At 43.4% G+C, this 126187-nt stretch overlaps 2 protein-coding genes, 2 long non-coding RNA genes and 34 other non-coding genes across 40 annotated transcripts; 1 reads left to right on the plus strand and 37 right to left on the minus strand.

Moving 5' to 3' along the window:
• Window positions 1–6958: 6958 nt before the first annotated feature.
• LOC134616867 (uncharacterized) lies at window positions 6959–8825 on the minus strand. The gene is made up of 3 exons (XR_010091483.1): window positions 8581–8825; window positions 7591–7763; window positions 6959–7265 (listed from the first exon to the last, which is right to left on the minus strand). It is a non-coding gene; the product is annotated as an uncharacterized LOC134616867 (long non-coding RNA).
• Window positions 8826–12370: 3545 nt separating this feature from the next.
• On the minus strand, window positions 12371–12452 carry trnas-gcu (transfer RNA serine (anticodon GCU)). Its single transcript has one exon. It is a non-coding gene; the product is annotated as a tRNA-Ser (tRNA).
• A 9148-nt stretch (window positions 12453–21600) lies between these two features.
• trnaa-agc (transfer RNA alanine (anticodon AGC)) lies at window positions 21601–21673 on the minus strand. The gene has a single exon. It is a non-coding gene; the product is annotated as a tRNA-Ala (tRNA).
• A 631-nt stretch (window positions 21674–22304) lies between these two features.
• Window positions 22305–22386, minus strand: trnas-gcu (transfer RNA serine (anticodon GCU)). The gene has a single exon. It is a non-coding gene; the product is annotated as a tRNA-Ser (tRNA).
• A 1748-nt stretch (window positions 22387–24134) lies between these two features.
• trnas-gcu (transfer RNA serine (anticodon GCU)) lies at window positions 24135–24216 on the minus strand. The gene has a single exon. It is a non-coding gene; the product is annotated as a tRNA-Ser (tRNA).
• Window positions 24217–25980: 1764 nt separating this feature from the next.
• Window positions 25981–26062, minus strand: trnas-gcu (transfer RNA serine (anticodon GCU)). The gene has a single exon. It is a non-coding gene; the product is annotated as a tRNA-Ser (tRNA).
• Window positions 26063–36952: 10890 nt separating this feature from the next.
• Window positions 36953–37034, minus strand: trnas-gcu (transfer RNA serine (anticodon GCU)). The gene has a single exon. It is a non-coding gene; the product is annotated as a tRNA-Ser (tRNA).
• Window positions 37035–38798: 1764 nt separating this feature from the next.
• trnas-gcu (transfer RNA serine (anticodon GCU)) lies at window positions 38799–38880 on the minus strand. The gene has a single exon. It is a non-coding gene; the product is annotated as a tRNA-Ser (tRNA).
• A 1753-nt stretch (window positions 38881–40633) lies between these two features.
• trnas-gcu (transfer RNA serine (anticodon GCU)) lies at window positions 40634–40715 on the minus strand. The gene has a single exon. It is a non-coding gene; the product is annotated as a tRNA-Ser (tRNA).
• A 2082-nt stretch (window positions 40716–42797) lies between these two features.
• On the plus strand, window positions 42798–43462 carry LOC135932547 (uncharacterized). The gene is made up of 3 exons (XR_010573549.1): window positions 42798–42851; window positions 42965–42997; window positions 43302–43462. It is a non-coding gene; the product is annotated as an uncharacterized LOC135932547 (long non-coding RNA).
• Window positions 43463–46157: 2695 nt separating this feature from the next.
• Window positions 46158–46239, minus strand: trnas-gcu (transfer RNA serine (anticodon GCU)). The gene has a single exon. It is a non-coding gene; the product is annotated as a tRNA-Ser (tRNA).
• Window positions 46240–47997: 1758 nt separating this feature from the next.
• Window positions 47998–48079, minus strand: trnas-gcu (transfer RNA serine (anticodon GCU)). Its single transcript has one exon. It is a non-coding gene; the product is annotated as a tRNA-Ser (tRNA).
• A 1748-nt stretch (window positions 48080–49827) lies between these two features.
• Window positions 49828–49909, minus strand: trnas-gcu (transfer RNA serine (anticodon GCU)). The gene has a single exon. It is a non-coding gene; the product is annotated as a tRNA-Ser (tRNA).
• A 1764-nt stretch (window positions 49910–51673) lies between these two features.
• On the minus strand, window positions 51674–51755 carry trnas-gcu (transfer RNA serine (anticodon GCU)). The gene has a single exon. It is a non-coding gene; the product is annotated as a tRNA-Ser (tRNA).
• A 3822-nt stretch (window positions 51756–55577) lies between these two features.
• On the minus strand, window positions 55578–55659 carry trnas-gcu (transfer RNA serine (anticodon GCU)). Its single transcript has one exon. It is a non-coding gene; the product is annotated as a tRNA-Ser (tRNA).
• A 1764-nt stretch (window positions 55660–57423) lies between these two features.
• Window positions 57424–57505, minus strand: trnas-gcu (transfer RNA serine (anticodon GCU)). The gene has a single exon. It is a non-coding gene; the product is annotated as a tRNA-Ser (tRNA).
• A 1758-nt stretch (window positions 57506–59263) lies between these two features.
• On the minus strand, window positions 59264–59345 carry trnas-gcu (transfer RNA serine (anticodon GCU)). Its single transcript has one exon. It is a non-coding gene; the product is annotated as a tRNA-Ser (tRNA).
• A 3828-nt stretch (window positions 59346–63173) lies between these two features.
• Window positions 63174–63255, minus strand: trnas-gcu (transfer RNA serine (anticodon GCU)). Its single transcript has one exon. It is a non-coding gene; the product is annotated as a tRNA-Ser (tRNA).
• Window positions 63256–65019: 1764 nt separating this feature from the next.
• Window positions 65020–65101, minus strand: trnas-gcu (transfer RNA serine (anticodon GCU)). The gene has a single exon. It is a non-coding gene; the product is annotated as a tRNA-Ser (tRNA).
• A 1758-nt stretch (window positions 65102–66859) lies between these two features.
• Window positions 66860–66941, minus strand: trnas-gcu (transfer RNA serine (anticodon GCU)). Its single transcript has one exon. It is a non-coding gene; the product is annotated as a tRNA-Ser (tRNA).
• Window positions 66942–68689: 1748 nt separating this feature from the next.
• trnas-gcu (transfer RNA serine (anticodon GCU)) lies at window positions 68690–68771 on the minus strand. The gene has a single exon. It is a non-coding gene; the product is annotated as a tRNA-Ser (tRNA).
• A 3822-nt stretch (window positions 68772–72593) lies between these two features.
• trnas-gcu (transfer RNA serine (anticodon GCU)) lies at window positions 72594–72675 on the minus strand. The gene has a single exon. It is a non-coding gene; the product is annotated as a tRNA-Ser (tRNA).
• Window positions 72676–74439: 1764 nt separating this feature from the next.
• Window positions 74440–74521, minus strand: trnas-gcu (transfer RNA serine (anticodon GCU)). Its single transcript has one exon. It is a non-coding gene; the product is annotated as a tRNA-Ser (tRNA).
• A 1758-nt stretch (window positions 74522–76279) lies between these two features.
• trnas-gcu (transfer RNA serine (anticodon GCU)) lies at window positions 76280–76361 on the minus strand. The gene has a single exon. It is a non-coding gene; the product is annotated as a tRNA-Ser (tRNA).
• Window positions 76362–78109: 1748 nt separating this feature from the next.
• Window positions 78110–78191, minus strand: trnas-gcu (transfer RNA serine (anticodon GCU)). The gene has a single exon. It is a non-coding gene; the product is annotated as a tRNA-Ser (tRNA).
• Window positions 78192–79955: 1764 nt separating this feature from the next.
• trnas-gcu (transfer RNA serine (anticodon GCU)) lies at window positions 79956–80037 on the minus strand. Its single transcript has one exon. It is a non-coding gene; the product is annotated as a tRNA-Ser (tRNA).
• Window positions 80038–81801: 1764 nt separating this feature from the next.
• On the minus strand, window positions 81802–81883 carry trnas-gcu (transfer RNA serine (anticodon GCU)). Its single transcript has one exon. It is a non-coding gene; the product is annotated as a tRNA-Ser (tRNA).
• Window positions 81884–83647: 1764 nt separating this feature from the next.
• trnas-gcu (transfer RNA serine (anticodon GCU)) lies at window positions 83648–83729 on the minus strand. The gene has a single exon. It is a non-coding gene; the product is annotated as a tRNA-Ser (tRNA).
• Window positions 83730–85493: 1764 nt separating this feature from the next.
• Window positions 85494–85575, minus strand: trnas-gcu (transfer RNA serine (anticodon GCU)). Its single transcript has one exon. It is a non-coding gene; the product is annotated as a tRNA-Ser (tRNA).
• Window positions 85576–87339: 1764 nt separating this feature from the next.
• Window positions 87340–87421, minus strand: trnas-gcu (transfer RNA serine (anticodon GCU)). Its single transcript has one exon. It is a non-coding gene; the product is annotated as a tRNA-Ser (tRNA).
• Window positions 87422–89185: 1764 nt separating this feature from the next.
• trnas-gcu (transfer RNA serine (anticodon GCU)) lies at window positions 89186–89267 on the minus strand. Its single transcript has one exon. It is a non-coding gene; the product is annotated as a tRNA-Ser (tRNA).
• A 1060-nt stretch (window positions 89268–90327) lies between these two features.
• trnaa-agc (transfer RNA alanine (anticodon AGC)) lies at window positions 90328–90400 on the minus strand. Its single transcript has one exon. It is a non-coding gene; the product is annotated as a tRNA-Ala (tRNA).
• Window positions 90401–91031: 631 nt separating this feature from the next.
• trnas-gcu (transfer RNA serine (anticodon GCU)) lies at window positions 91032–91113 on the minus strand. Its single transcript has one exon. It is a non-coding gene; the product is annotated as a tRNA-Ser (tRNA).
• A 1764-nt stretch (window positions 91114–92877) lies between these two features.
• On the minus strand, window positions 92878–92959 carry trnas-gcu (transfer RNA serine (anticodon GCU)). Its single transcript has one exon. It is a non-coding gene; the product is annotated as a tRNA-Ser (tRNA).
• A 1060-nt stretch (window positions 92960–94019) lies between these two features.
• Window positions 94020–94092, minus strand: trnaa-ugc (transfer RNA alanine (anticodon UGC)). The gene has a single exon. It is a non-coding gene; the product is annotated as a tRNA-Ala (tRNA).
• A 631-nt stretch (window positions 94093–94723) lies between these two features.
• trnas-gcu (transfer RNA serine (anticodon GCU)) lies at window positions 94724–94805 on the minus strand. The gene has a single exon. It is a non-coding gene; the product is annotated as a tRNA-Ser (tRNA).
• Window positions 94806–100571: 5766 nt separating this feature from the next.
• Window positions 100572–107927, minus strand: LOC134616871 (transmembrane protein 184C-like). Of its 3 annotated transcripts, none has more exons than XM_063461947.1 (12): window positions 107665–107927; window positions 106426–106583; window positions 105995–106125; window positions 104919–104955; window positions 104543–104748; window positions 104387–104461; window positions 103751–103844; window positions 103237–103349; window positions 103039–103138; window positions 102004–102081; window positions 101747–101840; window positions 100572–101532 (listed from the first exon to the last, which is right to left on the minus strand). In XM_063461947.1, the coding sequence occupies exons 2-12, from the start codon at window positions 106540–106542 to the stop codon at window positions 101258–101260; spliced, it is 1320 nt and encodes a 439-aa protein (XP_063318017.1). In that variant the 5' UTR covers window positions 106543–106583; window positions 107665–107927; the 3' UTR covers window positions 100572–101257. The 3 variants fall into 3 exon arrangements, with proteins under 3 accessions (XP_063318017.1, XP_063318009.1, XP_063317999.1); XM_063461939.1 differs by having other exon boundaries at window positions 107659–107927; XM_063461929.1 differs by having other exon boundaries at window positions 107636–107927.
• Window positions 107928–109691: 1764 nt separating this feature from the next.
• LOC134616891 (endothelin receptor type B-like) lies at window positions 109692–119885 on the minus strand. The gene is made up of 8 exons (XM_063461958.1): window positions 119701–119885; window positions 117599–118374; window positions 116888–117015; window positions 115070–115271; window positions 112067–112219; window positions 111853–111989; window positions 111657–111765; window positions 109692–110318 (listed from the first exon to the last, which is right to left on the minus strand). Exons 2-8 carry the CDS (start codon window positions 118091–118093, stop codon window positions 110220–110222), a joined length of 1323 nt encoding a protein of 440 aa, XP_063318028.1. The 5' UTR covers window positions 118094–118374; window positions 119701–119885; the 3' UTR covers window positions 109692–110219.
• Window positions 119886–126187: the final 6302 nt, after the last annotated feature.

The raw sequence follows: 126187 nt of genomic DNA on the forward strand, positions 1-126187 counted from the left end.
TCTGCTTTGTGTAAGTTATGCACCAGGACCCTAATAAACTAAAAGACACCAGCCCAACATAACCAATGTCATAAAATGCAAAGAGAAAGAGAGACATTTGGAATTTAAGGTAAGTCCCGGGTGTACCCAGTAGTGATGTGTCGTTCGCGAACGAAACGGCTCTTAGAGCCGGGTCTTTGACGTGAACGACGCGAGCCGGCTCCTTATCGCGAGCCGTGGTTTTTTTTTTTCTTTCTCTCACCCTCTCTCTCGCACTTTTTTCCGCTTCACTCCGCACGCGAGCCTTGTGCTTTGCGCTGGGCAGAGGGGGGAGGGGCAGTAGTTACACTCAGTAGCACACGAACAGCCAGGGACAACAACGTCACATTAGAAAGGTATAGTAATCATCCACAACTATTTTCAGTTGCAGATGATAAAGGATTCAGAAAGTTTATTCATGCAGGCCCATATGACAGAGAATGTGCATCTTCTTTTTGTTTTCATATTTTAATTTATATTTAATTGTGTTGTGGTTTGCAGTGTTTTGTGTTGTTTCACTTTAAATTTGTAAAAGAAAAAAGCTGAAAATTTAAATAGTTAAAAGTTGAAATGTGAATAGTTGGTTTTTGTATTATATGATTTATTTATTACATTTTATGTGGAGAGAATAAATAAAAGTATATTTACGGTGGCCCCTACAGACAAAGCATGTACAAACTCCAAAACACGTGCAAACTTCAAAACACGTACAAACTTTGAAGCACGTACAAACCTTGAAGCACGTACAAACTCCAAAACACGTAAAAACTCCGAAGCACGTACAAACTCCAAAACACGTAAAAACTCCAAAACACGTAAAAACTCCGAAGCACGTACAAACTCCAAAACACGTAAAAACTATGGGCTCAAAATGTGGTCATAAATATTTTGTACTTGTAAATCAGGATTTGTATGTGTAAAAAGAATTTGTGTGTGCGTAAAAAAGATTTGTATGTGTAAAAAGAATTTGTGTGTGCGTAAAAAAGATTTGTATGTGTAAAAAAGATTTGTATGTGTAAAAAAGATTTGTATGTGTAAAAAGAATTTGTGTGTGCGTAAAAAAGATTTGTATGTGTAAAAAAGATTTGTGTGTGCGTAAAAAAGATTTGTGTGTGCGTAAAAAATATTTGTGTGTGGACTTAGCCAAAAAACCCCTGCAAGTTACAAGTACGCATTTTGACCCTATTTTTCTTCCTTTCATCTGATTGGTCAATGTCATGTCAATCACAAATGTAACAATCCAATCAGAGAACAGATGGGTTTGCCTGTCGGAGGGGCGCTTTTTTGAACTGCAGGTCCTTGAAGGGTAATACAGTTTGAAGCTGGAGGATCTCTATATAAATATCCGATAGCAGCTAGGTCCGCTAACTTTCAGCAGCTGTTGAAAGGATAAAGTTGTGGTATGTCAGTGGTTAGAAATACCATCATTACTTTAGGATTAGTTTAACACAAAGTCAGGGCTGACCCGGGACCATTGCTGTGAGTCACAGTGCGCAGCATAAAAGTCCTTTCACATCGGAAGCAGGATGTGCTACTAATGCTAACTAAAAGCAAAGGATCCAGAATTTGTTGCGCTGGCTGCTGAGCTCTGTGGGTTTTTGCAGCAGCTCTACCTGTACTAGATGCACCTGCTCCTTGTCATTTCTATCTCTGACTTTATGTCCTCTACAAGAGTTTAGTTTTTTTTGCTAGTTCTTCAAATGTTCAATAAAAACCTGTATGCTAATTCATAACGAAGAAAGCTTTGTAATGAAGACTGTCATTTCCAAAACACTGCCCACCCCGCGGTCCGCAGCGCTGTTGAAAAGGCTGTGGAAGTCCCTGTATTAAGCACGTAGACCTGTGACACAAAAATCACCAAACTCAGACGACCACAGACTGTTTTCCTTTGTGGTGATGAAGGGAAACGCTGGGTTGGCATGTAAAAGGGCATTTATTCCCTTCAAAGACCTGCAGTTCAAAAAAAGCGCCCCTCCGACAGCCAAACCCATCTGTTCTCTGATTGGATTGTTACATTTGTGATTGACATGACATTGACCAATCAGATGAAAGGAAGAAAAATAGGGTCAAAATGCGTACTTGTAACTTGCAGGGTTTTTTTTGGCTAAGTCCACACACAAATCTTTTTTACACATACAAATCTTTTTTACACACACACAAATTCTTTTTACACATACTAATCTTTTTTACGCACACACAAATTCTTTTTACACATACAAATCTTTTTTACACACACACAAATCTTTTTTACACATACAAATCTTTTTTACGCACACACAAATCTTTTTTACACATACAAATCTTTTTTACACACACACAAATTCTTTTTACACATACAAATCCTGATTTACAAGTACAAAATATTTATGACCACATTTTGAGCCCATAAAAAACTCCAAAACACGTAAAAACTCCAAAGCGCGTACAAACTCCAAAACACGTAAAAACTCCAAAACACGTAAAATCTCCGAAGCACGTGAAAACTCCAAAACACGTACAAAACACAACAGAAGTGCTCCAGGATGCTAGGCGCAGTGTTGAGCTTTTGTTACCTAGTGGCTGCACAAGCCAGGAAGTACCAGTGACCGGATTTGATGTGTGGTAGTAACAGGTAAATGAAATTTTTTTAAATTATTTGAATATATATGAGTGCTTGTGTATAAATACACAAACAATACACATATGCTTTCAATTGTGTAATTTAAGTGATCTAGGTAGCTCTGTTTTGGAAGTTAAGTTCATGGTAGAAATGTGCTTTGGAGTTTGTACGTGTTTTGTCTCTAGGGGCCACCGCATATATTTATATATACACATATATAAATAAAACCACTTTTTTACATTAGTAATTCCTTTTGTGCATAATTTTATATTATTGTTAATAATAAATTAATTAAAGCAACAAAAAAAACCTGAGGAGCCGGTTCGGAACCGAAAGAGCCGGCTCTTTTCAGTGAGCCGAACTGAAAGAGACGGTTCTCTAAAAAGAGCCGGAAATCCCATCACTAGTACCCCGAGCTATATCTAAACATTTGATAAGAGTTTTTTGTTGATAAGGTTGCTGGTGTCAGGTCTCAAATCACTCTCCCTGCTCTGTTGTTATTGACCACTTTAAGCCTGTTTGTCTGTTTACTTTGGTTGACGTAGCTGCTTATTGTTTGTTTTTAGGTCACTAAATGGATTAGCACCTCTCACCTTTCTGATCTTTTAAGTATGCACACTCCGATCATAACTTTGCTGTAGCTGTGGACCAATCTGACCCTTCAAATTAGAACCACACCAACAATCACCATCATTAAAACTCATTTGAAAACTAATTTTTACTCTTTGACATTTAAACCTGACTGACACTTTTTAAAAATAATTTGTTTTCTCTGTTATGTTGTTTTATTGCTTTATTCGTTTAGTTGTGCAGCACTTTGGTCAGTGATTGTGGTTTAGACTTCTTTATGCACCCATGGTTCCTGGTATTAGAAAAAACATCTGTCCGACACATGAAAGAACGGACATGTTCTCAAGTACAAACTTTACACTTACCATTTTGATTTCTCATCTTTAAAGTGGAGAGAATACATCTTGGATCGATCACTCTTAATGGAGACACAGCTGGGATGTGCAACACCTTTCTGTGAACTAAAGCCCCTTTTCCATTAGTACCTACTTAAAATATACAGAGATCGGCCAGGCAAACAAGTACAAACTTTACACTCACAATTTTGATTTCTGATGTCTAAAGATGGGCGGTTCCATTCTGGATCGATCACATTTCATGGAGTCAGAGCTGGGACCCATGGACTCTTCTATAAGCTAAGAGGAAAGGTTGAGTTATTTAACATGACCTTTAGAGAGAAGCTGCTTACAAACTTAATTTACACATTTAATACAAACGCTACAGGGGAAAAACAGAGAATCATTCACCTGTACAGCAAACATAAGCTGTGCCCCAGATTTCACACTTGAAATATGCTGTAAGCAAAACACACAGCGTACAAATCACACATACAATACTCATTATTTACTATACCCTAATAAGTAAAACTTTAGAACTGACAGATAAAACATGCAGAAGGTATCCTCCATTGAAAAAAAAGGTTCAAAACCAATGTCAAGAATATAAGCTGACGAAAGAGTCAAGTCCTGTCATGAGAGAGCTTCTAAGTGAGACACTGAACCGGAAACTGAAAGGAGAGATCATCTTACGCCCATATAACCTTTGCATCCACTCACTAGGACACTTAGGATAGTAGGATACTTTAAAAAAAAAACCTCTAGGTGATGTTTTTTATGGAGGACCACAAGAGCCACGCGCATCGAAATAAAAATTTCTGTGCTTTAATAATGAATTGTAGAATAAATTCTGCAATTGTAAATTCATTTTTGAATTCCAATTTAATAAACTGCATTTCAAAATCCTTTTTCCAATTGCAATTTAATAGACTGCAGTTAAAAATCCTTTTTCCATTTGCACTTTAATAAACTGCATTTCAAAATCCTTTTTCCACTTGCAATTTAATAAACTGCAGTTCAAAATCCTTTTTCCATTTGCACTTTAATAAACTGCAGTTCAAAATCCTTTTTCCACTTGCAATTTAATAAACTGCATTTCAAAATCCTTTTTCCACTTGCACTTTAATAAACTGCAGTTCAAAATCCTTTTTCCATTTGCACTTTAATAAACTGCAGTTCAAAATCCTTTTTCCACTTGCAATTTAATAAACTGCATTTCAAAATCCTTTTTCCACTTGCACTTTAATAAACTGCAGTTCAAAATCCTTTTTTCACTTGCAATTTAATAAACTGCATTTCAAAATCCTTTTTCCACTTGCACTTTAATAAACTGCAGTTCAAAATCCATTTCCCTTTCCTGTTCGCTCCGGGATTAGGGTGCTGGATTAGGGTGCTGGATTAGCTGCTGGATTAGCTCTTCGATTAACAACTTGCTGGAGGCTATTCAAATTAGCCACACCGTGGGATGTAAGGAGCTCTCTGATTGGTTGGTCAGACACAGGCTGTCTGCCAGCCTGGATTTTTCTAGCTCATAGCTTCGCCCTGCTAAGAAGCGTGTGTGCTTGTACAAAGGCCGTTCAGCCTCGGGATTTACTCTCGGCTACACGGATATGTGAAGAATGAAGGGACCCTGCAGCAAAACGGAGAGCGCAACCTCTGACTGAGTGCCTGTTTTCGCAGTCTGACCACCTGTTGAAGGTAACGTGCTAACATGGCTAATGCTAGCATCACCGCACGTAGCTCCGTTATTTTAAGGACATCTTAGTTTATGAAAGTTTTACGTCGCAGCTGTACGAGCTAGCTACGTGTTTTGTAAGCTGCTGTGCTCTTCACAAATAAAGCTGGAAGCAGCTCAGACTGTTAGAACCAGCACTGAGGCCTGTTACATTTATACAGTGTTAGAGCAATGGCTGCAACCTACAGCCTTTAAACTAGCGATTAAAATGCTGACAGTAAACTCGTCAGTCCAGATGTTACCACATTACTTTGTGATACTTAGAGTTAAAACAACTGAGACAGGCTGATTAAAATAACAGCTGTCAGTTCTCTCATTCCTTATATCAAGACTGGAGATCACACTACTGATTTCAGTTCATTTAATATGTGAGTGCACAGATTCATTCTCAACTGGACATAAATGATGATCAAAGGTTGTATATATGATGAATTCATCAAATCCCAGCCTCTAACAAAGTGCGCTGAATCTTAGCTTTGAATGTCCAGTATATTCTAATCAGTGCAATGTAAGCATTCACTGAACCTACAGTATCCACACCTGTGTGGCAAATGTGTGGTAAAGACACAGATAATGAAATTTAATTATTAATACAATATACATCATGAAAAATGAAAGCTGAAATTGATTTAAATTGAGTTTAGTACTTTTCTCTGTATGCTCTGTGATTATAAAGGCCTTAAATTCTGTGATATATACTGTAAATGATTTTCACAGAGGTCTTAAAGTAGTTAAATCACTGCTGATAGTCTGGTTGTTTATATTTTCACGTTTTTGTGTCTATAGGGCTATTTAATGACGATATGAACTCCTCTGGGAGACGAGGACAAACCCACATCTGTTCCATACTGCAGCCATTGATGGTGTTACAGCTCTGAGTCAGCTTTGGGCCATCAGACGCGCACACTGGAAAACCAGCACCTGGACTTCATGCAGGAGAGACGGCCTCAGTGATGATGGACTCTGGATCCTCTACTTTACCTCTAATCTCTTTCTTCTTTAACACACCATTAAAATCACTCCAAAAGAGTGTAAACTTACTGAGGAAGTCTCTAACTTGTACACATTTGTACTTTTACTTGTTTTATGAGTTATTTTTAAGAAGAGTAAAGTTATTCACATAAAGTTGTTATTCTTCTGTATTTATTCTTTTGTATCATGTACCACAGTCATACTGAACTTTACAGACCTGGTGAATTGGAGAAAACAAAGATCTCTCTCTCTCTCTCTCACTCACACACACACACATATATATATATATCATTCAGCTTCAGCAGTATTTCTATTCATCTTATGAATTCCAGTCTAATGTCATTTCACTGAGTTCAGTTTTGGTCTTAAACCCCAGAGAATACCACCTGGTTCAACAATCTTTTTATCTGATTATTGGCAAAATGTTTTCTTCTGAGAGATGCTCCTAGAGCTGAAATTGAGCCCAGAGAAACAACAAAGTTTAGTTCCTCTGGATTTTCCATGGGAAATTGTTTTATCACTCATCCAGGTGACTTCTCCAGCGTCACGGATGAGTGATGAATGTATCTCCCACTGGAAACCATTGTGTCCAGTTAAAGTCATTCAGTTTTTTTAAGTAGAGTTGTTAGATGCTGTGCTCGTGAGGACAATAGGTTTTAACTTCCAGTATAGCAGCTTTGTATTGTGCTGCTATACTGGATCAACGATCAAAACACTTAATTGAGCAGAATTAAGTCAAAATGTAATATCCTCATATGATGACACATCACACATGACCCAGCATTGTTCTAAGAATGCAAACTTTCTTATTTGAAGTTTTTTTACAGCTGCCAGAAAGGGACAGATTTCTGGCTGGTCTTAATGAGTGGTCGTTACTCTCTCGTTTTCTCTGGAATCGCGGCACAGAGGATGTAACACCCATGATAAGCGCTGAGGTGTGTGTCCCTGTCAGAAATCAGCCATCCTCAGCTTCCAGGTTAGGAAAAGTGGAACCAGAAGATATTCAAATGCATCTCTCCACAGCTGCTGATTAATTCTACAAAAAACAAAGTTTGTTAAAAACATTTGCAGGTGAATCACCACTGATTTATCAGTGACATCCATTTACTCAAAAATTACTGACAAGTGGACAACTAGAATATATAGTTTATAATTTCAAAAATGTCCTGTACAAAATGAACTATATATGACAAATGTGGTGTGGTGCTTGTGGAATTTTTAACAATGGCCCTACAAAACTTTACTCATGCTGCCAAACTTCTGACAGCTAGGTGTGCAGTTCCTGCTTTAAATGCATTCACTTTTGAGATTAAAAAACCTAAGTGATAAGAGGCCAGAAATGTTTGAACTTGCTTATGAACCTAAATCACTGAGGCCGTCTCTCCTGCATGAAGTCCAGGTGCTGGTTTTCCAGTGTGTGCGTCTGATGGCCCAAAGCTGCCTCAGAGCTGTAACACCATCAATGGCTGCAGTATGGAACAGATGTGGGTGTGTCCTCATCTCCCAGAGGAGTCCAAATCGTCATCAAACAGCCCTACAGACACAAAAACGTGAAAATATAAACAACCAGACTATCAGCAGTGATTTAACTACTTTAAGACCTCTGTGAAAATCATTTACAGTATATATCACAGAATTTAAGGCCTTTATAATCACAGAGCATACAGAGAAAAGTACTAAACTGAATCAATTTCAGCTTTCATTTTTCATGATGTATATTGTATTAATAATTAAATTTCATTATCTGTGTCTTTACCATACATTTGCCACACAGGTGTAGATACTATAGGTTCAGTGAATGCTTACATTGCACTGATTAGAATATACTGGACATTCAAAGCTAAGATTCAGCGCACTGTGTTAGAGGCTGGGATTTGATGAATTCATCATATATACAACCTTTGATCATCATTTATGTCCAGCTGAGAATGAATCTGTGCACTCACATATTAAATGAACTGAAATCAGTAGTGTGATCTCCAGTCTTGATATAAGGAATGAGAGAACTGACAGCTGTTATTTTAATCAGCCTGTCTCAGTTGTTTTAACTCCAAGTATTACAAAGTAATGTGGTAACATCTGGACTGACGAGTTTACTGTCAGCATTGTAATCGCTAGTTTAAAGGCTGTAGGTTGCAGCCATTGCTCTAACACTGTATAAATGTAACAGGCCTCAGTGCTGGTTCTAACAGTCTGAGCTGCTTCCAGCTTTATTTGTGAAGAGCACAGCAGCTTACAAAACACGTAGCTAGCTCGTACAGCTGCGACGTAAAACTTTCATAAACTAAGATGTCCTTAAAATAACGGAGCTACGTGTGGTGATGCTAGCGTTAGCCACGTTAGCACATTACCTTCAACAGGTGGTCAGACTGCGTAAACAAGTACTCAGTCAGAGGTTGGCTCTCCGTTTCGCTGCAGGGTCCCTTCATTCTTCACATATCCGTGTCGAGCCGAGTGTAAATCCCGAGGCTGAACGGCCTTTGTACAAGCACACACGCTTCTTAGCAGGGAGAAGCTATGAGCTAGAAAAATCCAGGCTGGCAGACAGCCTGTGTCTGACCAACCAATCAGAGAGCTCCTTACATCCCACGGTGTGGCTAATTTGAATAGCCTCCAGCAAGTTGTTAATCAAAGAGCTAATCCAGCACCTAATCCCGGAGCGAACAGGAAAGGGAAATGGATTTTGAACTGCAGTTTATTAAATTGCAGGTGGAAAAAGGATTTTGAACTGCAGTTTATTAAATTGCAGGTGGAAAAAGGATTTTGAACTGCAGTTTATTAAATTGCAAGTGGAAAAAGGATTTTGAACTGCAGTTTATTAAAGTGCAACTGAAAAAAGGATTTTAAAATGGAGTTTATTAAAGTGCAAATGGAAAAAGGATTTTGAAATGCAGTTTATTAAATTGGAATTCAAAAATGAATTTACAATTGCAGAATTTATTCTACAATTCATTATTAAAGCACAGAAATTTTTATTTCGATGCGCGTGGCTCTTGTGGTCCTCCATAGTTTTTAGGGTTCAGAAGTGCATGTTAACACACCCACTTTCATATTAGGTTCTTTTTTGCTCGTACTTAACCATTTTTATCCCTTAACTAAACATGAACATCACCTTTCTGTCTCCACGGAGTTGACTCAACTGTCCACAGACAAATCGCTCCTCATGGAGACAATACTGGCAGCGCTGCACTCAGCTCTGCCGAATAAAGAGATCTTTTTACTCATGTACAACACTGACAACTAGTCAGCTAATCATTCACAATCAAACAAATCTGATTGGTTTCCAAGCTGAGTAAAAGAAGATGACCTTTCCATCACTCCATCTCACCTGACCACCTGGCTCTTTTTCTGCAATAGTTTTAGCATATTTAATTAACTTGTGGTAAAATAATCTGTTTTACTGTGTAGACTTGCTGGCCTTCAGGTAGGACTCAGTTGAAATTTGGTGTTTTTTTTAAGTTAACAGCATTTTTGAGCCCTCTGAACTTCACAATTACAGAAACATGACATTTTTTAAAGGGCACAAAACTAGGGCATGGAATTTAATGTGTTAATTGTGATTACTTAATTTGAAAAAACTAATGCGTTAAATTTTTTACGCATTTAATCACACTTTGCATTCCAAGCAGGGGGAAACTTCTGTCAATGCATGATTTCCTGGTATACCAATTACACTGATGCACACAGCTACAAAAATGGAAGAATCAGAAGAAAGTGCATTGCTAGGACTGATCAGAGCGAAATTTCATTTCAAAAGACTGCCTGACGGATGCCTTGATAAAAGCGTGTTTTTTGCACAGTGTGCAAAAAGGAGTTTGTATACCAACAAAGCACTTCAAACTCACGGTACCGTCTAAATGCAAACCATATTGCAGCCAGCACAGAAACTGTAGGAGCTGTTAGCACTAGCAGTTCGAGTACCAACAAAAGGTTTAGGCAGGCCAAACTTAATGAAATGACTGGTTACTGGACCAAAATTAGTAAGTCATTGGAATACCTTACAAATTCACCCGCAAAATGGATTGCTCTGGACTGTGAACCAATATGAGTGAAAGAAGATAGGGGGTTAGAAAATGTGCAACAGTTAGTGTGAGATGATCAAGCTTTCCAATTGCCATACCAAAAAACTATTTCAAGTAAAATTCAACAGCATTATGACACTGAAAGACAAGCAATGTAATGCAAATAACAAGCATCAGATGCATTACAGAGAGTGGACTTTGTGGCACTTACTGGGGATCACTGGACTTTGGTTAGAAATTCTAATTACATGGGAGTCACTGCACATAATGTTGATGTCAAAGACGAGACAGGGAATCTACAGTCCTGTCCTCCAGTCATTTGTCCTGACTGTGGAGAAGTCAGAAGCCGGAAGGTGCGTGAGTGGTTTCTCTCTGTGGAAGGGAAATGGGGAATTCTACAAGGGCCACGAATATTGCAACAAACAGTGCACAAACAATCGGGGCTGCAGAAAGACACCTCCCAATCCAACACATTGATGAGGTTTAAAGCCAGCATTAACCTGTTGCTCACATCTTTAAAAGAACAACCTTGCTGACGTGCAAATAAATGTTTGCCAAAGGAAGCAACATGCATTCGTTTTGAGCACTGACGATTCTGGAAACAGAGTATCTTTCTGCTATTGTATTAGCAGACCAATCTCTTTAACATAACCTGAGCAACAAGACCACATGGTAAACTATAGGGAGTACTGAGGAAAATAAGAGCAGTTTCTCACAAGATGCCGAAGATTTTCTTGTATAACAAAGGGGGGCCTACCAAAAAAAAGTTTGGGAACAACTGCTAAAGGGATTTCCCTTTGCCATTGGTCTAGCAGCACGATCTGATATCATCGTGTTGGTGTTGTTCGCAGATCATCGTACTAAATGTTGTTCCAGGATCAACATTGCAAGTGGCCAATCAGGATGTTATGACATCATACTTTTGCGACTTTGGGAAAAACCGCCGTAAAACAAAAAACTGTACTTAAGCTGCGAGAAACCGCCTCTGTCCGCCGATCAACAGACCCTGAACCTAACCCTAACTCTTTAACAAACGGTAAGCAGAATTGATATTGTCCTTGCAACACTGGAATTTCATAAATGCACGAATGGCTTGGCGCGCAAAAGAATAACGTCACGACAATGTGATTGGTCACGTGCAATGTTGAACCTGGAAAAACATTTTCATGATGATCTGGGAACAACACCAACACGACGATATCAGATCATCCGGGCTAGCACCCCTAGCATTCTTATTTACACGACAACACTACTTTTTCTTTTCTTGCCATTTCCTTTGAATGCTTCCCTGGAGTGATGACACAAAGCCTTGAAAAGTGAGTATAATGAGTAAAGTCATAGACATAATGGGACAAAAACAATGGATTGGCTACAGAGTATACTGGAGGGCTGCTCGTCGATGTGCAAAGGGTCCCTGGAGAATGCGGGCATCGATCCAGCTACCTCTCGCATGCGAAGCGAGCGCTCTCCCATTTGAGCTAATTCCCCTTTGTCGGTTGGGGATTGTAGCTTCATCGTGACATATGGACCTTTAACTCTGGAGGCTCTAAAAAGGACACCTCGCCTTCATGGTTTTCTGGGCATGCCAACTACAACAAGACCCTGTGGTAGAATCACTGTGCATACGAGACATTAATGACCAACTCTAGTCTGGGCCCTACACATTATGCTGGGAGCGTGTCACTGTTTGTGGAAGCACCTTTCAGCTGCTTCTGGAGAAAAAAGATGTCAGACTGGACTGGGGGCATTGCTGCGTGACTCTTTGCTGCCATTGGCCAGTATTGTGAAGGTAAGAGGGGAGACAATCACCTCAGATGGACAAACACTGATGAGGTTTAAAGCCAGCGTTAACCTGACAGTACCTGAAAGGTACTCAGAGGAGACGTGCAAATAAACATTTGCCAAAGGAAGCCACATGCGTTCATTTGGAGCACTGACTATTCTGGAAACAAAGTATCTTTTGGCCATTGTATTAGCAGACCATTCTCTTTAACGTGACCTGTGTAACAAGACCACATGGTGTACTATAGGAAGTACTGAGCCAAAGAAGAGCTGAGGCATTGCATCATGCCTACTTTGGCAGCCAATCTCACAACATGCATTAAGTAGAAAGAGGGCTCGACGAGGATGGGATTCGAACCCACGCGTGCAGAGCACAATGGATTAGCAGTCCATCGCCTTAACCTCTCGGCCACCTCATCTCCCTGACGCTGTGTTTTGCCAGCAGAATTGGGAATTTATTCTGTGAACACGTAGTCTAGATGGACAAAATGCGAGCTGAGCGCTAGTGTATCGACGCAGGGAAATCTACTCCAGATCCCCGACGAGGGGCTGCGTAACACTTTGGTAGAAGCCTGGAGTGATGCTGGCTTCTTCTTTGAGCCTGTTCTTCTTGGGGGTTGCCAGAGTGGATCATCTGCCTCCATCTCACCCTGCCCCTAGCATTCTCCTCTGTCACAGCAACCCTCTTCATGTCCTCCTCCACTAGATCCATGAACTTTCTTATCCATAGTTTTCTTTTCCTCCTGCCTAGCAGCTCCATATCCTTCGCTTGACCCCAGTTGCTCTCATCCGCTCCCCCGTAACACTGCTCTTTTATTGTGGTTCCAAGAATATGCATAGGCTCATTAACATATGACATCTTACATAGGTATGCATGTGAACAAAGAATACCGTGTGTGTGTGTGTGTGTGTGTGTGTGTGTGTGTGTGTGTGTGTGTGAAATGTGACTCCCCAAAGATGGTGCCAGGAGTCTAGTGGTCCATCTAAACAAAAGGTACTTAGCCTAAAACAGACATAGATAAGTTTATCCTACCATAAAACAATAAGACAAGGTACGACCTCTCCCATGCTCCCAAAATGTGGGGGTGAATGCCAGAGTGCTCTGAAATGCACACAAAGCCTTTTACAGCCTACTGAAGATCACACATCCTATCACTACCCAATCGATTATACACCTCTAAGCATATATGGTTAAATATTTCTAAGCATAAATGACAATCAACAATACAAAAACCTAACATTTCCCCCCTTTTGACAATTATGCTAGGAAATTACCCAGTTATGAATACCTCATGTCTGACAGTGTCAATGCAACCATTTTTACACTTAGCATATGTCAATCACTCTAAATTACTGTAAACATACACAGTTTGACAAATGTATTAGCAGTTATCCAATTTCTCATTGAGCTCATTCAGTGGTAAACTGCATCCTACAAGGAAACAAATGAATTTTTAATGGTTAAAATGAAAAATTAACATTTTCAAAAAACACTCCAGCTTGGTGGTGCTCCTCTGCAAGACATGTAAATCACACGTCTCTCTGCAGAGTGGTTTAAGTTCTGCAGGGCGTCATAAATGTCTCTTCCAGTTGTTTCCATCACTGTCCATAGGACCAGAGTCCAAATGTATGTAGAATAGACATTCAAACATACCAGTTGGTTTTGTCGTTTGTCAACATGGGTCTCAGCTATCTTGAAAGCTGCAGACCTCGTCAGCACTCGAGTTTTATGGCCTCTGCCAACCCCCATCACCTCACTTCAGGCCTCTGTCCTGTGGAGAATATTTATGACTCCTCCATTGTCCATTCTCTGCAGGAAAACCCTCTGTGGAAAGGATGCTGGATCCAGTTATCTTACTGCTGTTATGATCCCAGCAGTCTTCAGTGTGCCATCGTATGCACAGTATAGTGACACAACATTAGGTGATGTTCATAGGAAACTGCTGTCATCACCACCATAGCTTCTGGTTCCTGTGCTTTTCACAGAATCATGATGCCATCCTTGGACTCCGCCTGCGTTGTCACGTTTGGACCTTGGCACGCTCCCCTCATCCTTCAGGTGCCCGTATGTCGTCCACAATCTCCTCTGTTGGCCTCTGGAAAAACCCCTTGGCACAGCTCTCATTCCAACGCAGCTTCGTGGTCCTTGCTGTGGCTCCAAAGTCTGATCTCATGATGAGCCCCAAACAGCTCGACCTTTGACCTCAACCACTGCCTGGGCTGTCAGCCATGCCTGGAATGGTTCTTGCTTCTCACTGGGCCTCAGAAGATTTCTCAGGAGATTCCTTTCAGCAATTCTCTGACTGCTGCTCCTGTATTTCCTTGCTAGAAGGAAAAACCTCTATTTGGAAAGCATGTCAATCATCATCAAACCACATTCTTTAGTTCAGTGAGCTCCATCTATGGACCATCAAAGCCTCATCTAAACATAGATGCACCACTTGCATAGGTTTAATACCTGTAAATGAACCGTTAATCACACAAAAATCATAAAAACATAGTTTAGAAAACATAGAAAACATAGTTTCATGTAACTCTGTAATTCTGGACCCCTCCTCTTTACGCATGGACACTCCCATGAGTCAACTCATCAAACCTAGATTCCTGTCTGAAAGAAAAAAGTTAGCTAGATCATGTCCCAGGCAACATCAGGGTGTCTCCCCCTCTGGAGCAGCACCACCCCGGACCTATAACCCTGCAATAAAAGATGTTAGTGTGTTTTGCATATTAGGTTTGCTTAAAACCCGGCTCCGCCAGGAGCCTGCATACACACCATCATGGCCTGGAAAACAAGATCTAGAAGTAAAATCAACCTTCACACTTATAAAAAATTGTATAATAAGAGTAATAAAGCATTCAGCATCAACAGGACAAGTATCATGTGCAGGTTTTCTCAAATCAGTAAACTGCAATTATTGCCATAATTTGCCTCAGACATGGATCAGCCCATGTACTCAGTTAACATTAATGTAATCGGTGACTTCCCTTAAGCAAAGTCACTCCACTTAGCTATCACTAGGAGCTCAATAGTGGCCAGCTAATGAGCCCCATACTAAACTATTCCACAAACACTGCATCTCTTATTTGCTTTCTCATGTTACTTGTCCGTCTCCGCTGAATCCTCTGCATGTACTCTTAGAAAAACAAACATTAGCAACACACATGGATAATCCTGGTGGTCAGGCACAAGTTGACAGGGTCCAGTGGTGATGTAAAAAGACCATAAAGTTAGCCTGCCATAGCTGTGGAAAGAAGTGACACTAGTTTCAACACAGGAAATTTCTCACATGTTATTCACATCGTCAAAGTAACCTTCACATTTCCCCAACAATCACAGTGTAACAGCATCACCAACTCATAACCTGTAAACACAGTTTTCTTCACACATAAACCCAGAAATCCTGTAGTAGAAAAGCATCAACCAGCTATCCTGGTATAAATCACATGATCAAATCACATGAAGAACTGTAATGCTGTAGAAATGTTAGCGCTGCGGAGGTGTACACACACTTTCTCACAGTTACCTCTGTGAGCAACACAAGGTAGTGAATAACACCCCTGGTAGATGCAAAGACACAGAAAGTGGCATTTAAAAGGCTAAATCGTCATGCAACCTAGGATGGTGTTATCATCTTCCTGCTCCTTGTAAAAAGAAACACACATAAATTCATCTGCACCTTTGTCAGATGGGGGTTAACTTCGCACAGTCGTGTTACATCAGTAAAATCTTGTCAGCTTTCGTCAGCTGTTGTCAATCAGTCAGTTTTATTTCTCTTACTCATTTGTTATTCACTCATTCATGCACTCATTCTTTCTTTGCTGGTAGTGGAAACTTATCGTCGCATTTAGTTTCCACTCTTAGCAAAATGACGTCATTTCAAAAAGAAAAAGAAGAATTTTTTTTTGATCGGATTACCTCGCTTAATCCTTTTTGGGCAGGGACCTATTTTCTAATTGTCCCAGATAAGTGACTTTCTCCTGAGCCCATTTTAATGGAGAAACTCACTTGCAACAATTTTCTCGACGACGTGTCGTATAGCTCTTTTGTTCTAATCGTGCAGATCTGCTTCAAACAGAGATCATCAAACAAAACTTTCAGTGCACTGTGAAAGTATCAAAAATAAAAAGGCCTTGTTAAGTCATGACACATGCTCCTCATCTCAGGAGGGTAAATCATACCATTAGCATGATTTATCATACCATCATACTAATTGGCAGGCTCAACTTCACAACAAAAGAAAAATCATCAGCTAGATAAACTTCAAACCAACCATCAGCCGCACAACATACAACATAAGCCTAATGTCTTATTAGCTATGAATTTAATCTGTACTTTTTACTCATTTAGGCCACAGATTTCATTTAGTTTTCCTTTTTCCCCGTCATCAATAAAACATGTGACATGTTGTCATGCATTTCACAAAAGAAGTTTGTTCTTATGTGTTCAGAGTTGTGTATCTGGGTGCAGGATTCACCCGCACATCACAACAGGAAACTCAGTGTTTTAGAGTCTCCACTCTAACAAACTCCAACACATCCCATTCACTCGTGCTAGAATTCAATCACCTTTCATTAATCTAAGAACGATAAACTAATTTGCATATCAGCTATTAACCCACTAAGTTGACAGGACAACAGAAATGCATGTTCAAAATATTATCACAAAAATAGAATTTCCCTCATACAGTAAATTACTTGTGCTGCATCAATCAGGCAGAAAGCATCTCCCAATTTACTATATTAACAACTAAATTTATTGTCCGATCACTGGTTGGTCAAACCAGAATCCTGTTTTTTTTGTCACAAAAGTTAAACTGCTGTCCTGCAACCTAGAGAGTTAACTGTCAGCATTGGATAAATTCAGCATTTGATAACAAGTGTCTGTTAAATTGACACTATTTTAACACTGATGAGAGATAAGAAGCTGATTTTCATTGCATGTATGTTTGTGTTATTAGGCAGGTTTAATGGATATGTCTGTGGAGCTGCATCTCCAGCAGGACATGTTCTTAAAGCTGCCTTTCCTACACACTTCTCTGCTATTATTTGATCATTTTTAACTAATGTGCCATGAGTCCACTGGTCTTTGCATCACACTAAGTGACTTGGACAAGATGATAAACAGACTCACATGCTCAAGATGCTGTCTAATCTTCATGAGCTGTCTTTTGTTTGTGTTAGTAGGGTTAATGCATGTTCTGCTTGTGTGTGTGATTTTGTATATGTTTCTTTTTGCAGTGTTTCAGACTCTTTCACAATTTTCCAACTTAAGCAGTCAGTTTTCTTTTTCCCAGGTTTGCTAACCCAAATTTTGATTTCCCACATTAAACAACAGCATTCCTCTGTGTTCTCACCTACTCCTCTCACTCTGTTGTCCTCTCCCACTTCAACAGTCCAATAGCCGGCAGTTCTTCTTCAGCTTTGTCCTGTGTTCCACTGTCTCTTCTTGCCATTTTCTCCAAAGGTGGCAAATGTCAACCTCCAACAGTCTCCTCATTCTCCTCAAAAGTCCTTTTCACAAGCACAGTGAAGTTGCAGCTTGTTGGAAACACAGCGCCATTCATCAATCAGTCAGGATGATGGGTTTGTTTTTCTTCTCCACTGCTGTTTGTCCACACTGCTGCTGCTTGCTGAGACTCTTTGCTCAGGACTTTGCTACAATCTCTTTATCTGCCATGTTATTGCTCTTGGGGCTGCATTCCTTGTCTTCAGGGAGGAGTGAGAGATCGCTTGTGAGGTTGAGGGACACATGGAGCTGTAAATAAGTTAGCCAGAAACTTGGCCTGAACGTTTCCAATGATGTTAAACTATAACTTTATTCCGACTGCTGCATGTGGAAAATCGATCCAGGTCTACTTTTCATCTGAAAGTGACAAAACTAAGACATTTTCATTATTATCATCACTGCTTAACCGACACACAGAACTCTCTCTCTGTCTTTTGTGAACTCTCCTTTCTTAAAAGCAGAAAATTAGATTGTAGTTGTTCTTGGCTGATAAACACAAAACCTTTTTCCTATGATTATTTTTTTTTTCATCTACAATGTAAATTTTGTCTCTTCTTTACTCTACACTTTTTTTTTCCTATAGTGACCTGCAGAATCACCGTTCTCACAATTGGAGACTTAAAAGTTACTTTTACACAGCGCACACACACACTGCGACGTCAGGCACATTCACACTCACTTTTTCATCTGCATAAATAAAACATATGGCTGATGATGGTGATCCATAAGTATGATCACAAGTTTATCTAGTTAGTTTTCAACCCAACAAAACAAATAAACAGAAACATGATGCTGATGCTATAAACACTCTACACACATGAGTCAAGAGACAGGAAAACTGCTGTGCATCTGAAAGAACTCACGGAAACGCTGCACACTGCAGTTATCATAATTATCATAGTTTTGTTTCCCTCTCTTGGATGAGTTCTCAGCCAGCTCCCAATATGATAATGTGTAGCTTGCTCATCAGCTCAGAAGAGACAGCAACGCAACCTCACACAGTGGTTGCGTGCTTTGCCCACAGTGGCAAAGACTTGCACTTTCATATTCAATTCAGCTTCTCCATCATGTAGTTTTCAACTGCTTCATACAGGGTTCAGCATATTACTTGTATTCATAGGTGTGCTCTATATCTCAACAATGGCTCATAATAAGACGACAGTCTTTCAAACAGGTCAAGTGCCTCTATGCACGTCATTAGTTTAAATATTTATCTATTTTACTTCATCTCATATGTCATTGTACTGAATTTGAGCAACCTTAAGCTTAATGCAGATTACTGTTAACAACTGGTTAAATTAATGGTCAGGAGCACAGGCTGTTGTTGATCAGGGCAATCTAAAGAATCATCTAAACATTTTGTGTCAGCACGGGGTGGGGAAAGCCATTCACCAGAGCATAGCTTAAATGCTACTGATGTGGGCTGGCCTTCTCCACACGCTCTTCGAGGCTGCTGTTTTCCTGAAACCGTCAAACATTTGAATCTCTTCCATTTATAAGCCTGCGATTAACCGCACGGCTCAGGTCCGCGTGAAACCCGCGCGACTGTACTCGCGTGAACCCGCGCAGCTAAGGAGCCATCACTCTTTTTTTTTTAAAATACTGTGCGCTCCCAGGAGCGAAGTCCAGCATAAACGTCTGTCATGCTCAGACGCACTCTTGGTTGCTTAATGTTGCTGAACTGCAGAGCTGCTTCAGTGACAGACTGCTGCATCCTAGATGCATGAAGGAGCGTTTCCGCAGGTCCTTCCTCCCTGCAGCTGTCAGACTGTACAATCAGAACTGCTCCCAACAAACACAGATGTCTACATCAGCGCTGTAACAACTTCTACTGTTATAACTTGCACATTACTTTTCTCAGCTTATATATACACTAACTTATTGGAAGTTACATGTCTACTTTTTAATGCACAGGTACAATAAACAATCTGCACTTTTCTAATTATTCTAAATATTCTTAACTATTTAAACATCTTTCAGTATCCTGCTCCGTTTTCACACTATGTGTACGCTAATTTAAATAACTGTACAGTACTCTGCTCTGGTAGCTATTGTCCATGATGTAAATATGTAAAAATTGTGCTTCTGTTCTGTGTCCTGTTCTGTTTGTATATGTGTGTTTTTGCTGCTGATACAACCAAATTTCCCCTTGTGGGACAATTAAAGGATTATTCTATTCTATTCTATTCTAGGAACCCATGATAACAACAACAACCGTGTCCCAGACCACGCCTGCTCCGCAGTCATTAACACAAACACAACAAATATCCTCGCTCACAAACAACAAAAATTAGGCCTATTTTCTCAACACAGTCTCACACAGTGGCTGCGCGCTTTGCCGCACTCATTGGCAAAGACTTACATAACACTGATCACGCGCTTTAACGCACACAGTGATGAAGACTTTCAACGCAACCTCACACAGAGGATGCGTGCTTTGCCGCACACAGTGGCAAAGACTTTCAACACAACCGCACACAGTGGATGCGTGCTTTGCCGCACACAGTGGCAAAGACTTGAAACTTACTCGGTGTTGCTTAGCGTGTAATATCAGCCTCAGATCCCGCCGATCGTCATTCATGAGGAGAGAAAACAGACAGCTGGCCTGATGACGAATTCTCATGTCTCGGGACTGTACTAGAGAAACTTCCTGGCTGACGTCAATCTTTCAGCGTGTCCGTTCTCCCCTCTGTGAACGTCGACTCCAGGGATCCGGCATCGAAGGACCAATTAATGATAGGTTTATAGCTTAACCCTATTCGCTGGAACGTTGAAGGCAATGTAATTACACAGCATGCAAGACACGAGTAGGCAACATTCTTTATGTTTCTCATGCACGGGAGAGAACTGGACCGGCGCCGTTCCTTTGCTTGACCCCAGTTACTCTCATCCGCTCCCCCGTAACACTGCTCTTTTATTGTGGTTCCATGAATATGCATAGGTTCATTAACATATGACATCTTACATAGGTATGCATGTGAACAAAGAATACCGTGTGTGTGTGTGTGTGTGTGTGTGTGTGTGTGTGTGTGTGTGTGTGTGAAATGTGACTCCCCAAAGATGGTGCCAGGAGTCTAGTGGTCCATCTAAACAAAAGGCACTTAGCCTAAAACAGACATAGATACGTTTATCCTACCATAAAACAATAAGACAAGGTACGACCTCTCCCATGCTCCCAAAATGTGGGGGTGAATGCCAGAGTGCTCTGAAATGCACACAAAGCCTTTTACAGCCTACTGAAGATCACACATCCTATCACTACACAATCGATTATACAGCTCTAAGCATATATGGTTAAATATTTCTAAGCATAAATGACAATCAACAATACAAAAGCTCCATATTTTACACCCTTTTCCCAGTATATCTTATATTCCTCCTCTGCACATTTCCAAACCACCGCAGCCTTACCGGTCTAACTTTGTCTCCAAACCGCTCGACCCCAGCTGTCCCTCTGACATAATCAATTCTAATCTTTTTCCATCCTGGACAGTCCCAACATAAAAAACTTACCATCTTCAACTCTGACAACTCCATCTCGGCCTCTTATCTTTTCCTCCGTGCCACAGTCATAAAACAATACATCAGAGCAGTTCTCACCACCGTCCTGTAAAGCTCGCCTTTCACACCTGCTGCTATCCCGGTGTCACAAATCACCCCTTTCTTTGGTCTCCACCCACATCTTCCCTTCAAAGTACTCCTTCCCTTGTTAGCACATTACCATTTCCACCCTTAATGACTTTAAACTGCTGTTTCCAGCTTCATCTCTCTGCCTTACCAATTGGTACAAGTCCCTTTCTCCATGCTTAGTGTCAAGGCTCACATTGAACTCACTATGAGGCTTTTCCTTTGCCATTGGTCTAGCACCCCTAGCATTCTTATTTACACGACAACACTACTTTTTCTTTACCTGCCTTTTCCTTTCAATGCTTCCCCGGAGTGATGACACAAAGCCTTGAAAAGTGAGTATAATGAGTAAAGTCATAGACATAATGGGACAAAACCAATGGATTGGCTACAGAGTATGCTGGAGGGCTGCTCTTGGATGTGGAAAAGGTCCCTGGAGAATGCGGGTATCGATCCCGCTACCTCTCGCATGCTAAGCGAGCGCTCTCCCATTTGAGCTAATTCCCCTTTGTCGGTTGGGGACTGTAGCTTCATCGTGACATATGGACCTTTAACTCTGGAGGCTCTAAAAAGGACACCTCGCCTTCATGGTTTTCTGGGCATGCCAACTACAACAAGACCCTGTGGTAGAATCACTGTGCATACGAGACATTAATGACCAACTCTAGTCTGGGCCCTACACATTATGCTGGGAGCGTGTCACTGTTTGTGGAAGCACCTTTCAGCTGCTTCTGGAGAAAAAAGATGTCAGACTGGACTGGGGGCATTGCTGCGTGACTCTTTGCTGCCATTGGCCAGTATTGTGAAGGTAAGAGGGGAGACGATCACCTCAGATGGACAAACACTGATGAGGTTTAAAGCCAGCGTTAACCTGACAGTACCTGAAAGGTACTCAGAGGAGATGTGCAAATAAACATTTGCCAAAGGAAGCCACATGCGTTCATTTGGAGCACTGACTATTCTGGAAACAAAGTATCTTTTGGCCATTGTATTAGCAGACCATTCTCTTTAACGTGACCTGTGCAACAAGACCACATGGTGTACTATAGGAAGTACTGAGCCAAAGAAAAGCTGAGGAATTGCATCATGCCTACTTTGGCAGCCAATCTCACAACATGCATTAAGTAGAAAGAGGGCTCGACGAGGATGGGATTCGAACCCACGCGTGCAGAGCACAATGGATTAGCAGTCCATCGCCTTAACCTCTCGGCCACCTCATCTCCCTGATGCTGTGTTTTGCCAGCAGAATTGGGAATTTATTCTGTGAACACGTAGTCTAGATGGACAAAATGCGAGCTGAGCGCTAGTGTATCGACGCAGGGAAATCTACTCCAGATCCCCGACGAGGGGCTGCGTAACACTTTGGTAGAAGCCTGGAGTGATGCTGGCTTCTTCTTTGAGCCTGTTCTTCTTGGGGGTTGCCAGAGTGGATCATCTGCCTCCATCTCACCCTGCCCCTAGCATTCTCCTCTGTCACAGCAACCCTCTTCATGTCCTCCTCCACTAGATCCATGAACTTTCTCATCCGTAGTTTTCTTTTCCTCCTGCCTAGCAGCTCCATATTTTACACCCTTTTCCCAGTATATCTTATATTCCTCCTTTGCACATTTCCAAACCACCGCAGCCTTACCGGTCTAACTTTGTCTCCAAACCGCTCGACCCCAGCTGTCCCTCTGACATAATCAATTCTAATCTTTTTCCATCCTGGACAGTCCCAACATAAAAAACTTACCATCTTCATCTCTGACAACTCCATCTCGGCCTCTTATCTTTTCCTCCGTGCCACAGTCATAAAACAATACATCAGAGCAGTTCTCACCACCGTCCTGTAAAGCTCGCCTTTCACACCTGCTGCTATCCCGGTGTCACAAATCACCCCTTTATTTGGTCTCCACCCACATCTTCCCTTCAAAGTACTCCTTCCCTTGTTAGCACATTACCATTTCCACCCTTAATGACTTTAAACTGCTGTTTCCAGCTTCATCTCTCTGCCTTACCAATTGGTACAAGTCCCTTTCTCCATGCTTAGTGTCAAGGCTCACATTGAACTCACTATGAGGCTTTTCCTTTGCCATTGGTCTAGCACCCCTAGCATTCTTATTTACACGACAACACTACTTTTTCTTTCCCTGCCTTTTCCTTTCAATGCTTCCCCGGAGTGATGACACAAAGCCTTGAAAAGTGAGTATAATGAGTAAAGTCATAGACATAATGGGACAAAACCAATGGATTGGCTACAGAGTATGCTGGAGGGCTGCTCTTGGATGTGGAAAAGGTCCCTGGAGAATGCGGGCATCGATCCCGCTACCTCTCGCATGCTAAGCGAGCGCTCTCCCATTTGAGCTAATTCCCCTTTGTCGGTTGGGGACTGTAGCTTCATCGTGACATATGGACCTTTAACTCTGGATGCTCTAAAAAGGACACCTCGCCTTCATGGTTTTCTGGGCATGCCAACTACAACAAGACCCTGTGGTAGAATCACTGTGCATACGAGACATTAATGACCAACTCTAGTCTGGGCCCTACACATTATGCTGGGAGCGTGTCACTGTTTGTGGAAGCACCTTTCAGCTGCTTCTGGAGAAAAAAGATGTCAGACTGGACTGGGGGCATTGCTGCGTGACTCTTTGCTGCCATTGGCCAGTATTGTGAAGGTAAGAGGGGAGACAATCACCTCAGATGGACAAACACTGATGAGGTTTAAAGCCAGCGTTAACCTGACAGTACCTGAAAGGTACTCAGAGGAGACGTGCAAATAAACATTGGCCAAAGGAAGCCACATGCGTTCATTTGGAGCACTGACTATTCTGGAAACAAAGTATCTTTTGGCCATTGTATTAGCAGACCATTCTCTTTAACGTGACCTGTGCAACAAGACCACATGGTGTACTATAGGAAGTACTGAGCCATTGCATCATGCCTACTTTGGCAGCCAATCTCACAACATGCATTAAGTAGAAAGAGGGCTCGACGAGGATGGGATTCGAACCCACGCGTGCAGAGCACAATGGATTAGCAGTCCATCGCCTTAACCTCTCGGCCACCTCATCTCCCTGACGCTGTGTTTTGCCAGCAGAATTGGGAATTTATTCTGTGAACACGTAGTCTAGATGGACAAAATGCGAGCTGAGCGCTAGTGTATCGACGCAGGGAAATCTACTCCAGATCCCCGACGAGGGGCTGCGTAACACTTTGGTAGAAGCCTGGAGTGATGCTGGCTTCTTCTTTGAGCCTGTTCTTCTTGGGGGTTGCCAGAGTGGATCATCTGCCTCCATCTCACCCTGCCCCTAGCATTCTCCTCTGTCACAGCAACCCTCTTCATGTCCTCCTCCACTAGATCCATGAACTTTCTCATCCGTAGTTTTCTTTTCCTCCTGCCTAGCAGCTCCATATTTTACACCCTTTTCCCAGTATATCTTATATTCCTCCTCTGCACATTTCCAAACCACCGCAGCCTTACCGGTCTAACTTTGTCTCCAAACCGCTCGACCCCAGCTGTCCCTCTGACATAATCAATTCTAATCTTTTTCCATCCTGGACAGTCCCAACATAAAAAACTTACCATCTTCAACTCTGACAACTCCATCTCGGCCTCTTATCTTTTCCTCCGTGCCACAGTCATAAAACAATACATCAGAGCAGTTCTCACCACCGTCCTGTAAAGCTCGCCTTTCACACCTGCTGCTATCCCGGTGTCACAAATCACCCCTTTATTTGGTCTCCACCCACATCTTCCCTTCAAAGTACTCCTTCCCTTGTTAGCACATTACCATTTCCACCCTTAATGACTTTAAACTGCTGTTTCCAGCTTCATCTCTCTGCCTTACCAATTGGTACAAGTCCCTTTCTCCATGCTTAGTGTCAAGGCTCACATTGAACTCACTATGAGGGTTTTCCTTTGCCATTGGTCTAGCACCCCTAGCATTCTTATATACACGACAACACTACTTTTTCTTTCCCTGCCTTTTCCTTTCAATGCTTCCCCGGAGTGATGACACAAAGCCTTGAAAAGTGAGTATAATGAGTAAAGTCATAGACATAATGGGACAAAACCAATGGATTGGCTACAGAGTATGCTGGAGGGCTGCTCTTGGATGTGGAAAAGGTCCCTGGAGAATGCGGGCATCGATCCCGCTACCTCTCGCATGCTAAGCGAGCGCTCTCCCATTTGAGCTAATTCCCCTTTGTCGGTTGGGGACTGTAGCTTCATCGTGACATATGGACCTTTAACTCTGGAGGCTCTAAAAAGGACACCTCGCCTTCATGGTTTTCTGGGCATGCCAACTACAACAAGACCCTGTGGTAGAATCACTGTGCATACGAGACATTAATGACCAACTCTAGTCTGGGCCCTACACATTATGCTGGGAGCGTGTCACTGTTTGTGGAAGCACCTTTCAGCTGCTTCTGGAGAAAAAAGATGTCAGACTGGACTGGGGGCATTGCTGCGTGACTCTTTGCTGCCATTGGCCAGTATTGTGAAGGTAAGAGGGGAGACAATCACCTCAGATGGACAAACACTGATGAGGTTTAAAGCCAGCGTTAACCTGACAGTACCTGAAAGGTACTCAGAGGAGATGTGCAAATAAACATTTGCCAAAGGAAGCCACATGTGTTCATTTGGAGCACTGACTATTCTGGAAACAAAGTATCTTTTGGCCATTGTATTAGCAGACCATTCTCTTTAACGTGACCTGTGCAACAAGACCACATGGTGTACTATAGGAAGTACTGAGCCAAAGGAGAGCTGAGGCATTGCATCATGCCTACTTTGGCAGCCAATCTCACAACATGCATTAAGTAGAAAGAGGGCTCGACGAGGATGGGATTCGAACCCACGCGTGCAGAGCACAATGGATTAGCAGTCCATCGCCTTAACCTCTCGGCCACCTCATCTCCCTGACGCTGTGTTTTGCCAGCAGAATTGGGAATTTATTCTGTGAACACGTAGTCTAGATGGACAAAATGCGAGCTGAGCGCTAGTGTATCGACGCAGGGAAATCTACTCCAGATCCCCGACGAGGGGCTGCGTAACACTTTGGTAGAAGCCTGGAGTGATGCTGGCTTCTTCTTTGAGCCTGTTCTTCTTGGGGGTTGCCAGAGTGGATCATCTGCCTCCATCTCACCCTGCCCCTAGCATTCTCCTCTGTCACAGCAACCCTCTTCATGTCCTCCTCCACTAGATCCATGAACTTTCTCATCCGTAGTTTTCTTTTCCTCCTGCCTAGCAGCTCCATATTTTACACCCTTTTCCCAGTATATCTTATATTCCTCCTCTGCACATTTCCAAACCACCGCAGCCTTACCGGTCTAACTTTGTCTCCAAACCGCTCGACCCCAGCTGTCCCTCTGACATAATCAATTCTAATCTTTTTCCATCCTGGACAGTCCTGTTACGGGTTCGAAATTGAGGACGAGAGTAAAACAATGATGGTCCAGAAGAGGTCGGTCAAACAATTGATTTTAATGAATGCACGCAGCGTGGAGAGGTGTAAACTGCAAAACATCAGTTGTACATCTCTACCCAAAATACACTCTAGATTGCTTTTATAACATCAGGGTATTGTAATGCCCCTTCTTGCGTTTACAAGCACATAATTTGCATGTACAAAACATCCATGTATTTTAAGAGATAACTGCAGACACAGAAGTTCCCCATCCATCCAAATATGGTGAAGATCTCAGGCCTTTGAGGTCCCCATGGACTGGAGATCCTTTCGTCACCTGTAACTAAGCAAACTCAAATACCACAAGAAGCTGAATACATTCAGGCCTTTGCTCAGCTACTATTTTACTGTAACAATATACTCAGGCTCTGAGTTATGATATATATATATTAACTCAATCATTTTAAAGTAGTTATAACTGCACCTGTGATAAACATGTTAATACTTGATTATGATAACCCCTATAATATAACTTATAACATAATGCCAGCAGCTTCAATAAACACTTTGATGAAATGATAATTAATGTAATGTTAAGGATGATGGTTATATACAGTTCAGCAGTAAACTAATTTCTTTAAATATTACAATTCCCTCTCTTGATGTCTCTCCAGAGACATCACCACACCATTTCCTTGGGTCACTCCTCGACCCACTCTGTCACCTCTACATCCATTAATGGTATCATGGGCCCCGAAACCACCATTCCCAGGTCCACTGCCTTCGCTCTGACCCTCTCTAGCCGTGCTCTGACTCAGCAAATCAGACAACCACCTCATGTCCTCTAGGTGGTCCAGTAATAAAACACCAGCTCCCACTTCAAAACACTTCATTCTTAAATGGTCTCTGCTCCTTTTCTGGGTCCCTCTCTTGTGGAAATCTTCTCCTGTAAGGGATAAAAAACAAACAGCCTTTCTCTGCTACACCTCACTAACCTACTTTGTTCATCTAATGTTCCTTTAATTATTCAAAGTTGGTTGACAATATCATGTTCTGGGCTCTATCCACTATATTAACTTTACCTAATCTCAATACTCTTTATGTGTGTGAGCAACGCTTTTAGTTCTATTAAAAACACCCCGGGTAAAATATACACCATCCCTATGTCAGCCTAAATCTCCGCTAAAAAGCACACTTCAAAGTTTTCTATCAGGATTTACGCCTCTTTTGGCCTCAAGCATATACATAACATGCAAAAGTTACTGTTAATGCCAGTTAGACAAGTTTCCATTATCTACAACATTTTGTTTCACCCGACTCAGTAGTGGCTAAGCAGAAACAAAGCAACATGTGTTCCACCTTTACCCTGTAAAACAAATCCATTTCATGATTGTGTCTGTAAGCATGTTTTGCATTCATTTATTACACTCCACGCCATTCCTGCCAGTTAGGAGCTGTAAATTTAAAAGCTACATAAAGTCCAGGCCTTCGGCCTGGCCTATATTTAAATCATGTGTGTTTGTAAGCGTGCATGCAATTAACCTGCTATGTTCTCATCTTCCCTCAACATGTATCACCTGGACACTCTCGCCAGTGAAGCTTAAGACCCTTTTGGATGGAACATGAACTCTAAACAAGCACAGTTATGCTTTGTGTCTGAAATTAACTCAACCTGTAAATAGAGACATCACTGTTATCACAAACATATTCAATACTATTAAAATAATACTATACAACATGTTATTAATGCAGTCATCATAAGGCAGATTATATGATAGCAATAAAAATCTCTAAATCCCCAATCCCAACAGGTCCTGTTTTTAAATCTTCCCTGACTTTCCCTTCAAGTTCTGCTTTCTTAGTACAGTAATTAGGTCCTCCTAATCCCATTACATCTGCCATATTGATTCCTTCATGTGTAAGTGTCAGATTTCGAGCATCTAAAACTTTACTCAGTCTCTGTTGTGCTAATGATGTCATAGTGAACGCCTGCAAGTTCACATAAGCCACCACACTATGTTAGTCAGAACTTTTAGTGAGTATTCTCTCCCTACATGTGCTGTTTCCTATATTATTTTGGCAACCCCTGCTGCATGCTGTGCACATTTAGGGTGCCTTGCTTCTGTTGGACTCAACCTTATGTTAACCTACATAAGTACCTGTCTTAAGAGCGACCTCTGCACAGCTCAGACGCCAGTTGCAAGAGCTCTCTAACATTAGAATCATCAGCTGTGACTTATATAGTGTTATTTCGGTACTTTATACTTCACACAGTTTTGAACGTTGTTTATATGGGGAGTTCCTCTTTTTGTGTCTATATCTATTAATATGCCTTGTGCACTAAAGCTTCCTGTTTTTTCAGTCTGGCTGAGCACTTGTTTGTGAGTAAAAGGTGGCCTTGCTCTACAAGCCAGCCTTCATTATTAAAGTACATAAAACAAGATAATGGGCAGGTTCATATTAAAAATATAGCTTTTATTCCTAACACCAGTCCCCGTTTTTTCATTTCTCCCCTGAGAAATGAACTAATTCCTAGTTTATGACATTTAAGTTTACTTCAATACATTCCCATTTAATTTTATTTATATAGCGCCAAATCACAACAAAAATTGCCTCAAGGTGCTTCATATATACAGAGAAAACCCCACCAATCTTGTGACCCCCTATTGAGCCAGCACTTTGGCAACAGTGTGAAGGAAAAAACTCCCTTTTAACAGGAAGAAACCTCCAGCAGAACCATGCTCAGGTACGGGCAGCCATCTGCTGCGACCGCTTGGCGTCAGCTAACAGAGACTTTTGAAGAGAAATACTTAATATTTAATAATCCACATTTCACTATTCTATTCCTCCATTCAAATTTTATTCTGTATTGTTCTTTATTTGTTATTATTTATGTTTAGATTGTTTATTGCTAGTCTTGGTTTGTTGTTGTCTGTTTGGGAGCTGACATGGTCTCTATGGATAAGCGTCTTTTGGTGGGGTAGCATCAGGAGAGAAGCTCCAGAGAGGCATCTTTCATGTTAAACACTAAAATATAACAAAAGAGATCTTCTCAACGTGTTGTATATTTTTAATATTTCCTTATTATTTTGTCATAAAATAAATCAACCAAATAACTTAAGCTGTGTGACAGCACCTTGCGTTTACGCCGGGCTGTGAACTGCCCTGAAGCTACACCCCCTTTTACCCCATTTAATTTCTCAATCTTACTTTAAACTATTCCTGACCTTCTCCTTCTCTCATCTGATCATCTCAAGCACGTCCTGTACCAAATTTGCTTCCTCTTTTCAAGTCCCACATTTAATTACAAGCTCTAATACATTTGCCCTATATGGCTGTTCCGACGTGTTTCCTGTCAACTTAACAGAGTTATTCTCAAAACTCAGAGCTGAGGTTCCCCTTTCCTAAGTCTGTATGTTCTACAAGAGAGCAAGTCGGTAAACAAGTTTATCATCACAAAGGTTGTTAGGTAAAGGTCACGTAGACATTTGCTTAGTAACCCTAAAAGAGCACATTTCATGTAGCTAATCACATATATTAAGACCCCCCTTTTTGTGACACATCTCATGTGTTACAAACTCAAAATCCTTCACTCAGGTTAGGGAATTAAAAGAAGAGTTAATCATATCATATTAGGTATAGATGCTCCGGGCCTTCAAACCTGTGTTTAAGGAATGAAATCAAATTAATCATCATGTCAAAATCCCTTCTTGGCTCCATCCACAGCCTGCATCCTTGAAACGTCCTATAAACAAAAGCCTGTGTGTTAACCAGAACATCACCTTTTATACTCACTTTCTCCACTTATGATCCAACCTGTGTTATAAAACAAAACTTAAAACATAACAATTATCAGTCATGTGTCCAACCTTAGTCCAGTCTTTTGTCAGTGTCCAGTCGGTCCAACCTATGGTCTGCCTGGTCCGTCCATTCACCCACACATTCACTCACACGCATTAACATCGGGTGTTGGTAGACTTCCGCACAAATAATCAGATTTACCACCTTCAGCAAACTCAGTTTATTTATATAATCATTTATTTTCTTTTTACTCGTTACTTAAGAAAATAGTTCTTTATACTTTTAGACTGGATTGGCTCGCTGCAATCCTCTTAGACAGGGACCCACAATCTGACCCATTGTAATTCGGAAAAGGTCACCTTACTTTTTGTTTTCCTGAGACTATTGTCGGCGCCGTTATTCATTGTTGTCTTTTGCAGGCCTGCTTAGAACAAAAATGAGAAAAAAGAGAGCTGAGTATTAGCTCATCAAAGTACAAAACAAAATCACCTGACAGGTTTTTTCTTTATAAGTGCACTGTTACAAAACCCCTTAAACATGTCCATGTTTATTAAAACTCCCTCTTTAAAAATAAAACAACAACCTCCAAAATCTTCAACAATCTTAAATTTCAGCCATAGAACACACCCAAAACGTAAAAAGCTACACCGTTTCGTACACAATATCCCCCTTTAAGCACTTTACCAAACTCACATTCAACCTAAGATATAAACACGTTATAACAATGTGTCAACACTAATTTATAAACCTCTTAATCAACTTTACACCTCTCAACTGTCTACATTGCTTCCTTTCCTCAAGGCCTCAATCACACACACACAGCAAGCTCCTCTGTCATCACTCACATTAGCTCTCCAACTAATTTTCATACTCAGTCACAAGATAAATACATGTTTAAACCTTATCACATTATTCAATTATTTTCATTTTCTTTCTATACTAATCACTTGTTTTTATCAATCAGTGCAACAGCGCTCCTAAGTCACCCTTTTAAAACTGCTTTAATACTTTTCTTGTGTTTTTTCCATCTTTTTAAATCTTTCCATCAATTTTATTAACCATTCACACCATTCTCTCACTCATACAAGCAGCAAGCAGATCTTCATTGCATATGCTTATGTTTGCTATTTTGCATATATGGCTTCACAGTCTTTCAAACTCCTTCCCAATTCTCCAGTTAAGCAGTCAGTTTTTTCTTTCCCCGAATTACTAACCCTCTATTTTAATTTCCCACCTTAAATAAGCACTCCTAATCTTCAGCCAGGAGCTAGGGCCTGTTTTCCAGGTTCATGGACACATGATTCTGTGAACAATTCAACCAGAGACTTGCCTTAACATATCCATTGGCGTTAACCTACAATTTTCTTCCAACTGCTGGATCTTGAGAGTTGGTCCGGGTCTGCTTTGCTCCTAAAAATAACAAACTAAGACATTTGCATTATTATCACGGGTGCCTAAACGACCCACTAAACCACCCATTTCTCTTTTTCTAGTCAAAAATACCAATTATGTCATGTATGTAAGCGTGTTCTTCCTTGCGTTATGTTGTCATGTAAATGCAGTGTAAGCTGTTTTCTTCATTGCATGCCAGGTGATCATCTTAATTAAGTGTAAGCAGTTTCTTCATTGCATGAGTGTAAGCTGCTTCTTCATTGCATCCTTATGTATTCATTGCATTTTCATGTATTCATATTTAATTTATGCATCTTTTCACTGAGCTCTACATTCAAACTATCTCACTTCTGATTCGTTTCGAAAATAATCTCACCTGTAACAGTTTGTATATGTGTGTTTTCTACTTATTAATATAATTGTCAGTTATTTTGATTATCTTTACCTTTTGTATTGTTTACCTCTTTGTTGTGATGTGGTGGACCTCCCTAAAACCTCAAGAGTCCAGCGTTCAACTTCAACCCAATCATATCCTATATGCTCACAGTCAAACTTGTCCTGGTTCACCTGACCTTGGTCCCTCTCTTCCCACTGTCCTGTTCGGCCTTCAAAGCAAACACAGTCTGTTTCTTCTCTGTCTTGATCTTTCCGTCTTCTTCTTTTACGTTAAGTTCCAGTCTGGCAAAATACCACATTCAGTTCCTTCGCCTCAGTGCCCCCCAGTCATTTGACACTGTTCTTGACCAGCCTCCAGTTCCCCCTGCATATTTCATCATGGGGTTTCCTCCATTCTGCTTCTGGAGTCGTCAGTCAATCTTATTTTCATTTACTGTCTTGTTCTTCTCCAGCCATCTTTCAGTCTTCTCTTTCAAGCATGGCAAACATGAAACTCAGTGCCCAATGCTTTTCCACAGTTCTTTATCCCACTGTTCAACTGCCCAGCCTGTAATTCACAGTACATGTTGCATACATGCTGCTGCTGGCGTCGTCAGTGTTAATAGTTCGGTTCCTTTTGTCTGCTTTTCATCCACGATGTTCTGTTGGTCTTCATCAGGAGATTAGCTGGCCTTTGAGCTTCTTCTCAGAGTCAAGGACAAAGTGCCAGGTGAAGCTATAATTTTAAGCCAAAGAGTGGCCTGTTTTTCCCAATTGTGTTAATCTATGCTTTTGCTGCTGTGCTCAAGGGTTCCAGGTTTAGAGACGTTCACCTGTATTAACACACTAAAGCATATAATTAGTAACATATTCATTGTTTATCTTAAAACCTCCCTTTTGCTTCATCTGCCCACAGTTAACTCTCTCTCTCGACTCTGGGTGCACACTTGTCACCGTGAGCTTCCCTTTTATGGGCATGCATTTCCTGTCCCAGACACACACACGGTTTCCTGTTTCTACAGCTTCTGCAGAGACTTTTTTTTTTGATTTCACAGTCTACAAATAATCAGTAATTCTACTAAATCTTTATTTAAAAGCAATATGCCTTCATTTCACTCACACACATTTTAATAGCGCTCTTTCACACATCAGGACAACTAACACTTCTCCACACACATCACCATTCTTTAGGTCAGTTTTGCAGCATCAGTCACACAATCATTTCTTGAGTGGGTGTACTAAGTGCATATACTTATGTGTTTTCAATCAGCGTCAGTGGGATTTAGATTTCTATCCTGCCTACAGTATAATTCCAGGGCCCGAAATATAACAATACTACTACATGCAAAATCTAATAATTCTTCTTCTCATCGCCTTATTACTGCAGTTACTAAAAAGCCATAATGAGCATCTGAAAGCACCGCTTGACATCGACAGGTTACATCATAAACATCCCCTGTCCATGTATATTCAACTACACAATACCCTGAATCCAACATGTGTATTTACACAAACTGTTATAAAATGTTAGTCAAAAAACACGGTGTGATTACAAAGAGTCAATAAAACACAAATCCTATTACTTTCAACAAGTATTACGTCGTTCAAGGACGTGTAAAGCAAAACCCATACTCCAATTCTACATGTATCATAAAGTAGTCCTCGTATTTAACAACCGTAATGCCAACAAAGTAGAAATAAAAGCAATTCTTCCCTTAAAACACCAATTCAAGTCGTCCTTAACCCAGGCTCTGCAGTCAGTCATTAGCCACTCATTAGTAAACAGGAAATGTCACTCTAAATAAGTCACAGGCATCTCATTTACATAGACACAGACACACTCTCAAAATAACCAGCCTGCTGCAGTGCCCGTGGCAGACAGAGTGTATATACAAACATAGAAATTATAAGTAGAAATTATAACACAGAGACGTCTGATAAAAGAAATAATATTTACAAGGCCTTAAAGTGCATAACCTACAGAATTTAGACAAAATTTTAAGTTAACCCTCCAAGGGACAAACTCCAAGTTTTTTATTGTCAATAACCCAGTATCAGGTCCAACCTGTGTCTGGTCTAATTGCTAAAGTCCCTAAGTCAATTTAAAAGCGTCCAACGCCCAAGGTCCAACCTTTGCTACCCAAAAAAGCGCAAGTACCGTTCCAAACGGTAAAGTGGTCCAACCACTAGCTATTTTGGAGGTTCCCAAGTTCTCCACGATCGCCAATCGGACTATCCCTTCCAAAGGAAAATCCCAAGCGTCCCCAGGAAATTTGGAGCGTCACCTCCGAGAAATGCGCTTCTTAGAACATCCCACAGTTCCGTTCTACATAAATTTAATTATGTTTTTTTTAAAGACATCCTATGAGACCACAAAACCTACTATATCGATGTCCAAGCCCAGCTTAATATTCAATTATAACTGCATGACCATATACAGATTCCAAATTACCTATAATCCTAAATTCAGTAGTCCAACTACTGTAACTTGTCCTTTTCCTATTTCCGTTACTTTACCTATTCCTATTCAGTAGTCCAACTACTTTAAATTCTCTTTGCTCAGCAGTCCAACTGCATTTAAATCCTTGTAGCAGTCCAACTGCTTTTCCTTTAATCAGTACTGTCACTTAACCTTACATTATCATTACTTCAACTTCAATTCTCATGAGATTTTCACCAAAATCAAAACAGACCTTTACCAGTAATTTTCAGTGAGTAGACTTTCAATTTTGTCAGAACCAATTCAGCACTGTTTGGAAATAATTCAACAGGTAGTGCCTTACCTTTGAATAAGCCGGCTTATGTCCCCTCACTTCGACCACTGACTCGTGTCTGCCTGTTTGAGCACCTCGGACCCTCTCGGTCTCAATCTCCAACTTTCTCCCTCTCTCAACCCTCGGCCAATGCACCAAATGTTACGGGTTCGAAATTGAGGACGAGAGTAAAACAATGATGGTCCAGAAGAGGTCGGTCAAACAATTGATTTTAATGAATGCACGCAGCGTGGAGAGGTGTAAACTGCAAAACATCAGTTGTACATCTCTACCCAAAATACACTCTAGATTGCTTTTATAACATCAGGGTATTGTAATGCCCCTTCTTGCGTTTACAAGCACATAATTTGCATGTACAAAACATCCATGTATTTTAAGAGATAACTGCAGACACAGAAGTTCCCCATCCATCCAAATATGGTGAAGATCTCAGGCCTTTGAGGTCCCCATGGACTGGACATCCTTTCGTCACCTGTAACTAAGCAAACTCAAATACCACAAGAAGCTGAATACATTCAGGCCTTTGCTCAGCTACTATTTTACTGTAACAATATACTCAGGCTCTGAGTTATGATATATATATATTAACTCAATCATTTTAAAGTAGTTATAACTGCACCTGTGATAAACATGTTAATACTTGATTATGATAACCCCTATAATATAACTTATAACATAATGCCAGCAGCTTCAATAAACACTTTGATGAAATGATAATTAATGTAATGTTAAGGATGATGGTTATATACAGTTCAGCAGTAAACTAATTTCTTTAAATATTACAGTCCCAACATAAAAAACTTACCATCTTCAACTCTGACAACTCCATCTCGGCCTCTTATCTTTTCCTCCGTGCCACAGTCATAAAACAATACATCAGAGCAGTTCTCACCACCGTCCTGTAAAGCTCGCCTTTCACACCTGCTGCTATCCCGGTGTCACAAATCACCCCTTTATTTGGTCTCCACCCACATCTTCCCTTCAAAGTACTCCTTCCCTTGTTAGCACATTACCATTTCCACCCTTAATGACTTTAAACTGCTGTTTCCAGCTTCATCTCTCTGCCTTACCAATTGGTACAAGTCCCTTTCTCCATGCTTAGTGTCAAGGCTCACATTGAACTCACTATGAGGGTTTTCCTTTGCCATTGGTCTAGCACCCCTAGCATTCTTATTTACACGACAACACTACTTTTTCTTTCCCTGCCTTTTCCTTTCAATGCTTCCCCGGAGTGATGACACAAAGCCTTGAAAAGTGAGTATAATGAGTAAAGTCATAGACATAATGGGACAAAAACAATGAATTGGCTACAGAGTATGCTGGAGGGCTGCTCTTGGATGTGGAAAAGGTCCCTGGAGAATACGGGCATCGATCCCGCTACCTCTCGCATGCTAAGCGAGCGCTCTCCCATTTGAGCTAATTCCCCTTTGTCGGTTGGGGACTGTAGCTTCATCGTGACATATGGACCTTTAACTCTGGAGGCTCTAAAAAGGACACCTCGCCTTCATGGTTTTCTGGGCATGCCAACTACAACAAGACCCTGTGGTAGAATCACTGTGCATACGAGACATTAATGACCAACTCTAGTCTGGGCCCTACACATTATGCTGGGAGCGTGTCACTGTTTGTGGAAGCACCTTTCAGCTGCTTCTGGAGAAAAAAGATGTCAGACTGGACTGGGGGCATTGCTGCGTGACTCTTTGCTGCCATTGGCCAGTATTGTGAAGGTAAGAGGGGAGACGATCACCTCAGATGGACAAACACTGATGAGGTTTAAAGCCAGCGTTAACCTGACAGTACCTGAAAGGTACTCAGAGGAGATGTGCAAATAAACATTTGCCAAAGGAAGCCACATGCGTTCATTTGGAGCACTGACTATTCTGGAAACAAAGTATCTTTTGGCCATTGTATTAGCAGACCATTCTCTTTAACGTGACCTGTGCAACAAGACCACATGGTGTACTATAGGAAGTACTGAGCCAAAGAAAAGCTGAGGAATTGCATCATGCCTACTTTGGCAGCCAATCTCACAACATGCATTAAGTAGAAAGAGGGCTCGACGAGGATGGGATTCGAACCCACGCGTGCAGAGCACAATGGATTAGCAGTCCATCGCCTTAACCTCTCGGCCACCTCATCTCCCGGACGCTGTGTTTTGCCAGCAGAATTGGGAATTTATTCTGTGAACACGTAGTCTAGATGGACAAAATGCGAGCTGAGCGCTAGTGTATCGACGCAGGGAAATCTACTCCAGATCCCCGACGAGGGGCTGCGTAACACTTTGGTAGAAGCCTGGAGTGATGCTGGCTTCTTCTTTGAGCCTGTTCTTCTTGGGGGTTGCCAGAGTGGATCATCTGCCTCCATCTCACCCTGCCCCTAGCATTCTCCTCTGTCACAGCAACCCTCTTCATGTCCTCCTCCACTAGATCCATGAACTTTCTCATCCGTAGTTTTCTTTTCCTCCTGCCTAGCAGCTCCATATTTTACACCCTTTTCCCAGTATATCTTATATTCCTCCTCTGCACATTTCCAAACCACCGCAGCCTTACCGGTCTAACTTTGTCTCCAAACCGCTCGACCCCAGCTGTCCCTCTGACATAATCAATTCTAATCTTTTTCCATCCTGGACAGTCCCAACATAAAAAACTTACCATCTTCAACTCTGACAACTCCATCTCGGCCTCTTATCTTTTCCTCCGTGCCACAGTCATAAAACAATACATCAGAGCAGTTCTCACCACCGTCCTGTAAAGCTCGCCTTTCACACCTGCTGCTATCCCGGTGTCACAAATCACCCCTTTCTTTGGTCTCCACCCACATCTTCCCTTCAAAGTACTCCTTCCCTTGTTAGCACATTACCATTTCCACCCTTAATGACTTTAAACTGCTGTTTCCAGCTTCATCTCTCTGCCTTACCAATTGGTACAAGTCCCTTTCTCCATGCTTAGTGTCAAGGCTCACATTGAACTCGCTATGAGGCTTTTCCTTTGCCATTGGTCTAGCACCCCTAGCATTCTTATTTACACGACAACACTACTTTTTCTTTCCCTGCCTTTTCCTTTCAATGCTTCCCCGGAGTGATGACACAAAGCCTTGAAAAGTGAGTATAATGAGTAAAGTCATAGACATAATGGGACAAAACCAATGGATTGGCTACAGAGTATGCTGGAGGGCTGCTCTTGGATGTGGAAAAGGTCCCTGGAGAATGCGGGCATCGATCCCGCTACCTCTCGCATGCAAAGTAAGCGCTCTCCCATTTGAGCTAATTCCCCTTTGTCGGTTGGGGACTGTAGCTTCATCGTGACATATGGACCTTTAACTCTGGACGCTCTAAAAAGGACACCTCGCCTTCATGGTTTTCTGGGCATGCCAACTACAACAAGACCCTGTGGTAGAATCACTGTGCATACGAGACATTAATGACCAACTCTAGTCTGGGCCCTACACATTATGCTGGGAGCGTGTCACTGTTTGTGGAAGCACCTTTCAGCTGCTTCTGGAGAAAAAAGATGTCAGACTGGACTGGGGGCATTGCTGCGTGACTCTTTGCTGCCATTGGCCAGTATTGTGAAGGTAAGAGGGGAGACAATCACCTCAGATGGACAAACACTGATGAGGTTTAAAGCCAGCGTTAACCTGACAGTACCTGAAAGGTACTCAGAGGAGACGTGCAAATAAACATTTGCCAAAGGAAGCCACATGCGTTCATTTGGAGCACTGACTATTCTGGAAACAAAGTATCTTTTGGCCATTGTATTAGCAGACCATTCTCTTTAACGTGACCTGTGCAACAAGACCACATGGTGTACTATAGGAAGTACTGAGCCAAAGAAGAGCTGTGGCATTGCATCATGCCTACTTTGGCAGCCAATCTCACAACATGCATTAAGTAGAAAGAGGGCTCGACGAGGATGGGATTCGAACCCACGCGTGCAGAGCACAATAGATTAGCAGTCCATCGCCTTAACCTCTCGGCCACCTCATCTCCCTGACGCTGTGTTTTGCCAGCAGAATTGGGAATTTATTCTGTGAACACGTAGTCTAGATGGACAAAATGCGAGCTGAGCGCTAGTGTATCGACGCAGGGAAATCTACTCCAGATCCCCGATGAGGGGCTGCGTAACACTTTGGTAGAAGCCTGGAGTGATGCTGGCTTCTTCTTTGAGCCTGTTCTTCTTGGGGGTTGCCAGAGTGGATCATCTGCCTCCATCTCACCCTGCCCCTAGCATTCTCCTCTGTCACAGCAACCCTCTTCATGTCCTCCTCCACTAGATCCATGAACTTTCTCATCCGTAGTTTTCTTTTCCTCCTGCCTAGCAGCTCCATATTTTACACCCTTTTCCCAGTATATCTTATATTCCTCCTCTGCACATTTCCAAACCACCGCAGCCTTACCGGTCTAACTTTGTCTCCAAACCGCTCGACCCCAGCTGTCCCTCTGACATAATCAATTCTAATCTTTTTCCATCCTGGACAGTCCCAACATAAAAAACTTACCATCTTCAACTCTGACAACTCCATCTCGGCCTCTTATCTTTTCCTCCGTGCCACAGTCATAAAACAATACATCAGAGCAGTTCTCACCACCGTCCTGTAAAGCTCGCCTTTCACACCTGCTGCTATCCCGGTGTCACAAATCACCCCTTTATTTGGTCTCCACCCACATCTTCCCTTCAAAGTACTCCTTCCCTTGTTAGCACATTACCATTTCCACCCTTAATGACTTTAAACTGCTGTTTCCAGCTTCATCTCTCTGCCTTACCAATTGGTACAAGTCCCTTTCTCCATGCTTAGTGTCAAGGCTCGCATTGAACTCACTATGAGGCTTTTCCTTTGCCATTGGTCTAGCACCCCTAGCATTCTTATTTACACGACAACACTACTTTTTCTTTCCCTGCCTTTTCCTTTCAATGCTTCCCCGGAGTGATGACACAAAGCCTTGAAAAGTGAGTATAATGAGTAAAGTCATAGACATAATGGGACAAAACCAATGGATTGGCTACAGAGTATGCTGGAGGGCTGCTTTTGGATGTGGAAAAGGTCCCTGGAGAATGCGGGCATCGATCCCGCTACCTCTCGCATGCTAAGCGAGCGCTCTCCCATTTGAGCTAATTCCCCTTTGTCGGTTGGGGACTGTAGCTTCATCGTGACATATGGACCTTTAACTCTGGAGGCTCTAAAAAGGACACCTCGCCTTCATGGTTTTCTGGGCATGCCAACTACAACAAGACCCTGTGGTAGAATCACTGTGCATACGAGACATTAATGACCAACTCTAGTCTGGGCCCTACACATTATGCTGGGAGCGTGTCACTGTTTGTGGAAGCACCTTTCAGCTGCTTCTGGAGAAAAAAGATGTCAGACTGGACTGGGGGCATTGCTGCGTGACTCTTTGCTGCCATTGGCCAGTATTGTGAAGGTAAGAGGGGAGACAATCACCTCAGATGGACAAACACTGATGAGGTTTAAAGCCAGCGTTAACCTGACAGTACCTGAAAGGTACTCAGAGGAGACGTGCAAATAAACATTTGCCAAAGGAAGCCACATGCGTTCATTTGGAGCACTGACTATTCTGGAAACAAAGTATCTTTTGGCCATTGTATTAGCAGACCATTCTCTTTAACGTGACCTGTGCAACAAGACCACATGGTGTACTATAGGAAGTACTGAGCCAAGGCATTGCATCATGCCTACTTTGGCAGCCAATCTCACAACATGCATTAAGTAGAAAGAGGGCTCGACGAGGATGGGATTCGAACCCACGCGTGCAGAGCACAATGGATTAGCAGTCCATCGCCTTAACCTCTCGGCCACCTCATCTCCCTGACGCTGTGCTTTGCCAGCAGAATTGGGAATTTATTCTGTGAACACGTAGTCTAGATGGACAAAATGCGAGCTGAGCGCTACCCAGGTAGCAAGACGACATTGAATCTATGTTGATTTTTCATCCGAACCGTCGTATATGGTCGGGGTTGAAATGCCAATGTTGTAACAACGTTGAAATACTGTGGTAAACCGACGGTCTTACTATAGAGACGTTGTAACGATGTTGATTCACCGTTGTTTTTTTGTCATTGATATTTGATCTATTTATAGTCGACCAGGTGACAACAACAACATCGAGAAAACGTCTATTTATAGTTGACGATCATTCGGCTCCGGTCACCATCAAAAACCATCGATTTGTAGTTGAGCATTAAATTGCATTGCAACTGATCGGGTATAAAGTACCAGAGAAAGTAGATTTATTGTTCATTTGTTATCAATGACTTGGTCTAGTTCACCAGCTTTAAAAAATCGTGTCTACGTGCAATTTATGTATAGTTGACCGGGAAATTAAAGCAGCGATCACTTGGACTATTCCGCAGCACCCCTCTCACATTGGTACACCCCCCCCCCCCTCCCCCGGTATTCATTGTCTTCTACAGTAGAGCGGGACATTTAATTTACTCTCAGCGGAATTGACCGGAGAAGGCATCAGTTCATGCACTGCACTGGCCTGCACCACGATTAGTATAAGGTAAGAATGAATGATTTTTTTTCCTACTCGGTATTTCCATGTTTGCATTTGAATAACAGTAAAAAAAAACTTGTTAATGTTGTACATTAACGAGTTTTTTTTTTACTGTTATTTAAATTGTGTCTACTTCTTACAATCCGGCAACAAATAAATTGCACTGCGAACAAAGTATATCAACAAAGAAAACATTTTCGTTTCATAATTTCTTCGTTATATTCCCTTACAAAGCTAGCTTTAACGCTTCGAGGTTTCCTTTGTTCTTGCCGTCGCCTCGGCGCTTGACCCAGACTTTCGCTCTGTAGTTGCTTAGTACTACAAAAAATTCTAAATCTGTGATATATGATTGATAAACGTAAAGTTAACTGTATAAACGTGTTCAATGACTTTGTTACTTTTGATGATTGGAGAGCACTCGCTTCAATGCGCACACGAAAACTTTAGACTCAGTTTGAATGCTCACGCAGCATGCGTGACTGTACGTTGCACGCTCACCTAACTTTACGTTGCACGCGTACATGACTTTCCGTTTGTGCCTTGAATAATGAATAAGGCTACGTCCACACGTACCAGCGTATTTTTGAAACCGCTGATTTTTCTATGCGTTTGCACCTTTTGTCCACACGTAATGTATGTCTGGCCGTACATTGTGTTTGTATTTCCAGGCACATTTCACGAAGCAGAACGCAGTCTTCAGAGATATCCACGTGAACGCTGTGATACGTCTGACCTTCAGTCCGAAGAAGAAACCCAGACCAGTCTTAAAAGAAAGCACAAGTAAAACCTTTATATTCACAAACATATCTTTGATTGTTAAGAATTTATGATCTTGTCTTTTATACATATCTGTGGTGCTTGCATACTGCAATATCGCCACATAATATAGTCCAAAAAGTGGAAGTTTGTAAACTTTTTAAAAATGCAAAGCCGTGTACACTTGTGCACTTCAAAAATTCATTGTATGCTGTACCTTCTTGCACGTCTCTGTTTCCTGTGTGTGTTGTTAGAAATCAAACTAACTTTAGGAAACAATATGCCAAAAGCATATTTACAATTACTTAAGACCGTTTTTAATTTATTTTCTTTAGACCAAATCCCCTGTACACATATACGGACTCAGAGGATGAGCAGCCTACAAAAAAACGGTTTCCCCAGGCCCCTCGAGTGAAAATACCAGGTAATAAAATACTGTCTAGTGTCTGTGTACATATCTGTGTCTGACACGAGGAAACTTTTTTGACAAGTTGTCTGTATTCTTAAATACTTAAAAAATTATCTTTTTCTAAACAGCCCTCATCACTCCGCAGTCTGCCCCCCAGCCCACTGATAGCAACCATCATAATGCCCCACCCAGCTTCCGGCACCTTTCGCCACTCCGGCACAAACCGACACAGCTTTGCGATCTCGCCAGCATGCAGAGTCTGTCTTCCCTATAGATGGTATGCTTTTAAAAAAGCTTTAAAGCTGCATCACAATGTCATTGTACTCTTATCTTCAAAACACCAGTTTATACTCCTGAATGTCATCTTGTTGTGATTTTTTTTTTCTGTAGATTCCAGAGACTCTGTGAGGCCACTATTACAAGGCAAGTTTGAAAATCTTGGAATTTCACAGTTTACATGGTATAACAAATATATGTGACAGGCAAAAACTAGTAAACACTTTTAGCAGTTACAAGAACTAACAAATGAATATCCAACAAAAGGGAATAGAAATACATTGCACTGCCAATACTTTGGTTTATTCTTTGTATGACTTGAAAATCAGGCTTTAGGGAAAACCAAATGACATGTTTCTATCATCAATTACATGAAGTAAACACACAAGCACTTGCATACACATTTAAGACATGAGACTCGCTAATTCCATCTCTTAAAATGTGTCTATAGGTGAGACGCTTTGCGTTGATTGGTGCTGCTGGACCACACTGGAGGTGCGAGTCCGCCGTGTAATGGTTTATGCCATTACAAAGGAGCTGGCCTCTGTACTCAACTGGACAGGGGAAAAAAAACAAGGACCAGACAAAGCAAAAAAGGGCATTTAAAGAGACAGCGCCATGCAGATGCATATTTGGTAAGTTTTAACATTTATTGTAGTTTTATGAGCCTAAAGTGAACAATAAAGGGATCAATTGATGTGCTGGGTGCGTTTCACATTTCCTATGTCTGTTTTTTGCTATATTACTTTGTCTTTCTTAATAACAAGTCTTTCATGTCCGGTTAATCTGGAGATGGAGTCTTTGGTCTTCGGCTTGTTTTGTCCTCGGGTTGTACACTTTGTACAGCCCGAGGACCCATGTTTTCTTTTTTTTTTTTAAAGGATACACGGCACACCATGCTAAGACATATCGCATTTTCAGCTTATAGCTCTTTGGGAATCAAATGCGGCAGTTTGCTGATTTCCGCCTGGTGACTTTCATGTTTATCAGCCTAGGAGTTTACATACTTTCTCCCTGCTGAAGACAATTAACAAGAGCTTATTCATGTGCTCTAATTCCCTTTTTTTGTGTGTGTGTCTATTTTTTGTCCTAGATGGCCTGGCGCAGCAGGTAGGGGCGAACTCTATGTCTGAGTTGGTCTTTGCTCAAGCAGTCCAGAAATGGCTCAGATATGCTCCAGATCGTACGGGTGGCGCGCAGGAAGCACATCATCCATCCCCATCCCGGAGTAAATAATAAAAAGTGACGTGAAACATAGAAATGTAAATAGGAAACTTTGTCTTTTAATAAAGTATTTTGCAAATGATACATGTCTATTGACCTTTTTTGGTTTTTTGTTTTTTTTCAATAAAAAGCAACTGTGCGAAAGAGGTGGAAAATCAATACCATATCTCAACAGTGTTTCAATATCAGAATCTGACATTGTTTCAATGTCAACAGTGTTAGAAAATATAACGTCGAATCAATGTCAGGTTTCAACATTGATTCAACATCAAAACCTGACGTTGTTTCAACGTTAAAAATGGGTGCAAGAGTGATGTTGGGTCAATGTCACACTTCAACGTTGCTTCAATGACGTGGCCTGATATTGACTCAACATTGTTTCAATGTTTCCTTGCTATCTGGGTAGTGTATCGACGCAGGGAAATCTACTCCAGATCCCCGACGAGGGGCTGCGTAACACTTTGGTAGAAGCCTGGAGTGATGCTGGCTTCTTCTTTGAGCCTGTTCTTCTTGGGGGTTGCCAGAGTGGATCATCTGCCTCCATCTCACCCTGCCCCTAGCATTCTCCTCTGTCACAGCAACCCTCTTCATGTCCTCCTCCACTAGATCCATGAACTTTCTCATCCGTAGTTTTCTTTTCCTCCTGCCTAGCAGCTCCATATTTTACACCCTTTTCCCAGTATATCTTATATTCCTCCTCTGCACATTTCCAAACCACCGCAGCCTTACCGGTCTAACTTTGTCTCCAAACCGCTCGACCCCAGCTGTCCCTCTGACATAATCAATTCTAATCTTTTTCCATCCTGGACAGTCCCAACATAAAAAACTTACCATCTTCAACTCTGACAACTCCATCTCGGCCTCTTATCTTTTCCTCCGTGCCACAGTCATAAAACAATACATCAGAGCAGTTCTCACCACCGTCCTGTAAAGCTCGCCTTTCACACCTGCTGCTATCCCGGTGTCACAAATCACCCCTTTATTTGGTCTCCACCCACATCTTCCCTTCAAAGTACTCCTTCCCTTGTTAGCACATTACCATTTCCACCCTTAATGACTTAAAACTGCTGTTTCCAGCTTCATCTCTCTGCCTTACCAATTGGTACAAGTCCCTTTCTCCATGCTTAGTGTCAAGGCTCACATTGAACTCGCTATGAGGCTTTTCCTTTGCCATTGGTCTAGCACCCCTAGCATTCTTATTTACACGACAACACTACTTTTTCTTTCCCTGCCTTTTCCTTTCAATGCTTCCCCGGAGTGATGACACAAAGCCTTGAAAAGTGAGTATAATGAGTAAAGTCATAGACATAATGGGACAAAACCAATGGATTGGCTACAGAGTATGCTGGAGGGCTGCTCTTGGATGTGGAAAAGGTCCCTGGAGAATGCGGGCATCGATCCCGCTACCTCTCGCATGCTAAGCGAGCGCTCTCCCATTTGAGCTAATTCCCCTTTGTCGGTTGGGAACTGTAGCTTCATCGTGACATATGGACCTTTAACTCTGGAGGCTCTAAAAAGGACACCTCGCCTTCATGGTTTTCTGGGCATGCCAACTACAACAAGACCCTGTGGTAGAATCACTGTGCATACGAGACATTAATGACAAACTCTAGTCTGGGCCCTACACATTATGCTGGGAGCGTGTCACTGTTTGTGGAAGCACCTTTCAGCTGCTTCTGGAGAAAAAAGATGTCAGACTGGACTGGGGGCATTGCTGCGTGACTCTTTGCTGCCATTGGCCAGTATTGTGAAGGTAAGAGGGGAGACAATCACCTCAGATGGACAAACACTGATGAGGTTTAAAGCCAGCGTTAACCTGACAGTACCTGAAAGGTACTCAGAGGAGACGTGCAAATAAACATTTGCCAAAGGAAGCCACATGCGTTCATTTGGAGGACTGACTATTCTGGAAACAAAGTATCTTTTGGCCATTGTATTAGCAGACCATTCTCTTTAACGTGACCTGTGCAACAAGACCACATGGTGTACTATAGGAAGTACTGAGCCAAAGAAGAGCTGAGGCATTGCATCATGCCTACTTTGGCAGCCAATCTCACAACATGCATTAAGTAGAAAGAGGGCTCGACGAGGATGGGATTCGAACCCACGCGTGCAGAGCACAATGGATTAGCAGTCCATCGCCTTAACCTCTCGGCCACCTCATCTCCCTGACGCTGTGCTTTGCCAGCAGAATTGGGAATTTATTCTGTGAACACGTAGTCTAGATGGACAAAATGCGAGCTGAGCGCTAGTGTATCGACGCAGGGAAATCTACTCCAGATCCCCGACGAGGGGCTGCGTAACACTTTGGTAGAAGCCTGGAGTGATGCTGGCTTCTTCTTTGAGCCTGTTCTTCTTGGGGGTTGCCAGAGTGGATCATCTGCCTCCATCTCACCCTGCCCCTAGCATTCGCCTCTGTCACAGCAACCCTCTTCATGTCCTCCTCCACTAGATCCATGAACTTTCTCATCCGTAGTTTTCTTTTCCTCCTGCCTAGCAGCTCCATATTTTACACCCTTTTCCCAGTATATCTTATATTCCTCCTCTGCACATTTCCAAACCACCGCAGCCTTACCGGTCTAACTTTGTCTCCAAACCGCTCGACCCCAGCTGTCCCTCTGACATAATCAATTCTAATCTTTTTCCATCCTGGACAGTCCCAACATAAAAAACTTACCATCTTCAACTCTGACAACTCCATCTCGGCCTCTTATCTTTTCCTCCGTGCCACAGTCATAAAACAATACATCAGAGCAGTTCTCACCACCGTCCTGTAAAGCTCGCCTTTCACACCTGCTGCTATCCCGGTGTCACAAATCACCCCTTTCTTTGGTCTCCACCCACATCTTCCCTTCAAAGTACTCCTTCCCTTGTTAGCACATTACCATTTCCACCCTTAATGACTTTAAACTGCTGTTTCCAGCTTCATCTCTCTGCCTTACCAATTGGTACAAGTCCCTTTCTCCATGCTTAGTGTCAAGGCTCACATTGAACTCACTATGAGGCTTTTCCTTTGGTCTAGCACCCCTAGCATTCTTATTTACACGACAACACTACTTTTTCTTTCCCTGCCTTTTCCTTTCAATGCTTCCCCGGAGTGATGACACAAAGCCTTGAAAAGTGAGTATAATGAGTAAAGTCATAGACATAATGGGACAAAACCAATGGATTGGCTACAGAGTATGCTGGAGGGCTGCTCTTGGATGTGGAAAAGGTCCCTGGAGAATGCGGGCATCGATCCCGCTACCTCTCGCATGCTAAGCGAGCGCTCTCCCATTTGAGCTAATTCCCCTTTGTCGGTTGGGGACTGTAGCTTCATCGTGACATATGGACCTTTAACTCTGGAGGCTCTAAAAAGGACACCTCGCCTTCATGGTTTTCTGGGCATGCCAACTACAACAAGACCCTGTGGTAGAATAACTGGGCATACGAGACATTAATGACAAACTCTAGTCTGGGCCCTACACATTATGCTGGGAGCGTGTCACTGTTTGTGGAAGCACCTTTCAGCTGCTTCTGGAGAAAAAAGATGTCAGACTGGACTGGGGGCATTGCTGCGTGACTCTTTGCTGCCATTGGCCAGTATTGTGAAGGTAAGAGGGGAGACAATCACCTCAGATGGACAAACACTGATGAGGTTTAAAGCCAGCGTTAACCTGACAGTACCTGAAAGGTACTCAGAGGAGACGTGCAAATAAACATTTGCCAAAGGAAGCCACATGCGTTCATTTGGAGCACTGACTATTCTGGAAACAAAGTATCTTTTGGCCATTGTATTAGCAGACCATTCTCTTTAACGTGACCTGTGCAACAAGACCACATGGTGTACTATAGGAAGTACTGAGCCAAAGAAGAGCTGAGGCATTGTATCATGCCTACTTTGGCAGCCAATCTCACAACATGCATTAAGTAGAAAGAGGGCTCGACGAGGATGGGATTCGAACCCACGCGTGCAGAGCACAATGGATTAGCAGTCCATCGCCTTAACCTCTCGGCCACCTCATCTCCCTGACGCTGTGCTTTGCCAGCAGAATTGGGAATTTATTCTGTGAACACGTAGTCTAGATGGACAAAATGCGAGCTGAGCGCTAGTGTATCGACGCAGGGAAATCTACTCCAGATCCCCGACGAGGGGCTGCGTAACACTTTGGTAGAAGCCTGGAGTGATGCTGGCTTCTTCTTTGAGCCTGTTCTTCTTGGGGGTTGCCAGAGTGGATCATCTGCCTCCATCTCACCCTGCCCCTAGCATTCTCCTCTGTCACAGCAACCCTCTTCATGTCCTCCTCCACTAGATCCATGAACTTTCTCATCCGTAGTTTTCTTTTCCTCCTGCCTAGCAGCTCCATATTTTACACCCTTTTCCCAGTATATCTTATATTCCTCCTCTGCACATTTCCAAACCACCGCAGCCTTACCGGTCTAACTTTGTCTCCAAACCGCTCGACCCCAGCTGTCCCTCTGACATAATCAATTCTAATCTTTTTCCATCCTGGACAGTCCCAACATAAAAAACTTACCATCTTCAACTCTGACAACTCCATCTCGGCCTCTTATCTTTTCCTCCGTGCCACAGTCATAAAACAATACATCAGAGCAGTTCTCACCACCGTCCTGTAAAGCTTGCCTTTCACACCTGCTGCTATCCCGGTGTCACAAATCACCCCTTTATTTGGTCTCCACCCACATCTTCCCTTCAAAGTACTCCTTCCCTTGTTAGCACATTACCATTTCCACCCTTAATGACTGTAAACTGCTGTTTCCAGCTTCATCTCTCTGCCTTACCAATTGGTACAAGTCCCTTTCTCCATGCTTAGTGTCAAGGCTCACATTGAACTCACTATGAGGCTTTTCCTTTGCCATTGGTGTAGCACCCCTAGCATTCCTATTTACACGACAACACTACTTTTTCTTTCCCTGCCTTTTCCTTTCAATGCTTCCCCGGAGTGATGACACAAAGCCTTGAAAAGTGAGTATAATGAGTAAAGTCATAGACATAATGGGACAAAACCAATGGGTTGGCTACAGAGTATGCTGGAGGGCTGCTCTTGGATGTGGAAAAGGTCCCTGGAGAATGCGGGCATCGATCCCGCTACCTCTCGCATGCAAAGCGAGCGCTCTCCCATTTGAGCTAATTCCCCTTTGTCGGTTGGGGATTGTAGCTTCATCGTGACATATGGACCTTTAACTCTGGGGGCTCTAAAAAGGACACCTCGCCTTCATGGTTTTCTGGGCATGCCAACTACAACAAGACCCTGTGGTAGAATCACTGGGCATACGAGACATTAATGACCAACTCTAGTCTGGGCCCTACACATTATGCTGGGAGCGTGTCACTGTTTGTGGAAGCACCTTTCAGCTGCTTCTGGAGAAAAAAGATGTCAGACTGGACTGGGGGCATTGCTGCGTGACTCTTTGCTGCCATTGGCCAGTATTGTGAAGGTAAGAGGGGAGACAATCACCTCAGATGGACAAACACTGATGAGGTTTAAAGCCAGCGTTAACCTGACAGTACCTGAAAGGTACTCAGAGGAGACGTGCAAATAAACATTTGCCAAAGGAAGCCACATGCGTTCATTTGGAGCACTGACTATTCTGGAAACAAAGTATCTTTTGGCCATTTTATTAGCAGACCATTCTCTTTAACGTGACCTGTGCAACAAGACCACATGGTGTACTACAGGAAGTACTGAGGCATTGCATCATGCCTACTTTGGCAGCCAATCTCACAACATGCATTAAGTAGAAAGAGGGCTCGACGAGGATGGGATTCGAACCCACGCGTGCAGAGCACAATGGATTAGCAGTCCATCGCCTTAACCTCTCGGCCACCTCATCTCCCTGACGCTGTGTTTTGCCAGCAGAATTGGGAATTTATTCTGTGAACACGTAGTCTAGATGGACAAAATGCGAGCTGAGCGCTAGTGTATCGACGCAGGGAAATCTACTCCAGATCCCCGACGAGGGGCTGCGTAACACTTTGGTAGAAGCCTGGAGTGATGCTGGCTTCTTCTTTGAGCCTGTTCTTCTTGGGGGTTGCCAGAGTGGATCATCTGCCTCCATCTCACCCTGCCCCTAGCATTCTCCTCTGTCACAGCAACCCTCTTCATGTCCTCCTCCACTAGATCCATGAACTTTCTCATCCGTAGTTTTCTTTTCCTCCTGCCTAGCAGCTCCATATTTTACACCCTTTTCCCAGTATGTCTTATATTCCTCCTCTGCACATTTCCAAACCACCGCAGCCTTACCGGTCTAACTTTGTCTCCAAACCGCTCGACCCCAGCTGTCCCTCTGACATAATCAATTCTAATCTTTTTCCATCCTGGACAGTCCCAACATAAAAAACTTACCATCTTCAACTCTGACAACTCCATCTCGGCCTCTTATCTTTTCCTCCGTGCCACAGTCATAAAACAATACATCAGAGCAGTTCTCACCACCGTCCTGTAAAGCTCGCCTTTCACACCTGCTGCTATCCCGGTGTCACAAATCACCCCTTTATTTGGTCTCCACCCACATCTTCCCTTCAAAGTACTCCTTCCCTTGTTAGCACATTACCATTTCCACCCTTAATGACTGTAAACTGCTGTTTCCAGCTTCATCTCTCTGCCTTACCAATTGGTACAAGTCCCTTTCTCCATGCTTAGTGTCAAGGCTCACATTGAACTCACTATGAGGCTTTTCCTTTGCCATTGGTGTAGCACCCCTAGCATTCCTATTTACACGACAACACTACTTTTTCTTTCCCTGCCTTTTCCTTTCAATGCTTCCCCGGAGTGATGACACAAAGCCTTGAAAAGTGAGTATAATGAGTAAAGTCATAGACATAATGGGACAAAACCAATGGGTTGGCTACAGAGTATGCTGGAGGGCTGCTCTTGGATGTGGAAAAGGTCCCTGGAGAATGCGGGCATCGATCCCGCTACCTCTCGCATGCTAAGCGAGCGCTCTCCCATTTGAGCTAATTCCCCTTTGTCGGTTGGGAACTGTAGCTTCATCGTGACATATGGACCTTTAACTCTGGATGCTCTAAAAAGGACACCTCGCCTTCATGGTTTTCTGGGCATGCCAACTACAACAAGACCCTGTGGTAGAATCACTGTGCATACGAGACATTAATGACAAACTCTAGTCTGGGCCCTACACATTATGCTGGGAGCGTGTCACTGTTTGTGGAAGCACCTTTCAGCTGCTTCTGGAGAAAAAAGATGTCAGACTGGACTGGGGGCATTGCTGCGTGACTCTTTGCTGCCATTGGCCAGTATTGTGAAGGTAAGAGGGGAGACAATCACCTCAGATGGACAAACACTGATGAGGTTTAAAGCCAGCGTTAACCTGACAGTACCTGAAAGGTACTCAGAGGAGACGTGCAAATAAACATTTGCCAAAGGAAGCCACATGCGTTCATTTGGAGCACTGACTATTCTGGAAACAAAGTATCTTTTGGCCATTGTATTAGCAGACCATTCTCTTTAACGTGACCTGTGCAACAAGACCACATGGTGTACTATAGGAAGTACTGAGCCAAAGAAGAGCTGAGGCATTGCATCATGCCTACTTTGGCAGCCAATCTCACAACATGCATTAAGTAGAAAGAGGGCTCGACGAGGATGGGATTCGAACCCACGCGTGCAGAGCACAATGGATTAGCAGTCCATCGCCTTAACCTCTCGGCCACCTCATCTCCCTGACGCTGTGCTTTGCCAGCAGAATTGGGAATTTATTCTGTGAACACGTAGTCTAGATGGACAAAATGCGAGCTGAGCGCTAGTGTATCGACGCAGGGAAATCTACTCCAGATCCCCGACGAGGGGCTGCGTAACACTTTGGTAGAAGCCTGGAGTGATGCTGGCTTCTTCTTTGAGCCTGTTCTTCTTGGGGGTTGCCAGAGTGGATCATCTGCCTCCATCTCACCCTGCCCCTAGCATTCGCCTCTGTCACAGCAACCCTCTTCATGTCCTCCTCCACTAGATCCATGAACTTTCTCATCCGTAGTTTTCTTTTCCTCCTGCCTAGCAGCTCCATATTTTACACCCTTTTCCCAGTATATCTTATATTCCTCCTCTGCACATTTCCAAACCACCGCAGCCTTACCGGTCTAACTTTGTCTCCAAACCGCTCGACCCCAGCTGTCCCTCTGACATAATCAATTCTAATCTTTTTCCATCCTGGACAGTCCCAACATAAAAAACTTACCATCTTCAACTCTGACAACTCCATCTCGGCCTCTTATCTTTTCCTCCGTGCCACAGTCATAAAACAATACATCAGAGCAGTTCTCACCACCGTCCTGTAAAGCTCGCCTTTCACACCTGCTGCTATCCCGGTGTCACAAATCACCCCTTTCTTTGGTCTCCACCCACATCTTCCCTTCAAAGTACTCCTTCCCTTGTTAGCACATTACCATTTCCACCCTTAATGACTTAAAACTGCTGTTTCCAGCTTCATCTCTCTGCCTTACCAATTGGTACAAGTCCCTTTCTCCATGCTTAGTGTCAAGGCTCACATTGAACTCACTATGAGGCTTTTCCTTTGGTCTAGCACCCCTAGCATTCTTATTTACACGACAACACTACTTTTTCTTTCCCTGCCTTTTCCTTTCAATGCTTCCCCGGAGTGATGACACAAAGCCTTGAAAAGTGAGTATAATGAGTAAAGTCATAGACATAATGGGACAAAACCAATGGGTTGGCTACAGAGTATGCTGGAGGGCTGCTCTTGGATGTGGAAAAGGTCCCTGGAGAATGCGGGCATCGATCCCGCTACCTCTCGCATGCAAAGCGAGCGCTCTCCCATTTGAGCTAATTCCCCTTTGTCGGTTGGGGATTGTAGCTTCATCGTGACATATGGACCTTTAACTCTGGGGGCTCTAAAAAGGACACCTCGCCTTCATGGTTTTCTGGGCATGCCAACTACAACAAGACCCTGTGGTAGAATCACTGTGCATACGAGACATTAATGACCAACTCTAGTCTGGGCCCTACACATTATGCTGGGAGCGTGTCACTGTTTGTGGAAGCACCTTTCAGCTGCTTCTGGAGAAAAAAGATGTCAGACTGGACTGGGGGCATTGCTGCGTGACTCTTTGCTGCCATTGGCCAGTATTGTGAAGGTAAGAGGGGAGACAATCACCTCAGATGGACAAACACTGATGAGGTTTAAAGCCAGCGTTAACCTGACAGTACCTGAAAGGTACTCAGAGGAGACGTGCAAATAAACATTTGCCAAAGGAAGCCACATGCGTTCATTTGGAGCACTGACTATTCTGGAAACAAAGTATCTTTTGGCCATTTTATTAGCAGACCATTCTCTTTAACCCTCTACAGCATAGCGTTGCCCTGAGGCAACAAACCACATTTTCATGCCTTACACTGGCCCTTCAAAAAAAAACAACTTTTTTTTTTCAAATAATGCTACCAGACACATCTCTTTCCAATAAAATGATGAGTTGAAGGTGGTGTGACTTTCATTTTGGGGGGGGAGGACCCCTTTCTGCAAGCTGCACTACATGAGAGACATCTCGATTAGGAGGCAAGATAAAGATCACTATTTTACATGTTTATAGTGAAATAAATGTATATTAAAAATACTTGTATGTGCATGAATATGTTAAGAAGCATATTTGATTGTTTGTTCTACTTTTTAAAATTTATTTATACAGGAAAACTGTTAATTTTCATTCGTTGCCTCAAGGCAACACTGCGCAGTTAGCCCAATTTTTTTCAGGCAATATAATGCATTTGCATATGTGTGTACAGATGTGTTTGTGTGCATTTATATGATCATAGTATATGTTTTTTACTTTACAATCTACTCATAATTACAGGACATGGATGTAAATACCTTTTATGGAAGGAAACCAAGGGAATGTGCACTTTTGGTCCTCAGAAAGTGAGCACAGTGAGCTTTCAGGGAGTGACAGTGAAGTAGAGGAGTGGATCCCTAAATGAGGTTTGAGGGACACTTAGGAGCTCAGGGGTCAGGGGTCAGTTGGTAAAGTAACTGTGCCTGTGTTTGTGTTAGTGCCCACATAGCAAGCAGGTCTGGCCCGGATCTGGTATCAAGTCGTCACTGCTGGCTGACTTCTGGCATGACAAGACGTATGTCAACCAGATATGTGCCAGGTCTGGCAATGACGCCACTGTTTATGCGATGGCATGCCATATCTCAGCTTGTAGAGCAGGTTACAAACTGATCGGAAGGTTAGTGATTCGATCCCTGGCTCCTCCAGTCTGCATGTCAAGAGTGTGAATGTGTATGAATGTAGTTAGGAAGCACTCAGTTAAGCGAAAGTGGGTGAATGTGGCATGTTGCACTTTGAGTAATCTGGGAGAGTAGAAAAGTGCTATCAGTCCATTCACTGTCTGAACAGAGTTTCGGCATGTTACTTGTGCACTGTTTTGCATGTTCTGGCACATGTTGTTATTGCATGGATTGATTAAGGTCCACATTAGGCCGACATTTGGGGCCAGAGCTGAAACCGTTCTGGGCCAGCACAGGGCCAGCAGTGTGTCTACAACTGGCCCGTGGCTGCACACCACCTACAGATGGCCCACATACTGCAATGAATGACGGCCCTTTGGTGGCCCAGATCAGGTTTGCCAAAGGGAATCTACACATGGGCCAGCACAGGACCACCAGTGTGTCTGAAACTGGCCTTGTGCTGGCCCATGTGTGGGCCACCTCTGGCAAACCAGGTCTGGGCCACCAAAGGGCCGTCATTCTTTGCGGTATGTGGGCCATGTGTAAACACATTGTGTGGGCCTCATCTGGGCCATACCAATTTTGCTGTGTGGGTATGTGTGTGTGTGTGGTCATGTATTACTTGTTGTGGGGACACAAATTTCTTTACACACTCACATTTTGAGGTCTCGCCTACTTTATGGGCACAAATTGCAAGGTAAATCATCAATTTTAGGGTGAAGGCTTGAGTCAGGGTTAAGGTAAGATTCAGGCAGGGACTTGTGATGATTAGAGTCAGGATAAATCTCCAGGAAATTAATGTAAGTTAATGTAATGTCCCCTAAAGTGATGGAAACACAACACGTGTGTGGGTGTGTATGTGTGTGAGTGTGTGTGCGCGTGCGCGCGCGTACATGGGGTTAGGGTCAAATGTTGGATGTATTTTGGTGTTTTATGTTCTGTAAAATGTTTACATTGTTTATTTGTTGTTTATTTATTTGTTCATCCTTGTTGTACTAATACAACTTATTATAGAATAACTTGACATTTTACTACCCTTGTCGCACAGTGTTGCCTTGAGGCAACAAACCAATATCTTTTTGGGGGGGGGCAGGGCGTCAAATTTTATGATTGATATATTGTTAGTGACCCTAACGCTCCCCCAAAATAGGGAAAAATATTTTTTTCCCCCAAAATTAAAAAGTCATGCAGTACGTGACCTGTGCAACAAGACCACATGGTGTACTACAGGAAGTACTGAGGCATTGCATCATGCCTACTTTGGCAGCCAATCTCACAACATGCATTAAGTAGAAAGAGGGCTCGACGAGGATGGGATTCGAACCCACGCGTGCAGAGCACAATGGATTAGCAGTCCATCGCCTTAACCTCTCGGCCACCTCATCTCCCTGACGCTGTGTTTTGCCAGCAGAATTGGGAATTTATTCTGTGAACACGTAGTCTAGATGGACAAAATGCGAGCTGAGCGCTAGTGTATCGACGCAGGGAAATCTACTCCAGATCCCCGACGAGGGGCTGCGTAACACTTTGGTAGAAGCCTGGAGTGATGCTGGCTTCTTCTTTGAGCCTGTTCTTCTTGGGGGTTGCCAGAGTGGATCATCTGCCTCCATCTCACCCTGCCCCTAGCATTCTCCTCTGTCACAGCAACCCTCTTCATGTCCTCCTCCACTAGATCCATGAACTTTCTCATCCGTAGTTTTCTTTTCCTCCTGCCTAGCAGCTCCATATTTTACACCCTTTTCCCAGTATATCTTATATTCCTCCTCTGCACATTTCCAAACCACCGCAGCCTTACCGGTCTAACTTTGTCTCCAAACCGCTCGACCCCAGCTGTCCCTCTGACATAATCAATTCTAATCTTTTTCCATCCTGGACAGTCCCAACATAAAAAACTTACCATCTTCAACTCTCACAACTCCATCTCGGCCTCTTATCTTTTCCTCCGTGCCACAGTCATAAAACAATACATCAGAGCAGTTCTCACCACCGTCCTGTAAAGCTTGCCTTTCACACCTGCTGCTATCCCGGTGTCACAAATCACCCCTTTATTTGGTCTCCACCCACATCTTCCCTTCAAAGTACTCCTTCCCTTGTTAGCACATTACCATTTCCACCCTTAATGACTGTAAACTGCTGTTTCCAGCTTCATCTCTCTGCCTTACCAATTGGTACAAGTCCCTTTCTCCATGCTTAGTGTCAAGGCTCACATTGAACTCACTATGAGGCTTTTCCTTTGCCATTGGTGTAGCACCCCTAGCATTCCTATTTACACGACAACACTACTTTTTCTTTCCCTGCCTTTTCCTTTCAATGCTTCCCCGGAGTGATGACACAAAGCCTTGAAAAGTGAGTATAATGAGTAAAGTCATAGACATAATGGGACAAAACCAATGGATTGGCTACAGAGTATGCTGGAGGGCTGCTCTTGGATGTGGAAAAGGTCCCTGGAGAATGCGGGCATCGATCCCGCTATCTCTCGCATGCAAAGCGAGCGCTCTCCCATTTGAGCTAATTCCCCTTTGTCGGTTGGGGATTGTAGCTTCATCGTGACATATGGACCTTTAACTCTGGGGGCTCTAAAAAGGACACCTCGCCTTCATGGTTTTCTGGGCATGCCAACTACAACAAGACCCTGTGGTAGAATCACTGGGCATACGAGACATTAATGACCAACTCTAGTCTGGGCCCTACACATTATGCTGGGAGCGTGTCACTGTTTGTGGAAGCACCTTTCAGCTGCTTCTGGAGAAAAAAGATGTCAGACTGGACTGGGGGCATTGCTGCGTGACTCTTTGCTGCCATTGGCCAGTATTGTGAAGGTAAGAGGGGAGACAATCACCTCAGATGGACAAACACTGATGAGGTTTAAAGCCAGCGTTAACCTGACAGTACCTGAAAGGTACTCAGAGGAGACGTGCAAATAAACATTTGCCAAAGGAAGCCACATGCGTTCATTTGGAGCACTGACTATTCTGGAAACAAAGTATCTTTTGGCCATTTTATTAGCAGACCATTCTCTTTAACGTGACCTGTGCAACAAGACCACATGGTGTACTATAGGAAGTACTGAGCCAAAGAAGAGCTGAGGCATTGCATCATGCCTACTTTGGCAGCCAATCTCACAACATGCATTAAGTAGAAAGAGGGCTCGACGAGGATGGGATTCGAACCCACGCGTGCAGAGCACAATGGATTAGCAGTCCATCGCCTTAACCTCTCGGCCACCTCATCTCCCTGACGCTGTGCTTTGCCAGCAGAATTGGGAATTTATTCTGTGAACACGTAGTCTAGATGGACAAAATGCGAGCTGAGCGCTAGTGTATCGACGCAGGGAAATCTACTCCAGATCCCCGACGAGGGGCTGCGTAACACTTTGGTAGAAGCCTGGAGTGATGCTGGCTTCTTCTTTGAGCCTGTTCTTCTTGGGGGTTGCCAGAGTGGATCATCTGCCTCCATCTCACCCTGCCCCTAGCATTCGCCTCTGTCACAGCAACCCTCTTCATGTCCTCCTCCACTAGATCCATGAACTTTCTCATCCGTAGTTTTCTTTTCCTCCTGCCTAGCAGCTCCATATTTTACACCCTTTTCCCAGTATATCTTATATTCCTCCTCTGCACATTTCCAAACCACCGCAGCCTTACCGGTCTAACTTTGTCTCCAAACCGCTCGACCCCAGCTGTCCCTCTGACATAATCAATTCTAATCTTTTTCCATCCTGGACAGTCCCAACATAAAAAACTTACCATCTTCAACTCTGACAACTCCATCTCGGCCTCTTATCTTTTCCTCCGTGCCACAGTCATAAAACAATACATCAGAGCAGTTCTCACCACCGTCCTGTAAAGCTTGCCTTTCACACCTGCTGCTATCCCGGTGTCACAAATCACCCCTTTCTTTGGTCTCCACCCACATCTTCCCTTCAAAGTACTCCTTCCCTTGTTAGCACATTACCATTTCCACCCTTAATGACTTAAAACTGCTGTTTCCAGCTTCATCTCTCTGCCTTACCAATTGGTACAAGTCCCTTTCTCCATGCTTAGTGTCAAGGCTCACATTGAACTCACTATGAGGCTTTTCCTTTGGTCTAGCACCCCTAGCATTCTTATTTACACGACAACACTACTTTTTCTTTCCCTGCCTTTTCCTTTCAATGCTTCCCCGGAGTGATGACACAAAGCCTTGAAAAGTGAGTATAATGAGTAAAGTCATAGACATAATGGGACAAAACCAATGGATTGGCTACAGAGTATGCTGGAGGGCTGCTCTTGGATGTGGAAAAGGTCCCTGGAGAATGCGGGCATCGATCCCGCTACCTCTCGCATGCTAAGCGAGCGCTCTCCCATTTGAGCTAATTCCCCTTTGTCGGTTGGGGACTGTAGCTTCATCGTGACATATGGACCTTTAACTCTGGAGGCTCTAAAAAGGACACCTCGCCTTCATGGTTTTCTGGGCATGCCAACTACAACAAGACCCTGTGGTAGAATAACTGGGCATACGAGACATTAATGACAAACTCTAGTCTGGGCCCTACACATTATGCTGGGAGCGTGTCACTGTTTGTGGAAGCACCTTTCAGCTGCTTCTGGAGAAAAAAGATGTCAGACTGGACTGGGGGCATTGCTGCGTGACTCTTTGCTGCCATTGGCCAGTATTGTGAAGGTAAGAGGGGAGACAATCACCTCAGATGGACAAACACTGATGAGGTTTAAAGCCAGCGTTAACCTGACAGTACCTGAAAGGTACTCAGAGGAGACGTGCAAATAAACATTTGCCAAAGGAAGCCACATGCGTTCATTTGGAGCACTGACTATTCTGGAAACAAAGTATCTTTTGGCCATTGTATTAGCAGACCATTCTCTTTAACGTGACCTGTGCAACAAGACCACATGGTGTACTATAGGAAGTACTGAGCCAAAGAAGAGCTGAGGCATTGTATCATGCCTACTTTGGCAGCCAATCTCACAACATGCATTAAGTAGAAAGAGGGCTCGACGAGGATGGGATTCGAACCCACGCGTGCAGAGCACAATGGATTAGCAGTCCATCGCCTTAACCTCTCGGCCACCTCATCTCCCTGACGCTGTGCTTTGCCAGCAGAATTGGGAATTTATTCTGTGAACACGTAGTCTAGATGGACAAAATGCGAGCTGAGCGCTAGTGTATCGACGCAGGGAAATCTACTCCAGATCCCCGACGAGGGGCTGCGTAACACTTTGGTAGAAGCCTGGAGTGATGCTGGCTTCTTCTTTGAGCCTGTTCTTCTTGGGGGTTGCCAGAGTGGATCATCTGCCTCCATCTCACCCTGCCCCTAGCATTCTCCTCTGTCACAGCAACCCTCTTCATGTCCTCCTCCACTAGATCCATGAACTTTCTCATCCGTAGTTTTCTTTTCCTCCTGCCTAGCAGCTCCATATTTTACACCCTTTTCCCAGTATATCTTATATTCCTCCTCTGCACATTTCCAAACCACCGCAGCCTTACCGGTCTAACTTTGTCTCCAAACCGCTCGACCCCAGCTGTCCCTCTGACATAATCAATTCTAATCTTTTTCCATCCTGGACAGTCCCAACATAAAAAACTTACCATCTTCAACTCTGACAACTCCATCTCGGCCTCTTATCTTTTCCTCCGTGCCACAGTCATAAAACAATACATCAGAGCAGTTCTCACCACCGTCCTGTAAAGCTTGCCTTTCACACCTGCTGCTATTACGGTGTCACAAATCACCCCTTTATTTGGTCTCCACCCACATCTTCCCTTCAAAGTACTCCTTCCCTTGTTAGCACATTACCATTTCCACCCTTAATGACTGTAAACTGCTGTTTCCAGCTTCATCTCTCTGCCTTACCAATTGGTACAAGTCCCTTTCTCCATGCTTAGTGTCAAGGCTCACATTGAACTCACTATGAGGCTTTTCCTTTGCCATTGGTGTAGCACCCCTAGCATTCCTATTTACACGACAACACTACTTTTTCTTTCCCTGCGTTTTCCTTTCAATGCTTCCCCGGAGTGATGACACAAAGCCTTGAAAAGTGAGTATAATGAGTAAAGTCATAGACATAATGGGACAAAACCAATGGGTTGGCTACAGAGTATGCTGGAGGGCTGCTCTTGGATGTGGAAAAGGTCCCTGGAGAATGCGGGCATCGATCCCGCTACCTCTCGCATGCAAAGCGAGCGCTCTCCCATTTGAGCTAATTCCCCTTTGTCGGTTGGGGATTGTAGCTTCATCGTGACATATGGACCTTTAACTCTGGGGGCTCTAAAAAGGACACCTCGCCTTCATGGTTTTCTGGGCATGCCAACTACAACAAGACCCTGTGGTAGAATCACTGTGCATACGAGACATTAATGACCAACTCTAGTCTGGGCCCTACACATTATGCTGGGAGCGTGTCACTGTTTGTGGAAGCACCTTTCAGCTGCTTCTGGAGAAAAAAGATGTCAGACTGGACTGGGGGCATTGCTGCGTGACTCTTTGCTGCCATTGGCCAGTATTGTGAAGGTAAGAGGGGAGACAATCACCTCAGATGGACAAACACTGATGAGGTTTAAAGCCAGCGTTAACCTGACAGTACCTGAAAGGTACTCAGAGGAGACGTGCAAATAAACATTTGCCAAAGGAAGCCACATGCGTTCATTTGGAGCACTGACTATTCTGGAAACAAAGTATCTTTTGGCCATTTTATTAGCAGACCATTCTCTTTAACCCTCTACAGCATAGCGTTGCCCTGAGGCAACAAACCACATTTTCATGCCTTACACTGGCCCTTCAAAAAAAAACAACTTTTTTTTTTCAAATAATGCTACCAGACACATCTCTTTCCAATAAAATGATGAGTTGAAGGTGGTGTGACTTTCATTTTGGGGGGGGAGGACCCCTTTCTGCAAGCTGCACTACATGAGAGACATCTCGATTAGGAGGCAAGATAAAGATCACTATTTTACATGTTTATAGTGAAATAAATGTATATTAAAAATACTTGTATGTGCATGAATATGTTAAGAAGCATATTTGATTGTTTGTTCTACTTTTTAAAATTTATTTATACAGGAAAACTGTTAATTTTCATTCGTTGCCTCAAGGCAACACTGCGCAGTTAGCCCAATTTTTTTCAGGCAATATAATGCATTTGCATATGTGTGTACAGATGTGTTTGTGTGCATTTATATGATCATAGTATATGTTTTTTACTTTACAATCTACTCATAATTACAGGACATGGATGTAAATACCTTTTATGGAAGGAAACCAAGGGAATGTGCACTTTTGGTCCTCAGAAAGTGAGCACAGTGAGCTTTCAGGGAGTGACAGTGAAGTAGAGGAGTGGATCCCTAAATGAGGTTTGAGGGACACTTAGGAGCTCAGGGGTCAGGGGTCAGTTGGTAAAGTAACTGTGCCTGTGTTTGTGTTAGTGCCCACATAGCAAGCAGGTCTGGCCCGGATCTGGTATCAAGTCGTCACTGCTGGCTGACTTCTGGCATGACAAGACGTATGTCAACCAGATATGTGCCAGGTCTGGCAATGACGCCACTGTTTATGCGATGGCATGCCATATCTCAGCTTGTAGAGCAGGTTACAAACTGATCGGAAGGTTAGTGATTCGATCCCTGGCTCCTCCAGTCTGCATGTCAAGAGTGTGAATGTGTATGAATGTAGTTAGGAAGCACTCAGTTAAGCGAAAGTGGGTGAATGTGGCATGTTGCACTTTGAGTAATCTGGGAGAGTAGAAAAGTGCTATCAGTCCATTCACTGTCTGAACAGAGTTTCGGCATGTTACTTGTGCACTGTTTTGCATGTTCTGGCACATGTTGTTATTGCATGGATTGATTAAGGTCCACATTAGGCCGACATTTGGGGCCAGAGCTGAAACCGTTCTGGGCCAGCACAGGGCCAGCAGTGTGTCTACAACTGGCCCGTGGCTGCACACCACCTACAGATGGCCCACATACTGCAATGAATGACGGCCCTTTGGTGGCCCAGATCAGGTTTGCCAAAGGGAATCTACACATGGGCCAGCACAGGACCACCAGTGTGTCTGAAACTGGCCTTGTGCTGGCCCATGTGTGGGCCACCTCTGGCAAACCAGGTCTGGGCCACCAAAGGGCCGTCATTCTTTGCGGTATGTGGGCCATGTGTAAACACATTGTGTGGGCCTCATCTGGGCCATACCAATTTTGCTGTGTGGGTATGTGTGTGTGTGTGGTCATGTATTACTTGTTGTGGGGACACAAATTTCTTTACACACTCACATTTTGAGGTCTCGCCTACTTTATGGGCACAAATTGCAAGGTAAATCATCAATTTTAGGGTGAAGGCTTGAGTCAGGGTTAAGGTAAGATTCAGGCAGGGACTTGTGATGATTAGAGTCAGGATAAATCTCCAGGAAATTAATGTAAGTTAATGTAATGTCCCCTAAAGTGATGGAAACACAACACGTGTGTGGGTGTGTATGTGTGTGAGTGTGTGTGCGCGTGCGCGCGCGTACATGGGGTTAGGGTCAAATGTTGGATGTATTTTGGTGTTTTATGTTCTGTAAAATGTTTACATTGTTTATTTGTTGTTTATTTATTTGTTCATCCTTGTTGTACTAATACAACTTATTATAGAATAACTTGACATTTTACTACCCTTGTCGCACAGTGTTGCCTTGAGGCAACAAACCAATATCTTTTTGGGGGGGGGCAGGGCGTCAAATTTTATGATTGATATATTGTTAGTGACCCTAACGCTCCCCCAAAATAGGGAAAAATATTTTTTTCCCCCAAAATTAAAAAGTCATGCAGTACGTGACCTGTGCAACAAGACCACATGGTGTACTACAGGAAGTACTGAGGCATTGCATCATGCCTACTTTGGCAGCCAATCTCACAACATGCATTAAGTAGAAAGAGGGCTCGACGAGGATGGGATTCGAACCCACGCGTGCAGAGCACAATGGATTAGCAGTCCATCGCCTTAACCTCTCGGCCACCTCATCTCCCTGACGCTGTGTTTTGCCAGCAGAATTGGGAATTTATTCTGTGAACACGTAGTCTAGATGGACAAAATGCGAGCTGAGCGCTAGTGTATCGACGCAGGGAAATCTACTCCAGATCCCCGACGAGGGGCTGCGTAACACTTTGGTAGAAGCCTGGAGTGATGCTGGCTTCTTCTTTGAGCCTGTTCTTCTTGGGGGTTGCCAGAGTGGATCATCTGCCTCCATCTCACCCTGCCCCTAGCATTCTCCTCTGTCACAGCAACCCTCTTCATGTCCTCCTCCACTAGATCCATGAACTTTCTCATCCGTAGTTTTCTTTTCCTCCTGCCTAGCAGCTCCATATTTTACACCCTTTTCCCAGTATATCTTATATTCCTCCTCTGCACATTTCCAAACCACCGCAGCCTTACCGGTCTAACTTTGTCTCCAAACCGCTCGACCCCAGCTGTCCCTCTGACATAATCAATTCTAATCTTTTTCCATCCTGGACAGTCCCAACATAAAAAACTTACCATCTTCAACTCTCACAACTCCATCTCGGCCTCTTATCTTTTCCTCCGTGCCACAGTCATAAAACAATACATCAGAGCAGTTCTCACCACCGTCCTGTAAAGCTTGCCTTTCACACCTGCTGCTATCCCGGTGTCACAAATCACCCCTTTATTTGGTCTCCACCCACATCTTCCCTTCAAAGTACTCCTTCCCTTGTTAGCACATTACCATTTCCACCCTTAATGACTGTAAACTGCTGTTTCCAGCTTCATCTCTCTGCCTTACCAATTGGTACAAGTCCCTTTCTCCATGCTTAGTGTCAAGGCTCACATTGAACTCACTATGAGGCTTTTCCTTTGCCATTGGTGTAGCACCCCTAGCATTCCTATTTACACGACAACACTACTTTTTCTTTCCCTGCCTTTTCCTTTCAATGCTTCCCCGGAGTGATGACACAAAGCCTTGAAAAGTGAGTATAATGAGTAAAGTCATAGACATAATGGGACAAAACCAATGGATTGGCTACAGAGTATGCTGGAGGGCTGCTCTTGGATGTGGAAAAGGTCCCTGGAGAATGCGGGCATCGATCCCGCTATCTCTCGCATGCAAAGCGAGCGCTCTCCCATTTGAGCTAATTCCCCTTTGTCGGTTGGGGATTGTAGCTTCATCGTGACATATGGACCTTTAACTCTGGGGGCTCTAAAAAGGACACCTCGCCTTCATGGTTTTCTGGGCATGCCAACTACAACAAGACCCTGTGGTAGAATCACTGGGCATACGAGACATTAATGACCAACTCTAGTCTGGGCCCTACACATTATGCTGGGAGCGTGTCACTGTTTGTGGAAGCACCTTTCAGCTGCTTCTGGAGAAAAAAGATGTCAGACTGGACTGGGGGCATTGCTGCGTGACTCTTTGCTGCCATTGGCCAGTATTGTGAAGGTAAGAGGGGAGACAATCACCTCAGATGGACAAACACTGATGAGGTTTAAAGCCAGCGTTAACCTGACAGTACCTGAAAGGTACTCAGAGGAGACGTGCAAATAAACATTTGCCAAAGGAAGCCACATGCGTTCATTTGGAGCACTGACTATTCTGGAAACAAAGTATCTTTTGGCCATTTTATTAGCAGACCATTCTCTTTAACGTGACCTGTGCAACAAGACCACATGGTGTACTATAGGAAGTACTGAGCCAAAGAAGAGCTGAGGCATTGCATCATGCCTACTTTGGCAGCCAATCTCACAACATGCATTAAGTAGAAAGAGGGCTCGACGAGGATGGGATTCGAACCCACGCGTGCAGAGCACAATGGATTAGCAGTCCATCGCCTTAACCTCTCGGCCACCTCATCTCCCTGACGCTGTGCTTTGCCAGCAGAATTGGGAATTTATTCTGTGAACACGTAGTCTAGATGGACAAAATGCGAGCTGAGCGCTAGTGTATCGACGCAGGGAAATCTACTCCAGATCCCCGACGAGGGGCTGCGTAACACTTTGGTAGAAGCCTGGAGTGATGCTGGCTTCTTCTTTGAGCCTGTTCTTCTTGGGGGTTGCCAGAGTGGATCATCTGCCTCCATCTCACCCTGCCCCTAGCATTCGCCTCTGTCACAGCAACCCTCTTCATGTCCTCCTCCACTAGATCCATGAACTTTCTCATCCGTAGTTTTCTTTTCCTCCTGCCTAGCAGCTCCATATTTTACACCCTTTTCCCAGTATATCTTATATTCCTCCTCTGCACATTTCCAAACCACCGCAGCCTTACCGGTCTAACTTTGTCTCCAAACCGCTCGACCCCAGCTGTCCCTCTGACATAATCAATTCTAATCTTTTTCCATCCTGGACAGTCCCAACATAAAAAACTTACCATCTTCAACTCTGACAACTCCATCTCGGCCTCTTATCTTTTCCTCCGTGCCACAGTCATAAAACAATACATCAGAGCAGTTCTCACCACCGTCCTGTAAAGCTTGCCTTTCACACCTGCTGCTATCCCGGTGTCACAAATCACCCCTTTCTTTGGTCTCCACCCACATCTTCCCTTCAAAGTACTCCTTCCCTTGTTAGCACATTACCATTTCCACCCTTAATGACTTAAAACTGCTGTTTCCAGCTTCATCTCTCTGCCTTACCAATTGGTACAAGTCCCTTTCTCCATGCTTAGTGTCAAGGCTCACATTGAACTCACTATGAGGCTTTTCCTTTGGTCTAGCACCCCTAGCATTCTTATTTACACGACAACACTACTTTTTCTTTCCCTGCCTTTTCCTTTCAATGCTTCCCCGGAGTGATGACACAAAGCCTTGAAAAGTGAGTATAATGAGTAAAGTCATAGACATAATGGGACAAAACCAATGGATTGGCTACAGAGTATGCTGGAGGGCTGCTCTTGGATGTGGAAAAGGTCCCTGGAGAATACGGGCATCGATCCCGCTACCTCTCGCATGCTAAGCGAGCGCTCTCCCATTTGAGCTAATTCCCCTTTGTCGGTTGGGGACTGTAGCTTCATCGTGACATATGGACCTTTAACTCTGGAGGCTCTAAAAAGGACACCTCGCCTTCATGGTTTTCTGGGCATGCCAACTACAACAAGACCCTGTGGTAGAATAACTGGGCATACGAGACATTAATGACAAACTCTAGTCTGGGCCCTACACATTATGCTGGGAGCGTGTCACTGTTTGTGGAAGCACCTTTCAGCTGCTTCTGGAGAAAAAAGATGTCAGACTGGACTGGGGGCATTGCTGCGTGACTCTTTGCTGCCATTGGCCAGTATTGTGAAGGTAAGAGGGGAGACAATCACCTCAGATGGACAAACACTGATGAGGTTTAAAGCCAGCGTTAACCTGACAGTACCTGAAAGGTACTCAGAGGAGACGTGCAAATAAACATTTGCCAAAGGAAGCCACATGCGTTCATTTGGAGCACTGACTATTCTGGAAACAAAGTATCTTTTGGCCATTGTATTAGCAGACCATTCTCTTTAACGTGACCTGTGCAACAAGACCACATGGTGTACTATAGGAAGTACTGAGCCAAAGAAGAGCTGAGGTATTGTATCATGCCTACTTTGGCAGCCAATCTCACAACATGCATTAAGTAGAAAGAGGGCTCGACGAGGATGGGATTCGAACCCACGCGTGCAGAGCACAATGGATTAGCAGTCCATCGCCTTAACCTCTCGGCCACCTCATCTCCCTGACGCTGTGCTTTGCCAGCAGAATTGGGAATTTATTCTGTGAACACGTAGTCTAGATGGACAAAATGCGAGCTGAGCGCTAGTGTATCGACGCAGGGAAATCTACTCCAGATCCCCGACGAGGGGCTGCGTAACACTTTGGTAGAAGCCTGGAGTGATGCTGGCTTCTTCTTTGAGCCTGTTCTTCTTGGGGGTTGCCAGAGTGGATCATCTGCCTCCATCTCACCCTGCCCCTAGCATTCTCCTCTGTCACAGCAACCCTCTTCATGTCCTCCTCCACTAGATCCATGAACTTTCTCATCCGTAGTTTTCTTTTCCTCCTGCCTAGCAGCTCCATATTTTACACCCTTTTCCCAGTATATCTTATATTCCTCCTCTGCACATTTCCAAACCACCGCAGCCTTACCGGTCTAACTTTGTCTCCAAACCGCTCGACCCCAGCTGTCCCTCTGACATAATCAATTCTAATCTTTTTCCATCCTGGACAGTCCCAACATAAAAAACTTACCATCTTCAACTCTGACAACTCCATCTCGGCCTCTTATCTTTTCCTCCGTGCCACAGTCATAAAACAATACATCAGAGCAGTTCTCACCACCGTCCTGTAAAGCTTGCCTTTCACACCTGCTGCTATTACGGTGTCACAAATCACCCCTTTATTTGGTCTCCACCCACATCTTCCCTTCAAAGTACTCCTTCCCTTGTTAGCACATTACCATTTCCACCCTTAATGACTGTAAACTGCTGTTTCCAGCTTCATCTCTCTGCCTTACCAATTGGTACAAGTCCCTTTCTCCATGCTTAGTGTCAAGGCTCACATTGAACTCACTATGAGGCTTTTCCTTTGCCATTGGTGTAGCACCCCTAGCATTCCTATTTACACGACAACACTACTTTTTCTTTCCCTGCGTTTTCCTTTCAATGCTTCCCCGGAGTGATGACACAAAGCCTTGAAAAGTGAGTATAATGAGTAAAGTCATAGACATAATGGGACAAAACCAATGGGTTGGCTACAGAGTATGCTGGAGGGCTGCTCTTGGATGTCGAAAAGGTCCCTGGAGAATGCGGGCATCGATCCCGCTACCTCTCGCATGCTAAGCGAGCGCTCTCCCATTTGAGCTAATTCCCCTTTGTCGGTTGGGGACTGTAGCTTCATCGTGACATATGGACCTTTAACTCTGGGGGCTCTAAAAAGGACACCTCGCCTTCATGGTTTTCTGGGCATGCCAACTACAACAAGACCCTGTGGTAGAATCACTGTGCATACGAGACATTAATGACCAACTCTAGTCTGGGCCCTACACATTATGCTGGGAGCGTGTCACTGTTTGTGGAAGCACCTTTCAGCTGCTTCTGGAGAAAAAAGATGTCAGACTGGACTGGGGGCATTGCTGCGTGACTCTTTGCTGCCATTGGCCAGTATTGTGAAGGTAAGAGGGGAGACAATCACCTCAGATGGACAAACACTGATGAGGTTTAAAGCCAGCGTTAACCTGACAGTACCTGAAAGGTACTCAGAGGAGACGTGCAAATAAACATTTGCCAAAGGAAGCCACATGCGTTCATTTGGAGCACTGACTATTCTGGAAACAAAGTATCTTTTGGCCATTTTATTAGCAGACCATTCTCTTTAACGTGACCTGTGCAACAAGACCACATGGTGTACTACAGGAAGTACTGAGGCATTGCATCATGCCTACTTTGGCAGCCAATCTCACAACATGCATTAAGTAGAAAGAGGGCTCGACGAGGATGGGATTCGAACCCACGCGTGCAGAGCACAATGGATTAGCAGTCCATCGCCTTAACCTCTCGGCCACCTCATCTCCCTGACGCTGTGCTTTGCCAGCAGAATTGGGAATTTATTCTGTGAACACGTAGTCTAGATGGACAAAATGCGAGCTGAGCGCTAGTGTATCGACGCAGGGAAATCTACTCCAGATCCCCGACGAGGGGCTGCGTAACACTTTGGTAGAAGCCTGGAGTGATGCTGGCTTCTTCTTTGAGCCTGTTCTTCTTGGGGGTTGCCAGAGTGGATCATCTGCCTCCATCTCACCCTGCCCCTAGCATTCGCCTCTGTCACAGCAACCCTCTTCATGTCCTCCTCCACTAGATCCATGAACTTTCTCATCCGTAGTTTTCTTTTCCTCCTGCCTAGCAGCTCCATATTTTACACCCTTTTCCCAGTATATCTTATATTCCTCCTCTGCACATTTCCAAACCACCGCAGCCTTACCGGTCTAACTTTGTCTCCAAACCGCTCGACCCCAGCTGTCCCTCTGACATAATCAATTCTAATCTTTTTCCATCCTGGACAGTCCCAACATAAAAAACTTACCATCTTCAACTCTGACAACTCCATCTCGGCCTCTTATCTTTTCCTCCGTGCCACAGTCATAAAACAATACATCAGAGCAGTTCTCACCACCGTCCTGTAAAGCTCGCCTTTCACACCTGCTGCTATCCCGGTGTCACAAATCACCCCTTTCTTTGGTCTCCACCCACATCTTCCCTTCAAAGTACTCCTTCCCTTGTTAGCACATTACCATTTCCACCCTTAATGACTTAAAACTGCTGTTTCCAGCTTCATCTCTCTGCCTTACCAATTGGTACAAGTCCCTTTCTCCATGCTTAGTGTCAAGGCTCACATTGAACTCACTATGAGGCTTTTCCTTTGGTCTAGCACCCCTAGCATTCTTATTTACACGACAACACTACTTTTTCTTTCCCTGCCTTTTCCTTTCAATGCTTCCCCGGAGTGATGACACAAAGCCTTGAAAAGTGAGTATAATGAGTAAAGTCATAGACATAATGGGACAAAACCAATGGGTTGGCTACAGAGTATGCTGGAGGGCTGCTCTTGGATGTGGAAAAGGTCCCTGGAGAATGCGGGCATCGATCCCGCTACCTCTCGCATGCAAAGCGAGCGCTCTCCCATTTGAGCTAATTCCCCTTTGTCGGTTGGGGATTGTAGCTTCATCGTGACATATGGACCTTTAACTCTGGGGGCTCTAAAAAGGACACCTCGCCTTCATGGTTTTCTGGGCATGCCAACTACAACAAGACCCTGTGGTAGAATCACTGTGCATACGAGACATTAATGACCAACTCTAGTCTGGGCCCTACACATTATGCTGGGAGCGTGTCACTGTTTGTGGAAGCACCTTTCAGCTGCTTCTGGAGAAAAAAGATGTCAGACTGGACTGGGGGCATTGCTGCGTGACTCTTTGCTGCCATTGGCCAGTATTGTGAAGGTAAGAGGGGAGACAATCACCTCAGATGGACAAACACTGATGAGGTTTAAAGCCAGCGTTAACCTGACAGTACCTGAAAGGTACTCAGAGGAGACGTGCAAATAAACATTTGCCAAAGGAAGCCACATGCGTTCATTTGGAGCACTGACTATTCTGGAAACAAAGTATCTTTTGGCCATTTTATTAGCAGACCATTCTCTTTAACCCTCTACAGCATAGCGTTGCCCTGAGGCAACAAACCACATTTTCATGCCTTACACTGGCCCTTCAAAAAAAAACAACTTTTTTTTTTCAAATAATGCTACCAGACACATCTCTTTCCAATAAAATGATGAGTTGAAGGTGGTGTGACTTTCATTTTGGGGGGGGAGGACCCCTTTCTGCAAGCTGCACTACATGAGAGACATCTCGATTAGGAGGCAAGATAAAGATCACTATTTTACATGTTTATAGTGAAATAAATGTATATTAAAAATACTTGTATGTGCATGAATATGTTAAGAAGCATATTTGATTGTTTGTTCTACTTTTTAAAATTTATTTATACAGGAAAACTGTTAATTTTCATTCGTTGCCTCAAGGCAACACTGCGCAGTTAGCCCAATTTTTTTCAGGCAATATAATGCATTTGCATATGTGTGTACAGATGTGTTTGTGTGCATTTATATGATCATAGTATATGTTTTTTACTTTACAATCTACTCATAATTACAGGACATGGATGTAAATACCTTTTATGGAAGGAAACCAAGGGAATGTGCACTTTTGGTCCTCAGAAAGTGAGCACAGTGAGCTTTCAGGGAGTGACAGTGAAGTAGAGGAGTGGATCCCTAAATGAGGTTTGAGGGACACTTAGGAGCTCAGGGGTCAGGGGTCAGTTGGTAAAGTAACTGTGCCTGTGTTTGTGTTAGTGCCCACATAGCAAGCAGGTCTGGCCCGGATCTGGTATCAAGTCGTCACTGCTGGCTGACTTCTGGCATGACAAGACGTATGTCAACCAGATATGTGCCAGGTCTGGCAATGACGCCACTGTTTATGCGATGGCATGCCATATCTCAGCTTGTAGAGCAGGTTACAAACTGATCGGAAGGTTAGTGATTCGATCCCTGGCTCCTCCAGTCTGCATGTCAAGAGTGTGAATGTGTATGAATGTAGTTAGGAAGCACTCAGTTAAGCGAAAGTGGGTGAATGTGGCATGTTGCACTTTGAGTAATCTGGGAGAGTAGAAAAGTGCTATCAGTCCATTCACTGTCTGAACAGAGTTTCGGCATGTTACTTGTGCACTGTTTTGCATGTTCTGGCACATGTTGTTATTGCATGGATTGATTAAGGTCCACATTAGGCCGACATTTGGGGCCAGAGCTGAAACCGTTCTGGGCCAGCACAGGGCCAGCAGTGTGTCTACAACTGGCCCGTGGCTGCACACCACCTACAGATGGCCCACATACTGCAATGAATGACGGCCCTTTGGTGGCCCAGATCAGGTTTGCCAAAGGGAATCTACACATGGGCCAGCACAGGACCACCAGTGTGTCTGAAACTGGCCTTGTGCTGGCCCATGTGTGGGCCACCTCTGGCAAACCAGGTCTGGGCCACCAAAGGGCCGTCATTCTTTGCGGTATGTGGGCCATGTGTAAACACATTGTGTGGGCCTCATCTGGGCCATACCAATTTTGCTGTGTGGGTATGTGTGTGTGTGTGGTCATGTATTACTTGTTGTGGGGACACAAATTTCTTTACACACTCACATTTTGAGGTCTCGCCTACTTTATGGGCACAAATTGCAAGGTAAATCATCAATTTTAGGGTGAAGGCTTGAGTCAGGGTTAAGGTAAGATTCAGGCAGGGACTTGTGATGATTAGAGTCAGGATAAATCTCCAGGAAATTAATGTAAGTTAATGTAATGTCCCCTAAAGTGATGGAAACACAACACGTGTGTGGGTGTGTATGTGTGTGAGTGTGTGTGCGCGTGCGCGCGCGTACATGGGGTTAGGGTCAAATGTTGGATGTATTTTGGTGTTTTATGTTCTGTAAAATGTTTACATTGTTTATTTGTTGTTTATTTATTTGTTCATCCTTGTTGTACTAATACAACTTATTATAGAATAACTTGACATTTTACTACCCTTGTCGCACAGTGTTGCCTTGAGGCAACAAACCAATATCTTTTTGGGGGGGGGCAGGGCGTCAAATTTTATGATTGATATATTGTTAGTGACCCTAACGCTCCCCCAAAATAGGGAAAAATATTTTTTTCCCCCAAAATTAAAAAGTCATGCAGTACGTGACCTGTGCAACAAGACCACATGGTGTACTACAGGAAGTACTGAGGCATTGCATCATGCCTACTTTGGCAGCCAATCTCACAACATGCATTAAGTAGAAAGAGGGCTCGACGAGGATGGGATTCGAACCCACGCGTGCAGAGCACAATGGATTAGCAGTCCATCGCCTTAACCTCTCGGCCACCTCATCTCCCTGACGCTGTGTTTTGCCAGCAGAATTGGGAATTTATTCTGTGAACACGTAGTCTAGATGGACAAAATGCGAGCTGAGCGCTAGTGTATCGACGCAGGGAAATCTACTCCAGATCCCCGACGAGGGGCTGCGTAACACTTTGGTAGAAGCCTGGAGTGATGCTGGCTTCTTCTTTGAGCCTGTTCTTCTTGGGGGTTGCCAGAGTGGATCATCTGCCTCCATCTCACCCTGCCCCTAGCATTCTCCTCTGTCACAGCAACCCTCTTCATGTCCTCCTCCACTAGATCCATGAACTTTCTCATCCGTAGTTTTCTTTTCCTCCTGCCTAGCAGCTCCATATTTTACACCCTTTTCCCAGTATATCTTATATTCCTCCTCTGCACATTTCCAAACCACCGCAGCCTTACCGGTCTAACTTTGTCTCCAAACCGCTCGACCCCAGCTGTCCCTCTGACATAATCAATTCTAATCTTTTTCCATCCTGGACAGTCCCAACATAAAAAACTTACCATCTTCAACTCTCACAACTCCATCTCGGCCTCTTATCTTTTCCTCCGTGCCACAGTCATAAAACAATACATCAGAGCAGTTCTCACCACCGTCCTGTAAAGCTTGCCTTTCACACCTGCTGCTATCCCGGTGTCACAAATCACCCCTTTATTTGGTCTCCACCCACATCTTCCCTTCAAAGTACTCCTTCCCTTGTTAGCACATTACCATTTCCACCCTTAATGACTGTAAACTGCTGTTTCCAGCTTCATCTCTCTGCCTTACCAATTGGTACAAGTCCCTTTCTCCATGCTTAGTGTCAAGGCTCACATTGAACTCACTATGAGGCTTTTCCTTTGCCATTGGTGTAGCACCCCTAGCATTCCTATTTACACGACAACACTACTTTTTCTTTCCCTGCCTTTTCCTTTCAATGCTTCCCCGGAGTGATGACACAAAGCCTTGAAAAGTGAGTATAATGAGTAAAGTCATAGACATAATGGGACAAAACCAATGGATTGGCTACAGAGTATGCTGGAGGGCTGCTCTTGGATGTGGAAAAGGTCCCTGGAGAATGCGGGCATCGATCCCGCTATCTCTCGCATGCAAAGCGAGCGCTCTCCCATTTGAGCTAATTCCCCTTTGTCGGTTGGGGATTGTAGCTTCATCGTGACATATGGACCTTTAACTCTGGGGGCTCTAAAAAGGACACCTCGCCTTCATGGTTTTCTGGGCATGCCAACTACAACAAGACCCTGTGGTAGAATCACTGGGCATACGAGACATTAATGACCAACTCTAGTCTGGGCCCTACACATTATGCTGGGAGCGTGTCACTGTTTGTGGAAGCACCTTTCAGCTGCTTCTGGAGAAAAAAGATGTCAGACTGGACTGGGGGCATTGCTGCGTGACTCTTTGCTGCCATTGGCCAGTATTGTGAAGGTAAGAGGGGAGACAATCACCTCAGATGGACAAACACTGATGAGGTTTAAAGCCAGCGTTAACCTGACAGTACCTGAAAGGTACTCAGAGGAGACGTGCAAATAAACATTTGCCAAAGGAAGCCACATGCGTTCATTTGGAGCACTGACTATTCTGGAAACAAAGTATCTTTTGGCCATTTTATTAGCAGACCATTCTCTTTAACGTGACCTGTGCAACAAGACCACATGGTGTACTATAGGAAGTACTGAGCCAAAGAAGAGCTGAGGCATTGCATCATGCCTACTTTGGCAGCCAATCTCACAACATGCATTAAGTAGAAAGAGGGCTCGACGAGGATGGGATTCGAACCCACGCGTGCAGAGCACAATGGATTAGCAGTCCATCGCCTTAACCTCTCGGCCACCTCATCTCCCTGACGCTGTGCTTTGCCAGCAGAATTGGGAATTTATTCTGTGAACACGTAGTCTAGATGGACAAAATGCGAGCTGAGCGCTAGTGTATCGACGCAGGGAAATCTACTCCAGATCCCCGACGAGGGGCTGCGTAACACTTTGGTAGAAGCCTGGAGTGATGCTGGCTTCTTCTTTGAGCCTGTTCTTCTTGGGGGTTGCCAGAGTGGATCATCTGCCTCCATCTCACCCTGCCCCTAGCATTCGCCTCTGTCACAGCAACCCTCTTCATGTCCTCCTCCACTAGATCCATGAACTTTCTCATCCGTAGTTTTCTTTTCCTCCTGCCTAGCAGCTCCATATTTTACACCCTTTTCCCAGTATATCTTATATTCCTCCTCTGCACATTTCCAAACCACCGCAGCCTTACCGGTCTAACTTTGTCTCCAAACCGCTCGACCCCAGCTGTCCCTCTGACATAATCAATTCTAATCTTTTTCCATCCTGGACAGTCCCAACATAAAAAACTTACCATCTTCAACTCTGACAACTCCATCTCGGCCTCTTATCTTTTCCTCCGTGCCACAGTCATAAAACAATACATCAGAGCAGTTCTCACCACCGTCCTGTAAAGCTTGCCTTTCACACCTGCTGCTATCCCGGTGTCACAAATCACCCCTTTCTTTGGTCTCCACCCACATCTTCCCTTCAAAGTACTCCTTCCCTTGTTAGCACATTACCATTTCCACCCTTAATGACTTAAAACTGCTGTTTCCAGCTTCATCTCTCTGCCTTACCAATTGGTACAAGTCCCTTTCTCCATGCTTAGTGTCAAGGCTCACATTGAACTCACTATGAGGCTTTTCCTTTGGTCTAGCACCCCTAGCATTCTTATTTACACGACAACACTACTTTTTCTTTCCCTGCCTTTTCCTTTCAATGCTTCCCCGGAGTGATGACACAAAGCCTTGAAAAGTGAGTATAATGAGTAAAGTCATAGACATAATGGGACAAAACCAATGGATTGGCTACAGAGTATGCTGGAGGGCTGCTCTTGGATGTGGAAAAGGTCCCTGGAGAATGCGGGCATCGATCCCGCTACCTCTCGCATGCTAAGCGAGCGCTCTCCCATTTGAGCTAATTCCCCTTTGTCGGTTGGGGACTGTAGCTTCATCGTGACATATGGACCTTTAACTCTGGAGGCTCTAAAAAGGACACCTCGCCTTCATGGTTTTCTGGGCATGCCAACTACAACAAGACCCTGTGGTAGAATAACTGGGCATACGAGACATTAATGACAAACTCTAGTCTGGGCCCTACACATTATGCTGGGAGCGTGTCACTGTTTGTGGAAGCACCTTTCAGCTGCTTCTGGAGAAAAAAGATGTCAGACTGGACTGGGGGCATTGCTGCGTGACTCTTTGCTGCCATTGGCCAGTATTGTGAAGGTAAGAGGGGAGACAATCACCTCAGATGGACAAACACTGATGAGGTTTAAAGCCAGCGTTAACCTGACAGTACCTGAAAGGTACTCAGAGGAGACGTGCAAATAAACATTTGCCAAAGGAAGCCACATGCGTTCATTTGGAGCACTGACTATTCTGGAAACAAAGTATCTTTTGGCCATTGTATTAGCAGACCATTCTCTTTAACGTGACCTGTGCAACAAGACCACATGGTGTACTATAGGAAGTACTGAGCCAAAGAAGAGCTGAGGCATTGTATCATGCCTACTTTGGCAGCCAATCTCACAACATGCATTAAGTAGAAAGAGGGCTCGACGAGGATGGGATTCGAACCCACGCGTGCAGAGCACAATGGATTAGCAGTCCATCGCCTTAACCTCTCGGCCACCTCATCTCCCTGACGCTGTGCTTTGCCAGCAGAATTGGGAATTTATTCTGTGAACACGTAGTCTAGATGGACAAAATGCGAGCTGAGCGCTAGTGTATCGACGCAGGGAAATCTACTCCAGATCCCCGACGAGGGGCTGCGTAACACTTTGGTAGAAGCCTGGAGTGATGCTGGCTTCTTCTTTGAGCCTGTTCTTCTTGGGGGTTGCCAGAGTGGATCATCTGCCTCCATCTCACCCTGCCCCTAGCATTCTCCTCTGTCACAGCAACCCTCTTCATGTCCTCCTCCACTAGATCCATGAACTTTCTCATCCGTAGTTTTCTTTTCCTCCTGCCTAGCAGCTCCATATTTTACACCCTTTTCCCAGTATATCTTATATTCCTCCTCTGCACATTTCCAAACCACCGCAGCCTTACCGGTCTAACTTTGTCTCCAAACCGCTCGACCCCAGCTGTCCCTCTGACATAATCAATTCTAATCTTTTTCCATCCTGGACAGTCCCAACATAAAAAACTTACCATCTTCAACTCTGACAACTCCATCTCGGCCTCTTATCTTTTCCTCCGTGCCACAGTCATAAAACAATACATCAGAGCAGTTCTCACCACCGTCCTGTAAAGCTTGCCTTTCACACCTGCTGCTATCCCGGTGTCACAAATCACCCCTTTATTTGGTCTCCACCCACATCTTCCCTTCAAAGTACTCCTTCCCTTGTTAGCACATTACCATTTCCACCCTTAATGACTGTAAACTGCTGTTTCCAGCTTCATCTCTCTGCCTTACCAATTGGTACAAGTCCCTTTCTCCATGCTTAGTGTCAAGGCTCACATTGAACTCACTATGAGGCTTTTCCTTTGCCATTGGTGTAGCACCCCTAGCATTCCTATTTACACGACAACACTACTTTTTCTTTCCCTGCCTTTTCCTTTCAATGCTTCCCCGGAGTGATGACACAAAGCCTTGAAAAGTGAGTATAATGAGTAAAGTCATAGACATAATGGGACAAAACCAATGGGTTGGCTACAGAGTATGCTGGAGGGCTGCTCTTGGATGTCGAAAAGGTCCCTGGAGAATGCGGGCATCGATCCCGCTACCTCTCGCATGCTAAGCGAGCGCTCTCCCATTTGAGCTAATTCCCCTTTGTCGGTTGGGGACTGTAGCTTCATCGTGACATATGGACCTTTAACTCTGGGGGCTCTAAAAAGGACACCTCGCCTTCATGGTTTTCTGGGCATGCCAACTACAACAAGACCCTGTGGTAGAATCACTGTGCATACGAGACATTAATGACCAACTCTAGTCTGGGCCCTACACATTATGCTGGGAGCGTGTCACTGTTTGTGGAAGCACCTTTCAGCTGCTTCTGGAGAAAAAAGATGTCAGACTGGACTGGGGGCATTGCTGCGTGACTCTTTGCTGCCATTGGCCAGTATTGTGAAGGTAAGAGGGGAGACAATCACCTCAGATGGACAAACACTGATGAGGTTTAAAGCCAGCGTTAACCTGACAGTACCTGAAAGGTACTCAGAGGAGACGTGCAAATAAACATTTGCCAAAGGAAGCCACATGCGTTCATTTGGAGCACTGACTATTCTGGAAACAAAGTATCTTTTGGCCATTTTATTAGCAGACCATTCTCTTTAACGTGACCTGTGCAACAAGACCACATGGTGTACTACAGGAAGTACTGAGGCATTGCATCATGCCTACTTTGGCAGCCAATCTCACAACATGCATTAAGTAGAAAGAGGGCTCGACGAGGATGGGATTCGAACCCACGCGTGCAGAGCACAATGGATTAGCAGTCCATCGCCTTAACCTCTCGGCCACCTCATCTCCCTGACGCTGTGCTTTGCCAGCAGAATTGGGAATTTATTCTGTGAACACGTAGTCTAGATGGACAAAATGCGAGCTGAGCGCTAGTGTATCGACGCAGGGAAATCTACTCCAGATCCCCGACGAGGGGCTGCGTAACACTTTGGTAGAAGCCTGGAGTGATGCTGGCTTCTTCTTTGAGCCTGTTCTTCTTGGGGGTTGCCAGAGTGGATCATCTGCCTCCATCTCACCCTGCCCCTAGCATTCTCCTCTGTCACAGCAACCCTCTTCATGTCCTCCTCCACTAGATCCATGAACTTTCTCATCCGTAGTTTTCTTTTCCTCCTGCCTAGCAGCTCCATATTTTACACCCTTTTCCCAGTATATCTTATATTCCTCCTCTGCACATTTCCAAACCACCGCAGCCTTACCGGTCTAACTTTGTCTCCAAACCGCTCGACCCCAGCTGTCCCTCTGACATAATCAATTCTAATCTTTTTCCATCCTGGACAGTCCCAACATAAAAAACTTACCATCTTCAACTCTGACAACTCCATCTCGGCCTCTTATCTTTTCCTCCGTGCCACAGTCATAAAACAATACATCAGAGCAGTTCTCACCACCGTCCTGTAAAGCTTGCCTTTCACACCTGCTGCTATCCCGGTGTCACAAATCACCCCTTTCTTTGGTCTCCACCCACATCTTCCCTTCAAAGTACTCCTTCCCTTGTTAGCACATTACCATTTCCACCCTTAATGACTGTAAACTGCTGTTTCCAGCTTCATCTCTCTGCCTTACCAATTGGTACAAGTCCCTTTCTCCATGCTTAGTGTCAAGGCTCACATTGAACTCACTATGAGGCTTTTCCTTTGCCATTGGTGTAGCACCCCTAGCATTCCTATTTACACGACAACACTACTTTTTCTTTCCCTGCCTTTTCCTTTCAATGCTTCCCCGGAGTGATGACACAAAGCCTTGAAAAGTGAGTATAATGAGTAAAGTCATAGACATAATGGGACAAAACCAATGGGTTGGCTACAGAGTATGCTGGAGGGCTGCTCTTGGATGTGGAAAAGGTCCCTGGAGAATGCGGGCATCGATCCCGCTACCTCTCGCATGCAAAGCGAGCGCTCTCCCATTTGAGCTAATTCCCCTTTGTCGGTTGGGGATTGTAGCTTCATCGTGACATATGGACCTTTAACTCTGGGGGCTCTAAAAAGGACACCTCGCCTTCATGGTTTTCTGGGCATGCCAACTACAACAAGACCCTGTGGTAGAATCACTGGGCATACGAGACATTAATGACCAACTCTAGTCTGGGCCCTACACATTATGCTGGGAGCGTGTCACTGTTTGTGGAAGCACCTTTCAGCTGCTTCTGGAGAAAAAAGATGTCAGACTGGACTGGGGGCATTGCTGCGTGACTCTTTGCTGCCATTGGCCAGTATTGTGAAGGTAAGAGGGGAGACAATCACCTCAGATGGACAAACACTGATGAGGTTTAAAGCCAGCGTTAACCTGACAGTACCTGAAAGGTACTCAGAGGAGACGTGCAAATAAACATTTGCCAAAGGAAGCCACATGCGTTCATTTGGAGCACTGACTATTCTGGAAACAAAGTATCTTTTGGCCATTGTATTAGCAGACCATTCTCTTTAACGTGACCTGTGCAACAAGACCACATGGTGTACTATAGGAAGTACTGAGCCAAAGAAGAGTTGAGGCATTGCATCATGCCTACTATGGCAGCCAATCTCACAACATGCATTAAGTAGAAAGAGGGCTCGACGAGGATGGGATTCGAACCCACGCGTGCAGAGCACAATGGATTAGCAGTCCATCGCCTTAACCTCTCGGCCACCTCATCTCCCTGACGCTGTGTTTTGCCAGCAGAATTGGGAATTTATTCTGTGAACACGTAGTCTAGATGGACAAAATGCGAGCTGAGCGCTAGTGTATCGACGCAGGGAAATCTACTCCAGATCCCCGACGAGGGGCTGCGTAACACTTTGGTAGAAGCCTGGAGTGATGCTGGCTTCTTCTTTGAGCCTGTTCTTCTTGGGGGTTGCCAGAGTGGATCATCTGCCTCCATCTCACCCTGCCCCTAGCATTCGCCTCTGTCACAGCAACCCTCTTCATGTCCTCCTCCACTAGATCCATGAACTTTCTCATCCGTAGTTTTCTTTTCCTCCTGCCTAGCAGCTCCATATTTTACACCCTTTTCCCAGTATATCTTATATTCCTCCTCTGCACATTTCCAAACCACCGCAGCCTTACCGGTCTAACTTTGTCTCCAAACCGCTCGACCCCAGCTGTCCCTCTGACATAATCAATTCTAATCTTTTTCCATCCTGGACAGTCCCAACATAAAAAACTTACCATCTTCAACTCTCACAACTCCATCTCGGCCTCTTATCTTTTCCTCCGTGCCACAGTCATAAAACAATACATCAGAGCAGTTCTCACCACCGTCCTGTAAAGCTCGCCTTTCACACCTGCTGCTATCCCGGTGTCACAAATCACCCCTTTCTTTGGTCTCCACCCACATCTTCCCTTCAAAGTACTCCTTCCCTTGTTAGCACATTACCATTTCCACCCTTAATGACTTAAAACTGCTGTTTCCAGCTTCATCTCTCTGCCTTACCAATTGGTACAAGTCCCTTTCTCCATGCTTAGTGTCAAGGCTCACATTGAACTCACTATGAGGCTTTTCCTTTGCCATTGGTCTAGCACCCCTAGCATTCTTATTTACACGACAACACTACTTTTTCTTTCCCTGCCTTTTCCTTTCAATGCTTCCCCGGAGTGATGACACAAAGCCTTGAAAAGTGAGTATAATGAGTAAAGTCATAGACATAATGGGACAAAACCAATGGATTGGCTACAGAGTATGCTGGAGGGCTGCTCTTGGATGTGGAAAAGGTCCCTGGAGAATGCGGGCATCGATCCCGCTACCTCTCGCATGCTAAGCGAGCGCTCTCCCATTTGAGCTAATTCCCCTTTGTCGGTTGGGGACTGTAGCTTCATCGTGACATATGGACCTTTAACTCTGGAGGCTCTAAAAAGGACACCTCGCCTTCATGGTTTTCTGGGCATGCCAACTACAACAAGACCCTGTGGTAGAATCACTGTGCATACGAGACATTAATGACCAACTCTAGTCTGGGCCCTACACATTATGCTGGGAGCGTGTCACTGTTTGTGGAAGCACCTTTCAGCTGCTTCTGGAGAAAAAAGATGTCAGACTGGACTGGGGGCATTGCTGCGTGACTCTTTGCTGCCATTGGCCAGTATTGTGAAGGTAAGAGGGGAGACAATCACCTCAGATGGACAAACACTGATGAGGTTTAAAGCCAGCGTTAACCTGACAGTACCTGAAAGGTACTCAGAGGAGACGTGCAAATAAACATTTGCCAAAGGAAGCCACATGCGTTCATTTGGAGCACTGACTATTCTGGAAACAAAGTATCTTTTGGCCATTGTATTAGCAGACCATTCTCTTTAACGTGACCTGTGCAACAAGACCACATGGTGTACTATAGGAAGTACTGAGCCAAAGAAGAGCTGAGGCATTGCATCATGCCTACTTTGGCAGCCAATCTCACAACATGCATTAAGTAGAAAGAGGGCTCGACGAGGATGGGATTCGAACCCACGCGTGCAGAGCACAGTGGATTAGCAGTCCATCGCCTTAACCTCTCGGCCACCTCATCTCCCTGACGCTGTGTTTTGCCAGCAGAATTGGGAATTTATTCTGTGAACACGTAGTCTAGATGGACAAAATGCGAGCTGAGCGCTAGTGTATCGACGCAGGGAAATCTACTCCAGATCCCCGACGAGGGGCTGCGTAACACTTTGGTAGAAGCCTGGAGTGATGCTGGCTTCTTCTTTGAGCCTGTTCTTCTTGGGGGTTGCCAGAGTGGATCATCTGCCTCCATCTCACCCTGCCCCTAGCATTCTCCTCTGTCACAGCAAGCCTCTTCATGTCCTCCTCCACTAGATCCATGAACTTTCTCATCCGTAGTTTTCTTTTCCTCCTGCCTAGCAGCTCCATATTTTACACCCTTTTCCCAGTATATCTTATATTCCTCCTCTGCACATTTCCAAACCACCGCAGCCTTACCGGTCTAACTTTGTCTCCAAACCGCTCGACCCCAGCTGTCCCTCTGACATAATCAATTCTAATCTTTTTCCATCCTGGACAGTCCCAACATAAAAAACTTACCATCTTCAACTCTCACAACTCCATCTCGGCCTCTTATCTTTTCCTCCGTGCCACAGTCATAAAACAATACATCAGAGCAGTTCTCACCACCGTCCTGTAAAGCTTGCCTTTCACACCTGCTGCTATCCCGGTGTCACAAATCACCCCTTTCTTTGGTCTCCACCCACATCTTCCCTTCAAAGTACTCCTTCCCTTGTTAGCACATTACCATTTCCACCCTTAATGACTTTAAACTGCTGTTTCCAGCTTCATCTCTCTGCCTTACCAATTGGTACAAGTCCCTTTCTCCATGCTTAGTGTCAAGGCTCACATTGAACTCGCTATGAGGCTTTTCCTTTGCCATTGGTCTAGCACCCCTAGCATTCTTATTTACACGACAACACTACTTTTTCTTTCCCTGCCTTTTCCTTTCAATGCTTCCCCGGAGTGATGACACAAAGCCTTGAAAAGTGAGTATAATGAGTAAAGTCATAGACATAATGGGACAAAACCAATGGATTGGCTACAGAGTATGCTGGAGGGCTGCTCTTGGATGTGGAAAAGGTCCCTGGAGAATGCGGGCATCGATTCCGCTACTTCTCGCATGCAAAGCGAGCGCTCTCCCATTTGAGCTAATTCCCCTTTGGCGGTTAAGGACTGTAGCTTCATCGTGACATATGGACCTTTAACTCTGGAGGCTCTAAAAAGGACACCTCGCCTTCATGGTTTTCTGGGCATGCCAACTACAACAAGACCCTGTGGTAGAATCACTGTGCATACGAGACATTAATGACCAACTCTAGTCTGGGCCCTACACATTATGCTGGGAGCGTGTCACTGTTTGTGGAAGCACCTTTCAGCTGCTTCTGGAGAAAAAAGATGTCAGACTGGACTGGGGGCATTGCTGCGTGACTCTTTGCTGCCATTGGCCAGTATTGTGAAGGTAAGAGGGGAGACAATCACCTCAGATGGACAAACACTGATGAGGTTTAAAGCCAGCGTTAACCTGACAGTACCTGAAAGGTACTCAGAGGAGACGTGCAAATAAACATTTGCCAAAGGAAGCCACATGCGTTCATTTGGAGCACTGACTATTCTGGAAACAAAGTATCTTTTGGCCATTGTATTAGCAGACCATTCTCTTTAACGTGACCTGTGCAACAAGACCACATGGTGTACTATAGGAAGTACTGAGCCAAAGAAGAGCTGAGGCATTGCATCATGCCTACTTTGGCAGCCAATCTCACAACATGCATTAAGTAGAAAGAGGGCTCGACGAGGATGGGATTCGAACCCACGCGTGCAGAGCACAATGGATTAGCAGTCCATCGCCTTAACCTCTCGGCCACCTCATCTCCCTGATGCTGTGTTTTGCCAGCAGAATTGGGAATTTATTCTGTGAACACGTAGTCTAGATGGACAAAATGCGAGCTGAGCGCTAGTGTATCGACGCAGGGAAATCTACTCCAGATCCCCGACGAGGGGCTGCGTAACACTTTGGTAGAAGCCTGGAGTGATGCTGGCTTCTTCTTTGAGCCTGTTCTTCTTGGGGGTTGCCAGAGTGGATCATCTGCCTCCATCTCACCCTGCCCCTAGCATTCGCCTCTGTCACAGCAACCCTCTTCATGTCCTCCTCCACTAGATCCATGAACTTTCTCATTCGTAGTTTTCTTTTCCTCCTGCCTAGCAGCTCCATATTTTACACCCTTTTCCCAGTATATCTTATATTCCTCCTCTGCACATTTCCAAACCACCGCAGCCTTACCGGTCTAACTTTGTCTCCAAACCGCTCGACCCCAGCTGTCCCTCTGACATAATCAATTCTAATCTTTTTCCATCCTGGACAGTCCCAACATAAAAAACTTACCATCTTCAACTCTGACAACTCCATCTCGGCCTCTTATCTTTTCCTCCGTGCCACAGTCATAAAACAATACATCAGAGCAGTTCTCACCACCGTCCTGTAAAGCTCGCCTTTCACACCTGCTGCTATCCCGGTGTCACAAATCACCCCTTTCTTTGGTCTCCACCCACATCTTCCCTTCAAAGTACTCCTTCCCTTGTTAGCACATTACCATTTCCACCCTTAATGACTTTAAACTGCTGTTTCCAGCTTCATCTCTCTGCCTTACCAATTGGTACAAGTCCCTTTCTCCATGCTTAGTGTCAAGGCTCACATTGAACTCGCTATGAGGCTTTTCCTTTGCCATTGGTCTAGCACCCCTAGCATTCTTATTTACACGACAACACTACTTTTTCTTTCCCTGCCTTTTCCTTTCAATGCTTCCCCGGAGTGATGACACAAAGCCTTGAAAAGTGAGTATAATGAGTAAAGTCATAGACATAATGGGACAAAACCAATGGATTGGCTACAGAGTATGCTGGAGGGCTGCTCTTGGATGTGGAAAAGGTCCCTGGAGAATGCGGGCATCGATCCCGCTACCTCTCGCATGCAAAGCGAGCGCTCTCCCATTTGAGCTAATTCCCCTTTGTCGGTTGGGGACTGTAGCTTCATCGTGACATATGGACCTTTAACTCTGGATGCTCTAAAAAGGACACCTCGCCTTCATGGTTTTCTGGGCATGCCAACTACAACAAGACCCTGTGGTAGAATCACTGTGCATACGAGACATTAATGACCAACTCTAGTCTGGGCCCTACACATTATGCTGGGAGCGTGTCACTGTTTGTGGAAGCACCTTTCAGCTGCTTCTGGAGAAAAAAGATGTCAGACTGGACTGGGGGCATTGCTGCGTGACTCTTTGCTGCCATTGGCCAGTATTGTGAAGGTAAGAGGGGAGACAATCACCTCAGATGGACAAACACTGATGAGGTTTAAAGCCAGCGTTAACCTGACAGTACCTGAAAGGTACTCAGAGGAGACGTGCAAATAAACATTTGCCAAAGGAAGCCACATGCGTTCATTTGGAGCACTGACTATTCTGGAAACAAAGTATCTTTTGGCCATTGTATTAGCAGACCATTCTCTTTAACGTGACCTGTGCAACAAGACCACATGGTGTACTATAGGAAGTACTGAGCCAAAGAAGAGCTGAGGCATTGCATCATGCCTACTTTGGCAGCCAATCTCACAACATGCATTAAGTAGAAAGAGGGCTCGACGAGGATGGGATTCGAACCTACGCGTGCAGAGCACAGTGGATTAGCAGTCCATCGCCTTAACCTCTCGGCCACCTCATCTCCCTGACGCTGTGTTTTGCCAGCAGAATTGGGAATTTATTCTGTGAACACGTAGTCTAGATGGACAAAATGCGAGCTGAGCGCTAGTGTATCGACGCAGGGAAATCTACTCCAGATCCCCGACGAGGGGCTGCGTAACACTTTGGTAGAAGCCTGGAGTGATGCTGGCTTCTTCTTTGAGCCTGTTCTTCTTGGGGGTTGCCAGAGTGGATCATCTGCCTCCATCTCACCCTGCCCCTAGCATTCTCCTCTGTCACAGCAACCCTCTTCATGTCCTCCTCCACTAGATCCATGAACTTTCTCATCCGTAGTTTTCTTTTCCTCCTGCCTAGCAGCTCCATATTTTACACCCTTTTCCCAGTATATCTTATATTCCTCCTCTGCACATTTCCAAACCACCGCAGCCTTACCGGTCTAACTTTGTCTCCAAACCGCTCGACCCCAGCTGTCCCTCTGACATAATCAATTCTAATCTTTTTCCATCCTGGACAGTCCCAACATAAAAAACTTACCATCTTCAACTCTGACAACTCCATCTCGGCCTCTTATCTTTTCCTCCGTGCCACAGTCATAAAACAATACATCAGAGCAGTTCTCACCACCGTCCTGTAAAGCTCGCCTTTCACACCTGCTGCTATCCCGGTGTCACAAATCACCCCTTTCTTTGGTCTCCACCCACATCTTCCCTTCAAAGTACTCCTTCCCTTGTTAGCACATTACCATTTCCACCCTTAATGACTTAAAACTGCTGTTTCCAGCTTCATCTCTCTGCCTTACCAATTGGTACAAGTCCCTTTCTCCATGCTTAGTGTCAAGGCTCACATTGAACTCACTATGAGGCTTTTCCTTTGCCATTGGTCTAGCACCCCTAGCATTCTTATTTACACGACAACACTACTTTTTCTTTCCCTGCCTTTTCCTTTCAATGCTTCCCCGGAGTGATGACACAAAGCCTTGAAAAGTGAGTATAATGAGTAAAGTCATAGACATAATGGGACAAAACCAATGGATTGGCTACAGAGTATGCTGGAGGGCTGCTCTTGGATGTGGAAAAGGTCCCTGGAGAATGCGGGCATCGATCCCGCTACCTCTCGCATGCTAAGCGAGCGCTCTCCCATTTGAGCTAATTCCCCTTTGTCGGTTGGGGACTGTAGCTTCATCGTGACATATGGACCTTTAACTCTGGGGGCTCTAAAAAGGACACCTCGCCTTCATGGTTTTCTGGGCATGCCAACTACAACAAGACCCTGTGGTAGAATCACTGTGCATACGAGACATTAATGACAAACTCTAGTCTGGGCCCTACACATTATGCTGGGAGCGTGTCACTGTTTGTGGAAGCACCTTTCAGCTGCTTCTGGAGAAAAAAGATGTCAGACTGGACTGGGGGCATTGCTGCGTGACTCTTTGCTGCCATTGGCCAGTATTGTGAAGGTAAGAGGGGAGACAATCACCTCAGATGGACAAACACTGATGAGGTTTAAAGCCAGCGTTAACCTGACAGTACCTGAAAGGTACTCAGAGGAGACGTGCAAATAAACATTTGCCAAAGGAAGCCACATGCGTTCATTTGGAGCACTGACTATTCTGGAAACAAAGTATCTTTTGGCCATTGTATTAGCAGACCATTCTCTTTAACGTGACCTGTGCAACAAGACCACATGGTGTACTATAGGAAGTACTGAGCCAAAGAAGAGCTGAGGCATTGCATCATGCCTACTTTGGCAGCCAATCTCACAACATGCATTAAGTAGAAAGAGGGCTCGACGAGGATGGGATTCGAACCCACGCGTGCAGAGCACAATGGATTAGCAGTCCATCGCCTTAACCTCTCGGCCACCTCATCTCCCTGACGCTGTGCTTTGCCAGCAGAATTGGGAATTTATTCTGTGAACACGTAGTCTAGATGGACAAAATGCGAGCTGAGCGCTAGTGTATCGACGCAGGGAAATCTACTCCAGATCCCCGACGAGGGGCTGCGTAACACTTTGGTAGAAGCCTGGAGTGATGCTGGCTTCTTCTTTGAGCCTGTTCTTCTTGGGGGTTGCCAGAGTGGATCATCTGCCTCCATCTCACCCTGCCCCTAGCATTCGCCTCTGTCACAGCAACCCTCTTCATGTCCTCCTCCACTAGATCCATGAACTTTCTCATCCGTAGTTTTCTTTTCCTCCTGCCTAGCAGCTCCATATTTTACACCCTTTTCCCAGTATATCTTATATTCCTCCTCTGCACATTTCCAAACCACCGCAGCCTTACCGGTCTAACTTTGTCTCCAAACCGCTCGACCCCAGCTGTCCCTCTGACATAATCAATTCTAATCTTTTTCCATCCTGGACAGTCCCAACATAAAAAACTTACCATCTTCAACTCTGACAACTCCATCTCGGCCTCTTATCTTTTCCTCCGTGCCACAGTCATAAAACAATACATCAGAGCAGTTCTCACCACCGTCCTGTAAAGCTCGCCTTTCACACCTGCTGCTATCCCGGTGTCACAAATCACCCCTTTATTTGGTCTCCACCCACATCTTCCCTTCAAAGTACTCCTTCCCTTGTTAGCACATTACCATTTCCACCCTTAATGACTTAAAACTGCTGTTTCCAGCTTTATCTCTCTGCCTTACCAATTGGTACAAGTCCCTTTCTCCATGCTTAGTGTCAAGGCTCACATTGAACTCACTATGAGGCTTTTCCTTTGCCATTGGTCTAGCACCCCTAGCATTCTTATTTACACGACAACACTACTTTTTCTTTCCCTGCCTTTTCCTTTCAATGCTTCCCCGGAGTGATGACACAAAGCCTTGAAAAGTGAGTATAATGAGTAAAGTCATAGACATAATGGGACAAAACCAATGGATTGGCTACAGAGTATGCTGGAGGGCTGCTCTTGGATGTGGAAAAGGTCCCTGGAGAATGCGGGCATCGATCCCGCTACCTCTCGCATGCTAAGCGAGCGCTCTCCCATTTGAGCTAATTCCCCTTTGTCGGTTGGGGACTGTAGCTTCATCGTGACATATGGACCTTTAACTCTGGAGGCTCTAAAAAGGACACCTCGCCTTCATGGTTTTCTGGGCATGCCAACTACAACAAGACCCTGTGGTAGAATCACTGTGCATACGAGACATTAATGACAAACTCTAGTCTGGGCCCTACACATTATGCTGGGAGCGTGTCACTGTTTGTGGAAGCACCTTTCAGCTGCTTCTGGAGAAAAAAGATGTCAGACTGGACTGGGGGCATTGCTGCGTGACTCTTTGCTGCCATTGGCCAGTATTGTGAAGGTAAGAGGGGAGACAATCACCTCAGATGGACAAACACTGATGAGGTTTAAAGCCAGCGTTAACCTGACAGTACCTGAAAGGTACTCAGAGGAGACGTGCAAATAAACATTTGCCAAAGGAAGCCACATGCGTTCATTTGGAGCACTGACTATTCTGGAAACAAAGTATCTTTTGGCCATTTTATTAGCAGACCATTCTCTTTAACGTGACCTGTGCAACAAGACCACATGGTGTACTATAGGAAGTACTGAGCCAAAGAAGAGCTGAGGCATTGCATCATGCCTACTTTGGCAGCCAATCTCACAACATGCATTAAGTAGAAAGAGGGCTCGACGAGGATGGGATTCGAACCCACGCGTGCAGAGCACAATGGATTAGCAGTCCATCGCCTTAACCTCTCGGCCACCTCATCTCCCTGACGCTGTGTTTTGCCAGCAGAATTGGGAATTTATTCTGTGAACACGTAGTCTAGATGGACAAAATGCGAGCTGAGCGCTAGTGTATCGACGCAGGGAAATCTACTCCAGATCCCCGACGAGGGGCTGCGTAACACTTTGGTAGAAGCCTGGAGTGATGCTGGCTTCTTCTTTGAGCCTGTTCTTCTTGGGGGTTGCCAGAGTGGATCATCTGCCTCCATCTCACCCTGCCCCTAGCATTCGCCTCTGTCACAGCAACCCTCTTCATGTCCTCCTCCACTAGATCCATGAACTTTCTCATCCGTAGTTTTCTTTTCCTCCTGCCTAGCAGCTCCATATTTTACACCCTTTTCCCAGTATATCTTATATTCCTCCTCTGCACATTTCCAAACCACCGCAGCCTTACCGGTCTAACTTTGTCTCCAAACCGCTCGACCCCAGCTGTCCCTCTGACATAATCAATTCTAATCTTTTTCCATCCTGGACAGTCCCAACATAAAAAACTTACCATCTTCAACTCTGACAACTCCATCTCGGCCTCTTATCTTTTCCTCCGTGCCACAGTCATAAAACAATACATCAGAGCAGTTCTCACCACCGTCCTGTAAAGCTCGCCTTTCACACCTGCTGCTATCCCGGTGTCACAAATCACCCCTTTATTTGGTCTCCACCCACATCTTCCCTTCAAAGTACTCCTTCCCTTGTTAGCACATTACCATTTCCACCCTTAATGACTTAAAACTGCTGTTTCCAGCTTTATCTCTCTGCCTTACCAATTGGTACAAGTCCCTTTCTCCATGCTTAGTGTCAAGGCTCACATTGAACTCACTATGAGGCTTTTCCTTTGCCATTGGTCTAGCACCCCTAGCATTCTTATTTACACGACAACACTACTTTTTCTTTCCCTGCCTTTTCCTTTCAATGCTTCCCCGGAGTGATGACACAAAGCCTTGAAAAGTGAGTATAATGAGTAAAGTCATAGACATAATGGGACAAAACCAATGGGTTGGCTACAGAGTATGCTGGAGGGCTGCTCTTGGATGTGGAAAAGGTCCCTGGAGAATGCGGGCATCGATCCCGCTACCTCTCGCATGCTAAGCGAGCGCTCTCCCATTTGAGCTAACTCCCCTTTGTCGGTTGGGGACTGTAGCTTCATCGTGACATATGGACCTTTAACTCTGGGGGCTCTAAAAAGGACACCTCGCCTTCATGGTTTTCTGGGCATGCCAACTACAACAAGACCCTGTGGTAGAATCACTGTGCATACGAGACATTAATGACAAACTCTAGTCTGGGCCCTACACATTATGCTGGGAGCGTGTCACTGTTTGTGGAAGCACCTTTCAGCTGCTTCTGGAGAAAAAAGATGTCAGACTGGACTGGGGGCATTGCTGCGTGACTCTTTGCTGCCATTGGCCAGTATTGTGAAGGTAAGAGGGGAGACAATCACCTCAGATGGACAAACACTGATGAGGTTTAAAGCCAGCGTTAACCTGACAGTACCTGAAAGGTACTCAGAGGAGACGTGCAAATAAACATTTGCCAAAGGAAGCCACATGCGTTCATTTGGAGCACTGACTATTCTGGAAACAAAGTATCTTTTGGCCATTGTATTAGCAGACCATTCTCTTTAACGTGACCTGTGCAACAAGACCACATGGTGTACTATAGGAAGTACTGAGCCAAAGAAGAGCTGAGGCATTGCATCATGCCTACTTTGGCAGCCAATCTCACAACATGCATTAAGTAGAAAGAGGGCTCGACGAGGATGGGATTTGAACCCACGCGTGCAGAGCACAATGGATTAGCAGTCCATCGCCTTAACCTCTCGGCCACCTCATCTCCCTGACGCTGCGTTTTGCCAGCAGAATTGGGAATTTATTCTGTGAACACGTAGTCTAGATGGACAAAATGCGAGCTGAGCGCTAGTGTATCGACGCAGGGAAATCTACTCCAGATCCCCGACGAGGGGCTGCGTAACACTTTGGTAGAAGCCTGGAGTGATGCTGGCTTCTTCTTTGAGCCTGTTCTTCTTGGGGGTTGCCAGAGTGGATCATCTGCCTCCATCTCACCCTGCCCCTAGCATTCTCCTCTGTCACAGCAACCCTCTTCATGTCCTCCTCCACTAGATCCATGAACTTTCTCTTCCGTAGTTTTCTTTTCCTCCTGCCTAGCAGCTCCATATTTTACACCCTTTTCCCAGTATATCTTATATTCCTCCTCTGCACATTTCCAAACCACCGCAGCCTTACCGGTCTAACTTTGTCTCCAAACCGCTCGACCCCAGCTGTCCCTCTGACATAATCAATTCTAATCTTTTTCCATCCTGGACAGTCCCAACATAAAAAACTTACCATCTTCAACTCTGACAACTCCATCTCGGCCTCTTATCTTTTCCTCCGTGCCACAGTCATAAAACAATACATCAGAGCAGTTCTCACCACCGTCCTGTAAAGCTCGCCTTTCACACCTGCTGCTATCCCGGTGTCACAAATCACCCCTTTATTTGGTCTCCACCCACATCTTCCCTTCAAAGTACTCCTTCCCTTGTTAGCACATTACCATTTCCACCCTTAATGACTTAAAACTGCTGTTTCCAGCTTTATCTCTCTGCCTTACCAATTGGTACAAGTCCCTTTCTCCATGCTTAGTGTCAAGGCTCACATTGAACTCACTATGAGGCTTTTCCTTTGCCATTGGTCTAGCACCCCTAGCATTCTTATTTACACGACAACACTACTTTTTCTTTCCCTGCCTTTTCCTTTCAATGCTTCCCCGGAGTGATGACACAAAGCCTTGAAAAGTGAGTATAATGAGTAAAGTCATAGACATAATGGGACAAAACCAATGGATTGGCTACAGAGTATGCTGGAGGGCTGCTCTTGGATGTGGAAAAGGTCCCTGGAGAATGCGGGCATCGATCCCGCTACCTCTCGCATGCTAAGCGAGCGCTCTCCCATTTGAGCTAATTCCCCTTTGTCGGTTGGGGACTGTAGCTTCATCGTGACATATGGACCTTTAACTCTGGAGGCTCTAAAAAGGACACCTCGCCTTCATGGTTTTCTGGGCATGCCAACTACAACAAGACCCTGTGGTAGAATCACTGTGCATACGAGACATTAATGACCAACTCTAGTCTGGGCCCTACACATTATGCTGGGAGCGTGTCACTGTTTGTGGAAGCACCTTTCAGCTGCTTCTGGAGAAAAAAGATGTCAGACTGGACTGGGGGCATTGCTGCGTGACTCTTTGCTGCCATTGGCCAGTATTGTGAAGGTAAGAGGGGAGACAATCACCTCAGATGGACAAACACTGATGAGGTTTAAAGCCAGCGTTAACCTGACAGTACCTGAAAGGTACTCAGAGGAGACGTGCAAATAAACATTTGCCAAAGGAAGCCACATGCGTTCATTTGGAGCACTGACTATTCTGGAAACAAAGTATCTTTTGGCCATTGTATTAGCAGACCATTCTCTTTAACGTGACCTGTGCAACAAGACCACATGGTGTACTATAGGAAGTACTGAGCCAAAGAAGAGCTGAGGCATTGTATCATGCCTACTTTGGCAGCCAATCTCACAACATGCATTAAGTAGAAAGAGGGCTCGACGAGGATGGGATTCGAACCCACGCGTGCAGAGCACAATGGATTAGCAGTCCATCGCCTTAACCTCTCGGCCACCTCATCTCCCTGACGCTGTGTTTTGCCAGCAGAATTGGGAATTTATTCTGTTAACACGTAGTCTAGATGGACAAAATGCGAGCTGAGCGCTAGTGTATCGACGCAGGGAAATCTACTCCAGATCCCCGACGAGGGGCTGCGTAACACTTTGGTAGAAGCCTGGAGTGATGCTGGCTTCTTCTTTGAGCCTGTTCTTCTTGGGGGTTGCCAGAGTGGATCATCTGCCTCCATCTCACCCTGCCCCTAGCATTCTCCTCTGTCACAGCAACCCTCTTCATGTCGTCCTCCACTAGATCCATGAACTTTCTCATCCGTAGTTTTCTTTTCCTCCTGCCTAGCAGCTCCATATTTTACACCCTTTTCCCAGTATATCTTATATTCCTCCTCTGCACATTTCCAAACCACCGCAGCCTTACCGGTCTAACTTTGTCTCCAAACCGCTCGACCCCAGCTGTCCCTCTGACATAATCAATTCTAATCTTTTTCCATCCTGGACAGTCCCAACATAAAAAACTTACCATCTTCAACTCTGACAACTCCATCTTGGCCTCTTATCTTTTCCTCCGTGCCACAGTCATAAAACAATACATCAGAGCAGTTCTCACCACCGTCCTGTAAAGCTCGCCTTTCACACCTGCTGCTATCCCGGTGTCACAAATCACCCCTTTCTTTGGTCTCCACCCACATCTTCCCTTCAAAGTACTCCTTCCCTTGTTAGCACATTACCATTTCCACCCTTAATGACTTTAAACTGCTGTTTCCAGCTTCATCTCTCTGCCTTACCAATTGGTACAAGTCCCTTTCTCCATGCTTAGTGTCAAGGCTCACATTGAACTCGCTATGAGGCTTTTCCTTTGCCATTGGTCTAGCACCCCTAGCATTCTTATTTACACGACAACACTACTTTTTCTTTCCCTGCCTTTTCCTTTCAATGCTTCCCCGGAGTGATGACACAAAGCCTTGAAAAGTGAGTATAATGAGTAAAGTCATAGACATAATGGGACAAAACCAATGGATTGGCTACAGAGTATGCTGGAGGGCTGCTCTTGGATGTGGAAAAGGTCCCTGGAGAATGCGGGCATCGAACCCGCTACCTCTCGCATGCAAAGCGAGCGCTCTCCCATTTGAGCTAATTCCCCTTTGTCGGTTGGGGACTGTAGCTTCATCGTGACATATGGACCTTTAACTCTGGAGGCTCTAAAAAGGACACCTCGCCTTCATGGTTTTCTGGGCATGCCAACTACAACAAGACCCTGTGGTAGAATCACTGTGCATACGAGACATTAATGACCAACTCTAGTCTGGGCCCTACACATTATGCTGGGAGCGTGTCACTGTTTGTGGAAGCACCTTTCAGCTGCTTCTGGAGAAAAAAGATGTCAGACTGGACTGGGGGCATTGCTGCGTGACTCTTTGCTGCCATTGGCCAGTATTGTGAAGGTAAGAGGGGAGACAATCACCTCAGATGGACAAACACTGATGAGGTTTAAAGCCAGCGTTAACCTGACAGTACCTGAAAGGTACTCAGAGGAGACGTGCAAATAAACATTTGCCAAAGGAAGCCACATGCGTTCATTTGGAGCACTGACTATTCTGGAAACAAAGTATCTTTTGGCCATTGTATTAGCAGACCATTCTCTTTAACGTGACCTGTGCAACAAGACCACATGGTGTACTATAGGAAGTACTGAGCCAAAGAAGAGCTGAGGCATTGCATCATGCCTACTTTGGCAGCCAATCTCACAACATGCATTAAGTAGAAAGAGGGCTCGACGAGGATGGGATCCGAACCCACGCGTGCAGAGCACAATGGATTAGCAGTCCATCGCCTTAACCTCTCGGCCACCTCATCTCCCTGACGCTCTGCTTTGCCAGCAGAATTGGGAATTTATTCTGTGAACACGTAGTCTAGATGGACAAAATGCGAGCTGAGCGCTAGTGTATCAACGCAGGGAAATCTACTCCAGATCCCCGACGAGGGGCTGCGTAACACTTTGGTAGAAGCCTGGAGTGATGCTGGCTTCTTCTTTGAGCCTGTTCTTCTTGGGGGTTGCCAGAGTGGATCATCTGCCTCCATCTCACCCTGCCCCTAGCATTCTCCTCTGTCACAGCAACCCTCTTCATGTCGTCCTCCACTAGATCCATGAACTTTCTCATCCGTAGTTTTCTTTTCCTCCTGCCTAGCAGCTCCATATTTTACACCCTTTTCCCAGTATATCTTATATTCCTCCTCTGCACATTTCCAAACCACCGCAGCCTTACCGGTCTAACTTTGTCTCCAAACCGCTCGACCCCAGCTGTCCCTCTGACATAATCAATTCTAATCTTTTTCCATCCTGGACAGTCCCAACATAAAAAACTTACCATCTTCAACTCTGACAACTCCATCTCGGCCTCTTATCTTTTCCTCCGTGCCACAGTCATAAAACAATACATCAGAGCAGTTCTCACCACCGTCCTGTAAAGCTCGCCTTTCACACCTGCTGCTATCCCGGTGTCACAAATCACCCCTTTCTTTGGTCTCCACCCACATCTTCCCTTCAAAGTACTCCTTCCCTTGTTAGCACATTACCATTTCCACCCTTAATGACTTTAAACTGCTGTTTCCAGCTTCATCTCTCTGCCTTACCAATTGGTACAAGTCCCTTTCTCCATGCTTAGTGTCAAGGCTCACATTGAACTCACTATGAGGCTTTCCCTTTGCCATTGGTCTAGCACCCCTAGCATTGTTATTTACACGACAACACTACTTTTTCTTTCCCTGCCTTTTCCTTTCAATGCTTCCCCGGAGTGATGACACAAAGCCTTGAAAAGTGAGTATAATGAGTAAAGTCATAGACATAATGGGACAAAACCAATGGATTGGCTACAGAGTATGCTGGAGGGCTGCTCTTGGATGTGGAAAAGGTCCCTGGAGAATGCGGGCATCGATCCCGCTACCTCTCGCATGCAAAGCAAGCGCTCTCCCATTTGAGCTAATTCCCCTTTGTCGGTTGGGGACTGTAGCTTCATCGTGACATATGGACCTTTAACTCTGGAGGCTCTAAAAAGGACACCTCGCCTTCATGGTTTTCTGGGCATGCCAACTACAACAAGACCCTGTGGTAGAATCACTGTGCATACGAGACATTAATGACCAACTCTAGTCTGGGCCCTACACATTATGCTGGGAGCGTGTCACTGTTTGTGGAAGCACCTTTCAGCTGCTTCTGGAGAAAAAAGATGTCAGACTGGACTGGGGGCATTGCTGCGTGACTCTTTGCTGCCATTGGCCAGTATTGTGAAGGTAAGAGGGGAGACAATCACCTCAGATGGACAAACACTGATGAGGTTTAAAGCCAGCGTTAACCTGACAGTACCTGAAAGGTACTCAGAGGAGACGTGCAAATAAACATTTGCCAAAGGAAGCCACATGCGTTCATTTGGAGCACTGACTATTCTGGAAACAAAGTATCTTTTGGCCATTGTATTAGCAGACCATTCTCTTTAACGTGACCTGTGCAACAAGACCACATGGTGTACTATAGGAAGTACTGAGCCAAAGAAGAGCTGAGGCATTGCATCATGCCTACTTCCTTGTTCTCTCTTAAATGAGTCTGAACTTCTAAGCATACCAGGAGAAACTGAAACCAGACAGCTCCTGTTGCCAGCAGCCATACAAAAACTTAACAAAACAACAACAACTTGGTTGTGTTTCAGGTTTGAAAAGATAACTGACAGCCATGGATGAAAATTATAATTATAAAATATTTCTTGGTGTTTTTCAACACAAAACACTAACAATTTAAATATTTGAGTTTAAAGTTTAAAAATAATAACAATATTACATTTATTTACAAAAGTCCTGTAGAAAGTATGTATAGCCTACATACGCACACATACATGTGATTACATTAAAAAAAAAAAAAAAAAGCAAAAGTGGACACAGAATGCAAAATCAGGAGATCGACAAAAATAAGCAGTAACATAACAACAACAACCACCAGGGGGCAGCAGAGTCACAGATTTAAGAAAAAATAAGCGCTCAGTGGGCTGAAAGGATGAGAACATCGAGGTGGGTTTCAGCTTAGAAATAGAAGTCAATGTGCTTCTCAAAATAACATCTCTGAATATACCATTGATGTTTATTTTTCTCGTAAAACCTATAATAAGAGCGTTTTTAGTCCATTACAGGGAAACAAAGTATATTTTTTTGGTTCTTAATGCTTTAGTTGTTTCATCAATATGATACATGTTATTTATTCAATATTGGAAAACAAATTCACCTTACATACTTTACCTGTGCAAGAAAACATAAAACAGGATTTACTCTCATATAAATCCCGTTTTTCTCTGTATGTCATGTAATATGGGTATTTATTGAAGTCAATATTTTGTCACTTTATGATTTAGACATTACACTAAGACAATGCTAATCTTTGAGTCCTAGAAAAAACAAACTACATGAAAGTGATTGGTTAGGTTTCAGAGCTGGACACTGCCTGCATGTGTCTTGTATTGTGGTTCTGCTGCGGGCTCTGAAAGGGAATCTAAATATATATTTAATGAGATCATCTGCACTAATAACTGTTTCCACAGCCGGATTCACTAACACTCTGCACCCGTCTTTTCATGTTACAAAGCTCCGGTTGGGATTTAATGAAGAGTTGCATATTGGCCTTATTGCACATGTATTTGGTGGAGCTTCTATTTCACAGCATGAAATCCTAGGAGCAGATTATTTAACCCTTTATTGACCGGCCCTTCAAATTTACCTGTAAAATGGGCCCGCCGGTGGGCCCATGGTCAATAAAGGGTTAAATGAGTTACACAAATGTGATTTATTGTAGCTGAACTATTCTTTTTCCAGTATGGAATGATTGTAAAGCATGCATCTTTAATTACAAGAATTGGGAGCTAGAGTTTGAATGTATTTTGTATTTTTTCTAATCCACACAGGGTTAAAAGGGCGATTGTGGCTCAAGAGTTGGGTGTTCGTCTTGTAAATCGGATGGTTGCCGGTTCGAGCCCTGGCTCGGACAGTCTCGGTCGTTGTGTCTTTGGGCAAGACACTTCACCTACTGGTGATGGGCCGATGGCGTGATATGGCAGCCTCGCCTCTGTCAGTCTGTCCCAGTGCAGCTGTGCACTTGCCTTCACCAGTGTATGAATGTGAGAGTGAATGAATAGTGGAATTGTAAAGCGCTTTGAGGGGTCCTGAAAAGAGTTGTATAAATGCAGTCTGTTATTATTATAAAAGTATAAATAAATCATCACTAATATTTGGATAAATGTCCTTTAGTAAGTTCCACTTGAACTGGATGTTTTTGGTTACCATCAACAAGCTTCAAACATAATTCTGGCTGTTATCTGACCACTTGTCACGACACAATTGGTAGAATTTATTTAAATTGGTTGGTATAACTTTCAAGTCAACAAATATTCAACAGGGTTGGGGTCGGGGCTTTGGGAAGGCCATTCCAGAATCTTAATGTTAGCCTATTTTATCCATTACAAAGGCAGTTTTAATGTGTGTTTGGGAACATCACATTTGTGTCCAAGTTTATAGCCGTTGATTTGACGAGAAGTTGAAGAATTTAGAGCTAGTCCTCCTTCTTCATTATTCCAACCACTCTGTGTAGTGTACCAGCACCACTGGCAGCAAAACAGCCCCAGAGCATGATGCTACCACCACAGCCGGTTCAGTGTTCAAAGGTTTGAAAACCTCACCACTGTCTTTCCAAACATACCTCATATCATTTTGCCAAAACAGCAAAATCTTTGTTTCATCTGATTATAAAACTTTTCTCCAGAAGGCGTTTGGTTTGTCCATGTGGGCAGCTGCACATTTCAGTCGGGCTTCAAGGTGCTTACTTTGCAGGGGCCTCTTTGTTGATTGGGTAGATTTATGTTCAGCTTGTTGCAGTTGTGTTTTTGCTCATGTGATTTTAAGTTAGGGTTATATAGGGTTATATTTATCTGTTTTGATATGTGAAATAAAATGTTCATGTTTTTTAACATGACATTAACCAGTGTGATGATACTCACTCAATATTCTAATATTCTCATTATTAATATATTTTAATTTATCACATGCAACAAGAGAAAACAGAAAACAGCTTCTCACAAGTGGAGCTTATTTTCCCCAATGCTTGGTTTTTCTTTCATTGGAAGATCATAAAGCGTGACAAAGTTTAGTATTTAGGAACAAGTCAGAGCTCACAGTCAGACTCACTGAGCAAAGTGGCAGCAGCACATCTAACCAGCCTGGAAGCAGCATTTACATGTATGTATATCCAATGTTCCCTCTAAGCTGCGCACGTGCGCAATTGCGCACTGCTGGCACAGTATCTGCGCACAGAAAATCTGCGTTGCGCACATAAAAAACCTGACAGTACCTGAATTGAAATTAAAATTAAAACTTTAACAATTCTGTTTTGCAGTGTGAGTCAGTAAGTGACTGGCTGCTCCCATATGGGATTAGAACGATGCCACCTTATCCCATAGTCCAGCCAATAATGCGATTCACATTCGTATATACGCAGCCAATCAACGTAGTTGACAGGCTATGACAGCATCCTTATGTGCCGACACCGGTGTTTTAGCTAGCAAAGCGGCGTGGCTGATGTGGAGTGAAGCCACGTAAATGACAACGTGTACAACCATTGGAGATGAGCGCAGGACAGACGGAACAACTGACGGGAAAAGTGTGGACTTTATACCAGTTTTTAAATTGTGTTGATAGGCCACGTAAAACCAGAGTTGTGATATAAAAAAAATGCAATGTTTGGTTTTCTTCCTACTATCGTTGTTTATATTTACTGCGGGAAGAAACGGTTAAAACGGCGTTTTATAAGAAAAAAAGCTCGAAAGCACTCTCCGCCTGTCAGCAAAAACAAAACCCCCCGCCTCCCCTTTCCTATTCGTCCAAAAAAGTACCATGTCGACCAATCAAAAAATGATATGGCAACATGGCATCTAGTTGTTAAGAAACGGGGGGAAGTTTTAGGAGTGACGGCGGTGTTTTGAGATGTGAGAGATTTGAGACGTTTAGCGCAAACCTTGTGTAGTTAGTGTGTAGTGTAGTCAATAGTTTTGTTAGCAATGAGCAATGAGACGACTGCTGGATGTTACAGGTGTTACAGGAGGGATACATCCTGTTGTCAGGCCTGCAGATATCAGGCTGTTGTTCTCCTTTATCTCATAGTGGACAGAAATTATTTTTTGGAGTGGCACAAATAATTTGTGTGGCATCAGATTTGATGCAGAACAGCTGATTGTTCTGTAAAAAGTTTGAAATGTTTATTTAAAAATGCATTGGCTGCATTTAAAAAAATAGCTGCAAAAAACGTTGTTTGCATAACTCAGTTACTTTTTTGAAGAAGTAACTATATAATTAATTGCCCAGCATTGGTCATTATATACTATATTTTGCAGACAGAGAGTTACAGGACTCTCTCCCAGACCACAGACTCATAATACAAGTCAGAGCTTTATAAAAAAAAAAAGAAAAGAAAGAAAGTTGTGTTTTCGAAATTGGAGTTCAAGTTATTTTTACTTCCAATAGTCTTAACATACTACACAGGTCAATGACTAGATTTTTTTTACATTTTCATTGTAAATGGGCTAAAGCAGTTAATTAAAGGTAGTCTAACATAAATGGAAATGCTGTAATTTGATTTGATTTTAATTAACTATTTAACTTGGATGGATTCGATGCTGGCGTGACCACAGTGCACACGTCTGATGTCGCTCACAGTGGTCCAAGGGATCGCTCAGGGAGTTTGTGTGTTCGCTCAGACACATAAAAAATTAGAGGGAACATTGTGTATATCTATGGTTTCTGGTTCACTGGTTCACACTTAGATGATCTAATGACTGAAGATGATTTACGATGTTGATGTTTGTTCTTCAGATAGATGTTTTTGAGTTATCAGAGTTACAGGACTACACTTGTGATTGCTCATAGCACAGTCTGTTTATTTATTTATAATAAGTTAGAAGAAATAGTCAAAGCTAGCTCAAATAACCTGCTGAAAAGTCTCCAATCCTTTTCCTTCGCACGTGACAGATACATTTATCAAAATTACATCATTTGACATCAAAATACATATTCAGACATTGAAATCTGAGTACTTATTTTTAAATACCAAAGATTTCCAACAAACATGGCTTTAACGTTACAGTATGCTCGTATACTTGGCCTCGTCCTTTTTTAAATGTAAGTGCAGAAAGTTCAGAAGAGTTCATGTTTATAGTTTGTTTTAGATTTGAATACAGAAGCTGAGAGTCTCTTTCTCTCCTCTTTGCTGTACGTCCCTGTTGTTATTGGGCTCCACCCGCCTGTGGAGGGGAGCCTTCGCTGTCTTCGTCCCAAGACGAGGACGTGAACCCAGCAGGAGCGGAGATAGAGTGGGGTGCCGTGGTGTGGCCGAGCCCCTGGTAGCGCCCACTTGATGAAGGGGAGGTGGGCATCGATGTGGCTGCCACGGCGATGGGGTCCTGCGAGGTGGCTGTGAGGAGGCCGGTGTGCTCAGTGTGCTCGGGTCGAGCCGCAGCACCGAAATACATTTTGTTGGGACGACCCAGGAACGTCCGGCCTGAGAGGGGAGGGAGGAAATAAACATGTAACAGCTGCAGTGTCTTTTTTCCCTTTTTCTACACTCAAAATTAAGAACATCTAAAACTGAGAGAGCAGTTACTAAACAAAAGCAAAAGCAGTTTAGCCCCATTTCCTATCACTGATGTGTTCCTCAACAAACTGCTTCAGTGTCATTTCCACATACTGTGATGATTTCTGAGTCAGACACTCACCCACATGGCGGACCTGCTCACTGACATCAGCTCTGATATCAGAGAAATCCCACATGGCCAAAAAGCTGTCAAAGCACGACCCCTCCTCTGCTTCCTGATGGACGGAAACAGATAGATAGATAGATAGATAGATAGATAGATAGATAGATAGATAGATAGATAGATAGATAGATAGATAGATAGATAGATAGATAGATAGATAGATAGATAGATTGATTGATTGATTGATTGATTGATTGATTGATTGATTGATTTACCTGCACATAGGGCTTGTAGGTGAAGGTATAGTGGTGAGCGATGGCAGCCAGAAACATTTCTATGCAGATGATGAAGTCCTGTATGAGTTAAAAACTCAGTTACCTTTCAGAATAGAAACAGCAGTTTAAAATGTGTTTAACTGTTTTTATTTGTTTCCTTTTTTGTGCCTTGTGTGTGCCTCTTGTAGTCATTTCACCTTCATTAATAAGTTATTTAGTCAGTTTTCTCATTTGTTTGTACTTTCTCTCAATGTTTGCCTCCTTCGTGACTGTTTCCCTATTATTGGTTTACTGGTGTTTCATCCTGTTTCATTTTACCTGTTCCATCAATTCATGCAGAAAGAAAAGAAATATATACAAATTTGGTTCTCATTATTTCTGATGTACTGAATGGTTTAGTTTTCCATCATCTTGTGTGGTTTTTTTTTATTCCAGATGTGAGAGTCAGAGTTCTGTCTGATATCAGGCAGCTTTTTTTTCATATTTGGAGGATGCACCTGATTAAATCCCTCCCTGCTGGTCAGCCTTCTTCTTCTTCCTGGACCCTCAAAGTTATCAGTGTACCCTACTGTTTTCCCAAAGTACCTTAATAAACATTGCACTGCTGCTGAGTGTGATCCTAATATCACACTAATGATGTTTACAGTACTTTATTTCACCTAATGTTTCCATATTATTTTGTGACTTTGCTTCTTTTTTTGTGTGATACTTCATTTTTTGCATTTTAGTTCGACTCCTTGATGTTTGGGCTATTGTTGGTTTCTTGCCAGTTTTTCTGCAGCACCCATCAGCAAGTGTCATTAAAGTCCTCTTTTTATTCTGCTACTCAGTTTTCATGCTTTATCTGAACACTGTGGCATTTATTTTCATCACTTTTACTGTTTTCAGTTAATACGTATTCTAATCTGTACAGAAAGCAGAAAGTTGCTAAATTTTATTCTCTGCTATAAATCTGGGAAATCTCACCTGTTATCTAAACATGCAGACAAATAAATCAAAGGTCAGCTGACTGTGATGCAGCAGTGTAATCTGTACCTGCAGACCAGTAGCCACGGCCTCCACGCTGTCCCAGTCCCAGGTGTGTTTGTCAGAGATCACACCAACTTTCACCAGCAGTGCTATTAAAACCGCCTGCCTGGAGACAAAATGAATGTATCAGCACTGCTACTGTTTAAAGGGAAAAATGAAACGGCTCAAAACCCAAAGCTATTACAATCATACTCCCATCCTTACCAGAAGGAGACGAACACGACCAGTTTGACACAGAGGAACTTCCCCACAGGCCTGATGGGCATCAGCTCCTCCCTGAGAGCTCGATAGAGCAACACCAGACAATACATGGCAAACTGCAGAGAAAGAACAACAGCAGAACACTGCTGGGTGGACAAAAATACAATTTTGGAATTTTACTTGATCTCTTGTTCACAGAAATCATAGATTTTAAATTTAGTATTAACTGAGATAACCTAAAAAAAGCCTCAGCAGACCAGTTTTCACTTTTTCTGAAAGATATTGGCTTAAAGAAAATCTGTGTAAGGGTTAAACAGGGTTCAGATAGGTTTCGGGCTGGGGGCTAATGTTTGTACTACATGTTCTGATGTAATGCAGCCTCATACCAGATGTTCAAATACAAAACCCCCCACAATAATCCAGATGTAACCAGGTGTGCTAACAACCAGAAACAGGGGTATTTGACAAACTGGGAATGTGAAACTGCTGCTCTGTGATGATGATGCTGAGTCTTTACCAGCTGTGATATGTTGTTGATTATGACCAGGTAGGACCAGGCGTTTCTGAAGCTGAAGTTTGCTTCATCATAAACCCCACAGAGCTGACAGATGCTGCACACAAAAACAATCAGTCACTTTAGCAGGTCACAAACTTCACTGTTTTTTTGGGGGTTTTTTTTCAGTTTTCTCTCAGATTTCAAAACATTTGAAAACATCTACACTTTCCCAAACTGAGGTAGAAAATAAAGAAAATGGTGTACAGTACTCTATTGTTCCATGTGGATATCACTGTGAATACATACTTGGGAAAAACAAGTTACTGTAAATTTTTAGAGTATAAAAAACAGCTTTTATTTTCATTTTCAGTCAAGTCAGAGGTGATTTTCATTCTGCTGTTTTTTAAATATTACTGATGTTAGTTGATTTTGAACATTACTTTCATAGGTAAAAATATCAAGACAGTGATGTTTAGAAAATAATATATAATGAAAACATTTTGCTATAAATATATAAAATATAAAACATATAAAAAATGGGATAGGCTCCAGCGCCCCCCCGCGACCCTGAAAAGGATAAGCGGAAGCGAATGGATGGATGGATGGATATAAAAAATATATGTTTATAAAACATTACAGTTATAGCACGAAACTTACAGCGCTATCACCGTGGTAACTGGTCTGACCACAGTGTACTGCAGGACTCCCAGCTTACACCTGAACAGCAGCACCCTGACAGAGAGAGAAAAAACTTAACATGCATCCATTCATCACACAGTTTGAACTCCCTCTCTGTAACCTCCCTCCTCTTACTCTCCCATGGGCCATGGTGGGCAGCAGCACAGTGGGGGCAGATGTGGCTGCTGCTGCTGGACCTCCAGCATGAGCACCAGGCTGGGGTACTGGTTACTCAGGAAGTTCAGCAGGAAAACGAGGAAGTTGTAAATGACGTAGGCTTCGTAGCACTCCCTGCACGTGTCCACGTAGATGGCCAGGTTGGGATATCGCAGGGCCAGCCACTGAAAGACGTTCAAGAAGCAGAAAACATAAAGGTCACATGAGGGAAAGAATTTAAAGAATTTCATTAAGTGTAAAAGAGTTAAAGAGTTATAAACACGACAAAGGAAGAAAATACTGAAGGGTCTGTGTCGCTGGACGTCTGTGTTCGTTTGTGTGAACAATGACTCACACTGTCCAAACTGTAGATCGGCACCATCCACAGTATCCTGTTGAAAAGAGACAGAGAGGGTCCTAAATGGACTGGTTGGACTGGTAAACAACAAGTTTACCCAATTATGCAGCAAGTTATCATTCTGTGACCCTCAGGGTAAAAATGAATTGTTATCATGTTGATATCCAGTTCCACTAACAGTTCATCCAAACGGTTTATGCTTGCTTTTTGTTGAGTATAATTCTGGTATTTTATTAGTTTGTGCATTTACACCTGTACAGTTTATGGATGCACCATGCTAACAAAGCAAGCTAACTTTAGCTCATAAGTTAGCACTCCACTAAACATCCAAATACAGCCACTTATAGTCCCAAAAACAACATGGCGACAACCATAATGCTAAAGTTAACGCTTCAGAAGAAGAGATTAAAAAATAGTGGGTGAAGTCAAAGTGGCTACATCCAACTTTTATATACAGTCTGTGTAAGTTATGCCACATAGTCAAACCACTGCAAGCTCTGGAGACCAGCAGCTCTGCTCAGAGTTGTTCTTATCATTTTTTTCAAACTCCTGTTTGACTAAAAAAATCTTAATATAGTGTGGAGCAAGTAAATATAACAATTTCACATCAACTGATACATTTGGATTTAGACTTTTATTTTGAAAGGCAGACTCATAAATGTTCCAAGTTTGTTTTAATTAAAAATCAAATGCTGAGGCAGGTTTATCTTGCTGTAATCATCCCTGCTGCTCACACTGGCCTTTCTGAAGTGTTCCCAGCGTAACAGATGGAGGAAAACATCCTCAGAGCTTCTCCACTCAAGCTAATTTTAGACTTCAGTTCAAATTAGATTAAATTTAATAGCTACCACCAAGAGTAGGCTTTTAGGCACAAAATACCCACTTTCTGTTTTTTCCTTCAACTTCAGCATCCAGCTTAAAATCTGCAGCTTATTTCATTTCTACACCTGACGCCTCGTAGCTGACGTCAAATACAACAGTCTTAAGTCAGACTCTGTCAGACCTGCCTCAGTGTATGTGTGGAGACACGTAGAGTGTTTGAAGACAGAACTGAAGTGTGTGTGTGTGTTTACCTGATGATGGGCTTCTGCAGCTCAGGCTGGGTGTAGTGCACCATGTGCTGCAGGATCCCCCACAGCGAGATCGGGATGGTCAGAAACACAAAGACGCCAGCGATGAACCAGGCTTTACTGTGAGTGCCGACCTGCACGCAGACACAGACCGCAGGCTTTAAAGTGCATCCGACATCCTTCCTGCAACACCACAGTTAGTCGCTGCAGGACTGTTGATGTTTTTTGTGCAGTGAGAACACTGCCAGCACTGCATAAATAAAACTCCACCCTTTTTATACATTAAAGATAACTGGCTTAAAAAAACAGATAAATTACTAATGATGAGTCCATCTTTTATATACAGTCTGCTTATTACAGCATGAACAGGGGGCTATGAGATCATGCGACTATGTTTGGTCCACAGATGAGCACAGGTGGAGGTGTGTCAGTACTTTGTCCTTCTGCAGCTCCCAGATGCAGAGCGGCAGCACGGCAACCAGCAGGAGGGCATAAAGCACCAGAACCAGCGGGCGGATCCACCTCCTCCACTCTGCACACGTACACGGCATGACGGCAGCTTCACCCTCAACGCGGACTACAGGCACGCATCCTAAACCACAGACCACAGGCAGGTTGTTAAGGTGGAGACAGTAAAATTGCTGCAGCATGTGTTATTAACCCGTTCATTTCATTACACAATCATTTCACCTGAAAATCACAAATTTGTGCAAATGTTTGCATAGAAATCTTAGCAAACGGCACAAAAAGAGCACAGATTTAATTTATAATGGCATTTGTCTAGATTAATAATGACAAAAGGATGTGTAATTTGACTTGTGCTTACTAAACAACTTAACACTCTGCAAGCAGGCACTGATTCAAACCAGATAAATAGACATTTGTGGAGAATATCTCTGTGAAAAACCCTCCATACAATCTTTCAAATGTGAAAACACACATTTGAAAGTATGGACACACTTGTTACAGACACAACTTTTATCCTATGGCAGTTGGAGTTTTTAGTATTTAAAACACCTGTTAATTAGCCCATAAACAAATTAAAGTATCAGACTAGTGCTGAGCGGAGAAAACTGCCTTATATTTATTTATTCTGTCAGTAAAAGCCGATAAAATTTCAATAAAACCTTGTAAAACGCAACATTGCACTTAAAACCTCGACTAAAAGTGTGTATTTTGCCAAATTACGAATGATAGAAAACATTAAAAAAATCTAGCTTATGTTTAAATAAGTAATTATTTATGGGTCCTACTCTTGAAGTTAGACTTTATAGCACTAAAACTCAAATAAACTGAAATCTGTGGGTAATATTTTGGTAAACAGTGCACAATGTGATCCCTATTATACCAAAAAAACACATAAGTTTAATATCTTAAGGGCTTTAGGGACCACCACTGTATCCATCCATATTAATTAGGTATATTAGCCTTAAACGTGTTAAAATGACCGCTGGGGTTAAAGTATCCCTCTTTGCGGACATGTAGCCTCTTAAAGGCGTATTACAGCTTTAAAATGTCGTAAAACTCTTAAATGTCCAGCGTGTAATGAGGTCAGTACACGGTGTATTCTTCAGGCATCACCACCTTTATCCGCTGATCAGTTAAAACAGGCTGCTGGTTCGATACAATAGATTTAAACTGAACTGTTAAAAGAAGAAAATGCGGACCGTTACGGCGGAAGACGTTCACTCAGAGCGACGGTTGGCCTGCTTTCATCCTCACTCCGGTCTCTGTTACCAGGCAACGCATCCTTCCTCCGCCCAACCACACACCGCAAAATGAAGCCCAGCTGATCCCCTTTGATGTTTTCAGTAGACCCCAGATCACTGTCAGACCACCGGACTGATCCGGATCGATCGGCCACACACACCGATGTCCGTGTTCGCCCTTTCCCGTGTTTACGCGCCCACGTCATAGGCTGGGACCTCACCCAGCTCCCCTCTATCCGTCAGTCACGTGGACAGCGGAAAAGCGTGACAGGGCGTGAACTTTCAAATTAAATTACCTCTGCTGAAGGATATGTTTTTCGTAAGGTATGGAAGCTCGTTGACGCCAATAAAAAAATACTTGTTAAAATATTTTTAGAGAATTAAACAATATTGTAAACATTATTAGTAATAATGCAGAAAAAAAATCAAACATAAATTACAATTATGAGATTAAAAGTCAGAATTATGAATCAAGTAATTCAAACTATGAGACAAATGAATGAAATTAAAAACTAGGTTACAAAATAGCAGAGTAAAATAATAAAAGTATCTGAAAACAATAAAGTTATGAGACAAAGAAAATGTATGAGATACAAAGCTAAACTAATTTATAAACATAAAATCATCAGATTAAATAATTTGTAAAATTTCAATATATGATCTGAAATATGTAAAATAAAATTACAAGATAAAAAATATTTTAGAAATGTTTTAAAAATAAAAAAAGAGACAAAAACACAAATAAACAAAAATTATTAGACAATAAGAAATTAAAAGATATTGAATATCATGCATGAAATCTAAATGAGTACAATAAATCAGAGACTGTAAATCAACACCAAAAAAACACTAGAAATAAAATGTAAAATAATTTATGGAACCATGAGCAGCTTTTCTAATGTTTCAGCATTCAGACTATTGTCTAAATTATGCATTAAAATTCAAAATGATGAATAAAAACAGATGCAAGTAGTTTCAGCTATTACCAAACCAGCATCATGAAAAAAAAGTTCAGTTCTAACAATAGTGAGCCTCACAGAGCTGACAGCATGATGTGTGTCCCTCTGAAAGCCCCATCTGGGAACCAAAGGACTGAGTGCATTTACGGCAGCTCTTAACTGCAATGCAGTGGAAAATGAATCAAATCAGACATTTAGCGCTCACACACACACACATAAAAACCAAAGCAGAGCTTCATGAGCATGTGGAGAATATACTTTTATTAACAAACACGTGTAATACTTATTAAACAAGTCACAGTAAGTAGAGATATAAAACAGATGAATAGTTCAACACTAGTAACTTCAGTCCATGTGCTGACATGTTTAGAGACTTTGGTGGAAGTCAGATTGTTTGTCTGATCGCTGCTCCACAGCACACACAGGTTTTATATTTCACTTCATTTAAATTTCAGCTTCAGCTGCAAAATCAGAAACACCCTGATGTTTGCATTTACCGTCACAAGTTTGATGCTGTGCGATGTGATGCAGAATTTCAGCCTCTAGGGGATGCTATTGTACCATTTGACATCACAATTGTTTCTGTTTGCACTAACTGAATATTATTTTACATATTTAAACAATAATAAATAGGATGCATACAAAGGTGTCCTTCAATGAAATAAAACTAAAAGAAAAATTACAAAATGGCTGAGTGCAACTCAGACACATCTAAGATCTAGAAAAATGAAACATTTCTGTTAATTCAGAGGACAATGCAATGTTTTGATTGTTTTCCTTTTTTGGACACACTTCAAAATCTACAGGAAAAAGATCAAAAAAAGATAATTTTTTTATCAAGCATGAAAATAAAACAAGAAATTCTCTCTTGTTTTAGATGTTTTTTCTATCAAGAAAAAATATTACTATTTAAAATTGATCTGATAAAAAAAAAGAAAATTTTGTTAATTTTCTTTTCTTTAGTAAAAACAAAGATTTGCTGTTATTTAACAGCTTATCTGCAGTAAAGACAACAGAGGAGATATTGTTTTCTATCTTTCAAATGAAAATGAAAGAAACTTTTTCCTGTAAAAATCTTTTATCCATAGGAAAAGAAAAAAGTGTATTTTGTCTGTTAAAGGGCACAAAAACACATTATTTATGTTGTCATAATTAATGTAATACTTTGTTTAGCCACAAGAGGTCCAACACAGACCTTGGGTGATGAGGTCCGGCTTGTTTGGCTTTCCAGTTCATCCCAAAGGTGTTGGATGAGGTTGAATTCGGAGCTCAGGGTTTAGGAAAACCTTTTTCTATTCTTATTTTTGAAGGAACTCTCTACTTGTCACTAAACATTTAAACTTCACTACACTGCAGCTATAAGGTCTGACACATAGTATAACTATATCACATATAAAACACATAATATAATACAGAATTGAATAAATGTACTAATAAAGGTAAAGACTACACATGAAAGCGCTGGTGTACTCTGTGCTGTATTTCACACACAGTCAGTGTCTCTGTGTGGCTGCTGGTTCAGCGCTCAGAGCTGCAGATGGAGGCGAGTGTCCTGCTCGCTCAGTGGTCAGTGTGTTTGTACTGCAGGCTCGTCCCGTGGTGGAGAGGCAGCATGCTGTTAGAGAGAGAGCCAGAGTAACACCAGCAGCACAGACAGGACTGCAGAGAGACAGACAGAAAGAGGGGAGTCAGGTTAAAGGGGTACCTCTTTCAGGTGGGCGACTCACAGGAGACACATTGTTGAAAGAGCAGAGAACCACCTCAGCACCTTTAGTATCCTGACACAGTGGCTGGAGGAGCCGGGGATCGAACCACCAGCCTTCTGGTTTATTTAGTTTTATCAGTGCAACAGCAGCATGGTGTTATCATAATTACAATAAACAGCTCAGAGCACAGAGAAGTCGCATGTTGTTTACACGTATTAGCGAAATTTGTGATATTTACAGTCCCCATACATCATTCCCTATACTAAGAAACAGCTTTAAATAGCTCAATATAGCATTATAATCAGCTTGACCTTCAGATCAATCTATTGACCTTGAAGAGGAGGTCAGAGGTCAAATGTGGCATGATATTTTAAGTCTTTATACGGTATTTTCTATTGTATGTGTTACATACACACCACACGTGTAGGGATCATAGTTCTTAAGTTATAAGGCTTTAACTCAACCATTAAGTCATTGAGTTGACCTTGAAGGTGTTGGTGGATGTGAGATAAAATTTAATGGATTCTTAACATGACCTCACTCACACCCCACAAGGTTTTATTGGAATTCATTCAAAACTTTTCGAGCTGTCGTGTTTACAGACAGAATGACACAGAACCAAAAGACATCAGCATAACGTTTTATTACCTAAGGTTTAAAAATCTCCACTGTAAAAGTGTTTACTGTCTAGGATTGGACCCAATCATTGTTTTAGAAATTAAATGTCCAAATGTCTCTTTGCTCATTTGCTAAATTAAGTGAACAACAGTTAAGTATCAGTATGACGTGCTGTTCTTTTAGGCACATGTGCTGCTTATTTAGATCTTGTTGTGATGCTAACTGGTCAAAAATAGTCAGTCCAAACAGAAACCCAGAAAGGTTTGCACACAAGAGCACTCTGACATGAACATCATCAGCTCTGTATAATATCTGCATTTGTCCTAAAAGTCATCAGCTTAAGCACAAACGTCACTGCAAGTTTGCCCATGATGACCTTTATGTGCTAATTCGGTGGAGTGCCTCTTTAACCCGACATGTAACTAACTTCCCATAAGTCTCCTATCAAAGGTCACGACCTTTCCATATTTATACATCTCCCCTCTCATTCCGTCCTCTAGATAATTCCAGTCTGGGAGCATCTGATAACTCTCTGTTTCTCTGTTATATCTATCTCACGCCCTTTGACCCCGTGACCTTGCTGCAATGCTACGCTGGCACAGAAACAAGCAGATTCTTGGCAGTTTAGATTAAAAACTGGCTCTCACACAGCGCAGCTATGTTCAGTGTTTACCTTGAAGCAGTTTTTGAACTTCTTGGACACAAAGAAGAGGATTATGGGATTGATGCAGGAGTTGATGGTGGCCATGTTGATGCCGATGTAGTCGAGGACCAACAGGAAACTAGAAAATGTAGACACGTGTAAACAGCCAGAAAAAAACTAACAGAAAAAGCTTTGTTTTCCCAGCAGTGCATGATGGTTGGCCTACTTCAGGAGTTCACATCGCTGCTCACTGAGGTCTCGATCATAGATGATCTTCTTCAGCAGGCGACCCAGATGGAGAGGAAACCAGCACAAGGCGAAGATCAACACCAGGCAGAACACGACTTTAGCGACTTCTCTCCGCTGCAAAGAGGACTTTGCATAAGAAGCTTGTTTGTGTGTTAAAGATAAACAGCCTTTTTTTCAGTGTTGGTGATCACCTGCTTGAGGTGCTCGGTCAGCGAGATCTTCAGACTTTCTTTCTCGTGTTGGATCATCTCGCAGGTCATGAGGCTGTAGAAAATGGCTGAGCAGGCCAGAGGGATGCAGAAGTAGAAACCAAAAAACCACCAGTCCTTGGCTTTGATGTAGTACTGAAAAACACAGAAACAACCACATTACACCCACAGACTGTACATAAAGGATGGACACAGTAATGTTGGTTTTGGAAACTTCAGCTTTAACATTCTGCCCACCATCGTCTTGTTTTTGGAGACACGAGTGACCATATTTCAATGCTAGTCTGTATTCACAGATTTTTTCTGGATGTAAAAACCTTCTAGAATCTGTTTGTTCACATCACAGTGTTCTAGAACCAACAGCTGACACATGCAGCACAGACCTGAAACACCTTTACTACATCGCAGTCTATCCTGTAGCTGTTTAATACCCATCTCTATGTACTCTCGTTTTTTCTCTCAGCAGATGGTTACCTGTCATAAAACCCTCCTCACAGGCAACGGTCTGGTTGTTCCCCATAAACGTGCCCGTGTTGGCCCACCATGGGTGGCTGTGGGTAAATGAGCCCAAATATGGCCTCATCCGGGGTCACTGACCAAGTGTTTTTGAGTTTTGGGGCTTTCAAGTTTTGTTTATTTAAGTATTCTGCTTGTTTCTGAGTTTGCTTTTTGTTAAAATTTTCTTCATGTGTTTTCTTTAGAGTGTTTAGTCTCATTCTTAGTTTCTGGTTGTATTACAGTTTAGTTATCCTCAGTGTATTTGTTCCATCCTCTCCTGTTAGTTTCCTAGTATTAAGTTCATTTGTTTCTGCATGCCGCTATTTAGTTTTCACTTCCTGCTTTATTTTGATAGTTTTTTGTCCCTTGCGCCTAGCTTTTAGGCACAAGGGACAAATAACTATCTTTTCCTTATCATCTGATTTAGTTCAGCTGTGTGTTGTTCATGCCAGCTGTCTCCACTTCTCCTGATTGCTCTTTTGTATAGCTGGCCTTAGTTTTTCTGAGTGTCTGTTCAGTGGCTGCACAGTGGTCTTCCTACTGGTTGTGATTATTTCACTTTGTTTATGGATTTTGTATAATATTTATCTGCCAATAAAGGTGGGGTTTTTTCTGTTTAATTCTAACTGCCTCCACACATCTGCATCTGGATCCTCAGTTTCACTCTCCACACGGTCTGTAAAATCCACAGACTGCAGCAGTGTGGGCAGGACAAACCCACGTTTATCTCCCGTGATCCCCAAATGAGTGCACATACACAGAGTCGACAGCAGTTTAGCCTCTTTGGGTTTTCTATGGGCAAACCCACTATGGGCTTGTCCAAAGAAAACATGTGGGCCCCATAGCTGTTGTCCTTTTGGGCCTCCATATGGGCCTCAAGGGGGCATGTATCGGCTCTTAGGTTTTTTATCTTACATTATAAATCACCTCTAGGGTATTGTTTGTGGTGCTGTATACTATATAAAGTTTATCCTGGATTTGAGTTCAGCTGGGACCTTTATGTTAGCAATTTAACCCCCCCTCCTTGCGTAAATCTCTCCTGACTGTACATAGATGTGCTTGGTAGGTTAACTGATGATTCCAAATTGGCTGTAGGTATGTATATGAGTGTGAACAGTTGTCTATCTCTATGTGTTGGCACCATGATTTTCTGGCCTCTTGTCCAGGTGTACACCACCTCTCACCCTAAGACTACTGGGATAGGCTCCTGGAAATCTGCAGCATACTGTTATTGGCAGCTGGATGTTGGTGTAGGTGGAGGGGTTGAAACAGCAATCAGTGACATGGTGCATTGACATGTCAGAGGAAGAGATGGGAAATTAAATAGACTGACAGTTTGCGAGGGTGTGTTTGGTTTTCTGTTGGTTATACTAACTTTGCACTTGTTTTCCAGAGATTCAGGAAAAGGAGGAGCACAACAAACACCAGCTGGCTGATAAATCAAATTAGTGTGTGTGGATAAATATGCTGGTGATTTGATTTCAGCTCCCTTCTGTGTCAGATCCAAAACATGTTGGAAATGACTCATTAATTAATCCATGTTCTTCGAATGCTGCAGGAAGCTGGCATTACCATCATGAATCGAAACTTTTCCATGTGGGAGAGTGCAACATTAGAGTGAACCAAGCCCACAGCCACAGTAATGGGAAATGAACTGGGTTAAAATAAACCCAAATTATCCTTTAATAAGCCCATGTGAACATGTTCTTCTTTCTAAACTTTGCTTTTCGTTTATGACCATGATTGTTATCTCTGTTTGGAGCTGGTAGCTTGTACTTGAACCCAGCTGCTTTGTTACGTCAAAGATTCAGTTTTAATATGCAAACACAACACCGATTCAGTCCAAAGACTGATAGCAGGTCAGCTGACCCAGGTTCAGATTCAAGTGCCTGTGCTGTTTGTTTGTGCTACTCATGACCTGGAGACATAAACAGGAAATGTTGTCCTAAATGTCTGAGTTAAAGAGGCCTCGCCCAGAGACGTAACAACCACGAGTCCATGGAAATGGACGAAAGTGGCCACTCATTTCCCGTCCATGGAGACCATTCATCTTAAAGTGGCATCACGATCAAACCTGACACACGGCTTCTTGTTTTTACCCGATATCTGTTAAACTGTAGCACAAAGTACCAAACTGCCATGTCTAATGTTTGTGCAAACACTCACACTGGTGCCTCTGGTTCAGTATGTTTCCCAAGGATACTTTGACATGCAGACTGGGATAGCTGAGAATTGATAAATGATGCTCTTTACCACTCTCTACCAGCTCATTCTCTTATTGTTTTACCTTCAATTTTCTATTTGACATACCACTTAAAAAAGCTTCCTTACAGGTGAAAAAACTATTAAGAGACACGTGAGAGCTGTGGAGGATGTGAAGAAACTGTTGTAGCAGCCACTAGTCAGGTTTGAGGGTTAAATATTTATCAGATGTTCCCATAAACACACCCACACCCACATACGCAAGCTCTCAGAGTGCAGACTCACTTCCAGGAAGGGTGTGTTCCTGTGTGACAACATGCAGACATTGAAGCTATGGTTGTTGTATGTGGAAGGGACCATAGTGAAGGTGACAGCATCCGGCACAGCCAGCACCACCGACAGCACCCAGATCGCCACAATCTCCACCGCTGTTACCGTGGGGAGACCCGTGCCCTGCACCCGTGACCAGGATGCCACCGCTCGGTACCTGGAAGTAAGGTGGAACAGTTTCAAAAATACGTCTTCTGTTAATGTTCATGAAAAATATTCATTCCACAAATGTTAGTTTCACTCATAGTTTTAGCACAATGACAGATTTAAATCTAATCTGATGCTGATCTTGTTTCCTTTTCATATTTTCACACTTATAAAGTAGATAAACTTCCTGATTTCTTAGTTTTTGCATATTTCTCACACTTACATGTCTCACATCATCAAACCAATTTTAATGTTTGACAAAGATAACCTGAGTAAATCCAAAATTCAGCTTTTAAATGATGATTTAATTTAATAAGGATGAAAGTTATCCAAACCTACCTGGCCCTCCTAAATGTAATAACTGGTTGGGCCTCTGTTGGCAACAAAATCTAGCTAGATAACTAGCAATGAGTCTTTCTAATCACTGTACAGGATCTTTGGCCCACTGTTCTTTCTAGAATTGGTTTAATTTGGTCACATTGGAGAGTTTACAAGCATGAAGGTTTAAGGTCATGTCAACACATCTCAATCTGATCTAAGTCCAGACTTTGACTAAACCACCCCAAAACTTCTCCTTCTTCTTCTTGTTATTTATTTTTTGAGCCATTCAGAGGTGCACTTAACCCAAGTTTACTTGTCTCCTAGTATATAGTATCTTCTGGTAGAAAGCAGAATTCATGCTATCTATTATGGCAAGTTGTGAAGTTAGTTTTATGCTAGATGTAACTCAAACCTTCCAAAAGATTTCGCCTCATCAGGTCACAGAATATTTTCCCAAAGGTTTTGATGATCATTAGAATGTTTTTTGCAAATGTGAGAGAAGGCTTTTTCTTGTTTTTGGTCAGCAGGGGTTTTCTCCTGAACTCTCCCATGGATGCCATTTTTGCCCAGTTTCTCTATTGTTGAATCATGAACTCTGACTTAACCGAGGCATGTGAGGCCTGCAGTACTTTGGATGTTGTTCTGGACTATTTTGTGACCTCCTCGATGAGTCGTCAATGTTCCAAGTTTTCTCTATTTGTGGATAATTGCCTTCAGCGTGGTCCAGTTGAGTCCAAAAATCCTTAGAAATCACTTTTTAACCCTTTTCATATTGACAGATGTCACTGACTTTGTTTCTCAGCTGTCTCTTTAGACTGTAGCATGATGTGCTGTCTTTTGATATCTTTTTACCTGCTTTACTTTATCAGACAGGTTCTATTTTCTTAATTCAGCTGGTCTGACAGTAATCAGACCTGGGTGTGACTAGTAAAAATTAAACTGAGCTTTCCAAAATATTTGGATAATCACAGTTAATTTGTGATTTAACAAGGGTGGGCGATTACTAGGGTTTTTTTTTACATAGTGCTAGGTAGGTTTGGATTTTTTCCCTCAATGAATGAAATCATCATTCAAAATGTGCATTTTGAATTTACTCCAGCTCTGCATACAAGCATCGCAAGGCCATGCTGGTCTCTTTAGACTACGGCAGCTTTGACAAACAGTAGCCTTTTTAAAACAACAAGCGCCGCTATTTGAGGTTTAAGACTAAGACTAGAGGCTGATGACAGAGTCTGTTTTTTTAGACATGTAGTTGTGATATTTTTGATAAAGGGCATATCTGGATACATATCAGATATGTGTTACCTGTCCACACTCAGAGCGCACAGGCTGAGGACGGTGATGCCGGCTGAAGCTTTCTGCACAAAGGGAACCAGCTTGCAGAGGAACAGCCCAAAGTCATTCTCGGCAAAGGGCCACCTCATCGCCAAGGGCTGCACACACACGGACAAACCGAGAGAGCTTTAAAACAGTGTGTGAGCAATCACAATCAGCAGGATATTTTTGGGTTGTTATCAGTACGACACTCAACTTCCTGATAGAGACACTCAGCTACAGCTAGGAAGTGGTTTTGTTCCCCATCATATTGTCCATGTTAGTGCTACCCAGGTCATAAATATTAAACCTCCTGATATTGTCAAATGTACTCTTAGAGTTAGGCTTTGATGCTATTTTAGCCACATGCTAAACTGGCAACTTCTCAGAAAAAGATTCTTTGGCTTCCAGTAAATCTTTGAACTAATTTTAAAAGCTTTGTGAGGTCAGACTCCTGCTGATATCCCAGATCCACTGAGACCTCGTTCCAACAGTCGACCTCTCCCACCATCTGATCAGAGCCTTTTAACTCTTCTACTCTTTTGAGCTTCTTGCACTTAAATTTTCTTCAGGACTTTAGGTAAAAACTTATTAAAGGTCACATGTTTCTTAAATGCTACCTTTTGGGATTTTCAAGTCAGTAGATTATGGAAGCCATTGAGATGTTAAAAGGATTAATACATATAAACTTAAGTCCGGTACCTTATAGACATGGATCGGCATGACTATTGCGATGTATATCAGGTCCCCGAGGGCGAGGCTGGCTATGAGAGCGTTGGGTCCATTCCTCATGCTTTTGTTTTGGGAGATAATCCTCAGCAGGGTGGCATTGCCAATGATTCCCACAATAAAGATCAAACAGGAAAGCACGGCATTGATGTACCTGAAGGTTGCTTTCATTTTCACATTGATTGAGCACCTAACCACCGTAGATGCGTTGGTGGACGGTTGCTTCAGCTTTTGGAAGTGTTGCTTTCCATGACCGCTCTTCTTCGCATTATATTGCAAATGATGCAAGCCTGGGTCTAGAGGTTGGTCAGTGCTGTGGAAGCCTGGCAGATCAGACATCACCAGATTTGAGAAAGATGGCTCTGATGTGGGGATGTGTTGGCAGACAGCTGGATCAATAAAGGACAAACACCAGACAATCAGCAGCAGGATGAACCCAAAGGGCATGGAGGAAATTCTGTGCCCCATCCTGGAACCCTTCACTGAATTACAAAAATTCTTATGGACTGCTACCTCTAAACCACTTCCCAAATTTAGAGAAAAATCTGGAGGCAGTAGTATTTCTAGAACTTTCTGTAGCTTCAAAACTGATTCCAGAAGATCCCTGTTTGGAAGCTGCTCGGATTCAGAAACTTGTTCAAAAGTCCTGAATTCTGGAGTCCAGAATCTTTGTTGCTGAAGTTGTGAAGCTGGGCTGAGAGGGGACGTGAAAGTGTTCGAGGTCCTCAGATGATTCTGCTGTTTTTGGTCTGTGGAGAGGGTAGAATGAAAGTGACAGGTGATTGGTTAGTAAAGGCCACTTTTGAGGATTTTAGTTATATATTTAAAGATATTAATCCTATAAGATGTTAATATTTGGCTAGATATTTCTACATTGAGATAATTCACAGAGCTTGCAGAGGTAATCTCCAAGGAGCAACCTCCAGGACTGAAAAATGAAGCCTGTGAAGTTGCAAATTCCAGTTCTTCTAATGTCCTCTTGAGTCTGACTTCAGTAGTGAGTAAAGCCCCTTAGACTCCCATGATAAAATGTTTTACAGCAACTTTACAGCATTACATTTTTTTAATAACTCACCTATCTGAATACTGGAGTAAGTGGCTGACTAAAGTCTGCTGCACTCAAAAAAGGAAATTGGGTGGTTGTTACATTTACAAAAATGTAACTTGTAATTTGTACAAAATAATTTAATGTTTCTATGGTGAACCTAATTAAATCATGTAGTATCTGTATGAAATTCAACAACGTAATTTATTCTTGTTGAGATAACATGATGCAATCTAGTACGAGTGGTTAGTTGCCTGGGCTCATGAAATTCACAAGATCACACAAAATTCAAACCACAGGGAAAACACTGGAGTTATAAACGCAGACAACTATACACACACACCACGTATTGAAATTTATTGTGGTTCCACCTGTCAAGGACAAAAATGTAAAGAAAATTCTGCATAAAGCCTTGTAATCATAGCTGACTGCTGTGAGGCAGTGCAGTGGTTGGCACTGTTGCCTCACAGCAAGAAGGTCCTGTGTTCAAATTCATAATTCAGCTAGTTTTCAGTGGGTTCTCTGCAAACTAGCAGGGTACTCTGGATCCTCCCACAGTTCAAAGGCATGCATTCATTAGCGCTAGGTTAATTAGTGATTCTAAATTATCTGTAAGTGTGGTTGCAAATAGTTGTTTGTCTCTATGTGATAGACACCGGTGCAAATATGAAGACAGCAGACTGACTGAATGTGGAAAAGAAGAACTTACTGAAGGTGTGTCAGGATCATTAAATGTGTGAGTTCGTTCAGAATGTGCTTATACTTCTTGACACTTTATCTGGTTTTACTTGTTTGGCCCACCTCAGATCAGACTGGGCTCAGTGAACTAGAGTTTAACACTTTAGTCCTAAACCACAGACATAACAGAGACATGTGTTTGAAGGACAGAACAGTCAGCTGGTGTCAATAAGACATAAAAAATTAAAGACAGAGCAGAGGTGTGAAATTTTCGGAATATACTGCTGGCTCACAATTCAGATTTACGTCTGTATAAATGTATGAAATATGAAAAGAAGTTTAAAAATCTCACCTGTTTGAGTTTTTCTGTCTTTGTCTGTCACTTCCTCTTAAAATAAATCCTTCCAAACTCAACAAAGAAGAAGAAGAAGAAGAAGAGTTCCTTCTGCTCAGTCCAGACTAAACTGACTAAAATCAAACTGAGTTCAGTTTTCACTTCCTCGCTCCCTCTTTATCTCTCTCTCACTCTGATTGCTGTAAATGCTCGGGCGTCCCCTTCCTCTCTCCCTCCTTCCTTCTCGTCTCCCTGTTCACTTGCTGTCCTCCTCCCCTCCTCTCTTCTTTTCAGGTCTCAGTGGAACATCTCATAAAGAAGACATGAAGTCTTTTACCGTCTGTGAGCGTAACTGAAACCGAGCCAGATTTCCCACTTGAGAGCTTGTTGATAAAACAATGTTTTGGAAATTGAAGCCGTAAAAATTTACGACTGCGTCACGAGTGTTTGAACACGAGCGATTCCAGACTCCAGAGTCGGTTTATTACTGCACACGGAGCGCAGCGTTAATCCCTGAACTCATTTTACTGACTGATTCAAACAGTAATTCAACAAAGCACCCACTCCAGCCCCAGTCTTCACAGCCATCACAGGAACATGCTGAAAACATATCAGGACAGTTTACAGAGTTTTTTATTTTTATGAGTGAGAAACACAAAGTAAACTGTGTTTAACTCAAAGCTTGAACATTCATGGTGGTCACAAATTAATTAACTGATTTATTAAATGGAAATTATTCAGCTCAGTGCTCAGACTGCACACATGAATTTAGAAGAAAGCGGTGCAGCCGTCCTGGATTTGAACCTTCCCTGGGCATTTGTTCCCCTTGTGCCTGGAGCAGGGTTTCCACCTACAGTTATAAATACAGATAGACCAGAAAATTGCTACACAAATGTCAAACAAATGTCCAAATGGATTAACACATGCCTAATTCTGCATCTTAAAATGTTATGTTTTTTCTCTCATTACAAAACTGTCACCAAAGGTTCAAACCTGGTTTCTGTAAGGCACCAATCAGGGTGACCATGACCGCTTTAAGTGGGACCGATCAGTTTATTCCCTGTTCACCAAATACAGCTCATGGACAAAAGTAAACACACAAATCTCAGAAGAAACCTGAGCCCAAAAAGAAATCTATGGCTGGATCTCTACTGATGTCCAGACATGATAAGCACACAGCTGAAATTTCAATTAACCGATGAAACACTTATTCCAGTGGATAAAAGAGTTCCTATTTGTGATTTTAATAAAATGGAGTAGCTTTTTTTTAATCAAGAAGTACCATTAATATCAAACCTCTTTCACAAGGGAGACCTGGCCAAAGTGATAGCTATAAACCAAAGATCCAATGAATCCAGCACAAAATAGAAGATCTACCACATAATATACAAACAAACAGCACCATAGTCTCTCACGCACCAATCTGTCTGTCGGTCTCCCGCTCCCTTCTCCCGTCACTCGTGAACAAGACCCCTGCCCTTGGGGCAGGATCTCATGCCTGACTCGGAGTGGGCATGCCACCCTTTTCCCTCTATAAGTCAACATTTTCAGGGTTATCTCAAACGTCTAACAAAATCATTTGAATTTAAGAAAACGTAACTTAAAATGTCTAATTATTCAGTCAGGCTTTCGAGATAATTACAGAAAAAAATTCAACTTCTTGTGACAGCCTTCCAAACATTTGGTCATGTTTATTTTTTAAGGTGGATTTTTTCCTTCTTTCAGCTGCTCCCTTTATAGGTCTCCACCGCAGATCATCTGCCTCCATCCCTGTCACACCAAACCGCCGTCTGTCCTTGTTCACTAGATCCATGAACCTTCTCCATGGTGTTCCTCTTTTCAGCTCTAACAGCTTCCTGTCTAGTTTTCAGTGCCATCACCTCCAAGCCAAACATCACAGCAGGTCTCACTACCATCTTGTAAAGCTTCCCTTTCACTCTTGCTTCTATCCTTCTGCTACAAATCACCCCTGATACTCATCTCCACCCACTACGTGCACTCTCTTCTCCACCTCTCATGTGCACATAGTGGGTGGACGCAGGTATTTTAACTCATCAACCTTCACTGCTTCTGCTCCTTGCATGTTCATGTTTCCACCTGTCTTCCTCTCATTCACACACATGTATTCTGTTTTTCTTCCACTGCCTTTCAATCTTCTTTGTGCACTGGAAAGAAGAATGAAAGGCAGAACATCTCCACTGCTCCAGGCTCTTTTAGCACCTGCTCCCGACTTTCACTACAGATTAGAGTGTCATCTGACAAACATAGTCTTTTCCTTTTCCTTTGTCCTTTGCCCAACAGTAGCACAGATTCCACTGATACCCTGTTGGCCAGCAGCAGTAGAGACTGGGCCCAGATCAATCCAGTATGAATCTTGACCATTCTTGATCATCCACCTGTTTGAAATCTAACGCTGTCAGAGTGTGCACTAGCTTGTGCCCGCCTTGAAACAAATGAAAATTTTAGTCTACCTCTTAGAATCAACAATGTGTTCCCCATCTTCCAATAAAAAAGTACTTTTTAAACTACTGCACTAAAAGCAACAAGTAATCTCTTGTCAAGGCGGTGTATCATTTGTTGTTGTTTACAGTTTTCAGAGTGCCTAGAGAATAGTGACAATACCTGGCTTAAAAAAACAAGTTTTTCGCTGTTTACCGTCATACTGTCATTATGTTCAGCAATAACAGGAAATGAGAAAAAGCTCTGGATCTCCTGTGATCATGGAAACGTTTAAACATCTGGCAAAAGCACACAACCCGTGTTATTCCTGACTGGAACATGTTTGTAGGAGCATGCATGGTTAAACATCTGTGACACACGTGTGTCAGTCTTCCAGTTATTTGTCTGTCTTTTTTTGTCTCTGTATGAGTTTGATTTGGCTCCGCTCAGCGTGACCTTTGACCTCAGAAAGTTGATGTCGGGGCTAAGTGTGCCTTTACGAGAAGTCCGTGTTATCTGAGTCCCAGCGAGTCGGTGGAGATATGCAGCCCAGTGTGTGTGAGTGTGTGCGTGTGTTTTGTTTATTTGTGACAGTAAACTCAGAGATAAACACATCAAAGCTCTACGTGACTCGAAGCATGCAGCCAGATAATAACTCTTTTTCTCTGGCACAAATACACACATATTACTGCCTGGCTCAAAGCCCAGGGCAGGAGCTGGTAGACCTGTGACCTACATCAGAGGATGGCCCTCTCCTTTATTCTCACATATATATGTGTGTGTGTGTGTGTATATATACACACTCACACACACATATATATATATATATATATATATATATATATATATATATATGTGTGTATATAATGTAAAGGGACCACGAATGGACACATTGGCCGTGTTTATTTCCTTTTATTTATGACACACACTGTTGACAGTTCTTTGGGCTTTCGGTTTTGCACCCACTCGTGCAGCTTCTCCATTGCACTCCTACACACTCTCCCACGCTCTGCTGCGGCCTCACTAAATCAACAGGGAAGAGAGAGAGAGCTCATTAATAAAACACCACATACCTGTACCACCAACCTGACTGGCACTGCCCCTTGAGCACTGCACAGCTGAGCCAGGGACCACACCTCCACCACAATATATATTTATTTTAATTGTCTGTTGACCCACATTCGGGCATTTGTACTTTACATTCTGAGACAGCATTTGCTCAAAAAATTATTAAAAAATGATTAAAGTTAAAAACCTAAAAATTTCACTGCTCATTCTTATAATCAAAATGGGAATTTTGTAAAGGAAAAGCAGTGCCAATTTCGCAAAAATACAAATGTTTTTTAAAAACTGTTGATTAATTTACAGTCAAAGATCCTTTTTTAATTCGAATTTCAAGCTGAATTGAACAAGTATGACAAGCTAACACAAACAGAGGCTCCATGTGGTGCTTTAATTAAAAGTCAGAAAATACCTTTTTATGTATGAGCATATTTGCCATTTTTGAGACTTACTTCCGTGGAGCATTCTTATAATTCAGCTTACGTTTAAATTACAAAATTGATCCAATACTATCAATACCAACTTTGGTACCAATAGTATTGATATTTGGCTTTGGTACTGTCTTTGCCTCCTTTGTTCTGTTTCAACGCCTGTGTTCAGTTAGCCTCTTCAGTACCTACAGCTGTTCACATCTCAGACATTACTTACTTTTTTTACTGCTCTTTCTTCCCTGATATTATTGGTCAGTGTTGGAGTTTCTCATGTGTGGGTCTTTCTCCCTGCCTTTCTTACCCCTGTACACATTAAAGACTGGATTTTGCAGTTTAGGCAGTTGGAGCCCTTAGAACAACATTAGCGTTTTGTTTTTGGCCAACTTGACTCATCCAAGTCCAGTATCCACTCTCACTCAGCTCTGTTTATCCTCTTCAAATAAATCCTGAGAGTCGCCAAAACAATTTCCACCGTATTCCCCAAACATGGGCGCACACATGTGTATGTGTATGTGTGTGTGTGTGTGTGTGTGTGTGTGTGTGTGTGCGTGGGGTGGGGGTGGGGGTGCATCCCCAAAATTTAAAGTGCACCCCCCCCCCAGCAAACCTGTCCTATGTTGGTAATAATTTTACCAATTAATGGCTGGGACGTCTTGATGCATTCTCAATCATCCAGGAAAGTAAATCTCCAAAAGTTGATTCTGTTCATCTGGACGTAGCGTTTTGTGGGAGAAATGCTTCGTCACTCATCCAAGTGACTTCTTCAGGGATGTTCAATCAATCAATAACTTAATCTAATGAAGCAGATTATTATTGATCACGAAATCGTATTTGGTTTTCACGGGTCCATAATTTCATATCAACTTTAATAGCAGGAAATTAACTAGGCATGTTCGTTCTCTCTTTTTTGCCATATTCTTCAAGTAACCTATATTTAACAACAACATAATAAAACCGGAAATGCTGTTTTTGGTGTGCCACTCCAATATTTTTAGAGCCACCCCTATGAAAAAATTCTGGAGGTGCCCCTGTCCCCAGATTGTGTACTTTTAATATTTTTATACTGTTGTTTTTTACGAGCGTGTCCTTTTAGAAGAAGTACTCAAAAAGCCAGCATAGCCAGGCAGCAATGAGTAGCGTGGATTTGTGCATCACTGTGTGAAATCAGTGACCCCTCTGTCAGAGATAACCTGCGAGGTAATGTTCTGCTCTTATCGCAGTAAACTGCACCCATGAGGAGCAAGAAGCTTGACAGGCCACATGCCAAGACTAATTTTATAAATGTAATCAGTTTTATGGCACGGTTTAACTGCAGAGATGAAAAAGATGTGCTGTGTCTGTGAACACTAAATGCTTTTCATTTGAAGCAGAAGCATGTACAGGACCACCAGGACCAAGTGCTGCACTTTATTTTCAGTGAGCGCAGGTTTCGTTCTCACTTTCGTCTTGAAGTGCCGCTGATAAAAGGATAAATTACACTCGCAGCTAATTAGAGCAACTAGAACAAACAAGTTAATTTAAACAAGCAAATCAAGCCCACTGAGACAAACAGGAAACAGCCTCTACGTCCCCTCAGCTGCTGCTGATTTCCACCCTGAACGTGAAACTTTATTATAAAGCTCTGAAGAACCGCAGAGAACACGCAGTGGCACACTATTTCCATCCAGCTGTGGTGAGGCTGAATGGAAAAGTCTCACTGCGGGAACCCGAACATCTGATGTGTGCAGAGTGCAAACAGGGAAAGATGCAGATGAATCGTGAGGAGGAGAGGATTTAATGCAGTGTTAATAAGAAAAAATTGTGTATCTTTTTGAAATGGCTCCTTTAAAAGCTTTACTCAACCCCCGCTGACTCCACTGCTGCAGTTTTACTGCGTCTTTTTGCTCTGTCAGCGCCCACAGTCAAAATCATTCTTGGCTTTTGTTGTTTTATCTGGACATTTTTGTGACTGGCTGTGGTTTAAAACTCTGTCTGCAGGGTTTCTGCAACCATTTGTGCTCACGTGCAATAAATAAACTGATTTATGAAGAACAAATTAATGAAAAATAAATTGAATGAAATGAATGAACCCCTCTCTGCAGCACCTTCTGGTGTGTAATGCTACTATTTATAAGCTCTTGATGAACCTCTGCCATATGCAGGTCTTACAAATTACTGCTAATAACTGATATATAAATGATTTTTTTTTAATTCCCCGCTCGCCCCTTCAGGTGGTCTATCCTTCAAGCTCGGGTCCTCTAGAGGCCTGGGAGCTTGAGGGTCCTGCGCAGTATCTTAGCTGTTCCTAGGACTGCGCTCTTCTGGACAGAGATCTCAGATGTTGTTCCTGGGATCTGCTGGAGCCACTCACCTAGCTTGGGAGTCACTGCACCTACTCTCAGAAAAATTATGGTTCTTAAATGGTTCTTCAGATGTCTGGTTCTTTAAAGAACCATCATACGTCAAAGAACCTTTTTATTTTGTGGATGGTTCTTCAGCTATTACAAATGGTTCTTTAAAGAACAAAAGGTTCTTCATCCTTAGCTATCTAAGTTTGATGGTTTAAAATGGCATAAATATTTATTCACTATAAT

This window comes from Pelmatolapia mariae, linkage group LG3_W, assembly GCF_036321145.2.
Source record: "Pelmatolapia mariae isolate MD_Pm_ZW linkage group LG3_W, Pm_UMD_F_2, whole genome shotgun sequence".
Lineage (NCBI taxonomy): Eukaryota > Metazoa > Chordata > Actinopteri > Cichliformes > Cichlidae > Pelmatolapia > Pelmatolapia mariae.

Coding starts and splice junctions, on each gene's coding strand:
- LOC134616891 (XM_063461958.1), bottom strand. CDS start 118,093: ATGGGGCACAGAATTTCCTCCATGCCCTTTGGGTTCATCCTGCTGCTG. Junction 115,272..116,887: donor TGCGCTCTGAGTGTGGACAG/GTAACACATATC, acceptor CCTTACTTCCAG/GTACCGAGCGGTGGCATCCT. Junction 112,220..115,069: donor GGAACACACCCTTCCTGGAA/GTGAGTCTGCAC, acceptor TGTGTTTTTCAG/TACTACATCAAAGCCAAGGA.
- LOC134616871 (XM_063461947.1), bottom strand. CDS start 106,542: ATGCCGTGTACGTGTGCAGAGTGGAGGAGGTGGATCCGCCCGCTGGTT. Junction 104,956..105,994: donor CTGCAGAAGCCCATCATCAG/GTAAACACACAC, acceptor TCTTTTCAACAG/GATACTGTGGATGGTGCCGA. Junction 101,533..101,746: donor TGAGCAGGTCCGCCATGTGG/GTGAGTGTCTGA, acceptor CTCCCCTCTCAG/GCCGGACGTTCCTGGGTCGT.